This window comes from Microcebus murinus, chromosome 21, assembly GCF_040939455.1.
Source record: "Microcebus murinus isolate Inina chromosome 21, M.murinus_Inina_mat1.0, whole genome shotgun sequence".
Lineage (NCBI taxonomy): Eukaryota > Metazoa > Chordata > Mammalia > Primates > Cheirogaleidae > Microcebus > Microcebus murinus.
Genome location: NC_134124.1, coordinates 17,149,499 through 17,290,163, shown reverse-complemented (window position 1 = coordinate 17,290,163; position 140,665 = coordinate 17,149,499). Strand labels below are relative to the sequence as shown.

Below are 140,665 nucleotides of genomic sequence, written 5' to 3'. Positions count from 1 at the left end.
ACCAGCCTCTCTGTCTTTTTAAAAGGTCACCAACAGGCCAGGCAAGGTCACTCATGTCCGTTATCCTAGCACTCTGGGAGGCCGAAGCAGGAGGATCGCTTGAGGTCAGGAGTTCAAGACCAGCCTGAGCAAGAGCGAGACCCCCATCTCTACTAAAAAAAAAAAAAAATAGAAAAAATTAGCAGGGCATGGTGGCATACACGTGTAGTCCCAGCTACTCAGGAGGCTGAGGCAGGAGGATTATTTGAGCCTAGGAGTTTGAGGTTGCCATGAGCTAGGCTGATGCCACTATACTCTAGCCTGGGTAACAGAGCGAGACTTTGTCTCAAAAAAAAAAAAAAAAAAGTTAACAATATATTTTAATCACAGAATTTTTAACTGGTTGGGACCTTAGAGATATTCTGTTCCAAAAATGACAGTATTGTGGCAAAGGCCCTTTCCTGTGCCCATAGCAGACATTAATAACTGAATGTGTGAATTCTGCCCCCGCACTGAACTACACACAGCCCTAGAATTCTTTAGGTAGTCACTAACCATTGATTAGCGCTAACACTTGCATTGAAATGCACTTTTAACTGCTGGTGGGTGAACTTCACTGTCTCCTGCACTTTCCCTCCATGCCCGGTCTTGGCCTCAGAACCCTTTTCTACATAGAACTCCAAACAGCTGCCGTCGACTGACTGGAGCTGGTTACCAAGATTCACTGGCTGTTCCTACATCATATTTTCTCTGTATAGCCATAGAAGACAGAAATAAGAACAATAGGAACTTACAGGGAGATCACTTTGCCATCGGTATAAAATCTTAATCACAGCTAGGTTGCAACCGATGGAACAACCCCAAGAAGTGGTGGCTCCCTGGACTCAGCTGGGGAAGCTACAGAAGGACCCCTGCACCCAGAGAGAAGCTAGATGGGAAGATCTAGAACATGCTTGAGGACTGAACTCTAATTTTTTGCTAAAAACTCCTTCCTAAGGAGGCCAGCTGGGTTAGGCTGGCAAATGGTAAGGAGGCCAGCAGGGTTAGGCTGACAAACGGTAAATTCCCACAAAGCGGCTTTTGTTAACCAAACGAAGCAGTGGTTTACTTCCTGACCTGATTCTGGTATGGCATTAACATCACCTAAAAGATAAGAAGCCCCTGTCTTAACTCAAGCATCCTGGCAGATGCCTATCATAAATCTAAAATGTCTTAACTGAGCATCCTAGCAGGCGCCTATTCTTAAATTTAAAGCATCTTAAAACATCCTAGCAGGCGCCTATTGTAAATTTAAAATGTCCTCCTGTCTGGACCTCCCAGAGTGCCCACAACCTTATCTTAAAATAAGCATATCCTTTCTGGTCTTCTAGATAAAGTCTAACCCTCTCAGCCAATTGCCAGCCAAAGAATCTTTAAACCCACCTATAACCTGTAAGCCCCCGCTTTGAGATGTCCCACCTTTTTGGGCCAAACCAATGTATACCTCTCATGTATTGATTTGTGACCTTGCCTGTAACCTTTGTCTCTCTGAAAATGTATAAAACTGAACTGTAACCCAGCTACAGCGAGCCCACTTGCTCAAGGCTTCTTGAGAGTGGCTCCGGGTCATGGTCCTCAAATTTGGCTCAGAATAAACTTCTTTCAAATATTTCAGGGCTTGGATTTTTTCCGTCCACATGCTTCACACCCCCATGCTGTCATGATTCTCCTCCTGTTCCAGAGGTTGGAGCTGAACCGGGAGAAGTGGCCAGGACTTCAAGGTGGACAGTCCCAGTTGTTCCTGGCACATGCTGAGCACTCACCATTTAGTAGCTGTCTCTAGTAACAAATGAGTTATTCCTTAGACACGTGTTCATGCACCACCAAAGGTATCAAGGGAAAACTCTCGGGGAAGGCAGTAGGAAACGAGCTCGCAAGTATCTGATTCCTTGTGGGTGCTGTGGCAGGAAGCCACGTTTTTAGGATCCCTTTAAGCTCTGACGTTCTAGCATTCTATGAGTCTCAGCCTCCAGGCTCACTTTCCCTGGGGCTTTGTCTCTAAGAGACGAATGCTGGGCTCAGGCTGGATCCCCAGGCTGTCGGTTCGAGTCTTCCCCCTGCCCCAGATGTCAGGATATTGGCTGCCGACCAGGCACAGTGGCTCACACCTATAATCCTAGCACTCTGAGAGACCGAAGCGGGAGGATCGCTAGAGGCCAGGAGTTCGTGATGGGAGGATATTGGCTGCCTTCCTCCAAGCCCAGAAAGAAGGCAGAAGTCAACACACCCTGTACCTCGAGTGGACAAATTCAACTTGCTCCCTTGCTGGCCTCAGCTGCTGCTGACACACACCCATTGCCCTCACCCCCACTCTCGCAGCACCTGCCCAGCTCTCCTCTCCTGCCAAACCTGCTCCCACCTGCCCTCTGCCTAGAGCCAGAGGGCCTGGGTTGGAACACTAGTTCTGCCACTTACTAGCATTCTGCCCTTGAGGGAGTTACTTATCTCCTCTGAGCATCCATTTCCTTATCTTCAAAAGCCTGATAGCGCCTCCCTCTCACACGGGTCTCATTGGATGGGACCCGTAACTGCCCAGCACTTATCACAGTGCCTGAAATCCAAAAATTGCCTCCTACCTGACTTGTATCCCACCTGCTTCCTTAGTTAATACCCTCTCCTGGTTTCCCCAATACCCCAATAAAAATGGTTGAGCCAGTTATGCCCTGAGCAAGAACACCCAGCTAAGGGGGCCAGCAAGGGTCGGGATCCTGCCTGGATCCTCCCAGCAGGCTTAAGTCCCATGGGGCTGCATGGTCTAGAGGGGGCAGCACCTCCCTCACCCCTACTCCTACCCCCAGCCCAAGTGTGACATAGGAAAGGTGCTGAACTTAAGTCCACAGATGGTTCTAAGGCAGTAGCCACACCTACCACTTAGGGATTGCAAACTATGACTCTTTTTTTTTTTTTTTTTTTTTTGAGACAGAGTCTCACTCTGTTGCCTGGGCTAGCATGCTGTGGCGTCAGCCTCACTCACAGCAACCTCAAACTCCTGGGCTCAAGCTATCCTCCTGCCTCAGCCTCCCAAGGAACTGGGACTACAGGCATGCACCACCATGCCTGACTAATTTTTTCTATATATATTTTTAGTTGTCCAGCTAATTTCTTTCTATTTTTTTTTTTTTTTTTTTTTTTTAGTGCAGATGGGGTCTTGCTCTTGGTCAGGCTGGTCTGGAACTCCTGACCTTAGGCGATCCTCCCGCCTCAGCCTCCCAGAGTGCTAGGATTACAGGCATGAGCTACCATGTCTGGCTGATGACTCATTTCTGATTCTCAATCTACTGCCTTGGATGGCTCAGAAGAGCAAGCAGGGCTGGGTAATTCCAGGACTTCCTTGTGACTTCCATAGCACAGCCTAAATACACTCTTCTGTGTCATGGGACCTGGCGTAGGGATCTCCGGTTCTAGCCTTACGCTGGCACACAGCTGCTAGGGCCCTTAAGCAAGTCCCTTCCCCTCTCAGGGACTCTGTTTCTCCATCTCGACAATCAGGTACCTGCCTGTTATGACATCCTAAAAGTCAGTTTCTTGTAGTCTGGGAAAAAACACTTCTCCTTTGGTCCCTACATATGGCCACTCACACAAAGGCCCCAGATAAAGACTCACTGACAGCAAGAGACTTGCAGAGCAGCTGCTGATTAGACTGGGGAGGGGCACTTATATCTCTGACACAGGCCCCAGGCAGGGAGCATTGCAAGTGCGTGACTTTGGCAGGTGGAAGACCACATCATTGGGCCTGAAAGCCTGAAATAAGCATACACGCCAAACACAGGGACAATCCACAATACTTAAGGATAGGAAACCCAGGGTCTGCAGCTGGAACTTTTTTTTTTTTTTTTTGAGACAGAGTCTCGCTTTGTTGCCCAGGCTAGAGTGAGTGTCGTGGCGTCAGCCTAGCTCACAGCAACCTCAAACTCCTGGGCTCAAGCGATCCTCCTGCCTTCACCTCCCAAGTAGCTGGAACTACAGGCATGTGCCACCATGCCCGGCTAATTTTTTTCTATATATATTAGTTGGCCAATTAATTTCTTTCTATTTTGTATAGTAGAGACGGGGTATCGCTCTTGCTCAGGCTGATTTTGAACTCCTGACCTCGAGCAATCCACCTGCCTCAGCCTCCCAGAATGCTAGGATTATAGTCGTGAGCCACCACGCCCAGCCCGCAGGCTGGAACTTGAAGCAGGGCCGGGCAGGGGGACTTATAAACTACACCAGCTCCGGCACGTCAGAAGAAGGGAATTCCAGAACAGGCCCCCATCTCACCCATGGCTCGTGGAATCTGGGGCATCCAACCTGGGGTTAAAACCATCTAGGTCCCAGATGAGACTTCTGATTAAAGAAATTTCACTACAGCAAGGTCAGAGAAGAGAGGATCGGAGTTGCCTTCCGGCTCTATCGCTAACAGGCTGCCTGGCCTGGGCTGCCCCTCCCCTCTGTACTCAGTATAATGAGGGGTTGAAGCCCCACAGACCTCAAGAGCTCGCAGGCTCAAACAGTGCTTAGGTCTGGGCAGCTCTCATACGGGGATCTGCCAGGAAGGGGAACGTTCTGGAAATGAACCTGCAGTACCACTTCCCTTAACTCCCTTGCAAACACACCAAGCAGTAAGTCTAACTCCTGCCAGAAGGAACTCCGGAACAGGAACCTCAAGATAAACACACCAGCCCTGCCCTTGCTAACGACTAGCTACGGGACCTGGGCAAGTGGCTCCCATCCCTGAGCCTCGTACCCCTGTCGTCTTTCCTCCCTAGCAGGCGTCAGAGAGGCTTGCATCTAGTAGTTGATGTGCACGCAAACTGAAAGGAAAGAAGAGCTGGGCCAAAAATACGTAGGTAAGAGAAATGTGGGGGGAAGGGAAGGAGCCGAGGGAATCTGGGGCCAATTTTTACTAAGCAAAAGTGAGAGTAAAGACAAAAGAAGTAAATTAGGCCCAAATTCATGACAGGTATAAAATCCATCTTAACAGCTTCTGAAAGGTGTTACAGGAAACAGCCAGGAAAGCTAGGAAAGGCAGGCGAGGGCCGAAGAAGGAGCTCGGCAGCTTCTTGCCTCCAAGTCAGCTGCACAGACAGCCTCAGCGTTTTTGGAAATGCCACCAGCCGTTGTGTGGCAAAGGCAGGAGGTGGCAGGAGAGCGAGCAATGGCAGCAGGCCTACAGCCCAATGCAAGTGGTATTTTTGTGACCCTGGCAGAGTGACAGTCCAGTGTCCATACATAAGGAATGATTCTGTCCCTCTGCCGCCTGTTACTTGAGGAACAATAAAGAAAATGCAATGGGCCAGCCAGGAGAAGACTCTGGCGCAAGTGCAGGGGAGCCAAGAGCTGCTACGTAGCCAGGACTTGTGTCTGGGCCACAGGGGCTGCAGGGAAAGACGCATGCTAATTGCATCATTAACAAGACTGAACGTGCACTGTGCTTGTCCTGGGTGCCAGGCCCTGTGTAGGGAAATTTTTACATTATTTATTAACTCAGGTGTTGCTCAAGGGAAACCTATAAGGTAGGGGCTGTGATTAAGCTAGGTCTAAGGGTAGTTACAGGGCCACAGATTCCAAATCAGGAATCTTTCAAATAATTAAGACAAAACTACCAGAATAGATCTGGACCAGGAACAGACTGGAGGGCATGTTAGAACATCATATGAAGACGGCAATTTAAGCTAGAGAGTAAAGGACTACAATAAATGGTGGTGCAATGGATATACAGAAAACCTTTATTGTTCTCCTAAATCCACCCCCAAATTAGGCAATGGACAGAGATAAACTGGCTATTGCCAAAGTAAATACAAAAGGCAAATAAACTTATCAATTGTCATCTAAACTCACTAGGAATGGTATAAAAGGCTGGCAAAGATTTTTAGAAAATGCTCCGTATTAATAAATGTGGAAAAAGGCAAATCTGTTGTTGCTGGTTAGGGAATAAGTTGGTTCAAGCACTGGGAAGCACTTTGACAATGTGCATCAAAAGATCTAAAAAGTATGTATCTAGATAGTCAGAAAATTCTAAAAAGATGCATTATAAGAAAAATTTCTACAAAGATCTTTTTTTTTTTTTTTTTTGAGACAGAGTCTCACTCTGTTGCCTGGGCTAGAGTGCTGTGGCGTCAGCCTAGCTCACAGCAACCTCAAACTCCTGGGCTCAAGTGATCCTTCTGCCTCAGCCTCCCGAGTAGCTGGGACTACAGGCATGCACCACCATGACCAGCTAATTTTTTCTATAGATATTTTTAGTTGGCCAATTAATTTCTTTCTATTTTTAGTAGAGACGGGGTCTTGCTCTTGCTCAGGCTGGTTTCAAACTCCTGACCTCGAGCAATCCACCTGCCTCGGCCTCTCAGAGTACTAGGATTACTTACAGGGGTGAGCCACCGCGCCCGGCCTACAAAGATCTTTATAATAGTAAATAAATAAATAAAACCAAAAACTAACCTGGAAACAAACTAAATGTCCACCAATAGATTTTTTTATATAAATTATGAAAGATCCACAATAGAATATTTCTACTATTAAAAATGATTAGGTTAAAAAATGAGTGGGCAAGCCTACCTAATCATTGGAAAGAAGTATGAAACACATAATGTGATACAAAAAAAAAAAAAGCAAGTTTACTAGCACATATCATGTAATCCCATTCATTAGTATAAATGTGTATATATTCACAAATGTAAAAAGGAAAAACCTGACAGGATAAATAGCTCACAACGATTCTCTTGGGGAGTCAGATTATAGGAGGACATTCACAAGGAGCACTGCTTATTTTCATATATATCCATTAAAAGGAAACATATATGTTATGCACGTGATTGCATAGGGGAAAGTTGCAAAGTGTATCCTACAACATGTTAAAAGCCCACGTGACCTCGTAGCGCAATGGGTAGCGCGTCTGACTCCAAGATGTTAAAAGTCCTTATCTGTTATCACTAGGTGGTGAGATTTCAGGTGATTTCTTCTCTTTATTTTTTGACTTTATGCGACTGACCTTTTTGACCATCTGTGTTTTCTAAAGGGAGTACATGTTACTGGCTAATTGATGCCTATTTTATCATTAACAACAGCAGCAGCGACGAAATTAAAATGCCCAAGCAGAGCTGTCAGGCGATGGTGAGCGCTCAGCCATCGCTTCCAGACAAGGCTGGGGCACTTCTGTCAGTCGTCCCTGCCCTCACCAGGAAGCCGCTGGGGCTGACATCAGAGATTCCTTTCAATCCTAAGATTGTGACATTCCAGGAACCCAAGTAAGAGTCTGAATCTATGCATCCTGCGCTGCCCCCGCAACTCCAGGATCCCAGTTCCCCAAGCACTCGGCCCTCAGCATCCCGTCCCATTGCTCACTGGCAGCCCATGGCACCGCCCTCCCCTGCCAGACTCACCTTCAGAGGAGAACTGAGGGCGACACTGGTCTGGCCCTTGGCACTGATGGTCACGTTCCCAGGCACGACTATGGGGTCAGGCTCCAGAGTCAGGCTTTTGATCACCGCAGGGTCCTTCCCCTCGTCACAGTTATCCCAGGAGAAGCTGCCAAGCTGGGGTGGCCAGGCATAATCGGGCAGCAAGGAAAGAGGAGAAAAGACAGGTTGACGAAAGTGACCGTCACAGGTGAGCAGAGCCCACAGAACCAGGTGGTAGTGTGACCGTGGGCAAGGTCCCTGCCTCCCTGAGCCTCGTCTGTAAGTCCACACCTGTGAACCTGGCATGAACATCTAGGAACCTTGTCCCACCCATTTTGGAGGCAGGACTCAACTAAAAGACTCAAAAGATGCGATCTCCCAAAAGTGTGCTGTAAACTGTAAGGCACAAACTATCAGACCTGGAACTTCAAAACAGGAGACTGACTTTATCCACCTTGGGTGGAGACCTGCCCTGCCCTCCCACCTCCCTGCTGCCCACCCCTCTCCAGCCAGTCCTGGGATCCCTCTAGAGGCCAAGCTCCTGGAGGAGTCACCTCTGCAGCCCACGCCCAGGACCTTGTTCTTGTCACACCCCATGCCCAATCCATGGCCAGGAACAATGGGAAATGCCAAACACAGTGGGAAACAGAACAGCATCCAAAACCCCATCCCCAAGGCAGGCAACTAACCCATAATGGAATAGGGATACATGCAAACATCCCCAAGTGGGTCACTTGATGAATAATTCCAGTGCACAGACTTCCCCAGTCCTAACCAGTGCTGTCTTCTTCCCATCCCATTGCTCATGCATGTCCCCATCTGAGTCAACTCCACCCGCTGCTCAGCTACTTCTGCTCTTCCTCCGCATCCCCCAGGAGGTCTCCTGATTCCTCCATCATTTTGTTCAACGCCATGTGACCACCCACTCCCACTCCCACAGGGCCCTGTCTGCCTGCCTCATGACCCTGACACTGCGCAGGCTCTCTGCCCACCCATCACAGCTTTCCCAGCCCCCGGCAGGCCCACCATCCGCACCCCGTCTCAGAAAGAAAACCCACCAGTCCCACATGCCCGGGCTGACCCAATCTTTAACATGCCCAGTGACGATGGATCAAAAGGGACACCTAAGCCTGGCTAGGCTGACAGATTCTCTCTGCTGGATTCTGGAATTAAGGCACAAAAGGCTGAGAATGTGGGGCTTTGCACTGTCATTGGGTCATAAGTTTGAGGGCAGAGCACCTAGACCTGGGACCAAGGACCAAGCTGAAGTTGAGGAAGGGATAAAAACTAAGGGCTTGGTCGGGTGTGGTGGCTCACGCCTATAATCCTAGCACTCTGGAAGGCCAAGGTGAGAGGATCCTTTGAACTCAGGAGTTCGAGACCAGCCTGAGCAAGAATGAGACTCCCGTCTCTACTAAAAAAAAATAGAAAGAAATTAGTTGGACAACTAAAAAAAAAAAAATATATATATATATATATATATTAACCAGGCATGGTGGCACATGCCTGTAGTCCCAGCTACTCGGGAGGCTGAGGCAGAAGGATTGCTTGAGCCCAGGAGTTTGAGGTTGCTGTGAGCTAGGCTGATGCCACGGCACTCACTCTAGCCCGGGCAACAAAGTGAGACTCTGTCTCAAAAAACAAAATAATGAAAAAAAAAAAAAGAACTAAGAGCCTTATGGGACTAGAGAAAAGGGAACAGATGGAGTCACCCTACCCCATCTAAAAGAGCAGGATGGCGCAGCAGTGATGGCGTGGCTTTGGAGTAAGACACAGTCAAACAGACCTGGGCGGAAATCACAGCTCAGTCACATCTACCATGTGATTCTATAGGCCAGTTACCACTTTGGAGCCTCAGTTTCACATCTTTTAATTGGAGGCATTTCTACCTTCCTCTCGGGGCTGCTGCAAGGGTGAGAGCACGTAGGTAAAGCTTGTAACCCAATGCCAGGCACAGAGCATGAGTGGCTCCCTACAGGGGAGCCATCAGATGCCCCAGCCTCCGCTTCCTGCCATTAGCTCCATGAGATGCCTTGTTGATCTGTAATAAAGCTCCCTTCTTCTTGAGCTTCTTGGAATGGGTTTCTATTCCGTGATGAATGAAAGGTTGTGCCATGACTAAGAGAGGCAGGACAGGATGGGTGCCACTAAATGTTTCCTTCAACGTTCACGCCACAAATATTTATGGAGCAACCATTACAGGCCCAGGACTAAGTGCTGCGTCAATAGTGGTAAACAACTAGGCCCGGCTCCTGCCCTGCCGTGAGCAGCTTACAGTCCAGTGGAAATAAACGTCACCCTCCACGATGCGTGAGTGCCACAAACGGAATGAGCAGAAGGTGACATTGAGAGTAACAAAAGACAACTTAAAGTGGGCGGTGGGGAAGTGGTACTCAAGCTGGACTCTTGCAGGGTGGGGAGTCATCCATGTAAGCACAGAGACAAAGAATGTTCCAGGCAGGGGAACCAGGGCAAAGGCCCTGAGGCAGAAAGAAGCTTAGCTGTTCTAGGCAGGACGAGAAAGACAAGGGCTAGATGTAGCGGATGAGGGACCCAGAGGAGGCGGGAGGGGTGGCAGGGCCACTCAACGCAAGACTCCCCAGGCCATCAGTCAGGAGGCTGGCCTTGCCATCAGTTCATGCAGCCCTGCTGAAGGACAATGCCATGCTCTGGTGGATGTCTGTAAACACGCTGGAGAGGAACAAGACTGGAAGGGGAGAAACTGGTCAGGAGGCCACAGTCAAATGAAAGAATTCCTGGCGGCCGGGCGCGGTGGCTCACGTCTGTAATCCTAGCACTCTGGGAGGCCGAGGCGGGCGGATTGCTCAAGGTCAGGAGTTCGAAACCAGCCTGAGCGAGACCCCGTCTCTACCAAAAATAGAAATAAATTAATTGGCCAACTAAAAATATATATACAAAAAACTAGCCGGGCATGGTGGCACATGCCTGTAGTCCCAGCTACTCAGGAGGCTGAGGCAGTAGGATCGCTGAGCCCCGGAGTTTGAGGTTGATATGAGTTAGGCTGACGCCACAGCACTCACTCTAGCCTGGGCAACAAAGTGAGACTCTGTCTCAAAAAAAAAAAAAAAAAAAAAGAATTCCTGGAACCAAGAGTCAGGCTGGAGGGGTGGGTAGGACTGGCCCTTTTCTGGGGCTGCTTTCACAGATTCTGAGGCAGTGCTGTGGATTGATTCCAGGCTGCGGGAAGTATCCACAGTGTCCTCCAGGAGCTGAAGAACCCTCGCCCCTCTCCCCAGGTGATGGAGGCGACATGACAAGCTGGTTTCCTGAGGGCAGTGCCTGGGTGGCTGTCCCTGTGGCCATGAGTTCTGCCCGCTGAGTAGGGGGCTCATCAGGGAAAGAAGGGGAAAGGATGGCATTGCTAATAAACTATCCAACAGAGAAAAACAAACCAATACAAAAAGATAGAAAGATCACAGCTCACAACAGCCCTTTTGTTTGACTAACCACCTGTGGCTTAACTTGTGGTCTTTAAGGGTTTGTTTTTAGGCTGGGCATGGTGGCTCACACCTGTGATCCTAGCATGCTGGGAGGCCAAGGTGGGGGGATCACTCAAGGTCAGGAGTTCGAAACCAGCCTGAGCAAGAGCAAGACTGTCCCTACTAAAAAAGTAGAAAGAAATTAGCTGGACAACTAAGAAATATATATGTGTATATATATAGCCAGACATGGTGGCACATGCTTGTTATCCCAGCTATTCAGGAGGCTGAGGCAGGAGGATCACTTGAGCCTAGGAGTTTGAGGTTGCCGTGAGCTCGGCTTGACACCACGGCACTCTAGCCCGGGCAACAGAGTGAGACTCTGTCTCAAAAAAAAAAAAGAGTTTGTTTTTACAACACTTAAAAAGAACTGAGCAGGTAGAAAGAATATGACCTCCCCCAGTTCCCACCAGCCACATTCTGGAGAGAATGATAAGTCAGCCTCACAGAGAAAAGGAAACAAAAAGGAAAAACATTTGCAGCCACTGCACAGCTGCCTTCTGCTATCAACTTGCAGCAATAACTCTTCTTGGCTTTACCCCTAGGACAAACCCCAAACCCCTTACCTTTAGGGTGGTACTTCTCCTTCCTTTCCTTCATGCTGTGCCCTTCCCTCCCCTCGGAAGTAAAAATAAACTTCTTTCTTTAAAACTATTCTAATCTTTACGTTGAGAATTCGTTCTCAGCCCACACTGCAAGCCCTACCCTACGGGAAGGGGTGATGGCTTAGCAATGGCCACTGAGGGCCAGGCCAGCCACCAGGTACTCGCTGTCCCCAGCCTGGGCCAACACGTGGGAAGAGGCACCAAATGGAGGCAGCTCCAGAGGTAGAAATATGGGCACAAATTACAGCCATGAGCTGAAAGTACAGCTCAGCTCCTCTCACTAGCTGACACCATGGGTAAGTTAACCCCCGACAAAGGTTTAATTTCTTCATCTTCAAAAGGGCAAAACTATGTCTTCTCACAAAGCTCTTGTGAGGGTAAGAAGTTTATGTACAGAAAATACAGGGCACAACTCCTCAAGACTGCCAAGCTTATGAAAAAAAAGGAAAAACTGAGAAACTGTCACAGGCCAGAGGAGAGTGGGGGCAACAATGCAACCATCATGTGTTGCCATGACAACAACGGCAACATGGTAACCTGGATTGGATCCTGGCACAGAAAGAGGACCTTAATGAGAAACCTGGACAAAGCCTAGAGTTTAGTTAATAGCAATGTACCAATGTTGGTTTTTTTTAGTTTTGACAGATGATGTACCATGGAAATAGAACCTGCTAACAGGGGAAACTGGGTGAGAAGTATATGAGAACTCTGGGCTACCTCTGCAACTTTTCTGTAGATCTAAAATGATTTTGAAATGAAAAATTCATTAGGAAAAAAGCACATGCTGGCTCAAAGAGTAGCACCATTATACAGCATCATGGAGTTTCTCAGGCACCTGCTATATGCCCATCCTCCCTAGACACTCTCCCCGATATCTAACGCTCATCACAGCCGAGTCACAAGACCAGCTAATGCTAGAAGAGGAACTGAAATCCAAGTTTTCTGATGTTCTAACACTCATGGCCTCCATCTGGCCCGGGGTCTCAGGGTCAGACCTCTGAATCACATGAGCCCAGAGAAGATGTAGGTGCTGTGTGATTTGGGGTGACTTCAATGGCATCTCGAGCCCTCTAAGATCCTCTAGTCTGGGGTGACATCCACAGCAAAGGCATATAGGAGAATGGGGACATACGGCAGGCTAGTATCCGCTAGCCAGACTCCACCTTATAGTCGCCAGCCCTGGAGCCAAGAGAAACATTCTCAACCTACGCTCAGGGACAAGGTACAAACCCTCCCAGCAATTTAGGTCAAGAGGTCCTGGCTCCTTCATTCTACAGGCAAAACAGACTTCGTGCCTCTGAGACAGGGTGAGGCCAAGCCCACAGGTGTACATGGCTTTATTTGTTTGAGATTTTAGAGCTTCCCCCACCCCCACCCCATGACAGCATTTCCCTTCCCTAACAACTGTCCGAGATGCAGGTGCCATCACCACATCCTCTCCCAGACCATGAGACCAGGGAGTCCAGGGAATGCTCGGACTGGGACAGAGGACGGAAGCCAGGCCTCCCCGCTTTCAGTCCTAGCCACTTTCCCCTACACCGCACTGTCCCTTGCTCTCTGACAAGCATTTCCAAGGTGGTGGTGGGCGGGAGCGAGGAGACCTGGGTAGACCTACTTCTTTGCTGCCAGAGGTGCTGGATGTCTTGTCCACAGCTATGTAGCCAAGAGGCAACTGAGCTGGGCTTTTTTTTTAATTGACAAATCATAGTTGTATACATTTATGGGGCACAATGTGAAATTTATTCTTTTAGTTATCTTGGAATACAGATACTCCCTGGCTTAGGATGGTTCCACCTACGATTTTTTCAACTTTACAATAGAGCAGAAGTGAGACACACTCAGTAGAAACTGTAACTTTGAGTATCCGTACTCTGCTTTTCACTGAAGTATTCAATAAATGACATGAGACATCCAACACTTTATTAAGAAATAGGCTTTATGTTAGATGATTTTGCCCAACTGTAGGCTTATGTAAGTATTCTGAAAATGTTTAAGGTGGGATAGGCTAAACTATGATGTTTGGTAGGTTAGATATATTAAAATGCATTTTCGACTTGATGGTATTTTCAACTTACAATGGGATTATCACTATGTAACTCCATTGTAAGTCAAGAAACTTCTGTATATAATACATTTTTTTTTTTTGAGACAGAGTCTCGCTGTGTTGCCCAGGCTAGAGTGAGTGCTGTGGCGTCAGCCTAGCTCACAGCAACCTCAAACTCCTGGGCTCAAGCAATCCTGCTGCCTCAGCCTCCAGAGTAGTTGGGACTACAGGCATGCACCACCATGCCCAGCTAATTTTTTCTATATATATTAGTTGGCCAATTAATTTATTTCTATTTATGGTAGAGACAGGAGTCTCACTCTTGCTCAGGCTGGTTTCGAACTCCTGACCTCGAGCGATCCTCCGGCATCGGCCTCCCAGAGTGCTAGGATTATAGGAGTGAGCCACCGCGCCCGGCCTACAATACATTTTTATTGACTACAGATACCCTGGTGTACAATAAACTACAAAATCTATTCTGCCTGTCTATCTGAAACTTTGCATCCTTTGATCAGTAACTCCCCACTCCCTCCCTCCACACCCCCCTAGCCTCTAGTAACTACTCTTCTACTCTCTACTTCTGTAACTTCAATTTTGTCAGAGTCCACATATGAGTGAGATCATAAAAACAGAAATACCCCATGAACCAGTAACCCTGCTTCTGGGTGTATATCCCAAGGAACTGAAATCAGTGTTTTCAAGGGATATCGGCCCTCCCATATTCATCTCAGCATTACTCACAAAGGCCAAGATATGGAAACAACCTAAGTGGCCAACAACGGACACTTGATGGATAAAGAAATTATCATCAAATTGAATGGATAAAGAAAATGTGGTATATATACACACGATGGAATATTATTCAGCTTCTAAAAGAGGGGCAACTCCTATCATTTGCAACAGCGTGGATGAATCGGGAGGACACTATGCTGGCACTGGGCTTTTTCGGGTCTCGGAATGACAGAACTTCCCTTTCCCAGAGGCTAGAGCGTGCTGTGAATGAGAAGTGAGGGGGAAGCTTGGAGGCTGCGGGACCTGGTCTCTCAGTGGCTCACAGGGCTGGACATTTGTCTCCAGATGGGCGAGTCTGGACCTGCCTGTGGGGGCTCTCAAAGCCACCCGTCCCTCAGGAAGAGCTAGAGCATTAGAGCAGGGGAAGAGATAAGACACCAGGCCTCACCCCGGGACCTGGGCGTTGCAGGGAGGAGCAGGGTAACAGGACTGAATCTCGGCGCGGGAAAGTGACTTAGTTTTGCGGCTCTGCTCAGTTTCAGGCGCTTGGAGAGAGGGCAGGTCTGCAGACGTGAAAGAGATTAACGTCTCCAGAAACAGCCGGGGTGCAGAACAAGTCCTTAGAGCCCACTCTCCCGGTGCAGATCAGAGTCCCACAGTCAGTGACTTGGGGAGGCTGGCGGCCGAGAAGCAACTCTGGAGAACGCAGCGGCCACGCTTATATCCCGCCCTGACCCGCACACCCCCAGCTGGGCCAGGAGGCTGCAAGCAACCTCTTCTAAAGAAGGGGCACTCACCTGCTTCAGGTGGACGCTCGCAGGGGCCGCAGGGCCGGCGAGAAGCAAGCCTAGGGCCAGCAGCAGCGAAGGAGCCTGCAACAGGGGCTGCATCGCGAAGGACGGGTCTGAACCGAGTTAGCCTCAGGATCCCCGGTGGCGGCCGCGGGCCTTTAAATGCGTGCCGGCGGCGCTTATGCAAAGCTGGGCATTGCTATGCAAAGCCGAGCCCGGCCTCTGGCAGGCCCGCCCCGCCCCGCCCGGCCAGACGTTTCCGGGCCACGACTGTGACGGATCTCGCCCGGCCCCGCCCCCGGCTCTGGGCCGTGCAGGCGCTCGGCCTGGCTTGGGGGTGTCCAGGCCACTTTGCGGAGGGGCGGGGGCGGGGCCGGGGGTAAGGGGCGGGGCCGAGTGCGGGGGGCGGGGCTGTGGTTTCCGATCTCGTGCTGTGACCGTCACCCCCGGAAGGACCTTTAGGAACCCGCGGTTGCGGGGTTTCCACACCCAAGCCCTTCTTGGCAAAAACGTCACGCTCCCTGCCCGCGCTACGCTTCCCCGTATCCGCGTTGCGAATCACGGTGCCTTTTTAATAATTACTACAGTCCCTGTAACTCACATTTGGTAAGCGCTTGGAGGCAGGCCAAGGGCTTAGGAAGGAATCCATTTTTCCCCTGTTTTGGCACTGAGGCGAGGGACACACAGCGAGGCTAGCTCTGCTGGGGCGGCAAAGCCAGGAAGTGGCAAAGCAAGGATCCTGCCGAGAGACCACTCGGCCAAGGTTTTGCTAGGGTTCTGCACTAGTGGAGGTTTTTGTTCCAGCAGGTGTGAGCAGCTCTTGGCCAAAGAAAAACCCCAGCGGCACAAGGAGAGTCGGAGAGTCAGCTTTATTTCGCAGGCGGGCTCAGAGAGGCACATCTGCCACCAAACTCTGAGCGCCCCTTTTTCGTTTTCTTTTAGTTTTATACCTTTTTGGGGGGTTACAGTTAGCCAATGGCAAGTTTTCACAAAAGCCACCTCATTTACATAGTAGTCAGCCAATAGTCAGAAGTATGTCCCAGGCCGGGCAAGGTGGCTCACGGCTGTAATCCTAGCACTCTGGGAGGCTGAGGCCAGATTGCTCGAGGTCAGGAGTTCAAAACCAGCCTGAGTCTCGCTATAAATAGAAAGAAATTAATTGGCCAACTAATATATATAGAAAAACTTAGCCGGGCATGGTGGCGCATGCCTGTAGTCCCAGCTACTCGGGAGGCTGAGGCAGTAGGATCGCTTGAGCCCAGGAGTTTGAGGTTGCTGTGAGTTAGGCTGACGCCATGGCACTCACTCTAGCCTGGGCAACAAAGCGAGACTCTGTCTCAAGAAAAAAAAAAAAAGAAATATGTTTCAAAAGTTACTTCATTTACATGGTAGTCAACCAATCAGAAGTATGACCCAAAATCACCTCATCAGCTGTATTCGTAGCTGCTCAATTTAGGAGCGGGATAAGCAGAACGGGTGGAATGCCCTGACAGTTTGCTTTAAAAAAATAAAAAAGATCTAGACTTTACAACTACCTAAAATAAATAAATAAATAAATAAATAAATAAATAAATAAATAAAATAAAAAAGAATATTAATGCCACCAAATTACCACTAGATGTAAACTCCACAAGGCGAGGGATCATGACTTTAGTCACTAACGTATGCCCAGTGCCTGACACATGATAGACAATCAATCTTTGTTGAATAAATGAATACATGAGTCGAATTTAAAGCTCACCTAGTCATCTCTTTTTATACCAAGGTTTTATTTTGGTACTAATTTTAGGTTTACAGAAAAGTTGCAAAAATAGTACAAAACTCTATTCCAGTTTCCCCCATTGTTAACATTAAGATATCATGGTACTTTCATAAAAACTAAGAACATGACATTGTGGACTAAAGTAAAATTTTAAGGCTCACCCCACCACCACCGGCTGACTAAATGGACACCCTCGTGGCCAAAGGAATATCCTAAAACTAAATTGTCTGCCAGGAGGAGGGAAGTCAGGCATCCTTCATCATGACCCCCTCCCTTCTTGGGGACATCCTTTGTAACCCACTAACAGGCCTAAGGGTATGCAAGACAAACCTACAGGTCCTCAATTTAGGGCAACAAACCTATATCAGGTGGCTAATCTCTGATAACAGCTCCTATGTTAAAACATTCCAAGCCTTTAAACAAAGCTTCATGTCTTTAACCAATTACAAGTCAAAGAATCTTTAAACCCACCTATAATCTGTGAATCCCACCCCCTACTTCGAGATGGCCCACCTTTTGGGGCCAAGTCAATGTATGACTCCCATGTATTGATTTATGACTTTACCTGTTACCCCTGTCTCCCTGAAATGTATAAAACCAAACTGTAACCTAACCACATAGAGTCCACTTGCTCAAGGCCTCTTGGGTGTGGCTCCGGGTCATGGTCCTCAAATTTGGCTCAGAATAAATCTCTTTAAAATTATTTTACAGAGTTTGGCTTTTTCCATTGACAACATTGGTACATTACTATTAACCAAACTCTATACCAGGGGTCCTCAAACTTTTTAAACATGGGGCCAGTTCATTGTCCCTTAGACCATTGGAGGGCCGGACTATAGTTTTAAAAAAACTATGAACAAATTCCTATGCACACTGCACATGTCTTATTTTGAAGTAAAAAAACAAACAGGCAAAAACACCCGCATGTGGCCTGCGGGCGGTAGTTTGAGGACACCTGCTCTAGACTATACCAAACAATTCTCCCGTTCTGATAAACTCTTCCCTGTCTCACCCAACCTCTTCATTACCACAAGTGCAACTGGAGGTCTGGAGAAGAGGGCTTGCCTGATGTCACATTGCAGAAACAAAACCAGAACACATTTCTCCTGAGGTTGCTCCGTGGGTTGTATGAGAGGCGCCCATGAGGCTCCTCCTTGGTGGACTTGTGTATGTGGGGGTGGGGGGAACCCCGTGCCCAAACTGGTATGCCCTGGAGCCTCATTGGGAAATAGGAAGGGGGCTGCAGACCCTTCCAGCACCATTCCTTCTTCATCTTTATAGCAGCCAAGTCACCTCTACCCCATCACCCACTTCCTCCTGTCTCCTAATGTTAGAGGCAAGGACCCTCAAAGACCCTCAACTCCCCTATGACTCGTCCTACACACAGACTTCGCCCTGGAAAATTCCAGCTATAGCTCTGAGAAGAATGCAGTCCATGATGTGCTGACCACGGGATGCTCCAGGGAGTGCTGACTGCAATTGTTCCCGACCACCTGCCAGGTTAGAGATGAGTAAACAGTCACAAACAGGATACCGATAAGACGCTGATTGGGGCTGATTAACCCAGACCCAAGCCTCATCGTCAACACTCTATTTTTTTGCCTCTACTTCCTTGTTTCTGTATGCTTATAAAACCTACTAAGAATCTAAGTAAAGCAGACCTTGACAATCATTCGCTTGGTCTCGTTTCTTTCTCTCGCTCATCTCTTTCAGGCACGGTCCCCCTCGCCCCCGCGAGTAACAGAAGGTCCCGCGGGCCGGGACATCCTAAATACTCCATTCTCTCAGCCTCAGACTCACTCCATCAGCACACAAGGAGGTCAATGACCCTGGGCAGTAAAAGCTGAGCTTTCCCAGATGCCTTCGATGACCTCTCCATGGACTGGCATATTCCTTTCAGTCTGGAGTAGTTGGCATTTCCATATGAAGTGCTTTGGAGGAAATTCTTGAAAGCCACAGACATTGTAACTAGAAATCAAGGCCACCACGATGGAAGGAGGGAAGGAACAGTGGCTTGTTCAGAGTGCTTGCTCCAAGTCAGGTAGACCTGCTTGCACCCTGGCCCTGCCAGCTACTTACTGGGAGAGCCTGGGCAGGGGCCTTAACTTCTCTGGCCTCAGTTTCCTCATTGGCAAAACAAGGATTTAAAATAATAATAATGAAACTACCTCTCAGTGATAAGCTAGTCACCTATTCACTTATAAAGCCATCAAGTGAACAAGATAAAGGCCTGCCCCACCCCCACTGACACACTCCCAGCCCCACTAAGACTAGGGTCTTAGCAAAGAGCAATCAGCAAGATGACACCATCAAGTATTAATACCAGCAGACAGGAAATCAGGTTCAAGTAATACCAGGTAGGGGTGGGTTGCCACTTTCTGAGGAAGTGGACTTTGACCATCCTTGGGGAAAATGAGAAACATGTGGGGAAAGAGCCAATGTGAAGAGTAAACATGGTCAAGACCATCAGGCCATGGTTCCAGGGCTAGACACTACAGTCCTCTGGGAGCTTTTGAAAATCCCACCCACAGGCCACACTCTAGACAGTAAATCTCTGGAGATGGGACCTAACTATTGATACTTTTTTAAAAATCCCAGGTGATTCAAACATTCAGCCAAGGTTGACATACAATGACATAAAGCACTAGGCATTCATAAATATGTGTGCACATACGCAAAAGTGGCAATTACTGAAACAAGATCCCTGTCCTTAAAGAACTCAGGTTTTAGGAGTGATGGGTTAGAAAAACTGGAAGTTGTTACCACCTTACTATTAATGACAATGGGCTTCCTGGAGGGGTAGGGTCTGGGCCTTGGAATAAGATAGCCCAGGACAACCTACCAGCCATGCTTGTGTATGGTGTGGTGAGTGTAATTGAGGACCAGGCATGTATCCAAAGGTTGTGGGTGGGTGGGTATGTATGTGTGTATATGTGTGCCCTGCCTGTAGAGAGTACTTACCACCTCAAATATGTATGAAGCAGGCATGTGGGTCACATGTAGACATCACAGATAGGTGATGCAAGCCTCAAACATAATTTGTTTGTCTGAATGGTGTTTCTTAGAAAATTTTACTTAGTTGCTAAGGTATAATTTTAAAAGGTGATTTCTCATTAAATTACAGGTTTCCAGCTTATCCTGAAAAATCAGAGAATCTGGAAACACCTGCTTGCATTCTCACAGGGCAACGGGGTCCATTGAAGCTGAGCTTCATAGCCCACAGCCACTACAGTATACCCACCTCCCATTTTTTTATCACTTGGTCCCTGTGAGGTGTCAATCCCAAAATAAGTCAGGATATCTGCTTTTAAATTTTGTTATTAAAAGACAACTTTCAGAAAGGAGGTAAAATCATAACTTCCATAGAGATATAAAATGAACAGGTGTTAAAGATTTTATGTAACTCAGTGAGGGGACCTGTAAGATGTTACAACTAGTTCAAGTACAAATACATTTACAGATCAGGAACAATGGATAAATGTGCAAATCGAGGCAAAACTGGCCTCTTCCATAGGAGAAGGAAGTCACTTTAAATTTTTTTTTATATTTTATATTTTATTGTTTTATTTTTCTTCTTCTTTTTTTTTAACTTCAACAATTCCTTGCTCTACAAGGAAGTCACTTTAAAATCCAGGGGGGAAAAATTTACATTTCTGTAGGCAAAGATTATTTTTCATTGTTATAATTTATCTGTAACTTCAGGGACAATAAAAGGCACATAGCTCTCATAGAAACAGAAACAGATAATGTGGAAGAGTATGCTCTAGACAACAAATAGTTCACATTGGTAAAAAATTTTCTGTACATGGTGATGGTATTTCTGACTTCAGACAGCCTTTAACCTCATTGGGCCTCAGTTTCCCCCTTCATATGAAGGTAAGGTCAAACTGGATAATCTCCAAGGTCCCATTCAACTTTGAAAATCTGTGTGTATAAAACTTGAAGGCACACTAGACATTCTTTCAATGGGATAGCCTCTGACTCTTCCATTTTAGAGAGAAAGAAACTGAAGCTCAGAGAAGGACAGACATTGCTCTGCCCAAGGCCACCCAGCAAAGATAGGATAAGGGCCCAGGTTTCTGGTCTCCCAGCTCAGAGTCACAGCTCTGGGCAGGATTGTAGAGCTGGCAGGAGAACCACCCCCTTCTCACCTCACTAGTCTGAAATCCTAGAGCCTGATAATGAGCCTGATAATGCCCCAGGGAGCAGAGCTTGGACTGGTCGGGCAGGCCAGGCAAGGGTGGGGACGGTGTTGGTCTGAGGGTCTAAGGTGGGAGGCCTCTGTGCAATGGGGCACGGCTTTCATACGGCTTTCATTTCCAGTCTATACCCCAGGTCGGGACCCAGGTATCAGCCTTTTTAAAAGTCCCCCTGGGGATTCCAATGTGCAGCCAACATTAGAACCACTGTCTCAAAACAGAGCTTTCCTAACAGTAGCGTGCACGCAGAACACCTGGCATCTTGGTAAAATGCAGTCTATGATCCAGCAAGTCTGGGGTGGAGCCAGAGAGCTTGCATTTCTAACGAGCTGGCCAAGAGGCCAATGCTGCTGGTCTGAGTGCCACAGTTTGAGTAGCCAGGGTCCACACAAGACTGCCTTGATGCACTTTTGGGGGTAAGGGGGGCAGGGATGCAGATGGAATCACTATTTCCTCCCAAGGAAGCTGTCTGGGGACCTCTCCCCAGTCCCTCTGCTCACTGAAACTGGCCAGGAAGGACAAAGCCTCAGTGCTTTCCGGGTTCCCATCATGCCCTAGCACCCAACACTGCATGCTGACATGGGTGACTCCGGGCTGTCTGAGGACAGCCCACGTGCAGCACTCTTTTTAACTCAGTGAAGCGTTGGTCTTGGTGAGTCCTGTTGGAGACTAAGACCCTCCACATCCCAACGACTTGTCCTACGGAGGGGCCTCGCCCGGAAAATAGCCTAAGACGAAAATAGCACTCAACCCTCCAGCTATAGTACAGAGAAGAATGCATTCCATGACGTGCTTGCTCCAGGGCATGCTACCTGCAATTGTTCCCGACCCCCTGCCAGGTTGAGGTTGAGTGATCAATCACAAACAGCTTCCGATGCCAATAAGACGCTGATTGGGGCTGATTGGCCCACACCCAAGCCTCATCATCCCCCCCCACTCTATTTTCTGTTTCTACTTCCTTGTTTCTGTATATAAAACCTACTAAAAATCCAAGTAAAGTAGACCTTGACAACCATTTGCTTGGTCTCGTTCCTTTCTCTGGCCCATCTCTTTCAGGCACGGTCCCCCTCGCCCCCCGCGAGTAACAAAAGGTCCCGCGGGCCGGGACAGAGTCCCCCAAGAGGATCTGGGTGAACCCAAGTGGGCTGACCCTGTTCTCTGAACAGTTCTGCCCTACTCTTCCTCTCCTCCTTCCCCTCCCTTTCCTGCTTCTCTGCTGGCCACCAAAGTGGCTCTCAAGGATTGTTTGGGTTTAACAGCCTCTGGCCTTTCTGCTATTGATAGTCATATTCCAACCAAGGACAACCCCAGTGATGTCTTGGGAGGTCCAGGCAATGCTTAAAAATATCTTAATAGTCTGATGACTCCCCTCAGGGGCGGGATTGGGGATGAGGGCATGAGGGTCTTGTCCCTTCTTCAAGCGTGGGGCCTGGATTCCAGGACAGACACTGGCAGCGCTCCAGCGCCAAACCTCAGCCAAGCCGCACCATCCTCATAACCTCCTGCAGGGGCCTTGACGATTTCCAAAGCATTCCATTAGCTGTCTCGTTCACTCGTTCAACAAGCATTTGCCGGGCAAAGCGATGTCAGTGTCCCAGGCTCTCTGGGATGAAAAAAAAAAAAAAAAAAAAAATCTGCCTGCCTGCACTCAGTACTCCCCGCAATCACACCAGGCGGCTCACACGCTGGTGCACGGCAGGGCTGGGCGGAAACGCGAGAGCGCGCCGGCAGCCGCCGGTAGTGCATCCATTTCGCCAGCAGGTGGCGGCCGCCACCCAACTCGGGCTCACTGTGGCTGGACACACGCGGGCCAAGTGCGGCCAGATCCGATTTTGCAAAAGCAGCTGGAAATCCAGATTTTTAGGTGAACTCTCCAAATCTTTAGGAGTGGGCAGCGAACTCGGACATTTATAAAAGACCCTGCGTGGGTCTGCAGGACAGATGTACCCTAAGACCCTCCCCCACCCCAGTGGGGTTTGAAACTGGTGAAATCTGACCCCAGAGTGTGGGATCTTGGCTTCATTCAAAAATGCCAGAGCTTCACATCACTATTCTAACGCCCACGTGGGGAGAGTGAGGTGCAGAGGAAAGAGGGACTTGCCCAGGTCTGCCAGGGCAGAGCCGAGGGCAGGACCCACGCGCCCGGCCTTCCGGGCCGTCCTGACTTCTTGCGGGAGAGCTCGCGGGGGAGGCTCCGGCGGCGAGCGCGTCCCCCCCCCACCCCCCGCCCCGAGAGGCCGGTCCTGCCAAGGGGAGCCCCGGTGCGGCTGGGGAGGTCGCCAGAGCCCACGGGCAGGAGGGGGGGCGGAAGTTTATTTTTAGCTGCCCGGAGTGAGCCTGTACGCCTTATTTAGACATCAGGGGACAGGGCGAGCCGGAGGCAGCGGGGGCGGGGAGCAGACAGCCCCGCGCTCCTGGGCTCCGCTTACAACTGCTTGCCCTCTCCTGGCCGCCCCTCCGTCGTCCTTCCTGGGGGCTCTGGCGCTGCTCGAAATAGCAGCCCGTGCGGGCGTGGGCGCCGCCTGCTCGCGCCGACCTGCCTCCTCCTCCTCCTCCTCCTCCGCCCTTCGGGCCCCTCTGGCCGCGTCCTCGCGGTCCCGCAGAGAAGGGGAACCCGGGCGGGCAGTCGGACGCTCTCTCTTCGCCCTCCGTGGTCGCAGACCCCTCTGAGAAGCCGAAGTCGTTTATCGCGGTGGTTTGGAGCTCAGGTTGTAGAGTCTGGTAGGCCTGGGTTCAAATCCCCAGAGTGTGACCCCAAGCAAGTGGTTTGCCCTCCCCCAACCCGAGCTTCCCCTTTTTTAGCGCAGCGCAAACGGGAACCCGCCCCGTCTCCCTCACAGGTGCGGAAGACGAAATGTGTTCAGGCAGGTAAGGACCTTCGCACATCATGATAAATTCTCAGTAAGCGACGGTGATGGCAATGAAAGCTATAGACTTTCACCCTGAATGCAATGGACCCTCTCAGACATGCACAGTCGCGAATGCAATTTCAGGAGGTTCCTGGAACCTCGGACGCCAGCTTGTCTTAATCCAACTTTACGCCCAGTCCCACTACTTCATCTGTTTACTCATTTGTTCAACAAATCTTTGCTAGAGCTTGCTCCACCATGCCAGGCACTGGGCACAATGTAGGGTGGGGGATGTGAGGCCAGAGAAGTGAATGTGTGTGAGTTACCCAAGGTCACAATGCAAACAGATGGCAAACCAAGGATCGGAATGAAAGTCTCTCTCTCTCTCTCTCTCTCCCTACAGCTTTATTGAAGTATAATTGATATATTTTTTAAAAACTGCGCATAGTTAATGTAAACAATTTCATGGCTTTGGACATAGGCATACACCCATGAAACCATCACGACGATCAAGGTAATAGACATGTCCCTCACTACCAAAAGTTTTCTTGTGCCCCTTTGCTTTTTTGTTTGTTTCCATTTTGTTTTTTTATGGTAAGAACACTTAACATGAGAGATCTGCCTTGTTAACAATTTTTTAAGTGCACAATAAAGTACTATTAACCGTAGGCACTATGGTGTACAGCAGGCCTCTAGAACTTATTCATCTTGCATAACAGAAACTTCATATCCACTAAGCAACAACTCCCCAATTCCCTCTCCCCTCAGTCTCTGGCAACCACCATTCTACACTCTGCCTCTATGAGTCTGACCTTTTTAGACACCTCATGTAAGTGGAATCACGACTGACTTGTATCACCTAGCCTAATGTCCTCCAGGTTCACCCACATTGTCACAAATGGCAGGATTTTGATCTTATTCAAGGCTGAATAATATTCCATTGTATGTATGTACCATATTTTTTTATCCATTCATCTGTCGATGATCATTTGGGTAGTTTCCATATCTTAGCTATTGTGAATAATGCTACAATAAACACAGGAGAGCAGGTATCTTTTTGTGGGAGTGCTGGATCACATTGTGTTTCTATCTTTAATTTTTTGAAGAACCTGCATACTGTTTTCCATAGTAGCTGCACCATTTTACATTTACATTACATATCATTACAAGAATGAATGTCTCAAGTACATAAGAATGAAAGTCTCTTGAATTTAAATCTTAACTCCTTTAAAAAATAACTTTTTTAAAAAACACAGTCTTGCTCTGTTGCCTGGCTACAGTGCCATGGTGTCAGCCTGGCTCACAGCAACCTCAAACTCCTGGGCGCAAGGAATCCTCCCCCCTCAGCCTCCTGAGTAGCTGGGACTACAGGCATGCATCACTACACCCAGCTAATTTTTTCTATTTTTAGTTGCCCGGCTAATTTCTTTCTATTGTTAGTAGAGACGGGGCCTCACTCTTGCTGAGGCTGGTCTCGAACTCCTGACCTCAAGCAATCCTTCCACCTCAGAGTCTCAGAGTGCTAGGATTACAGGCATGAGCCACTATACCAGGACTAAAAAATAACTTTTGCCTCTGAAAAGGGACCATCACAAAGATCCCTTCCAGTCCCAATCAAAATAGACCTACATCCATTCCCTCAAGCTTCCTCTTCAATCAGACCCTCACATACTTTCTCCAGCGTACCTGACCAGTGTTAGCCTCTGCTTGCATACCTCCCGCAATGGGGCACTCACTCTCTGTCAAGCCAGGCGCCTGAATATTTAACCAGCTGAAAGATCTTCCTTCCTCCCAAAGAGCTGGACCCCACAACCCAGGGTGCCTCTACCCACTGCTCCTAGCTTTGTCTCTCTTTCTTTCTCTCTTTCCCTTTCTTTCTCTTTCTTTCTTTCTTTCTTTCTTTCTTTCTTTCTTTCTTTCTTTCTTTCTCTTTCTTTCTTTCTTTCTTTCTTTCTCTCTCTCAATCTCTTTCTCTCTCTCTTCCTTTCTTTCTCTTTCTTTCTTTCTTTCTTTCTTTCTCTTTCTTTCTTTCTTTCTCTCTCTCTCTCAATCTCTTTCTCTCTCTCTTCCTTTCTTTCTCTTTCTTTCTTTCTTTCTTTCTTTCTTTCTTTCTTTCTTTCTTTCTTTCTTTCTTTCTTTCTTTCTTTCGTAGATGAGTCAAATGCAGTAGTGAGAAGGGGGAAAAGAGTAAGACAAGGAGTTTGATCTGCAACTGTGAACGGTCAATTGACTTAACTCACCACCTTCAGACCAGTCTGCTCCTAGCTTTCTAAGGCAGCTTGGAAGACTGTTCATCTTCTTCAAGTGTTCCCGATGCCAGAGTGCCTTGAGGAAGGAGGAGAGGGGACGGGGTGAACTGGGGGCTGCTCTCCTTCCAGCCTTGCTCAGTGTCCAAGCCCTGCCTGAACGCAGGCTTCCCCAGACATCCAGGTTCCCAAGCCTCCCTGTCGCTGCCCGTGCTTCTTTAAGAAGTGTCATGGGGGCCGGTCCTTGCTACTGTCCTTGGATCCTGTCCAGGACTCTGATTTAAAAGGTATCGCAATGTTTTTTAAAAACAAACATGTGTTGTAAGCCACGGCCCTGGTAACCACAAGCACTGCCGGGCTGAGTAGAGGAAACTGCTCTCCGCCTACCCAAGGGCGCCCCACACTGCTGCTGCGCACCGCAGTTACCATATTATACCAGGCGGGGAGCCCCGCGAGGGCAGGGCCTGGGCTGGCCCTGGGCTGCCGTCCTGGAACGAAGAGCCCTCTGGATCCTCACCCGCTCTCCCGAGAACCTGTCCTGTAGATGCCTGACGGCTCTCGGCCAGCGCTTTCTGTCCGCCTGCCACGTGAGCCCCAGAGTGACCTCGGATAACACTGACTTGACCATGCCACGCCCATTGCTACAGGATAAAGTCAAAACGTCTTGGCCAGGCCTTCAAAGCCTCTCCCTGTCTCTCTGTACCTTCCTCCCTCCCCACGTTCACTCTTAACTCCAGCCACATGGAGCCACTCAGACCCCCTGAAAATGCTGCAGAGCATGAAATGCTCTTCCTACTTGGTTGATGAGAAGAACCGGGACTTCACACCTCTGGTGAAGGCTGCCCTGAGCTTCACTCTCTGGGATGGAATTAGCCTCTGCTTTTGCTTCCATGGAATTTTCCCATATCCCTTTTTATTTGTCTACCTGGACTTTTTTTTCATAGCTTTGTTGAGGTATAATTTATATACCAAAAAAAAAAAAAAAAAAAACTACACGTAGTTAAGCTCCTGCAAATATTGTGCTTAGCTTGCATGGTGATTTGTGTCTGTGTGTTTGAGAGACAGAGAGAGAGATTTTACATTTAAAAAAATATTGAGGGCCGGGTCTGGTGGCTCACGCCTGTAATCCTAGCACTCTGGGAGGCTGACGTGGGAGGATTGCTCCAGGTCAGGAGTTCAAAACCAGCCTGGGCAAGAGTGAGACCCTGTCTCTACTATACAAAATAGAAAGAAATTAATTGGCCAACTAATATATATAGAAAAAAATTAGCCGGGCATGGTGGTGCATGCCTGTAGTCCCAGCTACTCGGGAGGCTGAGGCAGGAGGATCGCTTGAGCCCAGGAGTTTGAGGTTGCTGTGAGCTAGGCTGATGCCACGGCACTCACTCTAGCCTGGGCAATAAATAAAGTGAGACTCTGTCTCAAAAAAATAAATAAATAAATAATATTGAGGCCAGATGCAGTGGCTTACACTTGTAATCCTAGCACTCTGGCCGAGGCAGGAAGATCACTTTAGGTCAGGAGTTTGAGATCAGCCTGAGCAAAAGTGAGACCCTGTCTCTACTAAAAATAGAAAAAATTAGCTGGACAACTAAAAATAGAAACATTTAGCCAGACGTGGTGGTGACCGCCTGTAGTCCCAGCTACTCAGGAGGCTGAGGCAGGAGGTCACTTGAGCCCAAGAGCTTGAAGTTGCTGTGAGCTACACGTGCCATGACACTCACTCTAGCCTGGGCAACAGAGCAAGACTCTGTCTCAAAAAAAAAAAAAATTGAACAAAGTGCAGTCGCACAAGCCTCCTGGAGACTTCGGAGGCTGAAGTGGGAGGATCGCTTGAACACAGGAGATTGAGGCTATGGTGAGCTGTGATCACAGCTGTGAATAGCCACTGCACTCCCACCTGGGTGACAATAGTGAGACCCTGTCTTTTAAAAAAGGAAAAAAAAATATGTCCAGTTTCTCTTTTAAAAAAAACTGGAATGTCAGGCCAGTTCCAGCCTTCATTCCCTGATAGCCACAATCCTCCATCAGCGGAGCCACCTGTGCTCCTTCCAGGGGGCTGTGTGACCCCCAGTGTTCCCCACCCCCTCTCATGCTGGCCCTCTGCTCATTTAGGTACCCGCCCAGCCCTGTAGACGTTAGGGTTTTAAGCTGCAGACCTAGATCATATCTGCCACGTGTTCTGGGCCACTCCCACTCACAAATGTTATTCTGCCACTTTGTCCCCACGCTGTAGATGTCCCAGAAATGCCAGTATTTTGGCAAAGAGTAATGCATGAGTAGAATCAGATCAATAAAAATATACACGAGTCACAACATTCCTCTGCTTGATCATGCGTTCCAATCCTTGATTTAGAAAACGCAGTCCCATCCTCCAACTCTCATTGCCATTGTTTTGTGTGGGTGAGCCTCCCACAGGAGTGGGGCAAGGAAGAAGAGGCATCAGGGCCGGAAACGCCAGGTTTTCCAGACGGGAGGGGTTATGGGGCAGTAGTCTTCTGGAAAGGGGTGGCTCAAATTGTGATGAGAGGTGACATAAATTGTGATAGCAGGTGACATAGGTTGAAAAATATTCATTTTTCAAATCAAAGAATGAGGTAGGCTTTGGGAAAGTAGGACTGCCAGTGTACAGGTATATACAGTTGGCCCTTGAACACACAGGTTTGAACTGCATGGGTCCACTTACCTGGATTTTTTTTTCAACTAAACGTGGATTGAAAATGCAGTATTCACGGGGTGGGAAACCCGTGTATACGGAGGGCCAACTTTTCCTGCATGCGGGTTCCGCAGGGCCGAGCGCAGGACTTGAGCATGCTCACATCTGTGCACACCGGGAGCCAACCCCCCACACGTACCGAGGGACAGCTGCACGGATAATGTGTTTGAAACTGGATAGAATGGAGAGCATGACAACGGAGGGAGCTCGGAGAAGGAGCAAACAGTTCTCCGACAAGATGTATTGTGGGCGAGGCAGCGCCAGCGAGGTAGGCAGGTTACGGACTGAGGAGCAGCCAGCCAAGTGAACATCCCGCTCTGCTCTGAGCCTGGAGAGGCGGCTAACGCTGGAGTCCTGCGCACTCAGTTGCACGTAAATGCACAAGCTGCTCCTCGGAAGACTGCACCCAGGAGGGAACTTCAGAATCTCTGAAGCAGGGAAGGACACTGTGATAGTCCCTGGATGTGGGATGGCTCAGGGCCTGGCTCCCAGCCCGTGGAACAGTCCCCTATGCTTCACACGGATGACGCAGGTAGGGGCAGCCCAGACACCAGACGCTCGGCCCAGCCACGAGTGTCTCAAACATAGAAAACAATGCTGACTCACAGACCAACTGAACCCCGGACTCTACTCCGTCCCACATCTCTGTGCTCATTTCTTTTTTTTAAAAGGCTATATCAGCCATGAGGAGGACGCAAAGGATTAAAGCCGTGGTTCTCAAACACACACGCGATTCAGAATTATGGGGAGAGAATTGTGTTAAAGCCCAGATTTCTGGGGCCCACACCCAGAGTGTCTGATGTAGCTGATTGCAGGTGGAGAGTGTGCCCAAGAATTCGCTTTTCTAACAATTTCCCAAGAGATGCTGATGCTGTTTGATATAGTTTGGATATTTGCCCCCTCCAAATCTCATGTTGAAGTTGGATCCTCAGTGTTGGAGGTGGGCCCTGGGGGGAGGTGTTTGGGCCACGGGGGCGGTGCCCTCCCCGCAGTAATGAGTGAGTTCTTGCTTTATTAGAGCAGGTTGCTTAAAAGAGCGTGGGCACCCCATCCTCGCTCTTCCTTCCCACTGTCACCACGCCACACACCTGCTCCCCCTTCGCCTTCTGCCTTGATTGGAAGCTCCCTGAAGCCCTCACCAGAAGCAGATGCTGGCCCCATGCTTCTTAGACAGCCTGCAGAACCGTGAGCCAAATAAATCTCTTTTCTTTATGAATTACCCGGCCTCAGGTATCTCCTTTACAGCAACACAATTGGACTAGGACACTCTTGATCCCTGGCCCACATTTTGAGAACCACTGATGTAAAGAAATGTCCATTCCTATTCATTCCCACTTGCCTCCAGAGCCCAGAGCTCACTCAAAGAGAGGATGTGCAATCTTCCCTAGAGAATACTCCTAGGTGCTGTTCTGTGCCCCTCCCACTCTGCATTAACACACAAGCTCCGCCCCTTGGAGACCTCCATCTGAACCCCACTGAACAGAGAAAGTGCTAACACAGGAGGGTTGACATGAATTGACTCTTGGTAAAGAACGTGATTAAGTGAATCTTGGCCCTTCTCCCAAGGCAGCCCCAAATCCCAGACCACACTTCTCCTGGGAAAATAGGCAGGGATGGCTTCTCTCTAATTAGCATTACTCAGACTCAATTCTGTCCAAGGTCTTATGTTTTAATTCAATTGAACACAGTCCAATACAATCAATGTAGCAGTTTGATTCCCTGGTGAGGTGACCCAAGCAACCTTTGGACCAGTAAGGCTCCAACTTTAGTCTGAAGATTCCTCTGACTCAGAGCTCCACGTCCCGATTGAGGAGATGGAGAAAAGAGAGAAGACCCCAGGGAAACTGTTTAACCAATTCCCAGATGCTTCTGGAGCCAATGAGCCCACCTATACCTTGAGAAATACTCCAGTAGAGCCCTATGGACTCTGATTTTAGATTTTCTCTCATTTTCTTCCTTTAAGCATTTTCCAGGAGGAAGCTGTCAAAACCAACCTTTCTATCGAGGGTCTAGAAAATCCAGGGAACCTGACTCGGCAGAGCCTCACTTCCTACTTCCAGAAGGGCAGCTGGGGCTTCACACAGTGTCCCTAAGAGTAAATTATTCTAATTAAGTTTAATATAACACATATAGAAGTAACATTTATCGGGTGTCAGGTGGGTGGGAGGGGGGAGGAAAGGATGGGTATATACAACCACAATGAGTAAGATGTGCAACGTTTGGGGGATGGACACGCTTGAAGCTCTTACTCGAGGGGGAGGGGGGCATGGGCAACATATGTAACCTTAACACTTGTACCCCCATAATACGCTAAAAATAAATAAATAAATTAATTAATTAAAAAAATAAATTCAATATAACAACCTTAATTAGTGACTTATGTATTGGTTAGCAATTGTATTTTGCTGCAAGTGACAAACTCTCAATGGCAGGGGCTTAAATTAAAACTTTTTTTACTGAGATGTAATAACTGTACATATTTTGGGGGTACCTGTGACATTTTGATACAGGTACACAATATATAATGATCAGATATGGGTAATTGGGATATCCCTCACCTCAAATATTTATCTTTACTTTGTGTTAGGAACAGTACAATTCTTTCCTTCTAGCTGTTTTGTAATATACAATAAATTATTGTGAACTATAATTTTCCCATTGGCTTAAACACATTTGTCATTTATTAATAAGTTTGGAAATAATTGATCAAGGCTGGTATGGAGGCTCCATAAGTTCATCAGAGATCAAGGCTCCCTCTGTCTTTTTGCTCCAGATGATAAGCTGGTTGCTGGGACGTAGCCATCCTGTGTGTCTTCCAGGCAGGAAAAGAGGGGGCAAGAAAGGGGGAACCCTGCTCCCAGCTGAGTCATCCCCCTTTTAAAAGCTTTTCTGGAAGCCTCCAGGAGTAATTTTCCCTTACATATCATTGGCCGCCCCAGGACGGACGCAAGGCAGCTGGTGAGTAGCCTGTTGGCCCCAGCACTTTGCTGTCCCAAAGAATGCCAGGATTCTGGAACTCAGGAACGGAGAAGAAGGGAAGTTGAGCAAGGCAGCTGGCAGCCTTTGCGACAGCCTACTAAGCGGGATGGGATGGGCGGGGAGGGAGGAGGCAGAGCTGGGCAACCCTTCATCCACTAGGGAAGACACACACAGCACACAAACAAGTTTTCCATAGGAAAACCGCCAAGTGTGCTAAGAGAGCTGTAGAACAAGTGCTGCCAGGCCTTTGAAAGGAGAGGGCATCTGAGCTGCTCCTCCATGTACAGGGAGAATTATGACCCACAGAGACGGATTGGGAAGAAAGTCACTCTGGGCAGAGGGCATAAGTTTGGGGGACAATTGGGCTCCATCAGAAGAACCTGCACACAAAAAGCTTTCAGGGTTAGAAAGACCTTTAATGATCACTGAGCTGACACGTTCTTAACCTGGGATCCACACGTAGACCCACTGTGTGGGCTGCAGGGGTCCAGGAACACCTGAAATCCATGTAAAACTCTTTATGTATGGGTATAATGTACCTTTCTCATGAGAGATGCTCATATTGTTCTCTCCAGTCTTTTCCCGAAGAGTCTACCCCGTCACCTTTAGTCCCTTTACATGCAACCTAGCTGCCTACACGCGTGAATCCCTCACTACCTTTGACTTGACTCATGTGTCCTTCCCTCTTGTAATCACTCCTCCCTGCTTCTCCTCTTTCCCCTAGATATGGAAAGGTAGGTAGTGATTTCCCCATCACTGGAGGTATTAAACATAGGCTGCATAATCACCTAGAAAGGAAATTATAACAAGCGATTTGTATTAGTCAGTGTTCTTAGAAGCCAAGCACCAGATTCCATCCCAGCCTGAGATTCTGGAATTCCTTTTGGCATGATGATCCTTTGACTTTAGTATTCCTCCAGGAAGTCCTTCTTGGCCATCCCCACCCACCTTGGTCTCTCATCTCCCTTTAATGCTAATACCTTCTGCATGAAACACACAATCTGGCATTAGCTTTATAAAACCTTTTCTGTGTTATCTCCCATGTTTTCTTATGTATAGGTTCTAATGTCAAAAAAACAGATCATGACTAATTCAAGAACAAGGGCTGAGTCTTCTTCCCTTGAACTTCCACTATGCTTTGCCCGTAGGGCGACCAACTATCTTGGTGTGTCTGGGACCGAGGAGTTTCCTGAGACTTGGGACTTTCAATGCTAAAAGTGGGAAAATCCTAGGCAAACCAGGATAAGTTGATCACCCTACTTGCCTAAGAAATGGTCACATAGTAGGACCTGCTTGTTGGCCTAACTGTGATAGGCATTACTTCCATTTACCATTTCTTTTTTTTTTTTTTTTTTTTGTCAAAAGGCTCCACAGTTGTATATTTACCATTTCTGATTCTCTTCTTCTTCTAGATACACATTGTGCTTCCCCATCCCTTTGAAGTTGGGCATCACTGTGCTTGGATATTAAGGTTGCGTTGGGGTTTTTGCTTGTTTCTTTGTTTAAAATCACAAACATTGTTTCAATAAACATTGTTAATCTAAGTAGACACTCTTTCCTCAGTACCTGTTGAGCACATCCCACATCAGGGGTTCCCAGGCTTTCCTCTGGGTCAGAAATGCCCGGAGTGCTTATGAAGCTATGGACTCCTGAACCTCATCCCAGAGTTTAGGATTTGTAGGTCTGGGGTTGGGCCTGAGAATTTGCATTTCTAACAAAGTTCCCTGGTGGTAACTGAAGCTGCTCATTTGGGAATCACACCTCAGTGAACCACTGTCCTATATTATTCTTGCTTTTAAGAACCTAACATCAACTGTTTCCTTAGTTTCCTTTCTTTTTTTTTTTTTTAGGGGGGGCCAAACCACGTGGCTTTATTATACACTCGTGGACGAGGTTCTGGGGCCCCAAGAGCAGGGGCCCCGGAAGTCGCCCCTTAGTTTCCTTTCTAAGTACTTTCTGCAGTTTGTTTTATATTCCATGGAGGGGGGATTTCTTTCACAGTCTTTCTCCATTCATGACTCTTAAGTCCTTTTCATCAACACACTTTTTAAGGAGTTTTGGGGCCTGGCTCTCATTTTCTAATATGCTATGCACACAGCTACACATGCACACTGATTTTCAAAATTAGGAATCTTTTTCCTGCCTTGCCACTCCCAGAAACCTCAGCTAATAACAAAGTGAGGATAAATAAAAGTTCCTTTTCCTAGACATTGACACTTTATGTCCCTTATTCCCACTGCATCTGGCCTGCCTCACAAGGTTGTGGTGATGGATGGCATCTATCCAAGATGGATAGAATCGAATATTACAGATGCTGGTGACCTAGAAAAAAGCTATCGACCCAGAAGTGGAGAGGCATTACAACTAAACTTAGTATTACTAGTTATTTGTAGGCAACTGGTTCCAAGCTCAGGTTCTGGAGCTAGAACTGGACTCTATCTGGGCTCCGATACTTACGAGCTATGTGACTTAAGGCAAATCACTTCGCATCTCTGAGCCTCACCAGTATAATGGAGGAAATATTACCTTGTTGCACGGATATGGCAAGAAACTGAAACAAAATATGTAAAAAAACAGCTGGAGCAGAAACAACCCTCAACAAATGGTAGCTGCTGTGTTGACCAAATAATCGTTTTAATCTTTTTTTTTTTTCCCCTCGCCTTTTCTCAGCTGAGGGCTCCGAAAAGCATCTGTTGCGTCTACAGGTTTTTCTGCCATGGCCTGAGGTTCCTATTATTTGGTCACCTGCCTCTGGCGGCGGCGCCGCGAACCCAGCGGGCTTCGCAGAGGCCCTGCTCTTCGGGTATTTACGGCGCCCGGCCGCCCCGGCTCAGGCTCGAGTCCGCGCTTCCAGGTTCAGTTTCAGGGTCTCGCCGGCAGCCCCGGCCGGCAGGCGCGGAGCGGGCAGCGCGGCCCGGACCGCGGCGTCCTCTGGGGGCCCCGGAGTTGGGAGGCGGCGTCCGGGAGCCCCGGGAGGAGGATGGGCTGCGGACGCAGCAGGCTGAGCTGCTGCAAACGCCCCAAAAAGGTAAAGGGCGCCGGCGGAGAAGTTTGCTCCCAGAGAGGGGAGGAGGGTGCGGAATCGCTCCGCCGCGGGGGACTCTCGGCGTCCCGAGCGCCCTCTGGTCGGCCCGGGGACCCAGCGGAGAACAGCCGAGGCCGGCGCGGAGACGGAGGAGGTTCTGCCGGGAGGCGCTCTACCCCGGCCCTGGCTGAGCCCTAGGCAGCCGAGTTTACAAACAGGGCCCCGGGCCAGGAAGGGCAGCTGATTCCCGCTGCCTGGGGTGGGGACCTGTCTCGCGTCTACGGCAGGTGCCCTCTGCCTTCAGTCTGGGGCGGCTCGCTGTGTGGTCGTGGACAAGTGACTTGACCTCTCTGGGCCTTCAGCTTTCCCACGGGTTCGGAAGCAGACCATCTCTAGGGCGACCACTCGCAGAGCGCTCCGCACGCTTGCAGCTTCGGCATCCCGGGAACCTGTTAGAAAGGCAGACTCTCAGGCGCTGCCTAGACCTGCTAGGACGTAAGCTGCCGGTTAACAGGATGCCCAGCTGATTGCTATACACTTTAAAGTTTGAGAGCGCGGTCTACGGCCTCTTCCAGGCCCGGAGCTGGTGTACGTGGGGTGGCTGGGAGGGGCCAGAGAGGGAGATCTACTGCCTTCTGCCCTTTCCTCCCTTCCTGTCCCTCCCCCAAGGGGCCCCGGAGCTGGGTTAGGGCCCAGGGGACTCTGCTCAGGTTTCTTGCAGTGGGACCGGCCACCCGTTGGGGTCTGACAAGCCCAGGTCAGACCTGGAGCCAGGACAGCCTCCTCGGAGACAGCGGCAGGCACAGACTGGGGGAGGCAGGGACCCCCAAGTTCTGGCCATTTTCCCCACTACCGCCTGCCCCAGGCTGGGTGGGACTAGATGGTCCTAGAAATTTTATGGTCCCACCTGAGACCCTGAGAGCCGCCACATTGTGACAATATTTAATAGTTTTGCAGTGAACTTTAGCCCTTTCTCTCTCCCTCTGCCTGCTCTGGCTTTGCTTGTGCCCTGAGTCTGAGTTTTTCTGTGTAGTGGGAGTCCAGCATGGTCCCCAACCTGGGTGATTCTAGTCCAGTCCCTGCTCTGCGTGAAGTGCAGAGGATGAACCTTGGCCTGAAGTGCAGACCTCCTTGCTTCTCCTCTATTCCCAGTTCAAAAAACTCACCAAGCTCTGACCTAGAAACCCTTCTGTGTGTCCTGGTCCCAGCAGGGAAACTGAGGCTTGACTCTGTCAGTGGAAGGCATGGGCTGCCTGGCAGGGATGGTGGGACAGAGAGACCTGGGCGTGGCTTGAGACTGGCAACTGAGCTGGTGGTAGGTGGACATCGGTCCTGCGTGTGAGTCCTGGCTGTGCCACCACCACGCTGCCTGACCCCAAGCAAGCCCTTGGGGTCTGCATCTCACTCAGTTCCCTCCCTATGTGGGGGTGGGGGTGAGCAGGATGATGTCTGAGGGTCTGAGAGTCTGTATTCTCTGCGCCTGTGTCACCCTTGCAGTCAGTCTGCAAAGCGGGCCATTTACCCAGAGGGGGAGGACACAGGGAGGAGCCTGCTCCAGGCCCGATCCTTCCACAGGGTGGAAGTGGCCGCAGTAGGCATGGCTTCCCTTGCCTCCTCTTGCTTCTGAGAGCCTCCCCAGCTGTCCCTGTCTGTCCCTGGCACAGCCTGAACCGGACCCCTCTGGCCCAAGCTGTGAAGGGCAAGTAAAGTTGGCACAGACTGAGTTGGAAAGGGCCTTGGGTACCACCTGGGCTGACCGCCCAATGCACAGATGGGAAGTTAAGGCCTAGAGGAGGGGAGGGGCTTGACTGCAGTCACAGAGCAATGCAGAGCAGAACCCAGGCGTCCAGCCCCCTAGCCCAGTGTCCCTTGTCTCCACCACTTCCCCTGTGCTTCCAGTGGCTTCTTTATTTTTTTTAACATGTATGTTAATTTTATTATTTTCCTTCTTTTTTTTTTTTCTAAGAGCCTCACTCTGTTGCCCAGGCTACAGTACCATGGCATCATCTTAGCTCACTGCAACCTCAAACTCCTGGGCTCAAACGATCCTCCTGCCTCGGCCTCCCAGAGTGCTAGGATTACAGGCGTGAGCCCAGCCCTCCAGTGGCTTCTTGATGACTGTAGACAAAGCCCTTTGGCATAAAAGCCTTCTACCCTTGTTGCCTAAGACAGCCTGGCTTGTGGTCTCTGCCCCAGCAATGCCAGGCCCTTGCCCCCATGCCATGCAGCAGGATTTATGGGCCGGTTTTATTTAAAGTTCATGCCTGTTCCCATCCTTCTAGGCTGTGCTCCTGGCCAGTTTCTCATTCAGGTGCCAAACCCTGGAAGGCCTGATCTCCCAAGTCCATCCTCAGCTGGCTGTCAGCCCCTTGGGGGAGGGGACGCTCCAAGGATGGGATGGACAAAAATGAGCTCAGACTACAGCAGGGTCAGGTCACTATGATAATGACTCACCCTGAGTTGCAGTTTGCGGAGCACTTTCAAATCCTGCCCATCCACACAAAAGCCCTGGAAAGTAGCCTGAGCTGTGGAATCTTCCCCACTTTACAGGTGAGGAAACTGACGCTCAGTGAGGAGCAATGTGTCCAAGGTCATATAGCCAGTTGGTGGCAAAGCTGTGCAATTGCACCGGCTTTCTGCACTGCCCATCTAGCGCTCATTGCCTTGCGCAGAGCACAGAGCAGGGGCTGAGCGAATATTTGAGTGAGTGAATGGGGGCCAAATAAGAACCATGCTAGGGGTTAGCCCGGGGTGCAGCAGGAGCATCTCGTCCCGCCTTGAGAGGTTCAGGAAAGGGTCTTGGATGGGGAGTGGTTTGGAAGGTTCCGTAGGAGTTACCCATTCAAGGCCGAGAGGATGGCCCGAGCAGAGGCTGGGCCATTGAAGGCACGGTGTGAAAGGGTTCTTTGTGGGGAGTGGCAGTGGCAGGCAGCAAGGATTGACGCTGGCACTTTTGACGAGGACTACCCTAGCGAGGGACAGGGGTTTGACCACAGGACTTCTCAAGGTCCCTCTAGATTCAAGGATCTGAGGGTTACTGAGTTCTGTGGCCTCGGAAGTGGCTTGGCTTCTCCATGCCTCAGTTTCCTCATCTATATTATAGGTGTGATGCTAGCTCCTGTGTCACAGGGCTGTTCTGGAGATTAGATGAAAGCGTGCATGTCATAGAGTCCCCGAAACCCTGACTGGCAGGTGGGTGCCATTGAAAGAGAGAATGAGGCGCAGACTTGAAGCTGTCCTTTAAGGACATCACGGCCTGCGTTGTACCCAAGGAAAGCACACAGGGATCTGGGAGGTGAAGGACACTGAAGTCCTTGGAAGAATGAGGTGGGCGGGGGCGGGGAGGGAATGTAGCCTAGTGTCTGGCCGCTGCCTTGGAACCTCTGAAGTGTTGTCAGCGGGCATGGGAAGCAGTTCTCTGTTGCTCCGGAAGGCAGAACTGTGACCAGTGGGGGAAGCTAAAGGGAGCCAGATTTCTATTCTTCATGAGGAAGAAGTGGCCAAAAAAGACCTTAGAGGGTAGTGAGTTCCCCATCAATGGAGGAGTTCAAGCAGAGGTCAGATGGCATTTCGGCAAGAATATAAGAGGGGATGCAAGCCTCGGACTAGCAAAATATTTAGGATTCCACTTAAGAAACCCAATTATTCTGATCATTGTGTTTTGAGGCAAAACTTCGAAATTTGGAAAAGTACAAAGAAATTTAAAAATCACCTTTAATCCCATTAACAGATAGCCACTGTGTAGATTCTTCCTATTATTTTTTCCTGCATATCTAATATACGTGAGTGTGACTGTTATATTTTATATGGCTATAGTCCAGTTACTTGATATTCTGGTGGGGGCATTTTCCCATGTTGAATAGTCCAAGGAAACACAGGTTTTAGGTGGCCACCCAACGTCCTGTAGTTCCTTTGACCCGTTTGGATGCGTGCGTGTTTGGCGGTCTGCACGCCTGCCCTTCCTAGTGATGCGCATCGTGGCTGGGTTTGAAGGTAGGTGGGGTTAGGCCGTTGTGGGGCAAGCGGGGAGAGCAGGAGGACGTGCTTGGCGTAGGGAATGGGGGAGCCTTGACCCCAGTCAGAGCTAGCGGTTTCTGCTGCACCCAGAAAATAACACCCCACGATCATGCCAGCGAAGGCCAGTGCAGGCTTCCGTGCGCGCCGCACTCGGGAAGGCTCGCGCGGTTGAGCACCAGGTTTCTGTGTTCTAAAGGGCTATCTGTACCTGGCGACCTAAAACCCATCGGAAAAATTCCTGACAATCTCTGCCCTGGTGCTACAGCCTTCGGTGACGTATTTTCTGCACACGTACATGTTTTTAGTTCTGTTCTTTTCCTTTGTAGATGAAGTCACAGGCAGCTAGTGGGGGTCCCCCGAGAACCTGACATACTCCCAGCCACCTCCCATTTCTGTCTCAATTCATTAAGCTTGGGGTCTTCGCTTGATGCCAGCACTCTTTTTTTTTTTCTTTTTCTTTTTCTTTTTCTTCATAAACAGAGCAGAAAAAAGCCCAAATTATTGGCCTGGAAGCAGCTGCCAAGTAAGTCCAAGGGGTGAAACTCTGGGCACAGGGGCTGCCCCTGATGTCTCAGGGTTCCTAGGTCAGCCAGCGACCAGGAGTCTGAAATCTGCCTGGAAAGGGTCTCAGTATGAAATTCAGGAATGTTCATGTTCAAAACAAAACTTAGGCCCCCCCCCCATGAAGAGAAGAGTTTGATAGTGACCTTAGTTCCGGCTCTGACACCTCAGGGTGTGCTTGGATTTCTGCCTGCACACTGTCCTCTGCGTGCCCCACCCTTACACTGTGAGCTGTCCCCACGACCCTGGCAGAGGGCCAGACAAGGGCCCCGCCAGCAGGACCGGCAGGCGTGGGGAGAGGGAGCTCCCACCTCCCCACCCTGGGCAGAGAGAAGGAGCAAGAGAAGATCTATCCGTCTTCCACACAGCTAAATCCACCCATTACCCAAAGACAAGCCATCCTACTTCTCTCGTCAAGTGAATTTTAACCCTAAAAATAGTTTATCTTGTGTCACTTTATTTTCAAACCTGAACCTTCCAGAACATCTAGGCCAAACATCTTACAATACATAAAGACATCCATTCCACGTCCACACTTCGCCCAGGCAGGCGATGTGCGATCTGACCTCCTTCCAGCTTTCCTTCTCCCCCACGGGCAGGGTTCTATTGCATTGAGCATACGACGAGCTCTGTGGCCCTCCTGGCCTTTTCCACTCTCGCACAGGACCCCGTCCTCTGCCTTGTGCTTAAGGGAATAGCCCGGACATCAGAAAAGTTGTTGTCTGTACTGGGTTCAGTAATGTCCCTCCAAAACTCATGTACACCCAGAATGTGTGGGTGTGACCTGATTTGACATAGGGTCTTTGCAGATGCAGGCAAGCTGTGATGAGGTCATTCTGGATGGCAGTGGGCTCTAATCCAGTGACCGGTGTCCTTGTAAGAAGAGGGAGATTTGGACGCAGACACACAGGGAGAATGGCACGTGACCACAGCAGCAGAGATTGGGTGATGTGTCTCCAAGCCAAGGAACACCAAGGATCGCTGGCAACACCAGGAGCTAGGAGAGGGGGGTGGAACAGGTTTTCCCTCATAGCCCCCAGGAGAACCAACCTGCCGGCACCTTGACCTTGGACTGCTAGCTTCCAGAACTGAGAGAGAAGAAATTTCTGATGTTTTCAGCCACCAAGATTGCAGAAATTTATTGCAGTAGCCTTTAGGAAACTTGCCTAACCAGAGGTCAATGGGCTTCCCCACTCCCACCGTCTCACCACCCATCCCCACCTTGACACCAGTCAGAAATGGCAGCAAGAACCCGACGCCTCCCCTTTGGGACCCCAGCTTGGCAGCAGAGTAGGAGCAGTGTGAACAAACAGGTGCTTGGACAGGCCCATGTATTTATTATTTTTTTCAGACAGTGTCTCACTCTGTCTCCCAGGCTAGAGTGCAGTGGCATGATCGTAGCTCACTGCAGTCTCCAACTTTTGGTCTCAAGTGATCCTCCCACCTCAGCCTCTGGAGTAGCTGGGACTACAGGCATGCACCACCATGCCTGGCTAATTTTTTCTATTTTTAGTAGAGATGGGGTCTTGCTCTTGGTCAGACTGGGCTCAAACCCCTGGCTTCAAGTGATCCTCCCATCTCAGCCTCCAAGAGTGCTAGGATTATAGGCATAAGCCACCACACCCAGCCAGGCCCATGTACTTTCAGATACCACCTGCAGCATCTGAGAAGGAATGAGCACTGGACTGGGAGTCCAGAGCAGTCCCAGTTTCCCTAAGTGTTCTCTTCCCAGACCTTGATTTCTCCATCGGTGCAATGACTGCCTTGGCAGTAGGTTCCAAGAGAGGTATTTTTTTCCTTGTTAATTTCTTTGTATACAAATAATACTTGAATAAAGTATTGCTTAAAAATGGTGAGACTTTAGGTAAAAGGAGTCCTCCCTCATTGACCACAGCAATTTTAGTCCACTCCTAGAGATGATAGCTTCCATCAGTTTGTGCTTTTCTATACTTTTTTTTTGTACCTGTACATTCTTGTACCAGTAGAAATCATTTATTTTGCATATTGGTATTCTATCAAATGCCTTTCCATCTTGTAAAGATCTGCTTCTTTCTTTTAAACATACGAATGGCGTGTAGTATGACGTCCGAGTGTGTGAAGCCAGTCTCCTGCTGGTGAACGTGAAGATAGTCACCTGCATTTCCCTATGGCAAGTGGTCCTGCCCCAAGCATCCTGCCGGTGCCGCCTTGTCCTCACTAATGGGGACTTCCCTCTGCTCGAAGTGCCACTGCAGGGTTGGGAGCATGCTGCATGTAATTTGGAAGGTGGCCGAGCTCTGTTATCCTCGCAATCCAGGCAACCCTGCTCTTCCTTTTACTATCACCCTCGCACGGGGCTGCTGAAGAACAGGGGGTGGTGTGAAGGGCTCCAGGCCCCCCACCCAGGCCTTCCTGAGTAAGGGCCCCTCCTTTCTGTCCTCCAGAAAAGCCCCCTCTTCATGAGAGCCTCTACCCTACCCAGAGCGGACCAGCACGGCAGGATGGGTAGAGGATGAGCCAGCAAGATGACCTCACTCTGCCCCCTCTGCCCCATCCATGGCATTCCAACAGCACACGGGCTCTTAAGCATCCCATTGCCCAACACCATGCCACGTAGAGGAGGAGACACAAACAGAAAGCCAGAGAGGGGAGGCTGCCCTCCCGAGGTCACACAGCAAGCAAGTGGCAAGCCTGGGCCCTGACTCTGGGCCCGCAGTTTGCCATTGGGCTGGGGAGACAGGCAGATCCCTGGCAGTGCGTGTGGGCCCTCAGCCTGCCTCTTCCCCCACCCCGCCCCAGCTCCGACACCATTTTCTGTCCAGCTCCTACGGAATCCTTCTGCACGCCGGGCTGACCCAAATGCTAGAAACGGTGCCTAGTGCTTCTGCCAGCTCCGGGCCCTCCGAGGCAACCAGAACTAGCAGACACCCCGGGAGGCTGACGAGGCGCAAGACAAGGGGAGCTCTGGGGAGGAAGAGAATAAATAAGGTGTATTGGAAAGGCTGTGAAGTGAGGCCCTGCACTGGCTCGAGGCCTTTCTGACTCTTGTCTGCTGCATCCTGGCAGGTGCAGGAGTGTCTGGGAGGAAGTGGCTCTTTCCTCCCCTGAGAGCTCCCCAGATAGGAGCAGTGGAGACCACATCCTGGGGGCATCGCTGGGGTTCAGAGTAGGCACAGCCCCCAGAGGGGCCGAGAGGTGCAGGCTGGCGCTCCGGGCTTTCGGTTGGTTGTACGGTCACACCGGACCGTCCCCCAGGTAGAGCGTGGGTGCTGTTGGCCACACAGTGTATGATATGAAGGGGTTGAAATAAGTCTGTAGTGTCTCTGGCGGTATGAAACTAAAATCAAATTCAAACATTACTTTGGCAAGTATTTCTGCCCATCCTAGAGATGGGGAGGCTGAGGCTTGTATTTATGATTGTCCATCTGAGCCTCTGTAATATGGGTGTGAACGCAGAAGTTTCTCAACAGCCCTGAACACTGGTGCCCCGCCCTTCCTCCCCCAGGGCCCTGGAGCCGCCCGTCCGGGCCTCCGCTCCCACCTCCTTCCTGCCTCTACCCTGGGCCAACGGGCTCTGCCTGCGCTGCTCAGATCCGAAACTGCTGGTGCTGGGGCCCCACGCAGCTGAGCCCAGACACCGGGAGGTGGCTGCTATGTGACCGGAGTGTGGCTGAGCCCCCTGAGACTCAGACTCACCCCTGCCCTAAAGGCTCAGCTGCATGGGAAAATCTGGCGTATGCACTGGGGGGAGGGGGGACTCCAGGCTCCCCGTGTCCTGTCGTGTCCTGGCCTCTGACAGGCTATCTGCCCATCTCACTCTGGGCCGCAGCCTTTCCATCCAGGAAAAGGAGGTGGGGATTAAAAGCAACTGTCTCCAGGGGCCTTCCGGCCCTGTCTTCTGGGTCCCAGTAAGCCCCTCTCAGCCAGGACAGGTGTGATAGAACCGTGGGCTCCAGGGAAGCCAGCGCTCGGGTTCGTGGGGTGACGCAGGAGCTGGGTGAACTCTTAAGGGCCTTTTGATTATGCAATTCTCTTACGTTAAACAGGAATAGTGAGGACACAAAGTGCTTAATCAGAAATACACCAAGCCTCGAAGGCCCACAAACAGGATGGAGTGATGGCTCCAAAAGAGGAGATAGGCTCAGCATCTGTGGAAAAAGGCTGAGCCTTCCTCGGGGCTACTCTTGATTTCCATCCTACTGGGATTCCCAAGGTAGGGAAGAGCTGGGCAGCTTCTGTCCAAGCGGTTTCTGCTAATTCACTCTTGCCTGGTGAGGCTGAGGGTTTGAGGGAACTTGAAGAGTCTACCCCAAAGGCTTGAGTATGTGACTGCAGTCACTTGCCCCAAAATACTGCAACCTCAGTAGTACCCAACAGAGCTCTCCGAGGCTGTGTTAATACTGGTGATGTTTACATGACCTACAGTAGCTAAACACTTTATGCTTACCAGAGGGCTTTATTTGCTGAACATCAAGGATACTTTATAGAATTATGGACTGTTAGAGTTCAGGGTCCTCAAAGATCCCTCAGTCCAGCCTGCAAAATGAAGTTTGCCTCTCCAACCTCTTTTTGCATACTGACAGTGATGGAGAGATCACTGCCACCACCACGCTTCACCCTCCAATAAAGTAGCCTGTTTGGAACAGTTCTGAAATTCTTCATACTGAACTGAAACTTCTTGATCCTTATAGTACTTGGCCACAGCCCTGCCCTCCCAGGCTAGAGATGACAAATCAGCAGCTTCTACCCGGGACAGTCCTGCCGAGATGTGAAGACGGTGGTCGGTGTTTTCTTGCCTGTTCTCGAGGTTAACCAGTCGTCCTGTTGACAGCCCCTCCTATAATTTGGTTTTGAGTCTCCTTGTACATCCTGTCAATTTCCCTCCAGTTTGTCAGTTTCCCCTCCGAAATGTGCGTGTACTTCAGAGCGTCTCGCCAGCCCCCATCTGAGCTTGCCTGGCTTCTCCACGGCTCGGGACAGTGTCTTCTCACTCTACCCTGATTCCGTGTCTGCTTTTGGCAGCTGTGTCCTGCTGTTATAGCAGGTGTGCTTCAGCTTGAACCTACAGCAGGGCTCTGGGCTGCTTGACTACAAGGAGCCGGGCCGCAGCGCTCTGCGGGTGTAGGTGCTCAGTTCCCAGCCTTCTTAGGAGCAGGGCTGCCCTGGAACTCGGAAGGACTGAGGAGAGCATCTGTCCCAACCCTGACCCCTCACAGATGGGGAAACTGAGATCTGGCGGAGGAAAGTGACTTACCTAAAGCCACACAGCAAAGCTGGAATCTGGGTCTCTTGGCTTCTGCCCCAGGCCTGGGTTCTCCCTGCAGCCCGTGCTGCTGGCTGCCTCTGCAGCTGTCTTGCACCCAAGTTTCCCTTGACTCAGGAAGCTGTCATCCCTCTTGCAAAGTGCGGTCCGGATGCCCCACCCCAGCCCTAGGCCCCCCTCCTGGCCCCCTCCTAGAAATTCTTGTGTCCTCCCTCCTAGCTCCTGTCCCACCCCCCACTGCAGGGTGTACTGTGTGCCCTGACCTCTGAATAGGAAGTGGCCAGGGCCCCAACCTGGGGATTTTCCATTCAGCAGTGGCTCTTTCAGTCCTGCCCAGCTCAGGGCCACGTGTCCTCAGGCTCTTGTGGGCACCAGGGTCACCTGGATAGACTGCTCACAATGGAGATTCCCGGCACACACATGCTCTCCCGCTTGGATCGTGTCCGTCTAGAATTGGGGCTGGGGATTTGTGCTCTGCAGGTTCTCCAGGTGGTTCTAACACAGGACATCCGGAGACCCATTCCTAAGAAATACTGCTCTGGGCGTCGTACCCTACTTGCAAATCCAATGTGGATTTCAAAATCCTCTCCTTGAGGAGCCCCTCGGGAGAGACAGACAGCTAAGCAGGCGTAGGTACCCTCCTGGGGACCTGGAGCATGGGGAAGACTCATAACTCAGCCCCAGAGAAGGCCAGGAGAGACGCAGAGAAATGGGGTGCTCTGGCCTGGAGGCCGGGGGAAGACTTGGCTGTGTGTCGTGGTGGGATGTCTTGAGCACACAAATGCCTGTGCTGGGGCCAGGAGCACAATCGGTAGCACTAGGTTGGTTTGGTTTGGTTTTGACTTAGCAAATTTGCCAACATTTTTTAAAAAGTGATAATATTCCATACTGGCACAGTTGTGATGAAACTGGCCTTCTTGTGTGCCTTTTGTGGGTGAGTAAATAGGGAGAAGCTTTCTGAAGGACAGAGCCAATGATGTTAGATGTATAAAAAATTTTATAAATTAGTATGTTCATTAAAGCATAATTTGCAAATTAATAATTAGAAATAATCTAAACACTCAACAGTAGATTGAATGACTAAATTCATCCATAGGGATGTTCAACTCATCATTAAAATTAGTAAATTTACAGAATAGTTAGTGCTGTGTATTAAATGCTAAGAATATATTTGAAAAAATAGGCCAGGCTTGGTGGCTCACACCTGTATCCTAGCACTGTGGGAGGCCAAGGCAATAGGATCACTTGAGGTCAGGAGTTCAAGACCAGCCTAAGCAAGAGTAAGACCCCACCTCTACCAAAAACTTAGCCAGCATGATGGCACGTGCCTGTAGTCCCAATTACTCGGGAGGCTGAGGCAGAAGGATCTCACTTCAGCCTAGAAGTTTGAGTCGCTGTGAGCTAGGCTGACGCTACTGCACTCTAACTGGGGCAACAGAGTGAGACTCTGTCTCAAAAAAAAAAAAAAAGAAAAGAAAAGAAAGAAAGAAAAAAGAAGGTATAAGGAAGTATATGTAATATTCCAATATTGAAAATGTATATGGGGCCGGGTGCAGTGGCTCACGCCTGTAATCCTAGCACTCTGGGAGGCCGAGGCAGGTGGATTGCTCAAGGTCAGGAGTTCAAAACCAGCCTGAGCAAGAGCGAGACTCCGTCTCTACCATAAATAGAAAGAAATTAATTGGCCAACTAATAATATATAGAAAAAGTAAGCCGGGCATGGTGGCGCATGTGTGTAGTTACAGCTACTCACGAGGCTGAGGCAGTAGGATTGCTTGAACCCAGGAGTTTGAGGTTGCTGTGACCTAGGCTGATGCCACAGCACTCTAGCCTGGGCAACAAAGTGAGACTCTGTCTCAGAAAAGAAAAGAAAGGAAAGAAAAGGAAAGGAAAGGAAAGGAAAGGAAAGGAAAGGAAAGGAAAGGAAAAGGAAAGAAAAGAAAAGAAAAGAAAAGAAAAGAAAAGAAAAGAAAAGAAAAGAAAAGAAAAGAAAAGAAAAGAAAAGAAAAGAAAAGGTATATGGGCCAGGCACAGTGGCTCACACCTGTAATCCTAGCACTCTGGGAGGCTAGGAGTTCGAAACCAGCCTGAGCAAGAGCAAGACCGTCTCTACTAAAAAAATAGAAACAAATTAATTGGCCAACTAAAATATATAGAAAAAATTAGCCAGGCATGGTAGCGCATGCCTGTAGTCCCAGCTACTCGGGAGGCTGAGGCAGAAGGATTGCTTGAGCCAGGAGTTTGAGGTTGCTGTGAGCTAGGCTGACGCCACGGCACTCTAGCCCAGGCAACAGTGTGAGACTCTGTCTCAAAAAAAAAAGAAAATATATATGTAGCTGAACAATCTATGCCATCATGTTCTGTAGTTATCTGGGTAGTGGGATTCTCTTTTTCTATTTTCCTACATTTTCCATACTTTCTACAATGAATGCTTACTGCCAATGTAACTGGAAAAAGATGTTTACAGATATTTAAATATTAAGAAAGTGGAGAGGGAGCAGTCTGGGGACACTGATGAGCTTTGACTGTCATTCTGAAGGAGTTAGCCCAGGGATGATTTTGGCAGGTGCCTCGTCCTGCCTGTGGTCTGCAAGCTGTTTGTGGAGAGGAGTTCTCCACCAGTCTGTGGTGGTGGTTATTTGCAAAAGGGCAGTGTTTCGTGAGCTTATACTCTTATTTCAGATTACAAAACCTGAGACCCATGGCAGCCTAAGAGATCTGCCAAAGCACTGTGGGGTCTTTGTTCTTGCCATGTTTCTCAAACATAAAGCAATAATCTCCTGCAGCATTCGAGCTTAGCCTGTGCGAGCCCTGCAGGTGCATTATTTCGTCTAATCCTGAAAAAACCTCATAAGGAAATCAAGGCCTGGAGAAGTCACACAGTCACAGTGTTGGATTTAGGATTTTGACCCAGATCTGTGTGATTCTAGAATTCCGGAGTTCTTAACCACTCTGCTCTGCAGTCTCTAATGAATTCTGACACCAGGTTCCAATGCTGACTTGAACACGAAGGCACAGTTTCAACCCCCTGCGCCTCAGTTTCCTCATCTGTAATAGTAACCTTTGCCTCCTGGTGCTGTCTCGAGGAGCCGAGCTTAGAAGCTCAGAGCTTAAACATCGTGGGATCATCAAGTTCACCTACAATACGGGACCCCCTCACCTCCACTTCCCAAAGGAGGAAGCAGAAACCCAGAGACGGGGGAAAGGACTTGGCCCAGCTGGTAGCAGAGCTGGGACTAGAATCCAGGCCCCCTCGCTCTCATAAAACATTGCCAGATTCAGCGCAACCTGTGGTGGCAACAGGAAAGAGACAACCATTTGCCTTCGTCTCCCTCCTTCCTCCAGCCCTGGGCGGGCGGGGAGGCTGGCTCCTGTCACTTCCGCAGATTCCTGTGTTGACGGCTTCTCTGGCTGGCTCCTGGACCAGGCTTCCTCCTCGCCCCTGGAAAGGGCGGGTGGGTCCTCACGAGGGTGGGTGGGCAGCTCAGTTGTCAGGCCCGAGCAGCCGGGAGCACATGCAGGCACAGGGCCTTGGGGAGGCACCGGGTACAGGGCCTGGGGGAGGCACCGTGCTCACTCGTGCCTCACCTGGTTTGCCAGGGGCTTGCACATGCCCGACCCTGTGGGGGAGGAGCAGACTGTTCCAGAAGCCTATCCTCGATCTGTCTTCCCTCGGCAGTCGCAGTTTGCTTGTTAGCGGTATTTCAGTAGTCCTTCAGTTCAGGAAACGTTTAATAATTTCTATTCTAATAACTGCCTTTAAAAATCTGTTACCATAGTAAAAAGTAAAGGTTTTCTTTTAGAGCGATAATTCACAACTGAACATTCTCGTAGCCTTCTCATTCTTGTAAAATTTATAAACATTTGAAAAAAAAGTATTTCTTAAAATGGGATCTAGAACATCTTCTTTTTCTTCCTTACTTCCCCCTCCCCTCTCTTTCCCCACTCCCCCTTCCTGCTTTCCTTCCAGCATCTCGAAGAAAAGTCTGTAAAAGGGCTTAAATGTTTTTTTCCACTCAAAATACTGGTCTGTTTCAATCAACTTTTCACCTCTCTGGGGTGAAACGAGAAAACTAAAGGTATGAGTGGGTGTGATGTCGAGTAAGCATGCCAGCTTCCTTTCCTGAAGACTGCTCTTTAGCCTTTTCTTACTATGTTCTATAAGGTTAAAATGTTCTTTATAAAATAAAAAATTTTATAAAAAGGGTAGTGATCTATAAATAATTTTTTAGCACCCTTCTCAGTCCATATCCACTTTCTCATTAAAAAATATTAGTCATTTATGAAATCTGGGAGCCACTGGCACTACCTGGCGATGTTGAAAGCCCTTTTGCATCATTTATTCCTTTGATCGGATTCAGCCAACACTGGCCATGATTGGTTCAAGCGTCCACTAGGTCTGGCTCAAATACTTGACTCAGCCAATTATCCCCTAAGCTACCTTGATTGAATCCTAATCTCGCTCAGCCTAGCCTCCTCATCTTTAAATTTGGGATATTCATATATCTTAAGGTGGTTCTGAAAATTAACTAAGATAGTGTAGGCAAGACAGCATAGCATCTGGTACCTCCTGAATGTCATACCTCACTCCCATCCGGCAAGACGAGTGCCACCGTCTCTATTTTACAGTTGCGGAGACAGCTCCTTTACCAGAGAACCAGTGTGGTAAAATCAGGGCTTGACGCTTCTGATGCTCTGGCCCTGATAGCACTTAACCTTGAGGCGAACTTGGCTGGAAGCTGGGGCAGCCGTAGACTCTGAAAGGAAAGGGGAACCATCTCTGAATTGGAAATTGGGAGGTTTTAGGGCACTTCAAGACCCTAGCTGGGTGAAGGTAATAGCGGAAGGTCTGGCCAAATCCTGAGAGAAGAAAGGGGGTAGGCAGGGAGGCCCCCCTAGGTGGCAGCTGGAGCCAGACCATGAGGATCTAGGGAAAGGTCAAGACGCATCAAACTCTCCACCGAGAGTGTCCCTGGCAAGGGTGAGAAATCCTGCTCTGGGAATGTCGCCAGGTAGAGGGGGTGATGCCTCGGGGGTGGGGGGACATGACGGAGATAGTCTAAATGGTCCAGGCATGAGGCAGCCTGGTGTCTGGAGTAACTAACAGTCCTGCTCTGCCTTTGGAAGAATCCCATCCTCACATTGACCTCCCACCCTCTCCCCTCACCTATTGTTGTCTCATTACTTACAGAGGCGCCAAGAACCAGATCAGCCACCCAGACCAGAGCCCCAGGAACTAGGTCCCCTCAATGGGGACACAGGTGAGTAGCCAGCTCCAGGTGTCCCCACTGACATCTACGTGGTTTCCTACCTTATAATCAACAAAGGCGGTATAGCTCCTTAAATAGCACGTGAGATCATAGATAGGTTACCTTAATAGGGGTATCATCTCTAAAATCAGGGAGTTGATAGTCCTGACCTGTGCTTTCCTGTTCTGGGCTGTTGACATCACTCCTAGAGTGCTGGATATAGTTCTGGAAAGTATATTTTCAGAAGGATCCAGAAAATTTTAAGGGAATACGCTGGAGGAAGATCAGGCTGGTGAAGAATCTAAAAAACATGTCCCCTAAGCAACAGTGGAAGAAATAGAGAATGTTCCATCTGGAAAGAAGATGTTGCCATGAAACAATAGTTCCCTCCAAGTGTCTGAAGTTCCCTAATGGAGAAGAAAAATGAGCCTCATTTAGTGCGACCCAGAGGTCAGTAGCAGGGCCTCAAGGTAGCAACAACATGCAGACAGAATCCAGCTCAATCTCAAAGAGTTTTTTGTGTGGTTGTTGGTGTAAAACCATCAGAGCTCCCTGGTAATAGAATGAGCTCCCTGTCTCCGAAGGTGTTCCATTACAGCCTCCAGGCTGTTAGGGATACTGTAGGTGAAGTGTAAGTACCAGGTAAGCAATCGGAGCAGATTCAGGGTCCTCCACTCTGTGTATAACAATTGCCTTGGGAACGTCAAAGATACAGATTCTGGGGACCTAGCACAGATCAACTAAATAAGAATCTCTGGGAGCCGGGCTGAAGCATCTGGACTTTTAGTAAGGATGTATCTTTTTAATAAGCTTCTCTCCGGCTGAGGCCAGTTGGGTACTGATCTCATGGACAACATTTGAGCCAAATGGTTTGTGAGAGTCCATGTCTCTCTAGTCCTGACCATTGCTACCACCTAACCTCTGTCTGCTCACGGCCTCTGGGAGCTCAGGACTCAAGGACACCACCTCAGTCCTCCTCCTGTCCTGACGGGACTGACCTCAGTGTTGGCTTCTCCCTCATCCTCACCTTTCTACCATACCCTCTGCCAGACCCTGCCAGGAAGTTCTCTGATCATAATGCTAACAGCACTTATATTAACCTCTAAGGCTTATCATGAGCACTGTTAAAAATTTAGAGGACATTTAGTGGGCAATAAAGAACATCTATTGGGCACCCCCAAAGTGCCCGGGACTACATGTCTTTTCATGCACGAGCAGGCAGGGTAGAGTGGTAGCTGGGAGTGTTTGCCATGGAATCAGACTGTATAGGTCGCCTCCCAGCTCCTCCAACTGTGCACTGGGTGATCTTGGGCAAGTTGTATAACCTCTCTGCGCCTCGGTTTCCTCATCTGTAAATGGGGATAATAACAGTACCCATGACACTGGGTTGCTGTGAGGATTAGGTGAGTAATCCCCATAAGGTACTTGGGGCAGCTCTGGGCATGCTGTAGGCACTGGGAGCTCTCAGTTCTGCTCACCTGCTTTGGTTATTTTTATTGCGGTTCTTCTCTGATTTAGTCATCTCAGTAGCCTCAGGATGTAGGTCCCATAATTATCCTGACCTCACTTATTGGGTAACTGAGGCACAGAGATGGATGGTCACTGCCCTAGGGCATTGGTGAGGCCTACGTTGGAGTTTCCCTAAGCCAGGGCGAGACTTCCTGTTTGTGTCTCCTTCCTGCAAATAAGCAGCCCCTCCGCCTCCAGCCGAGGAGATGCTAAAGGTGAGGGGCCACACACTCGGTGCTCACAGGCCCAGCAGGCAAAGCAAACGCCGCCGCGGTGGCCCGCTATACACAGGCTTGGCAGGGGGAGGCGAAGGCTGCGGCCAACCCCAGAGCCACGTCCCGGCCGAAGGAGGACGCAGCTGCTTCTGAGCCCCAGCCCCTGGTGGACGTGAAGGCCTGCACTACCAGTTCTTTGGATTCCTCCAGAAAAGTTGGAAATTTGTATTATTAAGCAAAAGCTTCCCAGCTGTTAAGTATCAGTCACTATTTTTTCCTTGAGTTTGAGTGGAGCAAGCAGAACACGTCTCTGGGCCGAATCTGTCCTGTGACTACTGGCCCAGCTGTGGATACTAGCGGGCGGAAGGAGACCTCCGGCTTCTGCCTGGAGGAAAGGTCTCCAAAGCCCGGGAGATTGGAGGGGCTGTCTCCGGAGATTGGTCCCCAACGGAAGCCATCTACCAGGGCTCCCATCGCTTAGCTCCAGCCTCCCACCCCCTCTCTGCCGGCCCTGACCCCACCTCCGCTCTGTGTGAATGTTTTGCTTTGTCACCTGTAGCCGTAACTGTCCAGCTCTGCGTGTCTGAGGACGCCGAGCAGCACCAGAAGAACATAGCCAGAATTCTCCAGCAACATGAAGAGGAGAAGAAGAAATGGGCACAGCAGGTAAGCCCAGGTAACCCCAACCCCTCCCGCTCAGCTAACCTTGGTATAGCCCAGAGTGAGGACCTGGTTTGGGCTTTTATTGTTGCTGTAACGGTCTTTTACTCCTTCTGCCAGGGAAGGAGACCCTCGAGGTCTTTCTGTCTAGCTAACTGACAGCGTTGTCCAGATGGGCACTCCATCAGCCTTTATCCCTGTATCCTGGGTAATCCCCGGGCACCCAAAATGGACATGTAGTGAGTGCAAAATAAGCCTTTTGTTTCAGCCCCCGAGACTTTATCGCTGTTTGTTATGGCAGCATAATTTAGCCTATCCTGACTGAGAACAGGAAGTCAGATGCTAAACACAATTCACACAATTATTTGTGACAATTATCAGCGCTATGAAAAGTTTAGATTGCTGTGAAAGGGCATCCTAGAAGCCCTTAGCCAAGTCTGTGGGATTGGACAAGGCCTCTTTGAGGAGGTAACACTGAGATTTTTTAAATTATTTGGAAGTCAAAACTGAGGGACCGGCCGGGCGCGGTGGCTCACGCTTGTAATCCTAGCACTCTGGGAGGCCGAGGCGGGCGGATTGCTCAAGGTCAGGAGTTCAAAACCAGCCTGAGCGAGACCCCGTCTCTACTATAAAAAAATAGAAAGAAACTAATTGGCCAACTAATATATATATATAAAAATTAGCCGGGCATGGTGGCTCGTGCCTGTAGTCCCAGCTACTCGGGAGGCTGAGACAGGAGGATCGGTTGAGCCCAGGAGTTTGAGGTTGCTGTGAGCTAGGCTGACGCCACGGCACTCACTCTAACCTAGGCAAGAAAGCGAGACTCTGTCTCAAAAAAAAAAAAACAAAAAACTGAGGGACCTTGTGCACAATTTCTAGCCTGTATCAGTCAAATGTCAAGGTCATGGTGCATGAGGAAAGACTGAGGAACAATTCCCGGCTAAAGGACACTGAAGAGCTGTCACAACTAAAGGCAGCTCACAGCCTGGGATTTCCTTGTCCCCATTCTAGCTTGGTCACTAACCCCTCCTCACGCTCCTCCCTTAGGAGAGGGAGATGGTAGAGCAGTAGGAATGATCTTAGGGTAGAGTACAAAGTTTCCTCCACATCATCTTAACTGGTTATTTTAAATTGTAAATATGAAACATGTTCAGTATAAATATTCAAAATTCAGAAGTTTAAAGTCTCTTTTAAAAATTGTCTCTAGTTATAAACTAATTGCTCTATTAAATTGTATGAGTCTCTTTTTGTTTTGTTTTGTTTTTGAGACAGAGTCTTTGCAAGCCCAGGCTAGAGTGCAGTGATGTCATCACAGCTCACAGCAACCTCAGACTCCTGGGCTTAAAGCAATCCTCCCATCGCAGCTTCCTAAGTTGCTGGGACTACAAACACATGCCTCCATGCCCAGTTAATTTTTATATTTTTTGTAGAGACAGGGTCTTGCTATGTTATCCAAGCTGGTCTTGAACTCCTGGCCTCAAGTGATCCTGTCCTCCCAAAGTGCTGGGATTATAGGCGTGAGCCACCCACCATGCCTGGCCTAAATTGTATGGTAACCTGTACTAAAGAGTCTCCTCTGGATTCCATTCACTCAGCACACTCACTGAGGACTTCCAGTGTGCAGGGAGGGGCTGCCTCGGGCACTAGAAGGGGTACAGGGAGGAATAGAGCCCAGACGCTGCCCCCAAGGTGGAAGGCTGCAGTGAGTACCCTAAATACATTAAAACATGCTTTGCCTAGATACATTTTTCAGGAACACCTTTTATGAAAGGTGGGTTAACTGTATGTGTCTGCAGGTCTTCTGCAGTTTGTTTTGGTAGAGTAGCCGTCCTGATGTCATTTGGCCTTGACCTTTACCCATGGAATCCTTAACCAGGAGACTGGAAAGGGTCCCTGGGGGCCATCAAGTTGAGTCCCTTCATTACACAGGAGAGGGAGCTGGTCCAGGACACATAGGAACTCAGTGGCGGGCTGAGGCTAGAGCTCTCTAAATTGTGCCTTGCCTCTGGGTGTGCCCACGGGCTGTACCCTTGTAGGTGGCGAAGGGCCTAGAAACCATCTCAGGTGCAGCACAGGGAGAATGGCTGGGAGCGTTCAGCCCCGAGAAGAGAAACACTGGCAATGCGGCTGCTGTTTCTCTGGTCCCTAAGGGGCTGCCTGGGCTGAGCGAGCAGCCTGGCTCTGTGTGACCCTAGAGAACAGATCTGGGACCTGGTGGTAGAAGCCAGAGGTCACTTGTAACAGTAAGCCCTAGGCATGGTCAGAATCCGAAGCCAGGAGGGGGAAGGAGCTGTCACTCGGTGTATGCAGGCAGAGGAAACGCCAGCCAAGGGCTTCCTGCCTTGGGTGAGCATCAGGATTAGAAGACTCCTAAGTCCCTTTCCACGTAGAGAATTCTCTGGGAAACCCCTAAGCGAGGCTAAGCCCTAAAGAGGACAAAGTCTGCCATGCCTGCTGTGTCTTGGAAGGCTCGTGCCCTCTCTGGGCGTGTCATGCCCATCCCTCAGAGGAGAGGGTGGGACTGTGGCCGCCAGGCTCCTGGTAGCCCCTGCATGCAGGGAGTGGATAAGAGAAGCTGTCTGAGCCTACTGCATCTCAACCCCGCTCGGGCCCCTTGCCCCCCAGGTGGAGAAGGAGAGGGGGCTAGAGCTTCAAGAGAGACTGGACGAGCAGCGAAGGGTTCTGGAAGGAAAACACGAGGAGGCCCTGCAAGGTAAGGATGGGGACGCTCCACTGGCGAGGGCGTGGGAGGTGCCTGCTTCTGGCCGCACCTGCTGAGTTCACTTGGGGACTCCTGCCCGCACCCCCTCCTGCCCGCACCCCCTCCTGCCCACACCCCCTCCTGCCCCTGGTCCATATGCAGTGTGTCTACAGGGTCCCTGGCCTTGGAGGGGTGATGAACTTTTCCTTTGGGCCATGGCTTTTAAAGTCTGGCACCATGGTTAGAGTTTCCTTATTTGAGAGGTCTTTTTTCTTTCCACTTTAAAAGCAATGCCTGTTCATGAAAGGACACTTGGAAAACCTGGTCAAATAGGACAATTAAAAAATATCCATATTCCATCCCCACAATGATGACAGCTCTTACGATTATTTTCAAAACAACTGATTGTTTTAAAAATAACTTTCTTTCCTCTTGTATCACCAAATGTGATCATCATAGAAAATCTGGAATCTGTAGATTAAACAAAAAGATCTTATATTAATTGCATAGTGGTTACAATCTCATTCTCCGGAGCCATGGTCCTTGGGTTTGAATCCCGGCTCACCACTTGCCAGCTGGGCGACCTTGAAGAAGTTACTTTACTGCCCAAAAAGGTTCTTTAGTAAGAATTAAACAATTTAATGACACACTTTAGAACAGTGAAAGATATTTGACAAATAATTATTAGCACTTTTTCTATTTTGGAGAAAACTAAAATCATAATTAATTCCATCCCATGCTAGCCTCTGTTAACCCCTTTGATATAGACACCTTTCATGTCTTGTTCTGTGTATGTACACAGAATATACTTCTATGTACACACGCTTTGGAAAGAGGAAGTAACTTGATTTTTTTCACTTTGAATTGCATCAGCATCCTGTCATTGAACTCTTCTATAACATGAGTTTTAGTAACTACATAGCATTCTCATGTGTAGCCGCATTCATTGAACTGAGTCCCTTTGGTTGGGCATTTAGGTAATTTCAAAATTTTTGCCATTGTTTATAACAGCAATGATACTTACACAGTGAATCCCATGTTGTAAAATCCTTGACACATTCGTGATTTTTTTTTAAGAAAAATATCCTGATAGAATTTTTTTTTTTTTTTTTTTTGAGACAGAGTCTCACTTTGTTGCCCAGGCTAGAGTGAGTGCCGTGCCATCAGCCTAGCTCACAGCAACCTCAATCTCCTGGGCTCAAGCGATCCTACTGCCTCAGCCTTCCGAGTAGCTGGGACTACAGGCATGTGCCACCAAACCCGGCTAATTTTTTCTATATATATCAGTTGGCCAATTAATTTATTTCTATTTATAGTAGAGATGGGGTCTCGCTCTTGCTCAGGCTGGTTTTGAACTCCTGACCTCAAGCTATCTGCCCACCTCGGCCTCCCAGATCCTGATAGAATTGGTGTGGCAGAATTTCTCTCTCTCTCTCTCTCTCTCTCTCCAGATATATATATATATATACATATACACACATACATGTATATATATATATATTTTTTTATTTTGGTAAAATAGGCCTAAGATTTACCATTAGTGATTTTAGTATATTCACAGTGCCATGCAACCATCACCACTATCTACTTCCAGAACACTCTCATCACATTAAAAGGAAACGCCACACCCACCACCTTATCCTCACCCCACCCCTGCCAGCTCCTGGCAACTATGAATCCACTATCTCTCTCCATGGCCTTGTCCATTCTGGACACTCATATAAATGGTATTGTACAACCTCAACCTGTTTCCCTCACCCAGCATAATGTTTCCACACTCATCCATGTTGCAGCTTGCATCTGCACTCTATTTCTTTTCATAGCTGAATAATATTCCATTACGCTTGATCCATTCATCAGTTGATGGATACTTGGGCTGCCTCCACCCTTTAGCCACTATAAATGGTGCCACTAGTACAAGCACCTGCTGGAGCGGCTGTTTTCAGTTTCCCTAGGTAGACACTCGGGAGTAGAATTGCTGTGTCATACGGTGATTCTGTGCTTAACTTTTGAGAAACTGCCAAACCGTTTTCCACAGTGGCTGTACCACTTTATGTTCCCACCAGCAATGCACAAGAGTTCCAACGGTGCCACATCCTTGTCAACACTTGTCATTTTCTGCTATTATTACTATTACTGCCATCCTAGTATGTGTCAAGTAGTATCTCATTGTGGTTGTGATTTGCATTTCCCTAATGACTAATTTTGTTGAACATCTTTTCATGTACTTCTTGGCCATTTGTATATCTTCTTTGGAGAAGGTTATGTATATTTTTGATGCTGTCGAAATTGAGCATGAAAATGCTTTACCAATTTTTTCCTTTCTTCATCTGTGTTTATATGACCTTTCTCCAGGGTTAGTTATCTTTTTAAAACATGCTTGTGATCATTTTATATGTAAAATTTTATAGCCTGTGCTTTTCCTTTAACATTGTATCAAACATGTTTCAAATTATGCTGCTACTAAAATGTTTATAAAGGCAAGACCATAACATACATGGTTTTCCTTATTCCTCGTGAGTCTAGACGTCTAGATTTTAGCTGTGGTAAATAACACTGTTCTAAATGTCTTTTGGGTAAAGATGTGCCCACATTTACATTATGTCCTTAGATTTTCCGAAGTGGAATAACTGGTACAGAGGTCTGAACAATTTTAAGAATCTTGAAACATATTGCAACATTAACACAAACCATTGTGAAACAGATTTAAAGCCCTTGCCTGGGCATTTGAAGCATTGTGTTTTAATACTCCACACTCCGTTAAATTAGGGCTGTCACTCAGCCTCCTTGAATCTCAATTCAGTTTCTCTGTCTCTAAAATATACCTTCCCCATCTCACAAGGTTTTATGGAAAAACAACTTTGTTCTCCAAGCATTGCTTTGATATTTTTTTTAGTGTTATAAATATATCGTTGAGATAAATTTCCTACTTAAAACACAGAAGGGAAAGGATTGCCTGTCTTGAGTTCTTCCCATCAGTCAGAATTATTTCATAGTTATTTTAAATTGTGTGGCACATATTAAGTGCTGCATAAGTCTGTATTTAATAAATAAATGAATAAAAGCAAAGCATGATGGAAAGAGAGATTTTTGTCTGGGGAAAGGTATACAGATAATCAGGACAGGCTAGTAGTGGTTTTCCACATTCAGTAACCCTTTGTTGTCTTTTATTTTGTGTTTCTATTTTTTAAGTTATCATATAGTTAAATTGATTCTTTTTTGTATACAGGTCCATACATTCTAACACATATATAGATTCTTGTAACCATCGCCACACTCAAGATACAAATCAGCTCTATCATGCCCCAAAACTCTGACTAGTATCTTCCTCCTCCCCAATCCCTGGAAACCACCAATCTGTTCCCCATCACTCTAGTTTTGTCTATTTGAGGCCATTCTGTAAATGAAGTAACACAATATGATCTTCTACATTGGCTTCTTTCATTCATCATGATGCCTTTGAGATTCATTGCAACTGTTTTATGTCCCAATAATCCATTCCTTTTCATCGCTGTGTTGTATCCCATTATTTTATTTTTTTCTTTAGACTGATAATGTGGTAGCTTACACTGATCTGAGTTTTCAAATACAGTCATCCCTCAGTATCCACAGGAGATTGGTTCTAGGAACCCCTGTGGATACCAAAATTCCCCAATGCTCAAGTCACTTATGTAAAATTACATAGTGTTTGCATATAACCTACGCACATCCTCCCTTGTACTTTAAATCATCTCTAGTGATTTATAATACCTAATACAATATAAATGCTATGTAAATAATATATTTTTATTTGCATTTTTCATTGCTGGTTTTTTATTTTATTTTTTCAAATATTTGCAATCCATGGTTGGTTGAATCCACAGATGCAGAACCTGCAGGTACAGAAGGCTAATTGCATTGAACTAGCCTTGCATTCCTGGCATAAGCTCCTCTTGGTTGTGGTATATTAGTCTTTTCATATTTTGCTGAATTTGATTTGCTGATATTTTACTGCAGATGTTTGTGTCTATCTTCCTGAGGGGTCTTGATCTGTAGTTTTCTTCTACCATCTGTCTGGTTTTAGTATAAGGGTAAAGCTTGCCTCATGGAATGAGTTGGGAAATATTCCTTCTTCTTCTATTTCTGGAAGAGATTATATAGAATTTTTAAATGTTTGGTAGAATTTGTCAGTGAATCATCTGTGCTTAGATATTTCTTTTTCAGAAAGTATTTACCTATAAATTTAACTTCTTTAATAGTTATAGGAATATCCAGGTTGTATAATTCACCTTGGGTGAGTTTTGGTAATCTACAATTTTTAAGGAATTGGTACATTTTATCTAAGTAGTCAAACTTATGTACATATAATTGTTCATAGTATTCGCTTTTTTTTTTTTTTTTTTTTTTTTGAGGCAGAGTCTCACTCTGTTGCCTGGGCTAGAGTGTCGTGGTATCAGCCTAGCTCACAGCAACCTCAAACTCCTGGGCTCAAGCAATTTTTCTGCCTCAGCCTCCCAAGTAGCTGGGACTACAGGCATGCACCACCATACCTGGCTAATTTTTTCTACATATTTTTTAGTTAGCCAATTCATTTCTTTCTATTTTTAGTAGAGACAGGTCTCGCTCTTGCTCAGGCTGGTTTTGAACTCATGACCTTGAGTGATCCACCCTCCTCGGCCTCCCAGAGTGCTAGGTGCAGGTGTGAACCACCACGCCTGGCCTGTTCATAGTATTCTCTTAATATCATTTTAAATGTCTGCTGCATCTATAGTGTTATCCCCTTTTGTTCCTGATGTTGATAATTTTTGTGTTCTGTTTTATTTGTTAGTCTTGCTTGAGATTATCAATGTTATTAATTCTAAGTACCAACTTTTGGTTTCATTGATTCCTCTCCCCATCTTCCCATTTCAATTTCATTGATTTCTATTATTTTTACTTCTGTCCTCCTGTTTACTTACTTTATATCTAGTTAGCTCTTATTTTTCTTATGTCTTAAGCTATAAGCTTAAATTGTTGATTTGAGACCATTCTTCTTTTCTAATGTAAGCATTTTAATCCAATAAATTTCCCTCTAAGCACTGCTTTATCTGCATCCCACAGATTATTTTGTATTTTAATTTTTGTCCAGTTTAAAATATTTTCTAATTTTCCTTGAGACTTTCTCTTTGGCATTGAATATTTAGAAGTTTATTTATAAGTGTTTGGAGATTTTCCAGTTATTTTTCTGTTATTTATGTCCAGTTTGATTCCATTACTATCAGAAAGAAATAGTTTGTATTTTGCTCCTTTTGTAAATTATTAAAGTTTGTTTTATGACTCAGAATATGTTCTATCTTGTGAATGTCTCAAGTGTACTTGACAAGAATGTGTATTCTGTTATTGTTAGGTTAAGTATTTTATAAATCAATTAGATAAAGTTTGGTTTTTGATTTTCTGTCTTTGTTTTCTATTGAATACTGAGGAGCATTGAAGTCTTCAACTATAATTGTATCTTAGTGTTTCTCATTTCAGTTCTTCATCTGGAATTAATGCAGCTACTACAGCTTTCTTTTAATTAGTGTATCTTTTTTCACCCCTTTACTTTTAACCTACCTATGGCATACATCAGTGGGTTTCTAGTAAATAGTGTACACAGTTAGGTTTTTTTGTTTTTTTTTTTTTTGTTTGTTTTTTTTTTGAGACAGAGTCTCACTCTGTTGCCTGGGCTAGAGTGCTGTGGCATCAGCCTAGCTCACAGCAACCTCAAACTCCTGGGCTCAAGCAATCCTCCCGCCTCAGCCTCCCGAGTAGCTGGAACTACAGGCATGCACCACCATGCCCAGCTAATTTTTTCTATATATTTTTAGTTGGTTAATTAATTTATTTCTATATTTAGTACAGACAGGGTCTCACTCTTACTCAGGCTGTTCTCAAACTCCTGACCTTGAGTGATCCGCCCACCTCGGCCTCCCAGAGTGCTAGGATTACAGGCGTGAGCCAACGCACCCGGCCTCTTAATTGGGGTTTTTAGAAAACCCATCCTGGGTTTTCTAAAAAGACTGCATTTATCTGGTGTGTTTAAATAATTTAATATTATTGATATGTTTGGATTTGGGTATTTTGGTATTTGTTTTCTGTTTGTTCACTGTTTTTTTAAATCTTCTATTTCCCCTTTCCTGTTTTCTTTTGGAGTATTTGAACATTTTTTAATATTCCATTTTACCTTGCCCAATCTGCCGCTACCATTTGCTTTTCAGTCCGGGTTTTATAGTTACATTCAATAGGACAGACCGGATGTAGTGTGTTTTCCCCATATTACCTTGAACCAGAACCTGTCTTGTAGGCAAATTAACAAATGAGGCCCATAATTTTAAAACATTATGGCTATAATTTTTATACAACTGGTCTTATCAATATCTGACTGCTCTATCACACTTACCCTCACCAAACATTCTCTGATTCATCACTGCCATGTACCTGGCCCTTTGGCTGTGTTAAACTTGACTTCCCTGTCTTTTCTATTCTGTTTCCCATCCTGGCCAGTGACTGGTCATTTCCCTGTTGTCTCCTTTCAGCTGAGACAAAGGTTGGAATTTTGCAAAAGGAACTCTGTGGAAAATGTGGGGTGATGCATACAACTGTACTGCCGTTGGGAATGGTAACAGTCCCAGCTCTGCACAGCACCGCCCTGCCTGGGAAGCCCTTGCACGTCCTCTTGTCATGTGATCCTTGAGTCAGAGACACCAGGCCAGGCTTATTGGCCTCCTGTCACAGTTGAGGCAGCAGGGCTGTTAGATGTTTGATGCGATCTTCTCAAGGTCGCTCCATGTTGCAGAGGCAGAGCCAGGACCCGGCGGATTTCCTGGCCACAAATCCAATGTACTTAGCACAGTTTTGTGATATGGTGAGACCACTAGTGATTAAGTGACTGTGTGATTGGGCTAACCCAGCTGACAGGGCATCGGCCCCATGCGTTTTCCAGGGCCTGCTGTAACCCAAGGTGAATACACTTGCCTTAGTGAGGCGTGGGCAGCACCCGAGCCTGGTAGAGTTCCTCCCAGGATATGACTGGTTTCCATTTCCATGAGCTTTTATTAAACACCTAGTGTATTTCTGGCACAGCCCCAAGCAAGCCTAGGAGACAGAAGGGTAAATAGAACCACTCCCAGCCTCCTGGCCCCTGTGGGTCCATGTGATCATCTAGACCTCTCTGGCCTTCAATCAAGGAGCCTTCCAGAAGGCTTTGGGGAGAAGTATCTGAGCTTATAGAGGTCTCCTTTCTCTACAGTCCTCCGGGCCTCATATGAACAGGAGAAAGAAGCCCTTACCCAGTCCTTCCAGGAGGCCAAAGCTGCCCTGCAGGTGAGAGGGGCTGGGCCCTGGCAGCCTCTGGGGAGGGTAGGGGGGGAGCAGCAGGAGAGCAGTGGGGAGCCCCAAAGCAGCCCAAACCGATGGCCTCTACTTAGGTATGAGGGACCGAGGTGACTGTTCTGGTGTATCCAGGTCCCTTGATGTGGTGACCAGGCTGTTAGCTGAGAAGGATGTGGTTGGTGATTAGGGCTGGCTTGTTTCTCCAAGAACTGTGGGGAGACCCTGGAGACAGCATGGGCCGGGTGCAGAGTGGTTAGACTGCTGGGCACGCACACAGGGCCCTGGGGAGGTATGCAAGGAGGTACCTAATTCAACTTGGCTGCTCAAGGAATATTTCCTAGAGGGAGTGAGAGCTAAGCTAGAAATGGAAAGATGAGTTAGAGTTCTTCAAGTGAAGAAGGGTAGGAAGGGTATCTTCCCTAGGCAGATAAAAAGCAATGTGTTCAAAGGCATGGAGGACAGGGGGAAAATGTGGAATAGCTGAGGAACTGAGAGAAGTCCAGGATGCCTGGGGTATACGAGTGGGGGAGAGGGCTGGGTTGGAGAGGTGGACAACAGGGCCAGAAGTGAGCCATATGAAGGGGTTGTACTCTATCCTAGAGGTAATGGACAAGGTTTAGGTGGAGTAAATTCTTGGCAGGGGAAAGGTTTAGAGAGAAGAGTGCACCATGCAGTTGAGGAGGTAACATGATATCTGGCTGCAGGAGAGGATGTATAGAGGGGGCAGTGAGAGGTGAGACTGCAAGAATTCATTGAGGCTGGTTTGGATGGGCTTTGAACACCAGGACATTGTTCCCAAGGGTATGGGGAGCCATTTACAGGCTTTCTAGCAAGAGGTGGGGCTGGTGTGTTTCAAGCAGTGGTTGAAGTAGATAAATCCTATGCTGTAATGTAGTGTAGACCAAGGACAGACTAAAGAACCTGAAATAGTCCCTCTCCGGCATAAGGTGAAGTCCACCTATAGCCCCTGTGAGCCAGGCTTTGATCAGCTCCTCCCTGCTTCTCCAGGAGACTATAACCAGACTGACCTCACAGCTGGAGACCTTCCAGGCCAAGATGAAGAGGGTGGAGGAGTCCATTCTGAGCCAAGACTACAAGAAGCACATCCAGGTAGGTGGCAGGACACCTGGGGCCTTTCCTGCTTGAATCTCAAGGGAGGCCAAGGTCAGGCAACAGGAAAGGCCAGCCCCTCTTCAAGGGCAAGGCTCAGACCTGACACTCTTACCTTCAAAGGGCCTGGAGGCAAGAAGATCCCCGTTTCACTGAGGGGGGAAGTAGGACTCAGAGAGAGCCACAGGGATAGTAAAATTCTCAGGCTCTGGATTCAGAGAAAACTCAGTGCAAATTGCAAACCTGCCAGTTAGTACAAGTGGCTTAGCCTATGTGACCCACAGCCACCTCCTCTGTGAAGCTCCTAGCACGTGCCTCATAGGGTGCTATTGGGATAAAATGAGGTGTAAAGCACATTAAATATTTACCATGGGGTTAGAGAGGAAGGTGACTTGTGAAAGCCCAACAGTGAGGTGGTGGCAGAATGGGGAAAAGGGAGGTAGCCTGTGCCATTCTCTATTTGCTGGTGTGATGACGTCACTCTGTCCCTGTCTGTCCCTGTCTAGGATTATGGGAGCCCCAGCCAGTTCTGGGAGCAGGAGCTGGAGAGCTTGCACTTTGTCATCGAGATGAAGAACGAGCGTCTTCATGAGCTGGACAAGCGGCTAATGCTCATGGAAACGGTGGTCCGTGGCTGGGAGTGGCTGGGGGATGTGGCCCCAGGCTCCTGCTTTCTGGGCATTTTCTCTGTAAACCACGCAGAGGGGCCGTGGCTGGAAGGGGCCCAGCCTGGTCCCTGCCAGTTTTCCCTGCCACCCATGCTGCCGGCTGAGGTTGCTCTGTGGCCAGTCTGGGGCGGGCGGTGGCTCCTTATCTTGTGGCTGCTGTGCTTCACACGGCTACTCGTGTTGCTGCCACTTGGGCGATGCTAGGGCAGGTCGCCTGGCCAACCAGGAAAGGCTGGCAGACGCCACATGTCAGGCAGGGACTGAGGAAGGGGGCAGGGCTGGAGGGAATAAGACCAGCGTCAGCAAGGACAGGGCCGGGAGCTATGGGCACCAGGGGCACAGGAGACCAGAGGCCCCAGAAACCTAGGGTTGACTCCACTCAAGACCGTTGCTCCGGGAGAGGTCTCCCTGGCCTCCTGCGTGCCACACACCCTGCATTTTAATCACACCATCTCAAACGTCCCCTATAAATTGAGTTCAACTGTTTTTGTAGAAATGCGTAAAAAACAAACTTTATATATATCATATCCTTCTGACTTTTGGAGAACAAAAGTTATCCTTTCTTCCATGAACTGATGGTGATAGGAAGTGGTAGTGACTGTATCTTTTTTTCTTAAAATCCTCTTGTGGCAAAATGAAAAGTCGTCAACCCTTTGTTGACTCCTTAGTTTTATTATTTTCGGTTATCTTACGGCTCCATGAAGTGTAACATCTAGCGTAGAATGAATCGGCGCTTTCAGGCACCACAGATAAGAGGGAGGTGACAGCACACCCTGTGCCATGCGCGTCTGGCAGCTTCCTGAGCTCCTTCTGATTCGTTACAGAAAGAAAAAAATCTGATGTTGGAGGAAAAAATCACAACCCTGCAGCAGGAGAATGAGGACCTCCATGTGCGAAGCCGGAACCAGGGCGTCCTGTCAAGGTAGCTGTCCTCCTGCCCCCTCTCCTCTCGTCCCCACCCTTGCTGCCACCATCCCAGGCTGGGAGAGTCTCCACGGAGCCTGGGGAATGGATTGGGAGGTCGGCCCAGCGCCTGTCCAGGGGACCTGGCTCCTCTCTTTTGGGGAGTCAGGAAACCCGAGGGGCCAGCTCTGCCCAGAAGCCAAAGCCCCAGAGCCCTAGTTAGTGGCAGTTTGTCTCTGCCCTGGCTGAGTGGGCTCTTCGGGCAAGGCCGACATGGGGAAAAGGAAACAGGAAGCATGCAGCTCACCAGGCCCCAGTGGAATGAATCAGTTCTTAGGGCTTAGTAAACGAGAGCTAGTCTCATGTGTCAGATGTGATTTATTGGATACTGCACATACTTCCTCATGTAATCCTCACAATGACTCTGAGAGTGTGGGCCTATTATGAATATTCCCATTTTACAAATGAGGAAACTGAAATTCAGGGAGGATGAATGGCTCGTCCAAGATTAAGTGGTGAAGCAGAGATGTGGAGCAGCCCAGAGCTGCCTGCCCACGAGGCCCGTGCTCCTCGGTCAACAGATGGAAGGATTGCCTCCTGTGTCCCTGGAGGGACGGGTGGGTCCTTTAGTAGCTGTTCCCAGTAGGCGACCCCGGGCCGTGTCTTTGTCCACAGACAGCTCTCGGAAGACCTGCTCCTCGCCCGCGAGGCCCTGGAGAAGGAGGCCCAGTTACGGCGACAGCTCCAGCAGGAGAAGGAGGAGCTGCTGTACCGAGTCCTGGGGGCCAACGCCTCGCCCGCCTTCCCCCTGGCCCCTGTCACTCCCACCGAGGTCTCCTTCCTCGCCACATAGGGGCAGGGCCTGGGCCTGCGGTGACGCCTGTGGTCACCATGGCCCCTCCAAGGACTTTCCAGAGAAGACAGCAGGAGCCTCTCAGTTCTTCTCGCAGGAAGGAGAGAGGGTGGGAGCGAGAAGGGGAGCCAGGGTGTGTGTGCCCCGGTGAGCCCTGGCGGGGTGGGTCACGTGGAGTCACCCAGGGCACTTTGGAGGCCGCGAGAAGCGTCTTCCCGTGAGTTGGCCGAGGGCGTTCGCAAGAGGAGTCCCTGCTCCCTGCCTTTTTCTGTCCAAATCCAGGAAGTGCCGAGGCTCTTCCCGGGCCAGCCCGTGGCCACCTTGGCTGTCGGACACAAAGGAGACCAGCCCTGGGCCCAGCTGGTCAGCTTTGCTGCAACTCACTGACTTGTCAACTAGCCCCAGGTGTTCCCACCTCTGCCCTGGCCTTCTCTCAGCCTCAGTTTACCCCTGCTATAAAATGGTTGGGGGACTGGTCAAATGCCTCGAGTCGCTGCAGTGTCCCCTCTAGGGTTGTCTGAAGGTCAGAGTTGGGGGAGGGAATAACCCTGTGAACAAGCTGGGGAAGGCGAGGGCTGGATGGCCCCGAAGGTGGGGGCTGGCGGGGCGCAGCCACTTCCGCCACGGAGACAGCACTTGTGGGCCCGAGTCCGGAGTCCGGTCAGCCCAGGGCCGAGAGCCAGAGCTCCCCTTCCCTGACCCGGCAAGGCTGGTCCCTTCAGCCCTCCTGGTCCTCCCATCTCAGTGCAGCCGGGGCACAGGGGCCACCCTGGTGGGTCTGAGAACACTCAGCAGTCGCAGCGGGAGCCTCTTCCCTGTGCACATGAGGAAAGCAAGGCCCAGCAGGGATCCCACGGAGTCGGGACCAGGACCTCACCTGGCAGCCGGGTCTCACCCTTTGCTCGTTTTCCTCCCCAGGCTCTGGGAAGATCAGATCAGTGACTTGGTCTTCCTCTTCCTTCCTCTCCCTGTCCCCATCCACTTTCAGTTTCTCTTTCACTCCTGTGGTCAACTCCTCCTCCTGCCACCCTGAGCCCAGGCCCAGGGCCCCCGTCAGTGAAGAGGGGTGGCCAGAGTAACTGACCTCCACGGGCTGTCCAGCCCTGGCCGTCTGTGGATCTCAGATCCTTCTCAGGAAGCTTCAGGTCAGCTGGAAACTGTAACAACCCCTCGCCCGCACAGAGCACCTCCATCGAAGTGCTTCACTCATCGCTCCCTCCCCTGGTCCTCATGAGATTCCTGAAGCAGCTTCCTACCCCTCATTAGTGACAAGGCAAACTGAGATCCCAGGCCCTGGGCCAGCGAAGCAACAGTCAATCAGCATTTTCCCCCAGTCCTTCTATGGTGACATCATCCCATTCCCCTGGATACGGTCTCCATCCGTTTCTAGTTCTACAAGTTCAGAGGGGACTGTCCATTTCCCCAGCTGGGCAGGGGAAGAGGTGGGGGAGCGGAGCGCTGAGCTGCTGCTCCAGCCGTGGTCAAACAGGCCACCGGGGGCCTTGAGCACACCTCTGGATGAAGCGCATGTGTACTTTTCCATGCAGCTTTTTCCAAAGTACATCTGGGTTACGCTAATTTATTGGACACTAATAGGCCTGACTGGTGGCCAACTATTTTGGGAAACTCTAGGTTCCATCAAGCTAAACAGATCTGTAACTTGTAGGACTCATCAGAATCTTAAATATGCTAGCTAATGTGCACTGCAAATTTCCAAGAAGGAGGTAAAGCATCCAGCATTTCCCAAACCTCTTGGAATAAACCTCTCCTCCTCACCCCTTCCACCCTCCAGCACTTCAAGCTGTAGAATGCACTAGAAAGCATGGTTTTCATTGAGACAGGTGGGGCTGGAGAAGGGGCAAGTTGTGGAGCCGGGTTTGCTCCCTGCAACGTGCAGTGGAGGTGAGAAGGAAATAAATGTTTCCTTTCTATGGGGCGGACAAGCTACGGAAACTAAAAAGAACAAGCACCATCTTATTCATTTAGCCTCTGTGTTCTGCTGGGAGAGGGCAGAGGTGGGTCTTCGCTGAGGACTCCTGCCAATGGCAGGGATCTTTGAAGAATAAATCCTGCAGTCTGGGTTGCCCACCAGCAGTCCTGGGCTCCCTCCTCAGGTACTGGAGCCCCACTGGCCCTGGCTTTGCCCCAGTCTTGGAGGTAGGGCCTGGAGTTAGGGTGAAGGCTGCACTGTGGATGACCTTCAAAGTAGGTCATGGCATGGAGTAAGGCTGAGGTTGAAGTGAGAGGTGAAACCAGTGACGGGTGGGAGAGTGCACAGGGGTGATGGGGTAGGAGGCTGCAGGGAGTGAATGAAAAGGTGCTTCCTGCTCTGGGTGGTGGGAGCTCCTTGGCATTAGAAACGCTGAGGTTCCCCTAGGTACCAACCCCTAATTCTGCTCTTTGCTCTATACCCAGATGCCTACAGCCAGGGAGGTAGCTAAGAAGGGGTAGGGGAGACACAAGGGCTTTGGGTCACGGGGACACGAGTGGAGATGACTCCCCGACCACTCATCTTAAGTAGACCCTGGCACGTTGCCCTGTTTTGTTCTCCGTGTAGCACTCTACCTTCTCTACATGGTCACATTCGTCCATTTCCCGATTCTCCCTCCCTGTTTAGACTATAAACTTGCAGAGAGCAGAAATCATTCCTCTTTTTGACTCTCTCAGCACCTAGCACAGTGTCTGGCATGTGGTGGGTGTTCAGTCATTATTGTTGGATCAGTTAACAGAGGAACAAAGTTTACATTCTTATGCGGTAACCTGAGAAATTGTTCTGTTTGACAAATGAGGAAACTGAGGCCCAGGAAAGGGAAGCGACTTGCCCCAGGTCCCTCAGAGGAGCCGTGTCAGAGTTGAGACGAGAATCCAGGGCCGTCAGATTTTCAGTCAAGCAGTGGTTCCATTCTGCCACGGTCGCTCTCGGCCCCGACCCTAATCCCTCACTCCCATCCCCCTGGCCCAACCCACCACAGACACATGTGCACGCAGCCCCCCTTACTCTCTGCCGACCGTCTGCCCTGGAGATTCCCAGCTGAAGTCCACAGCGATCCCTGGCTCACCCAGAACCGTACAGGTCCCACTGAAGCTCTTAAGTTGTACTGATGTTGCTGAAGCTTGGACAGTGCGTTCGGGGGAGGAAGGCAGGTCTGTCGTGGAGAGAGGGGAGAGAAAAGGAGACAAACATGCTGATTGATAGAGTTCATGGCAGGTGGACGGATGGAGAGATGGATGAAGAGGATGAACGGGTGGAATGGTTAAATTGATAGCGTATGAGTGATTGAGGTGGCTGACCTGTGAATGGATATAAAGAATCAATGCGGGGCCGGGTGAGGTGGCTCATGCCTGTAATCCTAGCACTCTGGGAGGCCGAGGCAGGCGGATTGCTCAAGGTCAGGAGTTTGAAACCAGCCTGAGCGAGACCCCGTCTCTACCAAAAATAGAAATAAATTAATTGACCAACTAAAAATATATATACAAAAAATTAGCCGGGCATGGTGGCGCATGCCTGTAGTCCCAGCTACTTGGGAGGCTGAGGCAGAAGGATCACTTGAGCCCAGGAGTTTGAGGTTGCTGTGAGCCAGGCTGACGCCACGGCACTCACTCTAGCCTGGGCAACAAAGTCAGACTCTGTCTCAAAAAAAAAAAAAAGAATCAGTGTGGGATGGGTGGATGATAGCATGGTGGAGCTGATGGACGGGATGGTTGAGTTGAAGGAGGATGGATGAACGGGGTAGTTTACCTTGCTTGAGGAGAGGGAGGTGGATGGAAAGCCTGGGCTGGTGCGGGCTGGCTGGAGAAAGTGGCTGACCTCATGGAGTGTTATTGAAAGCCGACGGGTTGTGTAGAGCTCCATAATGTAATCTACACATCCCAAACGTGAGGTTACCAAAGGAGGTATCTGTCCCATACCCTCCCCTTCCCTGCCCACCTGGAGCCCTAGACCCACACACAGTTGATGTTGACCAGCAGGTATGCTATAGATACTTGTTTCAAGCCACCGAGATGGCCAAGCAGAAGAGGGAGCCAGCCCAGGAAGCTCAGGGCCAGTGGATGGTGAAGCCCTTCTTCACGTCAAAGGAGACGTCCATCCCAGGGGGGACTCCCGGTGCAGTGTCACCTGGGCCAGGGATGGTCACCTGTCAGGGAAGCAGGGCTGGAAGATGGGTGCACAGCTGCACCACCTCGTAGTAGTCCTCCGTAGGGACAAAGAGCTCCTCCGGGTCTGGGAAGGAAGGAAAGAGAAAAACAAACTTGGGACAGGTTTGTTCCTTCCCAGTGCTCTACCCCACATAGGAGCACGAGGTCCTTCGTGGGGACTTTAAACCCCACTTTCCCTGCCCGTCCCCATTCTCCATGCCCCTTGCTTTGTCACAGGGAAGGGGCCCTGGACTGCAAGTGCTGAAGACAAGCCTACTCGTCCCGGCTCTGTCATTCGTCGTGCACAATAGTGGGAGGTTCAGCCCACTCAGTCTCTGAGGGCCCTTCTATGTGAGGAACACTACAGGAAATGCTGAAATTGAAGTCAGAGTTCCTGGTTTGATTCCCAGTCCTGCCACCCACTAGCTATGGGATGTTAAGCAACTCATTTTCCTCCTGTGAACCTTGGTTCTTCTCAAATGTCGGTTGGGAGCAATAATCGCATGCTGGCCTACTTGGCGGAACTGATAAGAAGCAAACGAGATACTGGATATGAGGCACCGGGCCTGTGGGAAGCAAACGTTCATCAAGCTCACTCAAGGTCCTTTTAACACAATCTCAAGGCAGGTTTGGGTGCACAATGATGCAATGAGCAGGAATTATTTGGGGACTAGCTTTCCAGAGCAGTGCCGTCCAACAGAACTTCCCTGATGATGGAAATGTTCTGTATCTGTGTTGCCCAGTAGCTAACCATTTGCATATGGGCACTGGAAATATAGCTAGTGCAACTGAGGAACTGAATTTTTTTAAATTTTGATTTGAATTAACTTTAAATAGCCACATCTGTTTAGTGACTTCTGTATTGGGTGAAGTGGCTCTAAAATGAGACAAATGCAATGGTTTTTAACTTTGGCTGCCCATTAGAATCACCTGAATGTTTTAAAAATGACAATTCCTGGGCACCACGCCCAGACCAAGTAAATCAGAACCTGCCTTGGCGTATATATGTGTGGGGGTGGGGTGGGGTTTGTATTGTCTTAAAGCTCTGCAAGCAACTCTAATGTGTGGCCAGGGTTGGGAAGCACCAGCTACTGGTTCCCAAATCTGCTGAAGATTGGAATCACCTGTAGCTGCAGTCCCCAACCCCCCTGGCCAAGGACTAGTACTGGTCCGTGGCCTGTTAGGAACAAGGCTACTGGCAGAAGGTGAGCAAGAGAAGCTTCATCTGTATTAACAGGCACTCCCCATCACCCGCAGCCTGCCTGAGCTCTGCCTCCTGTCAGCTCAGTGGAGGCTTTAGATTCTCATGGGAGCACCAGCCCTACTGTAAACTGCGCATGAGAAGGGTGTAAGTTGTGTGCTCCTTATGAGAACCTAATGCCTGATGATCCGAGGTGGAGATGAGGCAGTGTTCCATCCCCTCCCCACCCCATCCCACCCCCCGTGGAAAAACTGTATCCATGAAACAAGTTCCTGGTGCCAAAAAGGTTGGGGACCACTGACCTGTAGGATTTGTTGGCATTACAGGTTTGCAGACTCCACCCGGTCTTAATGGCAGTGGGGCCCAGGAATCTGTTTTCTAACAGGCTCCCAGGCGATGCTGGTCATCAGCCAGGGTCATGAACCTCTAGATGGGACACTTATTACTGGTCTGGTTGGATTTGAGTAAGAGACATTGCTGACTCTACGAGAGTCACGTATTTCCTCCATTGGACTCCGTGACTACTCAGTTCTCCATGGATCTAGCCACAGAATCTCATGGGGGTGGGGAACCTGTGGCCTTGGGGCCACCTGTGGCCTTCTGGATCCTTGAGTGCAGCCTTTTGACTGAATCCAACCATCAAACGGGACAAAGGTCCTGGGTCTAGACTGCAGGCTGTCACACGCTCTCAGAGTGTGCTGTTCCTCTCCATCCCACAGCACCTACTGCAGTTTGTAATTTGATGAGGATTGGTGTGATTATGTCATGAATGTCCGTCTCCAGCCTCCCAGGGTGTGAGCTCTCTGAGAGCTGGGACCAGGTCTGCTTTGCCCACCCTTTGTCTCCAGTGTCTTAGCGCAGTGCCTGGCACTTTGTGGGCACTAGAAAAATATTTGCTGTATGAATGAATAGGTGCTCTGGGCTGGTGGAATTCATTCATTTAGTTTTCATTAATCTAATATTTATTAAGTATCTTCCAAACAATGGAGACATGAAGAAGACAGGCATTAAACAAAAATATAATTATCAGGCCGGGTACAGTGGCTCACACCTGTAATCCTAGCACTCTGGGAGGCCAAGGTGGGCGGATTGCTCAAGGTCAGGAGTTCAAAACCAGCCTAAGCAAGAGCAAGACCCCATCTCTACTGTAAATAGAAAGAAATTAACTGGCCAACTAATGTATATAGAAAAAATTAGCCAGGCATGGTGGCACATGCCTGTAGTCCCAGCTACTCAGGAAGCTGAGGCAGCAAGATTGCTTGAGCCCAGGAGTTTGAGGTTGCTGTGAGCTAGACTGACGCCACAGCACTCACTCTAGCCTGGGCAACAAAGCGGGACTCCGTCTCAAAAAAAAAAAAAAAAAAAAAAAAAAATATATATATATATATAATTATCAATTGGGACCCATGTTATGATGGGAAGGAACAGGGGACCCATGTTATGATGGGAAGGAACAGGATTCTAGGAGAGACAATGGGAAGGGTTTTACAAAGTGCATTGGAAGATGGATCAGGAAGGAATTTCTGGCCGGGCGCGGTGGCTCACGCCTGTAATCCTAGCACTCTGGGAGGCCGAGGCGGGCGGATTGCTCAAGGTCAGGAGTTCAAAACCAGCCTGAGCGAGACCCCGTCTCTACCATAAAAATAGAAAGAAATTAATTGGCCAACTAATATATATAATATAAAAATCAGCCGGGCATAGTGGCTTGTGCCTGTAGTCCCAGCTACTCGGGAGGCTGAGGCAGGAGGATCACTTGAGCCCAGGAGTTTGAGGTTGCTGTGAGCTAGGCTGATGCCACAGCACTCACTCTAGCCTAGGCAAGAAAGCGAGACTCTGTCTCAAAAAAAAAAAAAAAAAAAAAAAGGAAGGAATTTCTGAGAAGTACGGCAATTTAAGATGAAACCTGCAGCAGGAGCTAGTGAGAGCTAGTCAGGCAATCTTCCAGGCTTGGAAGAACTTTCGCCCATGCAGAAGGAATTATTTGTGCAGATGGAATCTCTCATTGAATTTTGAGTGAGTCATGGAATCTTGGAATCCCAGAAAGAGGATCTTAAGAGTCACAGAATCTTAACCTCACAGAACCTTGAAACGAGGCAGAACTGAAACTTGCCAGCAGGTGGCAGTGTTTGAACATTTCCAGCTTCCCCAGCCGGTATGGGGGAGAACTTGAACTTTCTCCTATAATCACAGAAAATGCAGCCCAGAGCAGGGAGATAACAAAGTCTGGAATCTCAGTTCCTTGTTCTGGCCTAAATCACAGGATCACACCATCTCCCTTCCAGATACATTTGGATGGGCCACTCCATGGAGGTAGGGGCTTAAGACAGTGCCAAAAAGATGTCATTTTAACCTGTTTCCCACCCACATTTGCTTCCTTCTGGGGTTTGTTTCCACCTAGAAGCAAGGCTGGATCCACGGCTCCTGGATGTTTAGTTTGTTTCCTTTTTGCACTGTAGAAATATAGCATTGGGCCTAAAGCTTCTTATGTATTTCAAATTATTTTCTTAGGACTGATTCCCAGAACTTAGGTGATCAGGTCAAAGAGAATGAGCAGTAGATTAGCTTTTATGTCTGCCCGAGGCTGCGTCGCAGGAATTAAGGTTCTGGGCTCTGCAGTGAAGGGAACCTGCCTTTCAATCCTGCCTCTGTCACCTGGGCTGACCTTGAGCAAAGGCCATAATTTATCTGAATTTCACTCACTCTTACTGCAAATTAAGAACACTAATAGCCCCCACACTTGTATGCTAGATCCCACTCTCTCTCTAAATAACACTGAGAATTCTCCCCCTTTCTCTTCTCTATCAATTTTTCACCTTCTATCCGATTATTCCCATCAGCATACAGATGCGTTGTTATAGCTTCAATCTTAAAGAAACAAACAAACAAAAAAAAACCCAAAACCCTTCCTTTGACTCTGATTCCCCTGCCAGACACTGCCCGTTGCCTTGCTGGCCTAAGCAGCCACACTCCTGGAGCAAGAGTTCATGCCCTTCCTATCAGGCCTTCGCCCCAGCATCCCACCTGCTCTCCTCTGCACGGCGAGAGAAGTGTTGGCCTGCATGTTGCTGAATCCGGTGATGGATGCTTGGGCTTTGTCCTACCTAACCTAAAAGCAGCATTTGTCACAACTGATCACTCCCTCCTCCTTAAAGCACTTTTCTTCACTTGCCATCCAGGCTCTCCTGAGGTGGTTTCCTCCCGTCTCACTGCACCAGTGAGACCAGTTTCCTCCCAGTCACCTTTACTGGATCCTTCTCTTCTCCCCAGCTCTTAACTTAAGAATGTCTCAGACTCAGTCCTTGGTTCTTCTCTTCTTCCTTGAGGATCTCATCTCCTGAACTCCGGTCTTGTCTAACCAACTGCCTACTTGACATCACTTGGATGTCTAACAAAATCTTAAGCTGGTCAAAAGCTGAAATCTTGATCGTTTTCCCACTTTTACCCCCCCAAATTGCTTCCCCGCTGGCCTTGTTCATTTCAGTTGATGGTAACTCCATCCTTCCAGTGGCTCAGGCCAAGGTCCTTGAAGCCATTCTTGATTCTCTTTCTCATCTCACATCCCCTCCTTCAGGAAATTGTGTCTGGTCAACCTCCAAATATTTGCAGTCTCAAACCACTTCCTACCACCTCCATTTATACCAGTCTAGGGGAGGCACCATCACCTCTTGCCTGGATTACTGCAAAGCCTCCTACCAGAGCCCTTTCTTCTGCTCTGGCCTCCTCAGCAGTATTCAGTATTCTCAGCACAGGAGTCTTGAGTGACCCTTCAAAAAATATGTCATATCCAGACTATATATACAACTGTACAACTGAACAACAAACAAGACAAACAATTCAACTTAAAAATGAGCAAAGGAATTAACTAAACATGTCCCTAAAGAAGACGTATAAATTTTGTCCAAGAAGCACAGGAAAAGAGGCTCTACATCACTAGTCAGTAGGGAAATGCAACTCAAAACCACCATTAGGTAACATTTCATAAAGACTAGGACAAATATTTTTAAAAAATAAAATAAAATATGGCTGGGTGTGGTGCCGCACACCTGTAATCCCAGCACTTTGGGAAACTGAGGCAGGAGGATCACTTGAGGCCAGGAGTTTGAGATCAGCCTGGGCAACAGAGCCAGACCTCACCTCTACAATTTTTTTTTTAAATTAGCCAGGTGGCCGGGCGCTGTGGCTCATGCCTGTAATCCTAGCTCTTGGGAGGCCGAGGCGGGCGGATTGCTCAAGGTCAGGAGTTCAAAACCAGCCTGAGCAAGAGCGAGACCCCGTCTCTACTATAAATAGAAAGAAATTAATTGGCCAACTGATATATATATAAAAAAATTAGCCGGGCATGGTGGCGCATGCCTGTAGTCCCAGCTACTCGGGAGGCTGAGGCAGGAGGATCGCTTGAGCCCAGGAGTTTGAGGTTGCTGTGAGCTAGGCTGATGCCACGGCACTCACTCTAGCCTGGACAACAAAGTGAGACTCTGTCTAAAAAAAAATAAATAAATAAATAAAAAAAATAAATAAATTAGCCAGGTGTGGTAGTGCACATCTATAGTCCCAGCTACTTGAAAGGCTGAGACAAGAGGATTCCTTGAGCCCAGGAATCTGAGGCTACAGTGAGCTATGATCATAGCACTGTACTCCAGTCTGGGTAACAGAGCAAGACCCTGTCTCAAACAAAAAAAAATGTGTGTGTGTATATGTATATATAAATGAATGAGTGTTGTCAACGATCTGGAGAAGCTGAAAATCTCATAAGTTGCTGTTGGAAGTATAAAATGGTACAGCCACTGTGAGAAACAGCTTGGTGGTTCCTCAAAAAGTTAAAACTAGAATTACCATATGACCCAACTATTTCATTTCCAGGTAAAACCACAAGAGAACTAAAAGCAAGTATTCAAATAAGTATTTGCATACAAATGTTCATTAGTAGCACTATTCACAACATCTAAAAAATGGAAATAACCCAAATGTCCATCAACAGATAAATAGATAAGCAAACCATGGCATATTTATAAAAAAAGGAACATTATTCAGCCATAAAAAGGAATGAAGTACTGATACATGCTACAATGTAGAGGGGCTTCCAAAACATTATGCTAAATAAAAGCCAGATACAAAAGGCCACATATTATACGATTCCATTTAAATAAAACATTCAGAATAGGTAAATCCATGAAGGCAGAAAGCAAATTGGTGGTTGCCAGGGACTAGGGGAATTGGGAAGGGACTGCTCAAGGTGTATGGGGTCTACCTTTGCAATGTTTGACAAAGCACTGATGACACTGTTTTGGAGCTGGACAGAGGCAGTGGTTGTACATCATTGTGAACATACTAATTGCCACTCGGCTATTCATTTTAAAATGGTTAATTTTATGTTATATGGCTTTCACATCCCCCTCCCCAGAAAGATCATGTCCTTCCTTTGCTCAATGCCCTGCGATGACTCAGAGGAAAAGACAAAGTCCCTATGAGGGCCCCTGAGGCCCCACATGATTTGGTCCTTATCTCTCCTCTCCGGCTGCTCTCTCTCTCACTCCTTGCGCTCCAGGCACGCTGGCCCCCTTGCTGCTCCCTGGACATGCCAGGCCTGCTCCAGCATTTGCTCCAGCGCTTGGTTTCGTGTGCCTGGAACACTCTTTCAACAGATAGCTGTTCAGCTCTGCTGACTTCCTCGTCTCCTCCGCGTCTTTGCTCAAATATCACTCTCTCACTGAAGCCTCTGCCAAACACCCTACAAAATATAATACTGCAACTTTGCCTGCCACTCTGGGACTCCATCTACTTTTCCTTCTTTTTGACCACAGCACTTGCTTCCTACTAATATACTGTCCTATGGCCTTAGTGTGTGTCTATTTCCCCGCTGCTGGAACGCCGACTTCACCGGGGCGGGGGCGGAGGTCTTTGTTTCATTTGTTGATAAAGCTCTAAAGCTCCTAAAATAGTTCCTGGCACTTAGTAGGTGCTGGATAAATATTAGTTATTAATAGATGAATTGTGAGGATTAAATGTGACAATAGCAAGCAAAGTGCTCACAGTAGTGCGTGGCTCATAGAAAATGCTCACTAAATGGGGCTACTGCTATGATGCTTAACAAGACTCCACCTCCACCTTCACTGGATCCAGCCCCTTCCTAGTCTATCTCTGAAGCAGTTGCTTTGACTGACAGCAGATCTCATCTTATGATTATTTTAAGTTCTTAGTCTCCCACTGGAGTCCACTCATCTTTCTGGTTGCAATTTGACATGGCTCTCATTCAGAAGCCGAGGTTCGGCTGAGTCCATGTGTTCTGGGCCATCTCAGCCCTCTGTAGTTTCCATATTGCAACACTCTAGACTTCACTGTAACAATGTAACTACCTGTCTTCCCTGAAAGTAGCAGCTCCATGAAGGCAGACCAGGGAGCCACTCCCACTTGCTCACTCAGGTCTCCCAGCTCAGTGCCTGGCATGCAGCAGGTGCTCAGTATTTGTTAGGAAAATGAAAAAGTGGAAGAACATATTTTCCAAACAGATTTCCTTGTTAGAGGGTTAGAGGTCTCTGAACTAGAGACGGATTCTGAGGCCACCCTCTGAGGCTGCTTTGGTTATCCCCATCTGTCAGATGACCCAGCTGGAACTCAGAGCAGTTCCGAGCCTTGCCCCCAGAGACGCAGGGGCTGAGCTGGCAGGGAATGGAAGGAACTGACCTGTAGTACAGCCCACCTCCTCTGGGAAGTCTGTACACATCCCTCTCCTGGGGAAGGCCAAAACTCTGTTTCTCTGGCTTCCCAAAGAGTTTATCATTTTTCCATGTTCCAGCATTTGCCCCACAGCCCTGGGTTACAACTGCTGGTCTCCTTGTCTCCCTTCCCCCTGGAATATGCGCTCCCCAGAGCCAATGGGGTGCGGACCCTGCAGCCTTGGGCCGCACGTGGCCTTCTGGATCCTTGAGTGCGGCCTTTTGACTGAATCCAAATTTTACAGAACTGGCCCAAGGTCAAATCCAGGCTCCACAACCTAGTAGCCGTGTGGCCTTGGCAAGGAACTGGCATTCTCTGGGCTCTCCTTCTCAGGAAAGTGGATAAACGTCACAAAACCCGCAGGCGGTTGAGCCCTGGAATCCGATCAGGTAGATAAAAGTGCTCCGCCTCTAGCAAGCCTCAATTTTCTGTTTCGCTACAAAGCTTTTGGAGGAATGTGTCCAGTACTGGGAGTCAGGAGCCCTGACGTCTAGCTCAGAGTGGCCGAGTGACCTTGGCCAAATCCCCTTGCCCCTCTGGGTCTCAGGTCTGGAGTCTGAGGACTGACATGGTTCTCCTGGCCGGGCCACTCCGGCTGGTGACATTCTAAGATTCCAAGCGCAAAGAAACTTGCAGGGTGGGGGAGGAGGGGGTCGGAGGCTGGAGGGGGGAGGCGGGCGAGCCGGATTGGCCTCTGTGCGCCACGTGTCCGACCCCGAGCCGCCGGCAGTCCTGCGGCCCGCCCCTGCGCCGGCTGCCGCTGCGCTAACGGGCTCCGACCCAGCGAGCTCCGCGTCCGCCTGCGACTAGACGCTCCGCCGCGCGGTGAGTGGGTTGATCCCGGAGAGGGGAGTCACTCCAGGGGACCCCAGTCCTGGGGGCTGCAGGGACGAGGGGACGAGCGATAAACGCCCAGGCACGGGCTGGTCGATGCCCCCGGCCGCCAGCGGGAACCGGAGGGCGCGGTAACCCGAGAGCGTCGCGGCTGGGTGTGTCTGGGGGAGCGCAGAGGAGCAAGTCTAGGGCCCGGCCGAGGAGCGCAGGCGGAGGGCGCCCTGGGGGAGGGGAGCCCCGGCTCTGCAGAGGGTGTGGTCGAGGGCTGGGGGCGCCGGAGCTGGGGCGGGACCGGCTGCTGGTGCTGCCGCATTTAACTTAGGGGGTTGAAGAGACATCGAAGGCCACGGGTTGGGGGCGGCTGGACGCGGGACTAAGGACCCGCAGGGAAGGGTGTGGCCGAGGACAAAGACTGGAGAGTGGGCCCCTCCATTTGCATATGAAGTGGCTCCTGTGTGGTGCTGGGGGGAGGGCTCGCTGCGAGAGGGGGATGGAGGACCTGCTGTCCACACCTGCGGGCCCATAGACCCCCTTTCCTCTTCGGGCCAGTGCTCGTCCACTGCTTGCCGATGGAGGAGTCTCCCAGCTGGGCTCCCAGGGCTCTTTCTGCTTTCCCCAAGCACAGGCCTTCCCAAAGCCTGGGGGCTTCAGATGACTCCCACATGCTAGAAAGGCAGTGAAATACCCTGAATCCGCATCCCGACTCCTCCAACACTTTGCATTGTGACCTTGAGCCAGTGGCTTTCCCTCTCTGAGCCTGAATTTCCTTCTCCAAGGAAAGCTGATAAACTCAGCCAGTTTCAGAGGAAACGATGGCTGTGAAAATGGATTTATTTGTCAGCTGCAAGGAACCATTACAGGTTTGAGAATCCTGATCGTAGGTTTAGGAAGCCCAGCCCAACCCTTGTAGGGCCTAGAAGGGGAAGGAGGTCCTTTGGGAGGGCTACTGTGGCCACTGCTTCCTCCCTCCCCCTCCTTTTCTCTAAACTCTGGTGGGTCTTTCTGACAATTCCAAATTTGGACATATGGCTCCGGGTTTGTGAAAGGACTGGTTTCCCCCAAGAGTCTGCTCTTTTCCCCTGCTATTCCTTCCCGCCTTGCCCAAAACACACCTTCAATTGCTGGCCATGTGGATGCAGACAGGATATCCTGACCTGCTTAGCCCTTCGAGGAGGAGCGGTGAGTGACCGCCCCAGCTTCAGCCCCGTGGACCCTGACCTTCCAGCTGGCAGCCCCTGAGCCCTGCAGAGGGCACTGGCCTAGCGGCCAGCGGGAAGCCAGCGTCCAGTCCAGGTGCGCTGGGGGTTCTTGAGCAAGCCCTTTCCTCTCTGGGCCTTTGTTGCCCGCCTTTGGCAAAGTCGGCTAAACTGGCCGCCACTTAGCGGGTGTGCTAAGATTTAGGATTCTGGGAGTTGGGTGGGGCCGAGGAGGGCGGGAGGCAGAGGCTTTCGTCCCCCTCTGCAGCTGTGACAGTCACTCATCCGTCTCTCTTTGCCTTCTACCCTTTGTTCCCAAGGGTACCTCTGCTGGGATACAGAAAATATTTGCGGTTTCTAGGTAAGGGCCACAGCTGTTGCTGGGGCAGAATTGGATGTGAGTGTGCAGACGAGGGGGCTGCCAGGAGAGGCCTGGGCCTGGCCCTGTGGGGCTGATCTCCTGGGATGAGGTGGGGGAGACTGCAGTGCTGGGTCGCTGCCAACCTCTAGAACACATCTGCACTGCAGCACCCAGAGGGAGCCCTGGGCCACCAGGCTCTAGCCCCAGTCCCAGCCTCTGCTCTGCCCCTAACCAGCCAGGAGCCCGGGGCACACCTACTACCCGCCTGGGCCTCAGTTCCTTCCTCCCTAGAGAGAAAAGGCCTGTGCCCAGGGCACCCAGCTGGTAAGATAGGTTGGATCTGATGGCTCTTCTTGCTGTACCATTCTAGGACTTTCTGCAGAGGCTTAGTGGAGCCATTAGCCTCCCCTGACCCTGCCTCTCCAAGATGCTTCCTGGGAGGGGACAAAGCACAGGATGTGGTCTCTACTGTGATTCCTAAGCATGCTTGGCCCTCCAGTCACCCTGCCAACAGAGAGAGGACGCAGGGGGTAGTCTTTATCTTTATAAACTTTGCTTGGAATCCAGCCACATCCCTTTCTTGTTGGGGTTGAGAAGCCCCAGCAGAGACTGACTATGGAGAAATGACTGTCCATGGGATCCTTGAGCCTTAGATTCTCCCATCTGTATGGTGAGGATGAGGTCGATACCTTCAAGAGGTTATGAGATGGCAGATGTGAAAGTGTCCTGTAAACTGTAGAGTGCGGTAAACAGACAAGCAAGTGCTGCTGCTGTAATCTCAGAAGGGTGCGGTGCCTGGGAAGGCAGGCCACCTGAGCCTCAGGTTCCCCTAGTGTCAAACGAGTTATCTTGGTGCTCCTTAAACAATAACAATAAAACAGTAACCACTACTATTTATTGAGCCCTTGCAACTTACCGGGCCCTGGCTGAACGCTTGCTATGTTAGATGCTGTTATTATGCCCATTTTGCAGATGTGGAAACTTCAGCCCTCTAGAGTTTAAGGGAGAAATACTAATTATAAACACTTATACAGTATAGTGTTTCCCTTGGGCCAGGTCCTCTTCTAAGCACTAGACTTGTCTTAATTCTTTTCATCCTCACCATAACTCCTATGATGTAGGTACTCTTGTTATCCCCATTTTTCATATGAAATGGGCACAGAGAGGTTAAATCCTTGCCCAAGGCCACACAGCTACTAAATAGCAACCTCAGGCTTCAGTCTGAGGCCTCTCTGTACCGCCTCACAAAAGCGACAAGAACTGGGATTCAAACCCAGGCCAGACCAGTTCCTCTTCTGGGGCAGACAGATGATCTTCTTGGGGCCTCGTTCAGCCGAGGGTCAGTGGTTCTGGGTCAGGAGAGGGAAAGACACTGCTCTCTAAGAAACCCGAGTGCCAGGAGCAGGGGGGTGTGCCCAGGCACAGAGCCAGGGACAGCGTCGCCCTGGGTCATCAGAGCTCAACCTCCCGGAGGGCTACCGAGCTAGTCCTAGGCATCTACCTGCGGGCTGAGGGAGAGGCCATCAGGAAAGGGGAAAGAAGGAAGGACCTAGATTTTATAGGCCAGGGGCTTCCAAATGGCGTGGACACACCTTGCGAGGCACTGAAGATGATCTTTTGGGATATAGGAAGAGACTGTTAGACCTCTCTCTCTTTTTTTCTTTTAACCCGGCTTATTTTGGAATGTTAGACCTCTTACTAGTAGGTATACTTTTAATGTCATCTTTAAAAAGTGTATTTCTTCATACAGGATATGGCTGACAAAGAAAGTATAGTTCTGTTTATCATGATAAATGCTAAATGTTTTTCTTTTGTTACTGGTTGTATGTGGGATCAAAAAACATCTGCAGAGTGCTGCATGAGACCACTGCCAGCTGCATGGGGGCAGGAGCCCCTCTGTCTCACTTTCTCTTCTACCTCCAACTCCTACCAGTGGGCCTAGTTTGCAGAAGCTGCTCAGTAAATTTTTTTTTGAAGAATGAGTCCCTGCTTCATATCTGATTTTTTTTTTTATGACATTGAGCAAGGTACCTAACCTATTTCCTCTCCTAGCTGTAGAATGAGGAGGAAAGCACAGTTTGAAACCACGAGGCTAGATGGTTCCATTTGTTGTGTGATTTTTCAAGGAGGTCACTAAAGAAAACGTGAAAGCCACATGGTAGATTTACCCAGCAAGCCTAGGGAGCCACGCCCTGTGGTACGGGGTGCAGAAAGAGGCATATGCAGTCATTTTCATAAAAGGGTCAAATCATGGCTCACGCAGATATAAAATGAACATGTGCTAAAGATTTTATTTTACTCATTAATCAATGACCACAGCCGGCGGTTGTTGTAACCAGCTCAAAAGAAAATCTGTAGACACCTTTATTGAAAGTAATATGCAATTAGAGGCAAAACTGGTTTTTCCACCTGAGGGGCAGGAAGTCAATTGGACCTTTACCAGACTGGAGAGAATGAGAATGTATTAGAATTACTTTGTATTACTGTCAATTATCTGCAACTTATTGAGCTGTAAAATAGCTTGAAGATGAAAGGCTAGAGTCGGATCCCCGGATCCCCCCCCCCACTACAGGGCAGCCTCAAGGCCACCTGTGGCCCTCCAGATCCCCAAGTGTGGCCCCTCAACTGAATCCAAACTTCACAGAGAAAATCCTAGGGGTTCTGTCAAAAGGCCACACTCTAAGATCTGAGGCCCATGTATGGTCCCAAGGAAGGTTCCCCTCCCCCATAGGGTTTTCCTTTGAAGTAGATTTTTTTTTTTTTCTGCAGTACCTTGGGGCTGCATGTGGCTTTCTGGATCCTTGAGTGTGGCCTTTTGACCGGACGCAAATTTTGCAGAACAAATCCCTGTTTTAAATTTTTTTAAGGGGGGAACACCTACCGCCTGACCTCTTCCTCCAGAACAAATCCTTTTAATAAAGAGATTTGTTCTGTGAAGTTTAGATCATGGTCTAGGGGCCGCACATGGGGATCCATCCGGAGGGCCACATGTGGCCTTGGGGCTGTGGGTTCCCCACCCGGCCTTGCAGGCTAGCACTTCCATCTGATGGGGGAATGATAAACCTTCCATGGTGGACCCCAGCCAGCCTGATGAAGGTGGTTTCAGAGCACTGGGTGATTCAGAGCAAGAAGAAAGCCCTCCTTGATTCTTAGAAGAGGTGGCATTTGAATTCAGCAGAGAACAGTGGTTCTCAGCCTCTTTGGCTGTACATTAGAATCACCTAGGAAAGTTTTTAGAAATTACCAAAGCCCAGGACTCACCCCAGGACAGTTGAGTCAGAATCTCTAGGGGTTGACCTTATGCTTTGGTAATTTTGAAAAACTCCCAGGCTGTATTTATTAATGAAGCAGAATTGATAAGCACGGGTCTAGAAGGCTAGAAGGCTGGATGGAAAATGCTGGCGGGAGGCATTCTTGGTTTAGCAGGGGAGAGGGTGAAGAGGAGGGAGGTGAGAGCAGAGAAGTCAGGAAGGATAACTAAGGGCCTGAATGCTGAGCTTTCCGCATTGAAAGGCACCATTGGACGCTAGTGAGCAAAGAGGTGACATGGCTCAGTGCAGACCGCAGGCACTCCTCTGATTGTCATACCCAGTACCCATCTTTGGAGACCACTGCTCTAATGATGGTGATTGTGGTAACGGAAAGCACTGTTTATTTATTAAACATTTAATCTATACCTGACTATGCTAAGTATTTTACCTGCCTTACTTCTTTGAATTTTTTCCCAAAAACCTTACGACATTGTCATTTCAGAGATGAAGAAATTGATACTGAGAGAAATTACATAACTCACCCAGGGTCCTAAGTTAGGAATTTGCAGTGTCAGGATTTGAACTCCTGCCTCCATCTCAAAGCCTGGGTTTATCGCAATGCCACACTGCCTCCTTTGTAATGTTTGCGCTCATCGTAACGCAAGCTACCGTTTCCTGAGCCTTTACTGTGTGCCAGGCATTGTGCTAAGTGCTTTTCATCTGTTATTTCATTTATTTCTCAGTACCTGTAGGTGTCTCCACATGCATTTTGCAGGCATTGAAATTGAGATTCAGTTTAAGTAATTTGCCTAAATCACAAACGACTGGGGGACAGCTGTGCCTCAAAGCTAGCTCATGCCTTCACATGACTTGGACAAGACGCTGGCCCTATCCGGCCCTCCTGGTTGGGCAGGGGTGAGCTGCTGTCCCTCCTAGAGTCAGCCAAGAGCTCCCAAAGGGGAAGGAAGGAAATGTGCTTGATTACAGGGCAAAGCACTGGGGTAGGGGTGTGTGTGTGTGTGGGGGGGTGTCTACAGCACCACCGAGCCATCCAGGTGACTCTAGCCCTGCATGGGTTTCTGGAATGATCAGTTGTGATGAGCCCTCACGGAAGCTCAGCCAGGTCAGAAGAGATCCGCGGTTCCTGGGGGATGGAAGTTGCATATTGGTGTCCTGGGAGATAGCCCTCAAGGACTGATAGTCCACTGTGCAATCCCTGGCTGAAATCTATACAAAAGCCTCTCACGTCTGCTCTGGATCTTCCCAAAGAGGGAGTGATATATTGTCTCCCGTTTATAGATGAAGAAACTAAGGCTCAGGGAGGGAACCGGGCTTGTCTAAGGTTACAGAGGGGTAGACTGGGAACTAGAACCTGGGTCTTGTTCTTTGGTCTCTTCCTGATATCCCGATGCAGGCAGGGCCCACGGCTGGATGGGGGCTTCTTACGACTGGAGCCTATGACACAGAGATGTTGGCTGCTGCCTGGGCCCTGGCAAGTCGCTTTCTCCCCCTGAGATGCCTTTACCCCATCTAGAAAGTGCGAGGCTTGGAGTAGTGGGTTGCTAGGGGCCCTCCTGGGAGTCTGCAACATTGCGTATAAAGCATTCAGCCAGTTTGAGCCGTATGGTCTGGGAGGGACCAGCGGCCCTCTTTAAGACACGCCAGGGCACACGACACATCTATGATTAGCTCCAGAGCTTTCCTGAACCCTCAGAGGAGAGACTGTTGGAATCGGCAGGGAGAGTGGCCCTTTGGACTGTAATCTGAACATGGTGTTCTGGAAGGATCTTGCATTTTAGGTACACGTGAGATGTGTGCATGCGCATGAGGCATGCTGAATCTGCTCTCGGAGTGGAGAGTATTTTCCTGAAGTCTTAGAAGCCCCTCCTCTGAGCCATCTCTCCTCGGAAAGGGGCTCTTGTCCAGATGGGGCTGGGCTACAGCCAGCAGCTGAAGTTTCCACTAAAGAGGCCAAAAGAAAATGCCTTAGGCCTGGAGGTGCAGGTGACAGGCCTCAGGCCTCCCTCCCTGTGTCAGCTGACTTCCTGGGCCTCATTCAGTCCCTGTTTCTGCTTGGGTTCCCCTGTGCCCACCATCCCCCAGGCCTGGAGAAAGAAACCGAGAGCTGGCGTCCAGCCTGATCTTGGGTAGATGTGGGGTGCTCCCCACCCCCTGCCCACACACATGGGGGTGTGTGTGTGTGTGTGTGCGTGTGCAGTTCCCGTTTCCTGGTGAGAGCTGCACATTCGTACCAAGGGGCCCCTGGTTGCCAGGGAAACAGCAGGGTTTCCTCGAGCTGAGCTGAGCTGCTTTTGCAGGCAGATCTGTCCTCTGCCTTCACTCCCGGCCCCATCTCATGCCCGTTCTCTGCGGACTGCAGTTTGGGGGGCTTGTAATCAGGCAGTGGGGATACATGGGCAAACGCTACCAAGCCCCTGTCATCAATTTCCCACCAGTACAGCAAATGCCACCGTCTACTGAGAACATACCTTATGCCTGGCCCCTTATGCTCTTGATGTAACTTATGTCTCAACCCCCAACAACTCACCAGGCAGGAAAGGGAAAGGCCCGATTTTGTGCTCGAAATAACCTTGAACTCAGAAGTGAGCAATAAGTCCATGATCACATAGTTAATAAGCGATAAAAGAAGCATTTGAACCCAGGTCTGTGTCTGACTCCAAAACCTACGTCTCCCCACTGTGTCACGCTGACTCCAGTGTCCCCAAAGTGAGGGCAGATTATGGACTTAAGCCAAGGGCTGGTTACTCCAAGATTTCCTGTAAGTTTGAGGGGAGTGGGGACTATGTGGAGAATGGAAAGCATTGAGCTGGAATGTCCCCGTAGTTTCTACCCTCTCTTCTAGTTCTGTTCCCTGGATAGTCTTGCTGGGTAAGCCTGATTGGTTATTTTTCCTTTTTAAAAGCAATACAGTGCTCGCTTTGGCAGCATGTATACTAAAATTGGAACGATACAGAGATTAGCATGGCCCCTGCGCAAGGATGACATGCAAATTCGTGAATCATTCCACATTTTTGTAATTTTAAGACTGATTCTAACGTTATAATTTGCAGTTGAAATCCTGACCAAGATTTCAGAATCAAATTAATCATAGATATGACTAAAATGTTATAAATTAAAAGATTCAAATATAAGCCTCTACATGATATAAAGTTATGTTCTAAGTTCTATAAAAGGAGCAAAGATGTGCTATATACACTGATTATATAAGAGGCACTGGTGCACTGCCAAGTGTATTTGTAACATACAAAAGTGCAATCGTCTTAGCCAAAATCCATCTTATAAAAAGTAAATAAAAATATTATAAATTAAAAGATGCAATCATCTATCTATGTTTGCTATAATAAAAACCAAATGCTCAATTAATTTTTTGCAAAAAGCAATACATAAGTCAGGCATGATAGCTCACACCTGTAATTCTAGCACTCTAGGAGGCCAAGGTGGGAGGATCACTTGAGGTCAGTAGTCTCAGACCAGCCTGAGCACGAGCGACACCCCATCTCTACTAAAAATAGAAAAAGTTATCCAGGTGTGGTAGCAAACACCTGTAGTCCCAGGTACTCAGGAAGCTGACACAGGAGGATCGCTCGAGTCCAGGAGTTTGAGTTGTGGTGAGCTCTGATGATGCCACTACACTCTAGCCAGGACGACAGAATGAGATTCTGTCTAAAAAAAAAAAAGAAAGAAAAGCAGTACATAATCATAGTTAGGAGAGATTCAATTGTGCAGTCCTGCTTAAAATAGAAAGCAGTGGTCCTTAGTTTCTCCTCTCCTTGTCCTAAGGAGATTGTATAACTTTCCTCTTTGGCCTTCCTGCTGACAGTGCTCATGAACCCAGCTCCCACCCTCTTCTCTTCCCCTTTCCAAGTCAGTTACATCCCTTTTTTCCATTTATTTTTAGGTAACATACGCTGTTCCTTCACTGTCTCCTGACACCTCTGCCCCCTATGCCTCATCCATGTTCAGTGAGATCCTGTGCCCTGTGTGTTCAAATCCCCCCCAGTGATTTTCCCACCAGAGAGAAACCCAGTCTTTCCAGTGGCCTCAGGCACCGGCCCCGGCTCTATATCCTAGCAGCCCCTGCCCCCATTCTGTGTCACCGCATCAGCCACACTGAGCTCTGTGGTGGCTCCCCACTCACACCGCCCCCAGGTGCATTCCTGAGGCCCTCTGACCCCTCTACCTGGGACTGCGCCCCTTGTCACTCTCCTGACCAAGCTTCCTCTTTTCTCCTTCGTTCTTATCTCAGCCTGATGCGTGCATTTGTTATTCTACACTAGCAGAAGCTCCAGAAAAGCAGAGTTTTTAAAATCTCTTTCATACGTCCGTATCCCCAATTCCTAGAGCAGTGCCCAGCTCAGAATAGATGCAGGACAATTCATTACTGACTCGTGCAGGAATGATAACCCTTTGGATGGTGCAGCGGGTGGTGGGGAAGCCCTGAGTCCCAGCTGCAGACCTGCAGGCCCGGGGTTGTATGGACTCTGGAAACTGTTGGATTCAGTTCTGAGCTGTGTGGCCTTGGATCGTATATTGTGATGCCCCAGCCTCAGTTTCCTCCTCTATAAGAAAGGAGAATCTGATGCCTGGAAGGGTTGCTCTGAGGATTAAGTAAGACGCTGTCGGGAGAGGCGCGCGGCATAGCCTGGAGTCAAGCATTCGGTGGCAGGTTGGAGGTGTGTGAATGTCTGGGCATCATCTAATCTGTCCATTTTCCTGGGAAAAAATATGCCTGGCCCTGAGCCAGGTGGTTGGGTGTGATTTAACCCGAAGGGCTGGAGGCAGCTGGAGAGCAGCAGGGTGAGGAGATTTGGGGGGAAACAGAGAGGAGCAGAGTGTGGGGGATTCTCACGGATCTCTTTCTTCTCCACAGTGGATTCTGCTGCGGAACCCGAGACCATGGCCAAACCAGCGCAGGTAAGGGGCCTCTCCTTCCTGAAGCTTGTGCTCCGCCTCCCCTGGGCCTGGGACGCCCCGCTGCGGAGACCCGGCACCTCCAGCTTCCAGGGGCGGGAAAGGTTCTGGGGCTGTGCTTGCTCCCGTTACCAGGCATAGCTCTTCAGACGCAGGTCGCCAGTGACAACACGCAATATCAGGCAGAAAAGGACGCGTCTTGGCTCACGGAACTGAGAAGCCCAAGACTGCGGTCTTGCTGGATCCAGGGGTCCAAATGGTAGTGTCGGGATTCGCCTCTGTGAGCTGGGCTTGCGCAGGCGGCTTCATTCTTGGGTAGAATCTTCCTCGCCTCGGCACGGCAGCCACTGCTGCTCTGGGCTTCCATTCTGCTGTCCAGGCAGCCCAGGGGAAACAACGCAACTTATCCTTAGTGATTCCAGGGGACGTCCAGGTCTGGTCCTCATTGGCTGGGCAGCCAGCTCTCTCTTGGGCCCAGGAGGGGAGCGGGGCCCACCTGAACTGCATGGCCCAAGAGTGGTTCCCCAGGAAGGGAAGCGGATCCCGGACAGGCACGAAAGCAATAGAGGGCCCTCTCTGCTCTGGAGATGGAAATATTCCCTGTCACACGAATTTGGGATGAACTTCCCTGGCTTGGGAGACTGTAAGCCCCATTCTTCGTGCTGTCTGACCACCTCCTGGGGCGTGGAATTGGAGGCACATCGGAACGCTTACTCCTGCGTGGCTCAGACTGGGTCCTGTCCGTGGTCAGAGCTGGGAGTCACTCACTCTGTGTCACTCTGTGTCAGGGTGCGCCGCAGCGTGCTCCTGTTGGCTGGCCTTAGAGAAAGAGGCATGGTCAGTGCCATGGTGGGATGCAAAGGGAAGAATAAAACTCAGGGACGCCAGACTCGCCCCTTTTGTCCCTTAATCCAGTGAAGAACCATGAGCCACCAAATGTAAACACAGGATCTGTGAGTTCTTTTCTTTCTTTGGGCCTCATTTTCCCCTTACAGGGGGGTTGAGCTCAGTGACAACTAAACCTCATCCCCGACATCATGACTTGCCACCCAGGGAACCTGGGCCTGAAGGAGAGAGTTTTTGAGGAGCACAGTATATTGGAGGACGTAGGATCAGTACCCTCACAAAAGCCCTAGCCGTGGCCTGCGCATAGCCACTGAGGAGTGTGCCTTGCAAGTGGCCTCTCTGACCAGGAGGAGAGAGTGGTTGTGGTTATGGGCAAACATCCAAGGTGAAACTTTTGCTCTTCCCCATTTCCCATGTGTGGTCATCCTAGAGCCACTTCCCCAGGGGCATTTGCATTGCAGGAGTCTAGATGATCCAAGTGGACAGGTCAGGCCCTGGGAGATCAGAGAGGCTGGACATAGGCACAAATCTTTGGACTCCTGGTCCAGTGCTCTTGGGACGTGCCTGGCTGACCTGTGGTTTCCTGTTGCCATGGACTGGGGGCCAGTAGCCCTCCTGTAAGCAAGTCCCAGGAAGGCAGGGACGTCTCCTCCCATGGGGTGCATTGGAACCCCTGTGCACAGTGCTCTCATGGGGCCAGAGAAGGAGCTCTGTGGGATGCAGGAGGTGCCCCACCCAGGCTGAGGGAACAGAGAGCCGGTCAGGGCAAGGGCAAGGGGCCTGAGAACAGTCTAGTTAGGAACGGCTGGAGCAGAAGGCCAGAGGGGAGAAGGAGAACACAGGGCAGTGAAAGTACTTTGGTTTGCTTGGAGTGCACTGGTGTGGGGAGCAGAGGACGTTGCAGAAGACACTACTAGAGAAGCGTGGGAAAGGCCTCCCTTCCGTGGAGCTGAAGTCTGTATCTATTGCTTCTGGTTATTCGCTTGGCTTCTGGTGACCCCCTACACACAACACACATGCATATGTGCCCACACACGCACACACATGGCAGATGGCCTGCTCTTCTCTGGTCCGATGGCCCCCAGCTCCCTGCACTGTGATAAGTGTGCCATTCTCCTCATCTCTCCTTCCAGAAGAGGGCAACTTGAGGCCCAAAGACTTGAAGAAGTAGTGTGGTGTCATAGAGGGTCCAGGAGGCATGGCGCCGGGGCCTCAGTTCCACAGGGACATTCTGGGTTTGAATGCGGTGATGACTGTAAAGACACCGCTAGGACAGGGCAGGAGAGGCAGGTGCTTGCGCGCGCACGGGACTCCTGGGAGCTGTGGAGAGGAGGCCTGGGTCAGGTCTGGTCAAGGCAGCTCTCAGCTGGAATCCCAGCCAGGCAGCCATCTCTCTGCGGGTGGGATGAGTCCTGCTCCAGCAGCGGCCTGGGTGGGGCCCGGGTGGAAGAGCCCCAGGGCCTGCGCTGCTCACCAGCTGGCAGCGGGACCTGCTGAATATTTCAGGGTGGAAAGTCCCTTCTCTGCTCCCCCTGCTTCGATCTTGGGCACTGCGGCCAGGAGCCTGTCTGCTGGGGGGGGGGGGGGGACAGGCAGCGGGAGGTGGGCGGGGAGAAGCCAGTGCAGCACTCTCTGTCTCCAGATGGATGTGACCCGTGCTAACCCCTACCCCTGCTTCTAGTGGCTGTGGTCCTATGGGCTCCTGGGATAACCAATCGATTTTATTATCCTTGTGTAAAGAACTCCATAGGAGGCCAACCCTGCTGCTCATGGAGCTTGTCTCTGAGCATTTTGGCCGAGCGCCGTGTAGGTCGTTAGACACCTCCCCCGGCACAGCATCCCCTCACCTCCTGCCAACTTCCACCCCTTCCCAGACACTGCACGGGGCGGAGGAGGAGGGCGGGGCTGGAGGAGCAGCAGTAGGAAAGGGGCGGTCCACCTGCTGTCACGTCCTCTGCCCTTCATCCTGGGGACATGCTTCCATCTTCTCCCCATCCCCTCCTGGAAGCTTGCAATCCCGTGATCTTAGCGACTTTGGACATCTGACCTTGAGCTCTGAAGAGTCTGGACTTAGAATATATCTCGGTACTTGTCACCACCAGCCATTCCCGTCCCAGCAGACAAGTTAAAAAGTCTTCTAGGGCCCACATGTCAACCTGGGGACAGGTATTAGTTTGAGCCACATGAAGCCTACTGCTGTTTGATTGCTTTTAACCTACCTAAAAGGCAAGTTATATGGTTCAACCTAGTAAAAGGTGCCCAACACTGGGGACAGGGTTGTGAAGGGGCACCTCTGTTCAATGCTGGGTGCTGGAGCCTCGCCTTGCCCAAGTCCTGACTTGGGGGGTGAGCCCAGGACAGCCACTGGGGATAGAGCCACCCTCACCAGCATGGCAGGACCTGATGGCTTATTTAGTCCCTATCTGTCATGCTCCAGCCTCATCTCTCTGCCCTATTGGATGGTCTTGGGGACTCTGGGCATCCCACTGCAGACTCTGGCCTGCTTCCCTCCAGGCCTCTGCCTTGTGTTTCCTCTGTGTGATGCCTTCTTCCTCCTCACCTCTTTCCTCCTTCCTATACCCCTTGGGACCAGCCATGACTCGTCCTTTAGGACTTGCTTAGACTTCACCTCCAGGAAGCCTTCTCTGATCTGTTCGGAATATATTCAGAGTCATTCATCCATCCGTTTATGAAGCAAATGCTGAGTGAGTGCCTGGTTGCTCCAGGCCCTGTGCTAGATGTTGGAAACGCACCAGTGAGCAAGACAGCCACGACCCCTGCCCTTCCAGAGCTTTCTAGAGGAAGTATCTCTTTCTGGCTCCTGTGTTCTCCTTAGCAGAACACCCGCCACGCTATATTGTGGTTGAAATGTGTCTCCCCTGCCAGACTGAGTTCCTAGTGGTCCCTGGTCCTAGCACTTAGTAGACACTCAGTAAATGCTGCTTGCTTGGTTGATTGATTGAATGAATGAACAGGAGGGCGGCTGTAGCTGCCCTTGGAGCCTGAGTGCCTGAGTGTGAGAAGCACTTAGGATCCTGTGGTTTGGGCAGCACTGCTGCCTATTTATAGCTTGAAAACAGGGTCAGAATGGCACAGAGATGAAATGGGCCTACCTGTTTAATAAAAAGAGCCGGTTCCAACAGAGAAGACAAAGGGTACAGTGAAGTAACTGCAGTTCTTCAGTATTCAAGAAGAGGGGCCAGGTGGACATCACTGGCCACGGAAGAAGCCCTGGGCTGTGTGATCATCGTCCCTTCCCACCTCCAGTCCCACCTGCATGGGCTGTTAGAGCCTTGGATTCCCTTCCCAGCTGTGTGGGGGATTTTTTTGTTGTTAGGTTTTGTTTTGTTTTGTTTTGGTTTTCTTTGAGACAAGAGTCTCACTCTGTTGCCCAGGCTAGAATGCAATGGTATCATTATAGCTCACTACAGCCTCAAACTCCTGGGCTCAAAGGATCTTCCTGCCTCAGTCCCCCAAGTAACTGGAACTGTAGGTGCGCGCCACTGTGCCTGGCTAATTTTTCTATTTTAAGCAGAAATGGGGTCTCGCTCTTGCTCAGGGTAGTCTTGAACTCCTGACCTCAAGTGATCTTCCTGCCTCAGCCTCCCAGAGTGCTAGGATTATAGGTGTGAGCCACTGTACCCAGCCTGCTGTGTGGTCTTGGCATGTTACCTGCCCTCTCTGTTTTGGGTCTTCTAAGACACAGGTGATGATAGTAATACCAGCCTTCCTCATTTAGTTGTCAGCATGTGATTCTCAAGGTGCAGTCCGTCCCTTATACCACGTGAACCATGGGACGTCCTGCCACTGGAGGAGTGGTCTGGAGGCTAGTGCTGATTAGGACAGGTTGGCTCAGACAGGTGGAGAGAAAAGCAACCATGGATTATGGCAACAGGCTATCCTGCAAAGAGCCCAGACAGACCTGGAGGACCTGCCCCTAATGGCATATTTCAAAGCTCACTATTCCCACATCTGTTGCAGGAGGCCCGGCGTTGCTAGAAATCCAGGGCCAGGAAGGGCTTCCCTTCTCTGCCCTCTCCTTCAGCATCCTCCACCTTGGAGCCTGGGCCGTCACGGTGTCTTCGTTCATTCATTCAGCCCAGTCCTTTCCAGCCTCAGTGCCCAGCTTGGGTAGGGCTGGGGCTCCACAGTGCTTCTTAGGCTGAGTTGTTTGTCTCATTCATGGCACAGTCCCTGCCCTCCATGGGGTCAAGAACTGAAGGGTCTTTAAGGCCCCTCGCAAAGCAGTATTTCTGAGCCTCTTTGCCCTCTTGTTTTAGTTTCCATCCCTGAAGCTAGTATTTGGCTGCTCTAGTTTTTTGATGTTGCTGGGCAGAGTGTGTCTTTGGAAGTGAAATACCTGTAGGACACTAGTTGTTCTGTCTTGTTCATTTATTTATGTGACAGATACTTGAGTGCCTCCTTTGGTCAGTCTCTGTGCAGTGGACAGGATGGATGTGGCACCTGTCCCCAGGGCTCCCTGGGTCCCCTGCCTGCCCCTGGTGGAGTAGGCAGCAGGGGTTTCTCGGGCTCCAAGCCGTGAGGCTGAGGGAGCTCTGGCAGTCAAACCCCGAGCCTGCACTCGCTGAGCTCCTTGCAGGACACCCTGGTCTGGGTATTTGGCGTGTGTTATTCTTTCTTTCTCTGCCCAGAGATGTGATCGGGTTGCAGGGGACTCATCAGGTGGCGGGAAAAAGGCCGGATCCCTTTCTGGTCACCCGCCCTATCAGAACTTTAAATAGCAACCCTGCGCCCACGCATGCATACCGCGGAGGAGCCAGCCTGTGCAGACGGGAGCCTGCCTGGCCGAGGTCCCGCAGTGTGGGCACTGGGAGCACAGGGGACAGCAGGGGGCCCACTCTGCCTGTCCACTTCTCACTCTTTCAAGATACAGCCGATGTGAGCCACCCCCCAACTCCCTCTTCTATGGAGTCTCTTCTTGTTTCCCCTAGTAGGAATCAGCCTCTGCTGTTTTCCCCACATCACCTTGCTTCTGTCTTAGCGTGTCTATTATAAGCTGTATGGTATTTAGGGTGTTTATTACAAGCTTTATGGTAATGGGTGTACTCCTGTCTGTCTGCCCCTGGGCCAGGAGCTCATGAAAGAGATGAGGGGATCTGGTCTCCTTTCTCCCCAAGTCTTTACCCTTTAGCATCAGGCCCTGTACGGATTAAGTGCCTTGCCACTGTGCTGTGTGCTCAGTGACAGGCTCTGGCATCCTCAGCTCTGCCAGCTATCGGCTGCTGTCCCCAACCCCATACTTCTCAGTGCTGCATGGCTGACACACATCTGACTCCCCTGTGAACCAGTGCCATTGTGCATTCAGGCTCAGGTTCGATGTGTAAGATCCCCTGGCTCTCTGCCCCTCCCCTCCTGCCCCACAAGGATCGAGCCAGCTTGTCCTCAGATGCCAGTTCACAGCTCCGGGAGGAGCAGCACCTTATCTTGGCATTGACCGGAGGGTGGCTCTAGGAACCCCCAGCCCAAGACCCCACCCTCAGTAGCTGGCAGCTGCAGGGTTTCTGGAGCTGGAGGGCAGAGGGGAGCCAGTAAGAGATGTAGGTTCTCTGTGACCTCCTTCAGTGTCTCTCCTTTGGGCTTGACTGCTTTATGTCATGTTGGAGATAATCTTAAGTGCTTCTGCAAACTGCTAAATTCATCACATTCATGAAGGTGAGGGGGCTTTGTAAACTGTAAAGTGCCATAAAAATATGAGGGGCTCTTGTTACTTTTGCAAGGATCATTTCCATCCCCCCGCTCCCTACTCAGCCAGGCTTTTTACCCTCTCCTGGGTCCTGTGGAAGGTGGGGCAGGGCTGTGGGCCTTGGCCAAGCCACCTTCCCTTGGGGAAGTGGCACTGTCATTTGGGCAGGTTGCAGCAGGTGGTGTGCAGAATCATCCGTACCCTTCCCCAGGTTTTACATAGCCGGCACCCGATTGTGCAAGGAAAGGGAGCTCCACTTGGGCCAGAGGAGAGCCTGGCCTGAGGTTGGGGACAGGAGCTGGGACCAGGTCCAGGGTCAGCAGCTCACCCTCTGCTTTCCTCTCCACAGGGTGCCAAGTATCGGGGCTCCATTCATGACTTCCCAGACTTCGACCCCAGCCAGGACGCTGAGGCGCTGTACACCGCCATGAAGGGCTTCGGTGGGTTTGGGCCACCAAGAGAGGAGTCTGCAGGAAGCAGGCCTCGTGGGAGGTGGGGGGCATTCCCCAAGTGTGGGCAAAGCCCAGAGCCCTTCTGGTGGTGGGGGTGGGGTGAGATGATAAAATATACTCGTTCATTTTTTTATCTCCTCTTTTTATTATTTTTCATAATTTTATGATAAAATATTTCATACCAACTAAAAGGTATAAAGAATAATAGAAACTTCACCCACACACCTACCACCCAACTTAAGAAACAGTGCCTCATCAGAATATTTGAAGTTTCCCTGGTCAGTCTCCCTCCTGGCGACATCTCCCCCTACCTTCGCTCGGGTGACCACTGCCCTGAGTTCGGTGCTTATGTTCTCTCTTGTCCTGTGGCTGAAAGAGCCCTGTGCTGGGTGTTAGGAGACCTGGGTTTTCTAAGCCAGGCTCATTGTGAGACCCTGGGTGAGTCCTTGCCTTGCTCTGGGCCTCAGTTTCCTTATTTGTGCAGTGAGGAGCTGGATTGAGGGCCTTCTGAGCTCAGGTAGTGTGTGCTGTGACCCCCTCTTAGTGGCAACTTAGTATGTCCCCACACACCCTCCACCTTGACACCAGCACCTCGTGAGCAGAAGGCTCATTCCAAGGGCTGCAGGAGCTGCTAGGCGTGTGTCCAGGGAAGGAAGCAGCCCTGGTGGGCGTCCTGGAGGCAGGGTGGGTAGGGTGACGTGTTTCCTCCCCTCTGCCAGGCAGTGACAAGGAGGCCATACTGGAGCTGATCACCTCCCGAAGCAACAGGCAGAGGCAGGAGGTCTGCCAGAGCTACAAGTCCCTCTATGGCAAGGTAACCATGGCGACTGGAGGGCAGACAGGGTGGGGGTTGGGAACGATTTCACTCACCTGTGCATTCATTCGGGTTCCTGCCTGCAGAGGGCGCTCCAGGTCAGCCCCTGTGCTGACGCCGTGCCGTGCTCTTTTCCTTCTCAGTCCAACATCCTTCAGCCTCAGATACACCTGCTGCGTGCTGGGCTCCCGCTGGGTGTTAGGGCTGTGCTGGCGCATAAGACCCATGAGGTGTCAGCTCTGTGGGGTCCCAGAGAGTGGGGGGGATGCACAGTAAATAAAGGAGATGAGAGTGGTGGGAAAGGGGCCCGGTGCTGTAGGTTTGAACCTGCACGGCCATTTGCTAGCTGCGTGGTTTGGGCAAGTTACCTGATGTCTCTAAGCCTATTTCTTAGGGTTGGTGTAATAGTATGTGCCTCTGAGCACGGGGATTCCATGAGATTACTTAGCCCAGCGCCTGTGGAGTAAATGCTCATTAGATGTAATTCTTATCATTATGATACTCTTCCCCTTCCTCTTCTCTCTCCTCTTCCCCACCCCCAGGACCTCATTGCTGACTTGAAGTATGAGCTAACAGGGAAGTTTGAACGGCTGATCGTGGGCCTCATGCGGCCACTTGCCTATTGTGATGCCAAAGAGATCAAAGACGCCATCTCGGTAAGAAGCCAGGGTGTTTGTGTGTGAGTTGGGCTGGGGGCGTTGTTAAGGGGAAGATTCCGGGTTCTTCGGCAAGCATCCGGTGAGCCCTAGAACCCCCCAGCAGGTGTGTCCTGCTTCAAGAGGCAGCTGGCCTAAACCCTATTCCAGAGGGGCATTGCGGTCTGCCCCAGACAGGTGTGGACAGGTGTCAGTGTGGTGCAGGGCCCGTGAAAGGGGCCCTCTGCCCAGACCCCCACGCCAGGAGTTTATAGTCCCGAGGAAGCAGATCGTAGGGACATGGGGACAAATCGTGTCCAATGCACCAGAGGCCAAGGGCACACTAAGGTGGTCAGCATGGCCAGACCGTTGGCCCGGGGTGGCTTGAGAGGGCAGCTTAAAGGATAAGAGCATAGGCTGAGCCACCAAAATAGATGATTTGGTGGGGAGGAGTGTCAAGGTCATTACCGGCTGGGGAAAAAGGGTTAGAGAAGTTGTAGAGGTGTGTTCAGGGTATGTTCAGGGTAAAGTCTGGTTGAGGTAAAGAGTTGCCCTCCAGGAGGAAGGGAGAGATAAAAAGCCCTTAAGTTTGTCTGGCACTTTACAGTTTATAAAATACTACAATCTTTGCCTCTGATGAGCTATTAAGCTTGGATTTGTTTCATGAGCAGATACACTTAGCAATATGAGAGATTATTACCTTCTCAATCTCCCTGTGAGTTTGGTAGAGCAACCAATATCATCTCCATTTTATAGATGGGAAAACTGAGGCCCCACAAGGTAGAGTTTCATGATCAGAAGTCACAAAGCAAGCTGCTGGTAGAGGCAGGACTAAAACCTATGCCTATGAGTCTCAGGGCAGCAGCTCCTGATCGGTGCCTAAGAGCGGTGGTAGGAGTCCCCTGAGTGCTGGGGGTTTCATAGCTCTGGCCACTCCAGGATCCCGACCTGTGGCTAGTGGCCTCCCATCCCAGCCCTTGACTCACCGTGCTCCTTCTCTTCTCCCAGGGCATTGGCACCGATGAGAAGTGCCTCATTGAGATCTTGGCTTCCCGGACCAATGAGCAGATCCACCAGCTGGTGGCAGCATACAAAGACGGTGAGATGGGCAGGAGGGGCCATTCGGGATCTTCAGATACAAAGTGAAGATGACTGCAAGGGTGGGGACACCAAGATTCTACCTGTCCACCTTTCCTCCTTCCCTCTGATCCGTTCCTCCAACTATCCAATAAGTACCTGCTCTGTGCTGAATAGTATGCTAGGTTCTTAGGATAAGGCAGTGTTTCAAAACAAAGTAGGGCCTGCCTCCTAGAGCTTATGGGCCAATGAGGCAATGAGGGAGATAGACAGCAAACAGGCTTACATTGTAGCTAGTGTTATGCTGGAAACAAGGTAAGAATCAGCTGTTCACTAGGGAGGACCCACTGCATACTGTGGTCACAGGGAAAGCCTGTCTTAGGAGGAAACCAGGAGCCAACTGTATGAAGAGTGGAGAGAAGATCCTTCCAGCAAGGGGAATGGCAAGTCCAAAGGCCCAGAGCAAAAATGAGGCTGGCAGCCAGTCAGAGGTTAGACGGGTAGAGGCCAGGGCAGGATTGCACCGGGCCTTACGGGGCAAGAGAGAGATGGTGTTTTATTCTGAGTCCAGTGAGAAGTTGGTGAGTATAATGATCAAATACAGGCTGTAAGACAGCCACCCTTGTCACTGTGGATTGGAGAAGACGTGAGAGTAGAGGCAGAGGGAAGCATCAGAAAGCTGTAGCCACTGCTGTCCAGGTCAGAGACGGCGGTGGCCACGTTAGGATGGTAAAGGTGGGGGTAGAGAGAAGGGGACAGATTCCATTTTATCACATCACGGTCAGCACTGAGAACTGTGAGAATCCACCCTGGGTTTTCCCGTGGCACTCATATAGACTGGGTTTGGGGATTTAAGACAAAAATCTGATCATTTTAGGGGCAGCAGGGACCTTTATCCTGGACCCACGAGGTCTCTGGGGATGAGACTAGAGCTTGTCTTCTTTCCTGCAGCCTATGAGCGGGACCTGGAGGCTGACATCATCGGTGACACCTCCGGCCACTTCCAGAAGATGCTGGTGGTCCTGCTCCAGGTTGGTCCATTGCCTGCCTTGTCCTCTGGAGCTTGAGGTGGTGTCCACGTGGCTCACCTGGTGTAGAATCTGAGTGCCCAGGGTCCGCGTCATTTCTCCGGTCAGCACAGGCAGGTGTATTCAGGTGATCCGCATTGCCCTTTGGCACACACTTGGGCCCAGGAGTGTCCTCTCCCACGAGCTCCTTCCTGTCTCCACACTTGCCCCTCCCCCTCCTCTCTGGGCCCGGCCACCCCTGCCATCCGCCTACAGAGTCCATCAGGAAGACCCTGGAAAGAGGCTGCCACGTGGTGTCCATGGCTGAGTGCAATCTGCCTGCCTTGGATTTTTTTCCTTTGTTTTCCCATACCGTGTTTTTAACAAAACTAAGCAAAACAACTTTGAGTGAGTTGCTAACGTTTAAAAATAGTGAGATTTTGCTGAAAAACCAGATTTCTGAATTCTTTCGATGCAGTGACGGTTCTGGAGCAGCCGGCCGGCTTTCTGCGCGACTGTGGGGCTATAGCGCATGTCCCCGCCCGCTTCCCCACGGGCTTAGCTGCCAGCCCTGGGGGAAACCCGTGGCCACAGGCACCAAGGTGTCTCAAGCCCCTCCCCAGGAACCAAAACTTTATGAAACCTCCTATGTACATTAAGCTCCCACTTTGTTTCCTTTCCGTTTGTCTGTCCCTACCATGTCCCATTTTATAGCAATTCCTCCCAAGTCTCCTCGTTACCGTGACAACCCACACCCCAGATTAACCAGCTGGGGAATTATCAGGAGGAACATTGGGAGTGGGGAAAGTGTGACCTTGGCCGCATTTTCAAAGCTGCTGCTCTGGAGGGGAGAGTCCCACCCTGAGTCTTGGAGTCAGCGGTGTTGTCCCCCAGCGTCTGACAGTGAGTAGTGGCATGGCCCACACTGCCGGCGTGCCAGCTCGGCCTTGCACCCGGCCCCAGGGAGAACCCAAAGGGTCTGCAGCCCTGAAATGTGCGGTCCGGGGGGAAAGAGGGGTGGAGCACAGGCCGCGCCCGGCCCACCGCAGACCCCTGGCCGTGTAGGCGAGGAGCCCAGTGTGGCTTGCCTCCGGCCCCTCTGAGTATCTTCCTGTGGGGCACCAATAGAATTTGGTGCCCTTGCAGGTGTGAGCTCAGATCTAGGGGCCCAAGTCCCAAATCCTTTTTTTTTGAGACAGAGCCTCACTTTGTTGCCCAGGTCAGAGTGCTGTGGTGTCAGCCTAGCTCACAGCAACCTCAATCTCCTGGGCTCAAGCAATCCTACTGCCTCAGCCTCCCGAGTAGCTGGGACTACAGGCACGCGCCACCATGCCCTGCTAATTTTTTCTATATATATATATCTTTAGTTGTCCAGCTAGTTTCTTTCTATTTTCAGTAGAGACAGGGTCTCGCTCTTGCTCAGGCTAGTCTCGAACTCCTGAGCTCAAGCGATCCACCCGCCTCGGCCTCCCAAAGTGCTAGGATTACAGGCATGAGCCACTGTGCCTGGCCTCAAGTCCCAAATCCTTGTTGGTGAACTGTTTGGGCTAAACTATGGGAACTCCTAATGGAATGCAAACATGCAAACCCTTAATCCTGGTGCAATCATTTTGGGGGGCTGTCATGGGCAATGCCAGGACCTGTGGCAGGGGCCATCCAGATGTGGAGCCCTGACCCTGTTCTCAGAGGTGTCCTCAGTACAAGGATCTCACTTCCTCTGGAATGGGGACACCTAGAAGGACCCTGGTTATTCTTGGGACTCGCCTGTGTGGTCCCAGCTCCAAGGATAAAGGGACAGGCCGTCAGGAGGGACTCTCTGACCCTACAAAACAGGTGCTGCTGTCTTGATCCAGTGGCAGTCACTGCTCCTGGCGCCACCTCCGTCTTTTCAGCCTCCCCTGTCTCCACCCCTGGCATCCATGCCTTGCCCTGGCCCTGGGGGATTTGAAACACATACCCTTTGTCTCTCTGCCCAGGGAACCAGGGAGGAGGACGATGTAGTGAGCGAGGACCTGGTACAACAGGATGTCCAGGTAAATAAGCACTGATGGAAGTCCCTGAGGACAGCAGCAGAGGGGAGGGGAGAGGACCTGGGAAGGGCTGGCAGTGAACTCATTTGCATCAAATACCAGAAATAACCCAGTTGTAGCCATCATTTAGACAGTGCTTTGTTGAAGAAAAGATTTTAATTATCTTTCAAGGACTCATTATATGTGCAGTGTTGGTGAACTGTATTTTGGAGCTTTCATCATTTATTCATTCAGTTATTTCCTATTATTGAAGAGAAACACCTGCACTCTCCCAAGCGCTGGGGAATTACTGATGCACAGAGTCAGGCAGCCCCGGGAGAGCCGAGTTGATAGGAATCCCCCAAGCACCGTCTCTGTGGATGCGCCATGCAGTCCAGGTGTTTGAGCACCCACTGTGTACCAGTAACACCACAGGGGCAGATGCAGAGACCGCCGAGACATAGCTTCTGTCCTCGAGGAGCCCACGCAGTCGTGGGGAACAGACACGTGAAGAGAGCATTATGATACATAGTGGATCGAGGTTACAGAGAAGTGGAAAGCTATAGGAGCCTAGAAGAGGGAAGGAGGTGGGGAATTCTTCCTGGAGGCATCAGGAAGTGCTTTGAGAAACAACTGGACATTCTACCTGGGCCTTGAAACTTGGGTAGGAGTGTCTCCAGAAAGGAAGCAAGAAAGGCACGCAGGTACAGCCGTGCGCCACACGAATGTTCCAGTCGAAAACACACTGCACATGCGAAGTCACTCCCCAGTCCCGTAAGGTTACGGTACCATATTTTTGCTGTACCTTTTCCATGCTTCGATGTATTGGGATACACAAAAGCTTCCCACTATGTTACAGTCGCCTACAGTCCCGAGTACAGTAACGGGCTGCACAGGTGTGTGGCCTAGGAGCAGTGGGCCGCACCACACGGCCGGGCGTGTAGCGGACTGTGCCGTCTAGGTTTGTGTAAGTGCGCCCGGTGATGTCCGCACAGTGGTGAAACCGCCCAACGGTGCATTTCTCAGAGGGTCCCCGCCGTCAGGCAGCGCGTGACTGAATGTGCAGAGGTCCTGGGGCTACCGACTGCTGCTGTGTCCAGGGATCAGGCAGTACTTCTGGGTGGCTTGGTCAGCATGTCCCGTCTCCCGGGGTTTCCTCTTTCAGTGAAGTTCCGCCTCTTCCCCTTTAGGACCTGTACGAGGCAGGGGAACTGAAATGGGGAACCGACGAAGCCCAGTTCATTTACATCTTGGGAAATCGCAGCAAGCAGCATCTTCGGTTGGGTAAGCTCCAGAGAGGACCTAAGCTCCCCCTTAGTGTTGTGGCAAGAATCCCTTTCTTTCTTTCCTTTCCTTTCCTTTACTACCAATGGACCATGATAGCTACTTCTTCCCCAACCCAAAGACTAGTCCTGATGTTGTCAGACAGCGGTTTGTGTGGCCCCTCACCAAAGCCATCAGCAGGCTGCTCAGCCCTTCCGTATAAATGGCGGCCCTGTCTTCACGTTGGAGAGTGAGGTACAGTCCCTCACCGATTCGTGAAGCCGGTCTGCACGGTGCCTGGTAGGACACCTGCCCACCTGGCCGCCTCCGCCAAGGCACAGCCCCAGCTTCGTGTCGGACACTCGTGTCCTGGTCACCGCACCCTCTGCTTTTGAAGTGTCCGCTTCTTCTTAGTGTTACGGGGGCACTCTCGGACATCCCTGCCTCTCTGTCTCAGTGTTTGATGAGTATCTGAGGACCACGGGAAAGCCGATCGAAGCCAGCATCCGAGGGGAGCTGTCCGGGGACTTTGAGAAGCTCATGCTGGCTGTGGGTATGTCCTGACGTTGCGTTCCCAGGGGCACCGAGGGACACCGGTCCGGGGACGAGGGGCTGAGAATGGAAAAGGGGAATTTTTATGGTATGGAGTCGGGAAGGAGAAAACCAGATGGGCCATGACTTCTGAAGGTCTAGCCAGGGCAGCGTGGCCGAGGCCGGGCAAGGGGAGGGAGTCAGGTACGGGTTCCCTCCCACTCCGTTCTCCACTGTGGGAGGGGGAGGAAGAGCACGGACTTGGGGGCGGGAGCATCACGATCGTGGTAGTGGGCTTTTGTGGACCATCTGCCGTGCCAGGCACTGCGCTGAGTGTTTGGTCTTTAATAAAGACCCACGAGAGGCCACTGCCATTATCTCCATTTGACAGAGGAGGAAACTGAGTCTTGCTGAGGCTGATTGCCTGCCGAGGGGTAGTTTTGTGGTGTTTGTTGCTGTTAGAGACGGAGTCTCACTTTGTTGCCCAGGCCAGAATACAGCCGCATCATCATAGCTCACTGCAGCCTCAAACTCCTGGGTTCAAGCGATCCTCCTGCCTCAGCCTCCCAAGTAGCTGGGACTATAGACATATGCCATGATGCCTGGCTAATTGTTCTATTTTTAGTAGAGACGGGGTCTCGCTCTTGCTCAGGCTGGTCTCAAACTCCTGACCTTAAGCAATCCTCCCACCTCGGCCTCCCCAGTGTTAGGGTTACAGGCGGGAGCCACCGCACCCAGCCACAAGGGGTAGTTTTGTAACGAATTGGGGGTACTCCCAACATGAGGATGCCAGGAGCTGACTAGTCAATGGTGCAGCCAAGATTCAAACCCAGGGTTTCTCCCCGATTTGCTGTTGATTTGGAGCAAGTCACTATTCATACTGGGCTTTAGTTTCCTCATCCGTTTACTAGGGGTTGGGGGGTGGGCGGGAAGGATGGATGGCCTGACATGCCAAGAGTCAGTACGTGTGAGTCAGGGGTATGTTTCCTGTTTGTACTTCTTGGGGAAGACCTACAGCCCTTCATCTTCCTGCCCAGAGCCACCCCTGCCAGCCCTGTTTCAGAGGGATCTGACCTGTCTGGTGTAGCAGATCTAAAGAAACATCATTTCCACCTCCAGCCCAAACTCTACCCCCAACCTGGACTAGTTCCCTGCGAAACCTGAAAGGACTGGAAAGATAACAGTCTTTGAGATGGACTACTCAGATTTTAACAGGCCTTTTTTCTGATCTCTTTATCCCCTGGGGTTGGGTGAAAGTAGGAGTGTCTGGGGGGGCTGTGGGTTGTCAGGAGCCAGGGTTCTTCCTGCATTTGAGCAAGGTGGCCCCCCCAGGAATAGAAACAAGGGACCAAGCTATCTTTTTTTTTTTTTGAGACAGAGTCTCACTTTGGTGCCCAGGCTAGAGTGAGTGCCATGGTGTCAGCCTAGCTCACAGCAACCTCAAACTCCTGGGCTCAAGCGATCCTCCTGCCTCAGCCTCCCGAGTTGCTGGGACTACAGGCATGCACCACCATGCCTGGCTAATTTTTTCTATATATATTAGTTGGCCAATTAATTTCTTTCTATTTATAGTAGAGACGCGGTCTTGCTCTTGCTCAGGCTGGTTTCAAACTCTCGACCTTGAGCAATCCGCCCACCTCGGCCTCCCAGAATGCTAGAATTACAGGGGTGAGCCACCGCGCCCGGCCGGACCAAGCCATCTATCCCCCTTCTGAAGCAGCCGGACTAACTCTACCTCTTCCTCCCTCTTCACAGTGAAGTGTATCCGGAGCACCTCAGAGTATTTTGCCGAAAGGCTCTTCAAGGCCATGAAGGTGCGTGGCGGGGTCAACGTGAACGAGGTTGGGGGAGGGGTCTCTGCCTTCCCACACAGAACTATTGGGAATCTTTGGCAAGTCCTTGGGGGTCCACTGGCCAAACAGAGCCCTTCAGGGATGGGAATGGCCACCAGACTGACCCTGGGGATGGTGCCCTGTCCCAGGTGAGCTCCCGAGCCTGGGCTGCTGCCTGGTCACATGCCCTCTCCCCTGCATACCTGCCGTCACCTCCTGATCCATCCGAGGGTGCAGGGGCAGCCTGCACCCAATCTGGCAGCCAAATGGGATGGCAGCCCACAGATGTAAAAAATAGTAATTAACCAGCATGTTTATATACAGTGTACGTAGACAAGACCACCGTGGAGAACACATTGTCTGCCAAGACTCCCAGTGTTCATCTTATGACCCAACAGTTCCACTCTGTGTGTGTTCCTGAGGCCAGCGTCTCCCAGGTTTTCACACATGACACACAGAGAAGCTGATGACGGTCCATGGCACCCTGGAGTAAATGAATGCAGTCATTTGCAGCCAGAGAGGCCCAAGGCCCAAGAGATCGGTCCTTCCTGGCCCTCTGGCCAACCCCAAAAGGCAATGATGGCCATTCTCTGTCCACCAGTGTGCCATGGTGAGGTTGGGCAGCCCAGCCCTAGAGAGACGTTTGCCTGTATGCCCGCGTCTTAAGAATGCTCATGACGGGATTGCCCGTGTTAGGAAAATAGGAAAACAGCGCAATGGCCCATCAAGAGTGGAAAAATAAATGCACGGTGGTATATTTGCAAAGTTCCAAAATGATTTAGTTGCAAATCTAAATATATTGCTTAGAGTTACAAGGGTATGGATAAATTTTAAGGGAAACCAAGGGTGGAGGGGACAAGTAGCGGTTTACAAAAGCAAGAGGCACACACAGGGAGTGTCAAAGGGACTGGCAAGGTCTGCTTATTTTGTTCTTAATTTTAACTTTTTATTATGAAAATAGTGTTTCCAACTGAGCTGGGGGCTATTAGCACTCTGACTTCCTTTCAAGTCCCCGTTCCTCAAACCCGCTTGTCTTCCAGGGCCTGGGGACTCGGGACAACACGCTGATCCGCATCATGGTCACCCGTAGCGAGCTGGACATGCTTGACATCCGGGAGATCTTCCGGACCAAGTACGAGAAGTCCCTCTACAGCATGATCAAGGTCAGCAGAGCTCGTCAGGACAGAGAGCTTTCTACCAAGACTCAGGGCGGGGGACCACGCCCAGGAGGACGGGAACTGCCCTGGAAAGCTGGGAGTCTCTTGGAAATTCCAGGAGCCCCCGTCTTTCGCACACTCAAGGAATTAGAGGAAATTCAAAGAGGAAGGCAGGGGCTGGGTCCTGAAGGGCACACGAGCTGAACTAAGAATGGGGACTCCGTCCCAAGGGTGCTGAGAGTTCAGTGTCCTGGAAGAACACAAACGAGAGATTGTGCACAGCCCTGGGCCCGGTGACTGGTGATGGCTCCGTGGCCGTGAGGCTTTGTCAAGAGAACAGATGTAAAGTTGGGGTTTTCCTCTGTTTTTGAATGAGTGGAATAGAGCTATGTGGTGATAACAGGGTGATAACAGGGAAAGAGATCCAAGTGCGTTCCCCAAAGTATGTTTCCGAAGGGGAATATCTGTAGGCATCATGTGCAAAAATGTCCCACGGGAAAGTACGTTTGGAAAAAACTAGAATAAGCAAAACTAGTTTCTTTACTTCAGAACTCCTCAAAGCCTTTAATATTTCAAAGTCCTGTTATGAAACCCTAAGAGGGATACGGAATATGCCATTTGTATCAAAGTGTGCTTCTATCAAGCGTGTATTTGTTTGGGTTTGGGCGTTTCCCAGTGCATTTGTTCATGGAGCCAAGTTTTCGTGGAGTGTTTCACGTGGCAGGGCTGAGCTGGGGGCTTCTGAGACAGTGGTGTGCTGGGGCCGTCTTGCCCTGGCTCGGGAGAGCCGCGAGCATCTCCTCTCAGCTCCACGTTCAGTTCAGTGAAGCCCTGTTGGTAACTTGAAATTATCCGTCATTGGAAGTATTTACACCACGGAAATGGGCAAATGCTACAATTCAGGGCTGGCTGGCTTGCTTTCTTTCTTCTTTCTTTCTTTCTTTCTTTCTTTCTTTCTTTCTTTCTTTCTTTCTTTCTTTCTTCTTTCTTTTCTTTCTTTCTTTTGGCTGGCTTTCATTCTTTTCTTTCTTTCTTTCTTTCTTTCTTTCTTTCTTTCTTTCTTTCTTTCTTTCCTTTCTTTTCTTTCCTTTCTTCCCTTCCATTCTTTTTCTTTCCTTTTCTTCTCTTTTTTCTTTTCTTTCCCCTCCCTCCCTCCTTTCCTCTCTTTCTTCCTTCCTGCCCTCCCTTTTCCAGAGAGCCAGTTGTTGAGCGTCTACCAGCACACCACTATTTGGTGGGCTCAGCCACCTCCATGCAGGAGGAGGTTGGGGCTACTGTGGGCAAGTGCTGGTTCAGCCTGCCCCCGTTTTGGGTTACACAGGCCCTTCCCTCCTTGTCTGAGAGGAGCCGGGGCCAGGTAAGAGGTGACCTTCTTTCCTTTCACCCCAGCACGACACGTCTGGCGAGTACAAGAAGGCTCTGCTCAAGCTGTGTGGGGGCGATGATGAGTAAGTGGCTCCTTGGCCCCGGGCTGGAGGGCGGCAGGCCGGCCTCTCCTGGCTCTCATCCGATGGATGGGTGGGTTGGGTGGATTGGGTGAGCTGGGGGTACCTCTGAGCCAGGAGCACCACACAGGTGAAAGGTGGCCTTTGCCAGTGTCTGTTGTGCGTGTGTGTGTGTGTGTGTGAACGTGAGCGTGGTCTCCTGGCATGGAGATATCTGCCCTTGTGAACATGAAAGTCAGTCTGGGGTGGTGGATTCAGAATAGGAAGGTCCAGGCCCTGCTACTTCGTAGCCGTTTCTCAGTTTCACCATCTGTTAAATGGGAAGAGCACAAGTCCCTGCTGCCTACTCATCTGTGCAGTGCGTCTGTGTCACGTGCCTTCCTGTGCAGGCCCGTGGGAGGCCCCTGAAGGAGCCTTAGAAGTGCACACAGGCCAGTTTGCCGGGCAGGCCTGGGATGGGGCAGAAGTCTAGGGGCCATGTAATAAGTGTGTGTGAAAGCACATCTGGTTGCACCAGCTGAGACGGGGTGGGGGGGAGGGGTGCTTTGGAGATATGAGCCCTAGGCCCAAGGAGGAGGATTACGAGGCAGAGCCAGGTGAAGAGAGGGTCTGGGGGATAGTGTTTGGGGTAGAGGAAGTCACCTGTAGAAAGTCCTAGAGGTGAGAAGGAGCAGCCAGGCTCGGGTGCAAGACTGAGGTCACACCTCTGTGAAGTATTGGTGAGAGAAAAGAGGCAGAGAGCTGGGCAGGGCCTGGGGCCTCGTCCGGGAATGTTAAGTTGGGTGGTGACTTGACTAGATTTGTGTCCTAGAAAGGGAATCACAGGTGCTCCAATTTCCCTTCTCTGGGGCTTCTAAGGATCCAGCTAGGGAAGGGAGGTGAGACCCTCCTGCTAGCCTTCGCTGAGTGCCATGGGGCTGAGGCAGTTCCGCAGATGTTTCCTGAGCACCTGAACATCCGGGCCCTTCGCAGGAGGAGATGCAGGGCCGATGTGGCCATGGCTGGTTTACTGGCCTGCTTGACAGGGGAGACTGGGACAGAAGTCTCTCAAACTCTAAGGAAGAAAGGGGAGGTCGAGGGATTGGAGAAATCCTGTCCCACTTGGGCTCTGGGCCAGGAAGGCTGCTGGGAAGAGCCTGCGTGGCAGGGGCTCTCGGGAGGGGGAAAGTTCTCAGAAATGGAGGGAGGACTCTGGTGCATGGCTGAGGTATGGGCTAGAGAGAAAGAAACCTGTGTGTGTGTGTGTGTGTGTGTGTGTGTGTGTGTGTGTGTGTGTGTGTGTGTGTGTGGTGGGGGTGTGAATGTGTGTGTGTGGTGGGGTACTTGTGTGTGTTGGGGTGTGTTGCACATGTGGCATGTTGCCCCAGGTGACATTCCCTCCTGCCCTGTCCCCACCCCCTCCATTCCAGTGCTGCTGGCCAGTTCTTCCCGGAGGCAGCGCAGGTGGCCTATCAGATGTGGGAACTTAGTGCAGTGGCCCGCACAGAGGTCAGACCCTCCCCTCTGCTTGGCCTCTCCACCACAAGCTTGCACTCTTCTGCTCGCACCTTCCCGCTGCTCTGGTTGGCACCCAGCTGCCCCCTGGCGGCCAACCCGAGACACAGCTTCTCACATCTGAAGCTTCCTTTTCTCCCCTGGAGTGTAAACCCTGTGGGCGGGCGGCACTCTGGGGGCACCTGGACCCCGCGTTAACTGCTGGCACGCCGCCGGGGAGCGTTCTGTCCGCTGACTACTAACAGGGCCTGCAGAGATGGAGACCTGGCTGGTGTTGGGGAGGGGCCTGTCTCACACTGGGTCCAACAGTGGGGCTTCAGAGGCATGAAAGCTGAGAACAGATGGGCACCCCTGGGTGCCCTGGAGGATTCAAGGTTCTGAGCATCCTCAGAACCAGGGTCGAAGAGGACAGGATGAAAGGTTGCACAGAAGTACCTGGGGCAGAGCATTGCGATCTTGGATTCTCACTGTTACTTGCTGTGCTACCTCTGGCAGGCCCCCACCTCTCTCTGGGCCTCTGTGTCTACGCCTTTAGAATGAGGGGGCTAGGCGTGGCAATCTCTGGGACCTCTAAGAGCTCTTGAGCTCTGATGATCTAGGACAGCGTTTCCCAAATTCTAAGGCAAGAACTATCATTGCAGATGATCTTACGTGATCTGAGAAATGAACTTAGATTGGCAGGCGAGGGTGGGCTTCCCTGGCGGTAAATAACACTGAGCCCCCCATGGTGAACGGGGAGGCCCCTTCTCAATTCCATCAACCTTTCTGATCGCGTCAAAGAGAAAGTCCTGGTTTGGCGCCGCATCTCTGCAACACTCGCCGATTTTCCTTTTTCACAGAGAGAGCTAGCTTTCCGTTCAGAGCTTTTGGCAAGCAATGGCATCATGTACGATTTGATTATTTGTTTTGTTTTTATTACACTTGTTTTTGTGGTTTATTGCCTTTTTATGACACACGTGAGCCTGACTTCCTAATTTATGGTAGTAATATAAAATTATTTCCATTCATCAATTCACTGAACAAATATTTTCTGAGTGCCTATTTTGTGTGGGGCACTGTTACAGGCACTCGGAATATGTCACAGGGCAAAGCAGACAAGCTTCTGTGCCCTTTAGGAGTCTTTAAATGTACTTCAAAATGGATATATATATATAAGTACAGCAGAAAAGAAGTTAAATTGGGTAACCATATTAAGAGATAGCACAGGGCGTGTGTGGATTCGGAACACACTGTGAAAGTCACTGAGGAGTGACTGAAGTTTGGGAAACTCTGTTCTGGCGTCTCAGAGCACTTCTGCTGCCTTTTCAGGGGCGGTGGCTCTTTAAGAGGCAGAGGGGCCCTCGGGAACAGGTGGGGGTCTGAAAGGTGGGGAGGCTGATGGAATAGAAAGCCCCAGGGAGCTAAGACAGCCCAATCCCAGCAGGCAGGAGCCTGGCCACTCCCCCCCCCCCAGCACTTGCCCTGCTCCTGGGCCGGATCTCTCTCTCTCTCTCTCTCTCTCTCTCTCTCTCTCCCCTCCGCCCCCCATCTCTGGTGCAGGGTCTGTCTGCTGTGGCTTCACCTCCACCTTGTCCCCCTCAAGCTGCTTGGTTTGGGCTCGTGGAGAAAGCTTCCCACCCTGTGCATATTCTGTCTTGGCCTGGCCCCCGGGGGCCTTTGGGCACCTGCTGAGTTTCTTTCTGCTTCTTGCAGCTGAAGGGAACAGTGCGCCCAGCCAATGACTTCAACCCTGACGCAGATTCCAAAGCGCTGCGCAAAGCCATGAAGGGCATCGGTAAGGGGGACTGAAAGGGGCTGGGCTGCTCTCTGGCAGCGGGTGTGCTGTGTTTGGCAGGGGGCTGGGTGGTCAGAGGCCTCCAACTGGCGCCCGCAGGATGAAGAGGGCTCAATCCTGGATGGGATTCACTCTTCACCCTGCACCCTGCTGGGCCTGTGCTCAGAAAGTCCAGCTGGGACCAGGGTGTCCAGGGTGTGGCCTCCATTGCCTTTCTCCCCCCATCTGTCTGGCAGCCACTCCCAGGGGGCGGAAGGGCTGCCATCGGCTCCTGGGCTTCCGTCCCATTTGTCTCATAGGAATAATAACACGGACGGAGCCTACCTAGGACTGTAGGATGGTAGACGTAAAAAGGCCTTGAAAGATAGAGTCCCGTGCCAGATCTGAGGCTGGTGGCAGCAATCTGAGAGGCAATAAGTAGTATCTTAATGCCTTCCAGAGCCAGCCTGTTGTTGGAGGGACTTGTGGTCCAGCAAACAGGACTTAGATCATCAGGGTTGGAAGGATCTCTTAGTGATTACTGCAGCCTCTTCATGTCACAGATGTGGAAACTGAGTCCCAGGAAGGGAAAGGGACTTGCCCAAGGTGGACAGCCAGTACCAGAGCCAGGACTAGAACTCAGGGGTCCTGACTGCCAACCCAGTACTCTCCACCCACTGGGTGTCCTTTTTTCTTAACTAGTGGCATGACAGAAGGAAAGGCAGGGAGCAAGCCCAGGGAACTTAGTGGCTTGAGTCAGATGCGTGGTGCCTGCGGGGGCTTAGGAGCACATGGCTGCCTTGCCAGGCCCCTACCCTGACGACGGTTGATGGAGACCGTTGGGGGGGTAGTTGGGGAAGCTGAGCCAGGGGCCTTCTTCTGAGCATGTGGCTTTGGTGATTCAGGAACTGATGAGGACACCATCATTGATATCATCACACACCGCAGCAACGCCCAGCGGCAGCAGATCCGGCAGAACTTCAAGTCTCACTTTGGCCGGGTAAGGGCCTCCTCCTGGGCCCCAGGCCCCATGTCCACGCACCTCCCCTGATGGAGCTCAGCCAGGGCTCCCTGACACCCACGTGGTCATGTGATCTGAGTGTCTCCAGCATTGGGTTTGGGCAGACGTGTCTCTCCATTCCTCCAGTTCCTTGTGATGGGCAACACTTGTGTGCGATGGCTCGGTGGCCTCAGAGGCTCGCTGTGGGGCCAAAATCACGAGTTGTTTCCGTGCAGTGCTTCGTCATCTTGCAGTTCCTCTGCACAGAGAGCACTGGCTTCAAGGCCCGAGGCTGAGTGTTAGTGACTATTGCACCTTGGTGGCATCTGGCTTTGGCTGATAAGTTTCCCCCAGATGGAAACAGCATCCTCAATGTTGCCCCCTTCCCTTTCCTGCCTCCAAGGAGAGCAAGTCTTCCTCCTGGTGGGTTTTTCCCCACCCTCTTTGGCTTCGTGTAAATAATAAGCCCAACATCAGCAAAGACAGACACAGGCTTCCCTCATTGCCCCACGGGGCCCATATCCCCCTCCCATATGTCCTCCCTGGCCTGCGTCACGTGTGGGCAAGTGCTGATGTTGGCGTGACCTTGACTTTGCCCTTGGCAGGACTTAATGGCCGACCTGAAGTCTGAGCTTTCTGGAGACCTGGCGAGGCTGATTCTGGGGCTCATGATGCCACCGGCCCACTACGACGCCAAGCAGTTGAAGAAGGCCATGGAGGTATGGCGTGGCACCAGAGGGATGGGTCCAGTCTGTGCGGGTGCTGGTAGGGCCACAAGTGCCACTTGTAAGCCCAGGTGGTTGGCTGTAACTCCTTGGTGGAGTCCCTCCGGTCCCTACTTCCAGCTGGCAGAAACACGAAAGGGGAGAAGTACAGGACACGGCTGAATCCCGACACTCAAATGATGCTCCCTGGACTCTTGGCTCTGCTGTCCTCCATGGTGGCTTCACTCTCAGGCAGCCTTTCTCCCCATGGTGACAGGGTGGCTTGTGTACATCCTAACAGCTAGCAGCTCCAGCAGAAAGACAGTTGGTCCTTGCCAGGAGTTCCAGCAAGAGTCTTGGCATTTACCCTGCTCAATTCAATTTGAGTCACATACCCAGTAACCAGAGGGGGGGGGGGGCTCGCAGAGCAGCTGGAAGAAGCAGGGTAGATCTGGAAGGAACACGACAGCAGTCTGTGTTCCAGTCCAGCCCTGCCCTTTACTCACTTACCCTTCCTAAGCCTCTGTGCTTCATCTGTGGAATGGAAACAATCCCTGCCCTTCAAACCGGGACAGGTCAAACAGGTCTCAGGTAGGAAGGGCACTGTTAACTCTGAAGACCTGCCTCCATTTAGCCAGAAAGAGCAGTAACATCCGCAGATGTTGCTGGAGTAGCTTGCTCCCCAAGGTACCCATGGCACTATTGGCTGCTGTTTATGAAGAATGTATGGTACCAACCCTGGGCTGTGCACAGCAGCTCGATTAGTTGTCTCCTCAAGCCAAAAGGCAAGGCTCCTATTTTGTCCCCATTTTACAGAAGGGGAAACTGAGGCTAGGGGGTTAAGTTACTTGGTCTTGGTCTCAGCGCTATGAAGTAGCAAATCTGGGGTTCCAACCAAGTCTTTCTGACCCTAGAGCTTGTCTTGACCACCACAGGAAACCATTAGGGCTCTTAGCCCCTTGAAGATTAAGAGAACAGCAAAGGAGAACTAGAGGACTTTAAAAAAATGTTGCCTCAGCAAAGCAAATTGAGATTATTTTTTAAAAATTCTAAGTGAAAAAAAAATTCTAAGTGAAAAAGCAAATGATCTAAAGACACAGAGTAGGCCAGGTGTGGTGGCTCACGCCTGTAATCCTAGCACTCTGGGAGGCCGAGGCTGGTGGATTGCTCAAGGTCAGGAGTTTGAAACCAGCCTGAGCAAGAGCGAGACCCCGTCTCTACTATAAATAGAAAGAAATTAATTGGCCAACTAATATATATATATATAAAAATTAGCCGGGCATGGTGGCGCATGCCTGTAGTCCCAGCTACTCGGGAGGCTGAGGCAGGAGGATTGCTTGAGCCCAGGAGATTGAGGTTGCTGTGAGCTAGGCTGACGCCACGGCACTCACTCTAGCCTGGGCAACAAAGCGAGACTCTGTCTCAAAAAAATAAAAATAAAAGTAAAGACACAGAGTTCATGTCCCTTCTTTATGGTAATAGAAGGGACCAGTGAGCTAACCTGACCCAGCCCTTTCCATTCTTGCAGTTTACAAATGGGAAAGCAAGAGGCTCAGAGAGTAGTGAGCTGGAAGGAGGAGGGGGCTGGATCCTGGGTCTCAGGACCCTCCCGATTTCCTTACCACACACCTGCTTCTGAGACAGAGACCACTGAGGCTCTCCATCAGGATCGCCCTGGTCAGAGAATCCAGGGACCACTTGAGCCCTAGGCCGTAACCCCTGAGAGGACAGAGAACATGACTTGCCATTTCTTTGGTAGCCATAAGCCCGGGCACCTTGCACAGGGACCAGCACGTGACAGGCGTCTGACAGATGTTGGAACGAGTGAATCAGTCGTAGATTAGTCTTGTCTGTCTGCCACCCTCTTCCCTCTGTGTGGGGACCTTCGTGCAGCAGGATCCCCAGCCTGTCCCAGTCCAGGGCCCTAATGTCACAGTCACAGGTCACTCCTCAAATCCAAATATAAGCAAATGTGGGGTGTTTTTATCTTAAAGCACAAGATTGTTTTATCAGAAGATAAAACAGTACCGTGTTCTCTGTGAAAACTTGAGAAAATGTAGATAGAGCAGAAACAGAAGAAAACAGCACTCATCTGCAGTCCCTTACCCACCCGGGGACCACAACCACCCTTAACACCGTGATGCACATGCGTGTCTCTTGTTCTTTTTACATACTTACATGTAAATATTCATACTTACATAGGTATGTGCATGTGTTTTTAGACATACATACCCATATATCTTTTTTTTTTTTTTTTTTTTTGTCCAAAAGCAGTTCTCACGGGAGGTTCTGGAAATCTTGAGAGACCAGCATGGTCGGCCCTGATTGTGCCAAGGTCCCTGGTGTGGGGGCCATGTCTGGAGGCGAAGGGAAAGTCCAGGAAGGCTTGGCCTGGGGCTGCAGCCTCCTGGGTGGTTCCTTGGAGTAGGTGCCTCCTTGGCCTGGCCCGTGTGGGCCTCCGCACAGGGTCAGAACTGTGGCTGAGACGGTCTTTGTCTTCACATTCTAGGGAGCCGGCACGGATGAAAAGGCTCTCATCGAAATCCTGGCCACTCGGACCAATGCCGAAATCCGGGCCATCAACGAGGCCTACAAGGAGGGTGAGTGTGGGAGGCCCGGGCCCCGCAGCTCCCGCCCGCAGCCGCGGCTCTGGCCCGTCTCCTGTCTCTCAGCCACCAGGCTTTGCTAAGCCCCCTGAGTGTGCCCAGCTCTGTGTCTGGGGAGAGACAGGCGTCCCAAAAGGACAAAGGCCTGGAGGTAGACGAGAGCGTGGCTGGAAGCGGGAAGCGAGAACACCCCAGCCCGCTGGAAAGAGGGCGGGCGACTTTGGGGGGGTGTGGCCTGTGCAGTCGTACTGGGCCCCACACTTGGTTGAGTGCTACGCTATCCCGGTCTTGGAATTCTTAATTTTTAAACATGTGGATTCATATTTTCATTCTGAGGAAGCTTAAGTACCAGTCAAAAGTATTTCAGCTTTTTCTCTTAAAAGTAGCTTTAAACTGGTGGGATTTTTGAGCAGGGCACTGACCTGGTCAGAGGTGTGCTTTGGTCTAGCAACTGCCGTGCAGACGGAGGAAAGGTAGGAGAGAGAATGAAGACAGGAGGTGACTTAAGAGGCTGTTAGTGACAGCATCGTGATGCAGTGGGACCTCAACTGGAACAGAGCAGAGGGGAGGGACGGAGAGGAGGTGATGGGGTGATGGGAGTGCCAGTTGTCACAGTCAGCAGGATGGTGGCTGGATGTCCCCAAGAACCAACTACAAACTCCTTCTTCCCCACCTCCCCCTGCCAGCGGTGCCCTGCCTCTAATCTGGGCTTCTGGGAAGCCCCTTGCACCCCCCAAATCGCTCTTGGCTGGCAGCGGCCCACAGCCCCTCTCTCTGTCTCAGACTATCACAAGTCCCTGGAGGACGCTCTGAGCTCAGACACATCGGGCCACTTCAGGCGAATCCTCATTTCTCTGGCCACGGTGAGTGAATTCATGGGCCCCAGGCCGGCTTGCCCGGGTCAGGCGAGTTAGAAACCCCCTCCCACAGAAGAGGGTGTCTCCCCACCTGCCTCCTTCGAGTCCCATTGCCTGCCTGTGTTGTCCATTTGTCAAAGCTGGGTTGGTGCCACCTTCTCCAGGCAGCCCTGGCTTTTTGGGTCCCCAGCTCAGAGGACAAAGCCACATGGGTGACCCTCTAGTGGGAGCCCCCGCCGCCATCTCTCGAATTCCTATGACCCAAATGTCAGCCCCTGATTCACAGTTACTGAGAGTTCAGTGTGTGCCAGGCATTGGGCTAGGCGCCCTACAGAGGCTCTCATCTAATGACCACGACAGCCTGCCCTAATGAGACAGGATTATTGTCCCTGGGCCACAGATGAAGAAAGCATCCCAAAGGGTGAGGTGACTGAGCAGCATATGTATTAGCTAAGGGACAGAGGGGGTGGAGATTTGGGGACTGACCTTTCTCGCTGCTCCTGCTGTAGGGGAACCGTGAGGAGGGAGGAGAGGACCGGGACCGGGCCCGGGAAGATGCCCAGGTAAGACGCCCTCCCCCAGCCCACCCACTAGCCTCTGCTGGACTTCCCTGAGAAGTGGCTCCAGCTGACGTCTGTCCGCGCCAGGCCCTGGCTGTCTGGGAGTGGGAAGACTCCTGGCCGGGCATGGCTGGTTTGACTGGCTGACACTTGAGTGACCTTCACCCTCGGGAGTAAGACTTCGAGGGTTTCATAATGAGATTTGTGATGCTGGTCTTACTGGCATTTCCTCTGTGAATAGTAGGACCCTCAGAGTTGGAAGGGACTTACAGATTTCCCAGGTCAAATCCTTCATGTTACAGTGGGAAAATGGAGGCCCAGAGAGGGTGAATGACTTCTGAAAGTCACACAGCGACTCAGTGGCCCAGGTGTAATTGACCCAGAGGGAGCAGGTCTAGGAGCTTGCTGGGCAGGGGGCCTGAATGCTAAAGGTTTTAGTTTATTATCTGTAAAATGGGACCAGCGTCAAAGGGAGTGTCCTGGAAGAAGACTAGAAAGGAAGTTTCTTTCTTTCTTTCTTTCTTTCTTTCTTTTTTTTTTTTTTTTTTTTTGAGACAGAGTCTCACTTTGTTGCCCAGGCTAGAGTGAGTGCCGTGGCGTCAGCCTAGCTCACAGCAACCTCAAACTTCTGGGCTCAAGCAATCCTCCTGCCTCAGCCTCCCGAGTAGCTGGGACTACAGGCACGCGCCACCATGCCCGGCTAATTTTTTCTATGTATTTTAGTTGGCCAACTAATTTCTTTCTATTTTTAGTAGAGACGGGGTCTCGCTCTTGCTCAGGCTAGTTTTAAACTCCTGACCTTGAGCAATCCGCCCGCCTCGGCCTCCCAGAGTGCTAGGATTACAGGCGTGAGCCACCGCGCCAGGCCTAGAAAGGAAGTTTCTTGAGAGCTGGGATCTTGTTTTGTTCACTCGTGTATCCAGAGTGGCATATGATCAGAACTTAGTAAATATTTGTTGAATGGGGAAGGGGGTTCTCTAGGGTCTCTTGGCTGCTCTGCTTCTGCTCTGCTCCTAATGATCTGAGGTCTGGGCATGACTTCTCATGGAGGCTGGACAACCCCAAATTCATTTCCTCTGCGGGTTCCTGTGGCTAGGCGGTCCCTGCCGAGGCCATCTGCACTGTCCCTGCTGACCTATGGTTGACCCCAGTGCCCACTGGCCTGGCCCAGGTCTAGAGCTTCATCTCTTCTCCCCACCCAGTCCCCACCCCCACCAACGCTCTCTGTCCCAGGGCTAGGCGTAGACAGCACTGACGGGGAATCCAGCCCCCTTATTGTACAGCTGCAGGGTTGAGAAGAGCACGGATGGGTTGGCAGTCAGGGCACCAGCTCTTCTGTTCCCAGCTCCCACCAGCGGAGATGTGCTATGTTACAGCAGCAGCTGAGCTAGAGCAATCCTTACCCGTAACCTACAATTACAGAATCATAACTGTACTTATTAGAACGCATGCTACATACTGAGCATGACGCCAAGACTGTTCTGTGCTTTGTTGTGTTTCCTTCTTTACTGGAGGAAAATGAGGGTCCTAATTTATCCCAGGGCACAGTTTCCAGGTGGCAGTGGTTTGATCGGAACTCAGGCTTGCCTAACTCCAAGGTCTGTACTAAATACAGTGATAAATTCCAGGACCCAGGCCAGTTCAGTTCCCCTGCAGCTTCCAAATCAAGCAGCTGTTGTTGTCCAGTCGCCTGACCCTTGCTCAGAAGCTTCACGGTTAATCCAAATGCCTGGTATTGTACCAGCTACATCATGGGCTCGTTCCTGGGGGCCAGCCTGGGAACCCAGCCAGACAGTAGGGTGGCTTGCTGAGCCACATTTCATTTGCTCATTCAACACATGTTTTAATTAAGAATGACTCTAAGCAGCTTCATTATGCTGCTAAGGGTTTTTGATCTTAGATCTGACCCCAAATCCATCCTCTACTCCAAAATCCATTTTTCGGGAGCACTTCTGCCTGGTGCCTGGTCCACCTGTGGGGCTGCGCTTCTAGTTCCCACCGGCAGGGGGCAGTGGTGGCCCTCACAGGCAGCTGCTCTGCAGGAGAGAAGGGGAGAGAGAGAACCAGGACAGAGCCAACTAAGGGACCCTGGACCCAGAGCCCTGCCCAACTCGGCTGCTTCTCCAGATTTAGGACACTGGACCCTGATCTTAGTGTGGACTCATTTTCTCATAACTAGCAATATATTGTGTTATAGAAACTTTAGAAAATAGAGACAAAAAAAAAAAACCTAAACGAAACCAGAACCTAATAGTAATAGCCATTGTTAATATTTTGGCATATATTATTCTAGTTGTTTTTCTATGTATATATATTAATAGATTTCTGATTTGATAGCAGTTAAACATTAATATTCTGTGAATATTATTGCATATTTTTAAAAAAATCAACACCATCATTTAACTTTATTTAACCAGCCCTCTTCCTAGTAGCGTACTCTTTTATCACATTTGTGATTTTCTCCTTAGAATAGATTTCTAGGCCCGGATAATGCGCATGAGTGCTTGGCAGTTTCGTTTGCCTGTTTTACACCACCTCTCCCCCAGTCTCTCGCTCTGGATGCCTAAACACCCTCAAACTCTTAGAAGTCTGGGTCTGTCACTAACAGGCAAACACATGTCCACTTCCCACCTGTTCCCCCACAGTAATTGTTAATAGCTTCCCCTTTCACTCTCTGTGCTAACTAGAACGATAAATAATATAGATAACTAATTATTATAGACCCACAGTGAAATGAAGCATTGCCATTTTTTGATAATCAATCCTCAGGTTTTTGTTTTTTTTTAAATAACAGCTTTATTGAAATATAATTCATATTCCATACTATTGGTCTATTTAAAGTATAAAATTTGGTGGTTTTTGTTATCTTCACAGACTTGTGCAACCATCACCACAATCAATTTTAGAATATTTCATCACCCCAGAAAGAAACCCTGTGCACATTAGCAGTCACTCCTCATTTCCTCCCAACCTCCCAGCCCTAGGCAACCACTAGTGTGCTTTCTGTCTCTCTAGATTTGCCTAGTCCGGACATCCCATGTAAATGCAATCACAATATGTGGCCTTTGGGGACTGACTTCTCTCGTTTAGCGTGACTTTTTTTTGTTTTTTGAGGCAGAGTCTCACTCTGTTGCCCAGGTTAGAATGCTATGGCGTCAGCCTAGCTCACAGCAACCTCAAACTCCTGGGCTCAAGTGATCCTACTGCCTCAGCCTCCTGAGTAGCTGGGACTACAGGCATGTGCCACCAGGCCCGGCTAATTTTTTGTATATATTTTCAGTTGCCCGGCTAATTTCTTTCTATTTTCACTAGAGACGGGGGGTCTCACTCTTGCTCAGGCTGGCCTCGAACTCCTGAGCTCAAACGATCCACCCACCTTGGCCTCCCAGAGTGCTAGGATTACAGGCGTGAGCCCCTGCGCCCGGCCTAATATTAATCATTTTTAAGTGTACAGTTCAGTCACACCTTAAGTACATTCACGTCATTAGGCGACCATTACCACCATCCATTTCCAGAATTCATTGTCTTGCAAAACCAAAACTCTGGACCCATTAAACAGTCACTCCCATTTCCCTATCCACCCAGGCCCCAGCGACCACAGTTCTACTTTCTGTCTCTATGAAATCTGGTGACTGTCAGTACTTCGGTGCAAGTGGAATTGTATAGTGTTTGTTCTCTTGTGACTGGCTTATTTCGCTTAGTATAATGTCCTCAGGTTTCAACTACATTGTTTTCAATGCAGAAAAGTACTGGAAAAAAAAAAAATAGATGCAGCCCATAATCCTAGCAGCCCTGATAACTCCTATTTGATGTTTAAATTTAAAAAATGAAATAATATATTTGCATGTTTAGGAAACGTAAATGTAAAATTTCAGGAAGAATAAAAGAAAATGCAAACACTTTCCCCCAGTCTTTCTCCCCAGTGGCAACCATTGGTAACAGCATCTTAACAATTTTTTTATGTACTTCCCTGTAAGTACGAGACAGTGTTTATGGTTTCTTATCAAGATAAAAGAAACACTCTTATAGAATGTGCTATACTTTACTTTTTTACTTAATTTAAATGGAAACTCTCCCTATCAGCACGGTAGATAAATCTCATTCTTATTAAGAGCTCCGGGGATTGTTCCTATTGCTTGGATAAACCACAGCCTGTGTAACAAGTCATCTACTCACACTTCCAAGTTTTTCTCTATGACAAAGAATGACGCAGGAAACAGTCTTGCATTATGTCGTGGGAGACCTTTGCCAGTGTATATGTCAGGCAGATTCCTAGCAACATAATTGCTTGATCAAACAGGCATATGTATTTTAACTTTTGGTAGACGTTGCCAATGTATATTATACAATAAAAAGGAGGCAGAAGTGTCCAGAGTGTAAGCTACTGTGAAGCTTACAAAGAGAATAGTTTCAGTCTATCCAGTAGAACAAAGGGGTCAGCAGAGCTTCAGAGGAAAAGCAAAAGCAAAACTCAGTCTGGGTACACAAGGGCTGGCTGTATTTTGTTCCCAGGCATTCAGAGTCACAGCTATTTGCCTAACAAAATAAGTGTCCTAACCACAGAATTTTGTGCTCTGCATATTGCAACAATTAAAAGTAACCCTCGTAAAATGACTTTCCCACCTCCACGTCCACCTGGCTGTGTGTCCTCAGGCTGTCACCTCTCCTTGGGCCCCAGCTGGCCTGTTTTTCCCATCTGTAACATGAGGTGCTAGATTACCTGTCTCGCAACCCCTTCCAGAAAGGGTGCAGGGAACTTTGCAATCCTCACATTTAACTTCTCAGTGGCTCTGGGGAGAAGCGATGGGGATCTTTTCTCAGTTTTCAGACAAGGAAACTGAGGCTTGGAGTCTGCTCTAGGTTATGGGGTACATAGGGAAGAGTCCCCATTTCTCTCTTTCTCTTATCCCTCAGGTCATCATGTCTTTAGTTAACGCTAGGCCTAGCCCCGTTTTGAGCTCCAGCCCAAAAAGTCAGAGGAAGGAATTTTTCCCTCGTCCCTGTCCCCCATCATGTTCTGAGTTCCCTCGGGGTCTCCTGGGATCCCCACTGCTCCTAGCCAGGCCCCCGCACCCTGCACCCCAGGGCCCAATGCCACCCTCCCGGCCTCCTCTGACTCTTGCCTTCCCTCTCTCCCTCCTCTCTCTCCTCCCCGCTCTCAGGTGGCTGCTGAGATCTTGGTGAGTGTCCTGTTCTTTGTTTGGATTTTAGCTACCTGAGTAAAGTCTGGCTGGGACCCGGGGCTGGGCCAAGTGGGGTCGAATCGGGCTGTGATTTGGGGGTTTGCTCTGCAGCTTCTCTCTCTCCCCTTCCGGGCCCCTTAGGGACCCTGCCGGGCAAAAGATGGGCCAGGCAAGTGTTTCCCAAGCTTCAGCCATTCATCTCTGGCAGGATTTGTGCTACATAACCACTAGCTACTAATAGTTACCTTTACATCGACTTACTTTTAAACCTAAAATGAGTTATTTCAAAGGACATTTAGTATCAGTATAAATAGAACTGATAGCTGGCCAGAAGATAATTGTGGAAACATATACATGCAGCATGTTGACATATGTTTGCCTTTGACCTTGCTTGGGGAAACGCTGGCTAGGCCGTCTTTCCTGCACGTGTGCACACGCGTTCCCCAGGGGGGCTGTCAGAGAGGCTGAGGGATGGAAGGGGAATGTCAGGTCTCTTGCCCAGTGTCTCGGGAGCCCCTCCCAAGGGGCCCAGTCCCATGCCCCTGAGGCCAAGTCCCCACTGCTAAGCCCATCTGTGTCAGTCCATAGGGTCCCTGGGAACTTGAGAGGGGAGTGTGAGTTCATTGTGCTCGAGGGGGAGGGAGGAAGAGGGGGCCAAGCTCAGCTCCCTTGGATGGCTGGGTTAGCCCAGCGTGTAGCTGTCCTCAGCCCAGACAAAGATAGGCATGTGAATAATAACCTAGGCTTTTCTTTTGTCTCCCCTCCCAAATCCTTGCCCCGACTTGGGCCCTGCAGGAAGTAGCAGACACGCCTAGCGGAGACAAAACTTCCTTGGAGACGCGTTTCATGACGATCCTGTGCACCCGTAGCTATCCGCACCTCCGGAGAGGTGAGGCCTGACCTCCTCCCCTCCCAGTTCAGCAGGAATATCCCCGAATCTGATGAGAGGGGAGGAGCCAGTTGCCCACCTACCTCCTAGCCTCAGCAGTGGAGTGCCATGGCTGATGGAGACCCAGAGCCCTGGGTTCTAGTCCTGGCTCTGCTGCTGACCATGGCTCAGCCTTGGGCCAACTCCTCTCACCTCCTCAGGGATGCAGGTGGATGCCCAGGATTAGGGATAGCAAGTGAATTTCACCTTGAAGGCCAACTCTGATGGGTTGGGAGTAGCTGCCTAGACTACTGTGTTGAGAAGGATTCTGAGGTTCAGCATCATGATGCTGCCAGGACCAAGGCAGTGAGGAGTGGTTTGAACCACAGGCCACGACATGCACAGGGCACCCCAGTATGCAGTGGCCCTGCTGTTAGGTGATTGTGAAGTACCCTTTCCACTAAGACATTAGCATTTTAACATGCCTTTGTCTGGCACTTTTCCATACTTAAGGTGCTCTAGCACAGGGGCTAAAAGAATGCACCTGGGTAGCACAGGCGCTAAAAGAATGCACCTGGGTAGCACAGGGGCTAAAAGAATGCACCTGGGTGCGGGACAACCTTGATTTGAATCCCCCCTTTACCAGCTGTGTGACCTCAAGCCAGTTACTGAATCTCTGTGCCTGAGCTCCCTTATCTAGGAATGCAGGTTTTAGTTCTACCTTGCGTGATTGTCGGGAAGATGTGAAACGCACGACATGGGTAAAGCGCCTCGCACAAGGCCTGGCACGCAGCGAGTGCTTCCCGGGCCTTAGCATTTTGTCATTACTTACAACAGTCTCTGTCCCAACTTGACACAGGAGGAAGAAGGGGCCCAGAAAGGGGAAAGGGTCACTCGAGGTCACTCAGTGAGCTAGAAGCAGAGCCATGACCAGGACCCCTGGCCTTTTTACTACTCCAGCCGAGGTTCCCAGAACTTGTCCAAGGCTCTGGGGTTGTTGGCCGGGCCTGCAGGCTCTGACTTGGCACTGAAAGCCCAAGCAGCCTTGATGTCGTGACTTCCCTCTCGCGGTGATCCTGCCTGGTGCATTCCCGCCTGGCTGTGGCCATGCCTGCCGCCCTTTCCGCTCTGCTGGGCGCGGCCCCTGTGCAGACCAGGCGGGGCAGGGGAGGGCGAGCGCCTCCAACCCCCCAGACTGGCGCTCACCCCCCTCCTCCGGGGCTTCTCTTGGGGCCAGTCTTCCAGGAGTTCATCAAGATGACCAACTATGACGTGGAGCACACCATCAAGAAGGAGATGTCTGGGGACGTCAGGGATGCCTTTGTGGCCATTGGTAACTGGCGGGGACCCAGGGAAGGGGCTGGGGCACTAGGAACTTGGCCAGATTTTCTGGAAGAGTGTCACTTTGGCAGCCCCCTCAGCTGCTGGTATTGGAAAGCAAATGCTACCACAGGCGGCCGCCAGGGTCCTGCCCGACGTGTGATTGTTGGGGAATATGAGGACTGTTCCAGGCTGCAGCACGGGGTGAGGAAACGATTCTCCCGAGGAAGGGCCAGGAGGCTAGTGCAGGGCAGGGGGAGGCGCAGTGTCCTGCAGGACTAGAGTATATGCACGCACACACATGCTCAACACATGCACAAAGCACTTGCACATGCACACGCCACACACATAGCCTGCACACACAACACATCTACACATACACACTAGTCACACATGACACGTGCACACCACTTAATGCACACACAACACATCCACACATACATGACACACACTGTACATATACACAGCACACACACTCTTTCCTCCCAGCACTCTCTTTGATTACTCTTTTCTTACATAATTTGAGTTCTTGACTTTGGAAAAGTCTTGCCCTTTGGGATCTCAATCTCTGCGTGTCTAAGCATGGATGAGTGGGCATGAGCAAGGGCTGTTGTTTTCATTAGCATTGACTATTATTAGTATCTTAATTCATTTACGATAAAATGCATTGCATGGATGAACAAAGGAATTTCCACTATAATCAGAGAATATGGGAGCGAGGCTGGTAAGGTAGTGAAGGAGGGCAGGTGCTTTGAACTCCAGGCCAAGGAGCTTGGGGTTGGTTTGGAAGGAATGAGGGAGATGTGTGATGTGATCTTTCCCGTGGGGCTCCTGAGCCTGCTGCAGGGGAGTCCCTTGCACGACTGTGCCCTTGGGGTGAGCAACTGGGCCTTTGGCCTCTGGCCCCTTGTCTTAAAGACACTTTTATATCCAGCATCATTCCAACTCTGGAGCTGGTATCTGGTTCTTCCTCCTTAAGCTATCTGAGTCACCCCATGTAGGCTCTGGAACCTTGAAATGAAGCTAAGGCCTTGAGAAAGGGCTGGGTTGGCCTAAGCAGGCAGGCATTATCTGGGGTGGGGGTGGGGAGCGTGGGCTGCCAGTGTGGCCAGAGTGTGCAGGCCCTGGGCGGGACTCACCCCCAGGGATTAGCATGGTGCCTCAAATTATGCCAATGAGCAACCATTCTTTGGGATGGTATTTCTGTAATTCAGTAGCTCTCAAACATTAGGCTGCACTAGAGTGGGGCGATCAACTGTCTTGATTTGGGCAGGGTTTCAGGCGCTAAAACCAGGACCATCCCAGGCAAAATGGGACGAGTTGGTCACCCACCTCCAGTTGCAGTTTCAGGGCATCTGGGCTGGGGCCTGAGAATTTGCATTTCTTCCAAATTCCCAAATGGTGCTGATATTGTTGGTCCAGAAAACACACTTTGAGAACCAGTGCTCGAAATGTTTCCAGAATCTGAGTCTGTAGGATGCAGCCTAAAACCTGAGTTTTAAACAAGCTTCTCAGGTGATTCTGATGCACTTAAAAATGTGAGGCCCAGTGCCTTGGGTTCGTGATGAGTTAATTCTCTTTGAATCCTATACTTTGAATCCTATACTAACCTTGGTTAGCTATAAGCACCTTAGAAGGAAATGAGTTGCAACCAAGTGAGAGCCAGGCCTAGGAAGGAGCCAGACAAGGAAGCCCTTGGGGGTGAAGGGGACACCCCCAAGCATGACCCTGGAGTTGGCAATGATCTGCAGACCCAGGTTGTGGGAGAGGAATGGGGCACGGGGGGGGTGGGGAGCCCAGTCCACAGGTTGGGTGTACATCCCCTGACCAAACTCCCTGCATCTTTCTCCTCTCCCCACCAGTTCAAAGTGTCAAGAACAAGCCTCTCTTCTTTGCCGACAAACTTTATAAATCCATGAAGGTAAGGAAACTTGCTCATTCGCTCCTTTCCCTTCAGGCACTGACTTCCAGGCACACACGAAGACAGGTGTATGCCATTCCCCGATCAGGACATCTGGCAGCTGTTTCCTCCCATGTGATACTTATCAGCATCTACCCTTGTCTGGCTCTAGGATGGTAGTTCCCAATTGGGGGTGATTTGCTCTCCAGGGGACATTCGGCAATGTCCAGACACTTCTTTGCTTGTCACAACTTGGAGTATATTGCTACTGGCATCTAGTGGGAAGAAAGCAGGGAAGCAGTTGAAGATCCTACGATGCCCAGGACAGCTCTCTGCAGCAAAGAATTGCCTGAGCTGAACTGTCAAGGTTGAGAAACCTGTTCTAGGAACACAGGGCTGAGCGAGACACAGTCTCTGTCCCCTGAGAGCTCACATTCTAGCAAGTGACTCAGGGCCTCCTATGACAAATGAGTGTCCAAGGTCACAAGTGCTCAGTTCTGGGACTATAGCTCTGCCCTTCTTGAAGAGCCCAGGCCACACTGGCCATCCTCTTAGCCCAGCCATTGGGGTCTCACCTGCTGGCAGAGCCTGGCCAGGGAAGAAGCCTGAGACCCTCTGAGCCTGCAGTCCCAAACCCGACAGCCATTTCTTGAGCACTTAGCCTGTGCTCATGAGCACCGAGCCCTGTGCCAAGCTCTGACCATAGTTGACCCTCGTGGCAATCTTGTGAGGTCAGTATCCTCATTTCACAGAGGAGGAAACTGAGGCCTAGGGAGCTTGAAACTATGCTCAAGTTTATATGGCTCCTAGGTGGCAGGGCTGGGACTCGAACCTCACCTCGCTCTGACTCCTGAGCTGTCATTCCTCGCTCCCCGGGGGCAGAGGCGGGCCCTGGCGGCCCACGCATTCCGGTCCCCATGCCCTCCTCTCCTTCAGCCCTGTATTAGTTTCCCAGGGCTGCTGCAACAAATCATCACCAATTGGGTGATGACAGAAATGTATTCTATCACTGTTCTGGAGGCCAGAAGTTCAAAATCAAGATGTTAGCAGGGCTAGTTCCTTCGGGAGGCCTTGAGGGAGAACCATCCCATGCCGCTCTCCTAGCTTCTGCTGGTTGCCAGAGGCCCTTGTATTTCTTGGCTTGTGGACACAACACTCCAATCTCTGCCTGTGTCTTCACGTGGCCTTCTCTCCGTATGGTAGTGTCCCTTCTCTTCTTGTAAAGCTACTAATGATTGGTTTGGGGCCCACCCTAATCCGTTATGATGTCATCTTAATTAATTACATGTGCAAAGACCCTATTTCCAAATTAGGCCACCTTCTGAGTTTCCCGTTGGACATGAATTTTGGAGGGGACACTGCTCAACCCATACAGGCCTTTTTTGCCTCTCAGTCTGGCCAGTCCTGGGCATAGGAGAGTTTGGGTCAGGACTATTTGTGGAAGACACAGGCAGAATAGCCCACCCTGGTCTTAGAAGGTAAAAGGGATGGACACCCACTATGTCTTGCCTGACCCAGCTCTGCCTCTCCTCCTGCCCATTCCCCTCTTGCCTGGCTCCACCAGGGCGCTGGCACGGACGAGAAGACCCTCACCAGAATCATGGTCTCCCGGAGTGAGATCGACCTGCTCAACATCCGGCGGGAATTCGTTGAGAAATACGACATGTCTCTCCACCAAGCCATTGAGGTAAGGGAGGAGTTAGAGGTCAGTGGGAAGGGAGCGAGTGTCAGATCCCTAATATAAGATTATTTTTATTTCCATTGTCTTTTTCCCACTGGATTATCTCTTAGAACAGCCAGGATATTGCTAAATGAAAGGAGACCTGCCTCATTGTTTATACCAAAATAAATTCCAGAAGAATCAAAAGTATATAATTAAAGATTTCCAAATAAAACAAGAGCCCATTTTTTGCTTTTTAAAAACAACTTTAGGCCGGGCAAGGTGGCTTATGCCTGTATTCCTAGCACTCTGGGAGGCCAAGGCGGGCAGATCGCTCAAGGTCAGGGGTTTGAAACCAGCCTGAGCAAGAACGAGACCCCCGTCTCTAAATAGAAAGAAATTAATTGGCCAACTAAAAATATATATATAGAAAAAATTAGGCCGGGCGCTGTGGCTCACGCCTGTAATCCTAGCTCTTGGGAGGCCGAGGCGGGCGGATTGCTCAAGGTCAGGAGTTCGAAACCAGCCTGAGCAAGAGCGAGACCCCGTCTCTACTATAAATAGAAAGAAATTAATTGGCCAACTGATATATATATAAAAAATTAGCCGGGCATGGTGGCACATGCCTGTAGTCCCAGCTACCCGGGAGGCTGAGGCAGAAGGATCACTCGAGCCCAGGAGTTTGAGGTTGCTGTGAGCTAGGCTGACGCCACGGCACTCACTCTAGCCTGGGCAACAAAGCGAGACTCTGTCTCAAAAAAAAAAAAAAAAAAGAAAAAAGAAAAAATTAGCCGGGCATGTGGCACATGCCTATAGTCCCAACTACTCGGGAGGCTGAGGTAGGAGGATTGCTTGAGTCCAGGAGTTTGAGGTTGCTATGAGCTAGGCTGAGGCCATGGCAATCTAGCCGGGCAACAGAGTGAGACTCTGTCTCAAAAAAAAAAGCCCAGAAAACAAATAAAAACGACTTTAGGCCGGGCGATGTGGCTCACACCTGTAATCCTAGCACTTTGGGAGGCCCAAGCCAGAATGCTTGAGGCCAGGAGTTCGAGACCAGTGTGAGCACAAGTGAAAACCCAGCTCTACAAAAAATAGAAAAATCAGCCAGACACAGTGGCAAACACCTGTAGTCCCAGCTACTTGGAAGTCTGAGAATTACCTGAGCTGAGCCCAGGAGTTTCAGGTTGCTGTGAGCTATGATCATGCCACTGCACTCTAGCCTGGGTGACAGAGTGAGACCCTGTTTCAAGAAAAAGGAAAAAAAAAACCCACTTTATTGAAGTATAATTTACACATCATAAAATTCACCTGTTTTAAAGGTGCAAATCAATAATTTTTAGTAAATTCACTGAGTTGTGCAACCATCACCACCATCCAGTTTCCAAACATTTCCATCATCCCGCTAAGCTCTCTTATGCCTCTCACCTATTTCCACCCCAACCACGGGCAGCCACCAAGCTTCCTTCTGTCTCTGTTGATTTGCCTTTTCTTAGATAGTTTATATAAATGGAACCATGTAATGTGTGACCTTTTATGTCTGACTTCTTTGACATATGGAGCCCATTTCTTTTTTTTTTTTTTTTGTCTTTGATATTGGCCAAGATCTTATGGTTTGATGCTATCTATACTCGGCTGACAAGACTGGGCCTCTCACAGGCATTCTCGTGTAGACTTGGTGGGAACGTAAATCATCAGCACATTTTATAGGGTAATTTGGCAGTTTCCAAATGTAAAATACGTATATTTTTAACTTGGTAATTGTAGGAATTTATCCTACAGACATAGCGACACATGTTCTCAAAGATGTGTAAGAGGATATTTATGCCGGCATTGTTGATAGTAGCAAAAGATTGGAAGCCTTCCCTACAGAACCAGTTAAATAAATTAAGCCCCATCCATATGCTAGTATACATACAGCTGTAAGAAACCACGAGAAATCTCTATGTACTGATTTGGAAATCAGTGCATAGAATCTTGTCGAAGTCCAGCCCAGAACAGGATACGTGTCCATTTGTGTATAAAAGGGTTGTTATACAAATACACATATTGGCATGTGCATAGACAATGGCTGCAAAATTGTACAAGAAAGTAGTTAACAGGCTGGTCCAAAGGTAGCGAGTTATCACGCTTGACTGTTCGTAGTCACAGGTCAAACGCCTTGTTCTCCTATCTTGCCCCCTTCTCACTACTGCAGTTGACTAGTCTTTAAGAAAAAAAAAAAGATAGAATTAACAGTGGCCTCCTCTTGATTATGGGGACCTAAGGCGTCAAGGATGGCAGGAACACTTTTATCGCATAATCTTTTCTTGGATTTTAATTGTTTATGATGATAGATAATACATTGTTTTTCAAAAATCATATCAAAAAATATAACCAAAAAAACTCAAGAAATCCATATCTCCTAGAAACGATAGGCGCCCCTCTAAGAGGAGAGCCGTGCCCCAGCCCGACCGTGCGCCAGTACCTCGTGATGTGTCGTGCACGTGGTGACATTCACACACATTCCCAGGAATGGCCTGGCAGCCAGTGCATGACAGTGTTTGTTCAAACAAGGAATCACGTGACACTGTGTGCTAAGGGCCATGAGGGGACAGTATTAGCAGAGTGGAAGGGGACCAGGGGAGGCTGGAGTTGACCCTGCCTCCTAAGGCACGATGGCGGGCCTGGCGCTTCTCAGAGCAGAGCACTGCTGCGGACAGGATTTGGGGCATGCTGGACGGGAGGGGCGGGAGGTGGGAAGAGGACTGGGATGCTCCCAGCAGGCAGGCAGCAGGTGAAGCTGCAGAGCTCTGCAGGTGACAGACCACCACGGGCGGGGAAGCCAGTCCGGGAGCTTGCACATCTTCCTGAGGGTAACGGAACGTGGTCACGCGTATGTGTCAGGGAGACCCCTCTGGTCTTGGTGCAGCAGCTGCACTGCCAGGGGAGATGTCCAGGCTGAAGGGCAACAGTGGGAGGGGCATTGAGGCCAGAAGGACTGTTGTCACTCACTCTGCTCTCCCTCTGCCCCTGCCAGGGCGACACCTCCGGAGACTTCCTGAAGGCCCTGCTGGCTGTCTGTGGCGGCGAGGACTAGGGCCACCAGCTTGGGCGGGCACCTCTACCGAGAAACAGTCAGCAGCTCCAGCTGCCATGGCCAAGCGCGATCGTTCCAGCTCCAGAGACTGAGGAAGGGGCGGGGTGGGGGGAGGGTTGGGGTTGGGCTCTTGTCTTCAACTGGGGCTTTGGAAAGGCTCCCACCCCCACGGGCCAGGGAGGGCCCAGCACGGTCACTCCTGCTCACGGCCGAGCGGCTGAAGAACCATAGCCATAGATGCCGTCCACCTTCACTCCCCTCTGACACCTCAGCCTTTCCCAGCTGCCTTCCCTTGCCGCAGCCTGTGCCCTGGTCTGGGCTTTGTCAAATCCTAAAACATACCGAGCCTCCGTCTGTAATGAGTGGTGTGTGTGCTTGGAATGGTGGGTCGGTGGCAAGTGCCGGTCGAGTGTGCTGGGGTAGCGGGAGGAGTTGGTAATATGTGTTGGGGCGAATCGGCACCCATCTCCACCCAGGCTGTGCTGGAGTCCTGGCCTGGGAGCAGGAAGCCTGGCTTCAAATTTGCACCTGCCGGCCGGGCGCGGTGGCTCACGCCTGTAATCCTAGCTCTCTGGGAGGCCGAGGCGGGCGGATTGCTCAAGGTCAGGAGTTCGAAACCAGCCTGAGCAAGAGCGAGACCCCGTCTCTACTATAAACAGAAAGAAATTAATTGGCCAACTAATATATATAGAAAAAATTAGCCGGGCATGGTGGTGCATGCCTGTAGTCCCAGCTACTCGGGAGGCTGAGGCAGCAGAATCGCTTGAGCCCAGGAGTTTGAGGTTGCTGTGAGCTAGGCTGACGCCACGGCACTCACTCTAGGTAACAAAGTGAGACTCTGTCTCAAAAAAAAAAAAAAAAATTTGCACCTGCCATGCACTTGCTCTGTGACCTCTAACCCTAACCCTTCCCTCCCCGAGTCTCTATTTTCTTGTCTACAAAATGAGGGAGTTGGATAAAAACATCTTGGCTTCCCTTCTAACATAGACATCCTAAAGTGTGTCTCCAGTTCGTTCCCTTGACATTTCTCTCTTTAAAAAAGAAATGAGGCGGCCGGGCGCTGTGGCTCACGCCTGTAATCCTAGCTCTTGGGAGGCCGAGGCGGGCGGATTGCTCAAGGTCAGGAGTTCAAAACCAGCCTGAGCAAGAGTGAGACCCCGTCTCTACTATAAATACAAAGAAATTAATTGGCCAACTGATATATATATAAAAAATTAGCCGGGCATGGTGGCGCATGCCTGTAGTCCCAGCTACCCGGGAGGCTGAGGCAGAAGGATCGCTCGAGCCCAGGAGTTTGAGGTTGCTGTGAGCTAGGCTGACGCCACGGCACTCACTCTAGCCTGGGCAACAAAGTGAGACTCTGTCTCAAAAAAAAAAATAAAAAAAATAAAAAAAATAAAAAATAAAAAAGAAATGAGGCCGGGCGAGGTGGCTCACGCCTGTAATCCTAACACTCTGGGAGGCCGATGCGGGCGAATTGCTCGAGGTTGGGAGTTCGAAACCATCCTGAGCGAGACCCCGTCTCTACTAAAAATAGAAAGAAATTAATTGACCAACTAAAAATATATATATATATATACAAAAAATTAGCCGGGCATGGTGGCGCATGCTTGTAGTCCCAGCTACTTGGGAGGTTGAGGCAGGAGGATCGCTTGAGCCCAGGAGTTTGAGGTTGCTGCGAGCTAGGCTGACGCCACGGCACTCACTCTAGCCAGGGCAACAAAAGTGAGACTCTGTCTCAAAAAAAAAAAAAAAAGAAATGAAATGAAAAGAGACGCACAAACAGGTAAACACATTTCCGATGAGGGCCTCTGTCTTTGGTCTAGAACCTGCAGCTCGGATCTTCCTTCTTAGAGACTGGGATTGTGAAATCTGCCGAGTAAGTTAAACTCTCCCGAGGTGTTTCCTGGGAAGCCCACGGGGGAATCTGAGCTCAGGTGCCCTCTCCTCCCCTCTCGCTGCCTGGCCGATTCTCTGTGTGTTCTCCATCCATTACAACCAAACCCAAACTTCCTCTTTTGAGCTCTTCGGGGGCACCAGATGTGATTGCGATCTGGGGAGGCCTGTGGAAAGTTTCCACTTCATGAAGGACACTGATAAGCAAGTAGGCTCAACTGCAATTTCCCCGCCTTCCCCTCCCCCAGCCCACTCTGGCCCGTGACTTGGGTCTAAGATTGCCCAGTGACCATGGCGTGAGGCCGCTGGCTGGCTCGAGGGCTCTGCCCCCTACCCTGGCTGACCAGAGCAGTTTACCGCAGTTCAGTGCATGTTTATGGGAGTAGCTGTGCAGATAGCACAGGCCGTTGAGAGACTCGCTGAGTCTGGTCTTGTCCCTCCCTTGCAGTGTGATCTTGGACCAGCCCTTGCCCTCACTGGGGCTGTTTCTCCATTTGTATGATGAGGGGTTGGACCCAACAATTTGGAAGAGCCGTCTCTTCATCTCTGCCGTATGAGTCTGCAACTAAGGAAATGTACCTTGTTGTGTCTTCTCCACTTCCTTTTTTGCTCTAGCAGGCTGTGAGCCCACAAGCCTTGAGGATCAGCTGAGAGCTTTTGTGGGTATTTGCTAAACTTAAACTGTTACTGAAAGATAAATTGATGAAATGGTTAAGAGCTTTGGAGTAAGACCTTTGTAACTATGAGCACATGAACCTCAGTTTTCTTATCTGTAAAATGGGGCTAATTCTACCTGTCCCATAGCATATGGGAATAAAATGAGCTCATATGTGGAAGTGCTTAGCATGGTGCCTGCCTAGCTTGGGGTCAGCTGACATGGGGGGGGGCACACAGAAGAGGGGGCCCAGAAACCAGGAATGAGAATAGCTAAAGCCAGGCACAGTGGCTCATGCCTGTAATCCTAGCACTCTGGGAGGTCAAGGCAGGAGGATTGCTTGAGCTCAGAAGTTCAAGATTAGCCTCTGCAAAAGTGAGACCCCATCTCTACTAAAAATAGGAAAAAATACCTGGGCGTGGTGGTATGCGCCTGTAGTCTCAGCTACTCAGGAGGCTGAGGCAGGAGGATCGCTTGAGCCCAGGAGTTTGAGGTTGCTGTGAGCTAGGCTGACACCACAGCACTCTAGCTAAAATTGAGCACTTACCATGTATGCCTCAACATGCATTTTTCACTAAATCTTCAATTAAGGTGGTTGCCTTCTGGGATGGGTCGGCAGCAGGAGGGAGACCCTATGGTGTTAGGTGAGGTGGATGAAATTAGATGTGGGAGTTTGCATCCTATTACGAAGGACCTTGAATGTCAGGATTTTCTCTTATAACCTGGGGGGGGGGAGCCTTTGGAGGTTCTCAGGTGGGGAGGTTGCATCTAGCTACGCACCTAAGAAAAACCTATGAAGGAAAGGTGGCCAGTTGGGAGGCTGTTGCAACAATCCTAAGACCCAGGTGCCTGTAGGACAAACAAAATTTTTCCTTGGAGTTGTAGCAAGGGAAGGAGTAGCCACTATTCTGAATCGAAGCACTCCATTCATTCACTGCTTTACTCATTCATGCAGCTTGTACTTAATGAATGGCTCCTACCGTGTCTCCCCGAAAATAAGTCCTAGTGATAGGCGTGGCTACGCAGCGTGTCTGCACAACCCATGCATTTCGTCAGGAGGATGAGCAGCCCCTCTCATCTTCCCTATCCCAGAGGTGACCGGAAAGGTGCGTGCGGGCAGCCCCACCAACAAGGTCCGCTCCCCCTGTTGGGTCCCGGCCATCCTGTGCGTGCTGCAAGCTGAGGCTTGGAGGGGAAAATAACACATCCCCTGAAAATAAGCCGTAGGGTGTCTTCTTGAGGAAAAATAAATATAAGACCCTGTCTTATTTTCGGGGAAACGCGGTACATGCCATGTCATGTGCTAGGCGCTAAAGATACGAAGCCTTGTGGTTCTGGTCTTTTAAGGAGCTTCCACTGAGCGTCCCTCCCTCTCAGCTCTGTCTGCAGTGACGCTGGAGATGAGCAAAGGTCAAGAGGAGAAGCGGTGGGGGCTAAATTAAAACAAAAAGGAAAGAGAAAGCAGAAGCCCAAACCACAGCAGTCTCCACGTGGGAGAGAGGGAGGATTGCTGTGATGCTCTAGGTGTGGAAGGGCCCTCAGAAATTCCCGCCTCCCTCTCTCAGCTGCAGATGACACCACTGTCACTTCCACAGAGAGGAAGCGCCGGCCCAGGGCCACCTAGCGCGTTAGGGGCAGACAGAACTGGAACTGCAGCGCTGGCCCAGGTGGGGTGGTGCTTTTATAAGCACCTGTGTTTTCTCCTACCTTGGCTGTCACCCACCGAGCCGCCTCGCTGCTGCTCGCTGCTCCCGCTCCCGCCTGGAGCCATGCATTTCCCCTCCAGGGCAGACCCCTTCCAGAAGCTCTGGACTGGGATGAGCTGACCTCGGTCTAGGTTGGGAGGGGGTTGCCTTTTTAACCCGAGCAGGGAGCAGCTACTGGGAACTGCCGTGTGGAGAGCCCCGTGGGAGCCGTGGGCTATTTGAAACCCCCTGGTATTTGCTGTGTCCCGGCGCGGCTGAGAGCGACGAGGCACCGCCAGAGTAATCCCACTTGGGAAACTTCGCGCCCATAGCCATTACTTCCTTTGCAGCAATACTGGGGTGCTCACCCTCATTTAGTGATGAGGAAACTGAGGCTCCAAGTGGTGGCACAAATGTCTGAAGGTACAGGCAGCACGTCGTGGGTTGACTGAGCTGGAAATGGTCTTGGAGCTGATCCCACCCAGCCCTCCCGTTACACGCGTGTGGTAACTGAGGCCCAGGGAAGGGCACTGTGACCGTGGTGTTAGTAAGGGCTAGAATCCAGGTCTCCTGATTCCAGGCCCCGCGCTGTCTCGGCCAACACTTCCTCCTCTACCTCTTGCTGGCGGCAAACAGCCTGAGCTGAGAACGGGAGGGAGAAGTGTCAAGTTGCCCAACCCGAGTTTCAGAACCCAGAAGCGGTAAATGAGCGCTCTGACACGCTTCTCCATTCCCCACCAGACCTCGGGTTTCCTAAAGGAGATTTCCCCACGTTACGGCCACCGTGAGGCGAGCGGGAAATTCTAGTTACATGACTGTGCCCTCCACGCGGGCCTTAGATCTGTGGGGGCAGGCAGGCCTGGGTTCACATCCCGGCCGGCTACTACTGGCTGTATTAATAGATAAGCCACTCGACTTGTCTGTGCCTTCATTTCCTCATCCATAAAATGGGAATGACAAAGGTTTCTATCCCACAGGGTTGTGAAAATTAAATCAGGCTGTGTACGGATATCTCTGAGCGCGCTGTCCAGATCGTAGGAAGGATGCAATAATTTCATCAGCTCTTTATTAATAATAATAGGCAGGATTCCATTGTATAGAAGAGTAAACAGGCTCAGAGAGGGGGAGCCTCTTTCAACTGGCTTTGCAGGCTGCTGGCTCCCTGCACTATGCCCCTCGGCCTCAGGGAGCTGCTGGGGAAAGATTGTCAGAAGAAACTCAGCCAAGCACACAAAAGCAAGGGACACTGAGTGCAAAGCCCCCAGGCTCCCCACAGCAAGGACTGACAGAGGCTCCTTGAAGACATGGGCATTGGAGAGGCACCTCTCCAATGAAAGATTAATGAGAAGCTCTCACCTGTAAAAATACTGAAGGAGGGAGTGATTTCCAAGCAGAGGCAATGCCTGAAGCAAGGCACAGAGTTGGGCATATTCCTGGGGTGGCCTTGGGCATATCAACTGATTTGTGAGGACACCATCTGGGAAGGCCACCAAGAGTCCAGGGTAAAAACTGAGTCCAGGGTTGGGCACATGCGGTAGCTCTTGCCTGTAATCTCAGCACTTTGGGAGGCCAAGGCAGGAGGATTGCCTGATCTCAGGAGTTTGAGGCCAGCCTGGGCAACATAGTGAGACTCCGTCTCTAGGAAAAAAATAAAAGAAATTAGCCAGACATGGTTGTGTGTGCCTGTCGTTGCAGCTACTTAGGAGGCTGAGGCAGGAGGATTATGTGAGCCTAGGAGTTCGAGGCTGCAGTGAACTGTGATGACACCTCTGCACTCCAGCCTGGGCTAGCCCCTGAATGTGCTAGGGTTGGGGAGTAGTATGATTAGAGATGTCCTTTAGAAAAGATATCCCTGGGGGCCAGTGTGGAGGAGACACGGATCCCCTGTCTCCATGGGGGCTAGTGAGGGGGGACAGGGCCAGCAGCTGGGGTCCCTGAATGTGCAGGGGTGAGGACATAAGCCAGCACAGAGGAAGCAGAGATGGAGAAGAAAGACATTGGGGAGCAAGAAAACAAGGGAAGGGCCTCAATCTGCTTGGGGAGTGAGGGGGAGGAGGCAGATGCGAAGCCAGGTATTACCTGGGAACCCAGAGGTGGGACAGTAGACCAAAGACCCCCGGTGGTGGCCATCCCCCTGGCCTCCTCTCAGCTAGGTAGGGACTGCCAAAGCCCTAAACCAGAGCCATCTGGAAACAGGCCCTTCCCCCAGGCCCAGCTGTTCTAGGATGTTTCCAGAACATGCATTTCCTTCTGTGGGATGGGCCCTCCCTTTCCTCTCCATTACCACCATTTGCCTACTGTGGCCCCAGCTGCTGTCGGCCCCTTCCCCTGGCTTCCCCATCTTGAAGGCGGTGGACCTTGACCTGGGAGGGCAGGATGGGACGTTTCCATTCCCCAGTTTCCCTTACACCTGGCATCCACTCAAAGCCCGTAAATACTGCTTGTCACACACAGAGTTCCAAATCATTGCCAGCCATGCCCACAGGGCACGCGCTAGAATCAGAAACACACTGCCCTGCCAGAAACGTGCACACAGAAACGCACAGTGTTGGCCACACAGAGAAAAAGAAGATGATTAGGCGCACAAATGCACTGCTGGTAACCAGAAATAGATGCTGTTGTCTATATATGCATACTGCACATGCACACGGGAAACACCTCACGCAAGTACTCTAACTTGCTCTTCATGCACACTCGCTGGGGCATAGACACGCTCACACTTTTCTTGGCACTCAGCGTTAGTTGTGCCGCACACAACTACAGAAATCAGGGACCTGCCTGTTCTTTGGGAAGCTCTTTGATAGGAGGAGAAACAACCAGGCCCTGTGGAGCTCTGGTCCTACTGGGCATCCGGCGCTGGGAGACAGCCCAGCCCCCTGTAGAGCCAGACAGCAAATGGGAGGAAGCCTGGGGATGGGCGTCCCCAGGGAAGGCTTCCGGGAGATGGCAAGGATCTGGGTGAGTGAAATTTAAAGGAAGGAGAAATAGATTCCACTTCAAAAGCAGGGATCCCATTCCAGTCCCTTTCCCAGGAGCGTTCTAGAAGCTGGCAGTGAAGGGTTAATAGTGCCAGCAACCACATCCCCTGCCTCCATGGGGCCTTGAAAAACCACAGCGCTGGGATTTGCCCAAGGTGAGTCAGGGTCACCACCTTCCCGATGCCTTGATGCCTTTGGCTGTTCCCAGGATAAAACTCCCCTGGTGAGTGAGATGGAAACTTAAAATGAAACTTCGCTAGACTTCTTGGGGCCCAAGCCTCATTACTGTCACCTGCGTCAGCAGCCCCAGCAGCACCGAATCCATTGTCACCATCACCGCCTCTCCCTGAGGCCAGGTCTCCCTTGGGGTTTGAATGTCCTGCTTTCTCTCAGGCAACGGGCCAACACACCTTCTCACTGGGCCTCATGCTCCCAATTTTCCTACCTCGGAGGATGTTTTAGGGGCGACATGAGATTAAGCATGCGTCGAGTTTAGGACAGTGCCGGGAACCCTGGAGATGTTCAGGCCCTGCCCACTGTCTTTCCCAGCGTCCTCTTTCCTCTTCTTCCTCTCCCTTCCTGGGGTCCAGGTTAATTGATGGGGATAATTTGCATAGACATGAGCCCTCACCCCGGGGAAATTCCCCCTGGTGACCAGGCTTCCTTTCTGAGGTCAGGCCACATCAGCAGATGCTGCTTCTTCCTCTCTGGCTTGCCGCTGCCACCCGCCGACTGCAGCCCCTTCGTCTGGCAGGTGTAGCTCCAGGCACACAGAGTCAGTCTCATCCTTTGACCTTGGACCCTGTCCAGAAGGGACCTGGCGAAAACCAGTGAGGGCATACACACTTGAGGAGGAGGGGAAAGGGTGGCAGGCAGGAGGGTGTCAGCAAGCCTGGACGGTAAAGCTGGCTCATTAGCAGCCCCTGCCCAGCCCTGGGCCCCTGCCTTCCCCTCTCAGGCCTTAGTTTCCCCTCTGTCCAGCTAGAAGATTGGTCAAGATCATCTCTAAAGCTTTGTCCCAGATCTGATAGACTAAGAAGCCACTTCCTTTGACAGCACAGTCTTGCGACATTTGTGCTTGGATCCTCTGCCTTTGACAGGAATCTTGCAACATACTGGCTCATATCTGTTTCCTTGGAAAGCACAATGTTGCAAATGCATCCCTGAATCCCATCTTTCAGATGCTGACGGAATGACATATACCTCCTCTCCACTTTGTGACCTAGTTTGGGTTTTTGTTTTTCCTTTCCCATCTACCATGTGTAATGTTCTCTGACCCACGAAAAGAAGGATAGAGCCCTCTCCTCTCCTCACGTTTGTTGTCCTCACAGTCTCTGATGCTGGTACCTAGAAGTCACTTTCCTGATACAAAAAGGGAGAACAAGTTCAAGTTGGGAGACCACAGCGATCCAAGGATAGCGAGGTCCTGGGACCACCTGCGTCAGAACCAACTGTGAAGAGGGCAGCGTCTAGGGCAGTGGCTACAACCTGGCTTCTCGAAATCACCTGGGGGACTTCATAAATACCTGTGCCCAGGTCACAGCCCTGGAGATTCTGATTTGATTGGCCTGGGGTGGGGCCTGGGCTTCCGTATTTTCGCAGAGCTCCCCAGGTGATTTGATGTGCAGCCAGGATTGTGAATCGCTGACCTAAGGCCCCACCAAAGACCAAATGGGGGTCAGATAGTCTGATGCACACTAAGGTTGACAACCTCCTGGCCTATAATATTCTTTATGAAATCATCCTAATGGGTGCCCCTTTTGTGCACACAGCTCTTCCTAGTGTCATAAACAGGCAAAGAGAATTGCCCCCCTTTCATAGATGAGGAGGGTGAGGGAAAGAGGGAGGAAGTTACTGCTGTGGTCACATGGTGGGTCAGTAACAGCAGTGGGCCTGGCACCTAGCAGATGCATATAGACTCCGAACGTTTTTGAAGATCTGTCCAGTTGCTTCCAGCTCTTCAGACAAATGGTTTGCAACCAGGGTCGCCGAATGTGTATCAATAAAATAAAGAGGGATAGTTTAGGGATTCAAGACCTGCCTCATGCAACCTAATGGTGCAATAGTAGCGCATCTGACTTCAAGACCTACCTCTGCCACTAACAAGTCAAATCTCCTTCCTCATACTTCTCACTGTCCCCAGATCTCTTCCTTAAGTGTCAGTTCCATCAGATCACTTCTAGCCTCAAAAACCTTTCATTGGTGGAAAGAAAGTCTTCCCTGGCTCCCTATTGCTTATAGAACAAAAGCAAACTTCTTTTTTTTTTTTTTTTTTTTTTTTTTTTTTTTTTTGAGACAGAGTCTCACTTTGTTGTCCAGGCTAGAGTGAGTGCCGTGGCGTCAGCCTAGCTCACAGCAACCTCAAACTCCTGGGCTTGAGTGATCCTTCTGCCTCAGCCTCCCGAGTAGCTGGGACTACAGGCATGTGCCACCATGCCCGGCTAATTTTTTATATATATATCAGTTGGCCAATTAATTTCTTTGTATTTATAGTAGAGACGGGGTCTCGCTCTTGCTCAGGCTGGTTTTGAACTCCTGACCTTGAGCAATCCGCCCGCCTCGGCCTCCCAAGAGCTAGGATTACAGGCGTGAGCCACAGCGCCCGGCAAAAGCAAACTTCTTTATCCCAGTGTTCAAGGCTCCTGAGGTCTGTCTCCAATCTCTCTCCCCTGTCTGCCAGTCTTCCCGACCTCAGGGACATGGTATAGGTCAGCCACACTCGATGTGGTCTAGCACTTCATTCCATAATCCATTTCCTCCTTCCCTCCTTCCAAGCCCCCCTTCCTTCCATAAGCATTTGTTGATTGCCTGCTGTGTGCTAGGTACTGGGGAAACTGAAAATCAAAGAAGAAATTTTTCGTGGCTGCATGGGGCTTATACTCCAGCACAAGCTTCCCTATTGACACACTGACAACACTATTGACGCGCTGGTCAGATAATTCTTTGTTGTGGGGATCTGTCCTGTGTATTGTAGGCTATTTAGTGGCATTCCTGGCTTTTGCCCACTAAATGTCAGTAGTACACCTCCTCTCCAGTTGTGACAACGAAAGATGTCTCCAGATACTGCCAGATGTCCTGTGGGGGCCCAAATTGCCCGTGGCTAAAAACCATTGCTCTAGTCAGACACTAACCACACCAATAATCATTTTATTGCCGATGCAGGGGAGAGGAAGGGAGGGCTTGGAAGTGCAGAACACGGGGCCTGTC

The 140,665-nt window shown here is 50.3% G+C and overlaps 3 protein-coding genes, 1 long non-coding RNA gene and 1 other non-coding gene across 10 annotated transcripts in view; 3 read left to right on the top strand and 2 right to left on the bottom strand.

Annotated features, from left to right (window-relative positions):
- GM2A (ganglioside GM2 activator) overlaps window positions 1-15,326 on the bottom strand; it is a 17,590-nt gene extending 2,264 nt beyond the window's left edge. Inside the window, exons 1-2 of the mRNA XM_012740859.3 lie at window positions 15,079-15,326; window positions 7,383-7,535 (exon numbers count right to left, since the gene is read on the bottom strand). Of these exons, the coding sequence (XP_012596313.3) occupies window positions 7,383-7,535; window positions 15,079-15,171 (246 nt within the window). The 5' untranslated portion in view covers window positions 15,172-15,326. The remainder of the gene's footprint in view (window positions 1-7,382; window positions 7,536-15,078) is intronic.
- A 19,327-nt stretch (window positions 15,327-34,653) lies between these two features.
- On the top strand, window positions 34,654-66,006 carry CCDC69 (coiled-coil domain containing 69). The gene is made up of 9 exons (XM_012740877.3): window positions 34,654-34,851; window positions 49,860-49,929; window positions 52,201-52,307; window positions 54,927-55,014; window positions 62,249-62,322; window positions 63,340-63,441; window positions 63,948-64,067; window positions 64,934-65,031; window positions 65,688-66,006. The coding sequence occupies exons 1-9, from the start codon at window positions 34,804-34,806 to the stop codon at window positions 65,863-65,865; spliced, it is 885 nt and encodes a 294-aa protein (XP_012596331.2). The 5' UTR covers window positions 34,654-34,803; the 3' UTR covers window positions 65,866-66,006.
- Window positions 66,007-68,598: 2,592 nt separating this feature from the next.
- Window positions 68,599-79,936, bottom strand: LOC105858036 (uncharacterized). The gene is made up of 4 exons (XR_001147941.3): window positions 79,864-79,936; window positions 70,002-70,087; window positions 69,605-69,726; window positions 68,599-69,011 (listed from the first exon to the last, which is right to left on the bottom strand). It is a non-coding gene; the product is annotated as an uncharacterized LOC105858036 (long non-coding RNA).
- Window positions 78,637-130,603, top strand: ANXA6 (annexin A6). Of its 6 annotated transcripts, none has more exons than XM_012740874.2 (27): window positions 78,654-78,742; window positions 80,268-80,308; window positions 88,451-88,494; window positions 95,391-95,481; window positions 96,213-96,307; window positions 96,850-96,963; window positions 97,951-98,041; window positions 98,971-99,050; window positions 101,003-101,059; window positions 102,226-102,319; window positions 102,756-102,851; window positions 104,585-104,643; window positions 105,702-105,824; window positions 107,208-107,266; window positions 108,673-108,751; window positions 110,450-110,531; window positions 111,416-111,510; window positions 112,116-112,229; window positions 114,724-114,814; window positions 115,604-115,683; window positions 116,187-116,240; window positions 121,400-121,417; window positions 122,216-122,309; window positions 123,526-123,621; window positions 125,471-125,529; window positions 127,073-127,195; window positions 130,185-130,603. In XM_012740874.2, the coding sequence occupies exons 3-27, from the start codon at window positions 88,477-88,479 to the stop codon at window positions 130,242-130,244; spliced, it is 2,022 nt and encodes a 673-aa protein (XP_012596328.1). In that variant the 5' UTR covers window positions 78,654-78,742; window positions 80,268-80,308; window positions 88,451-88,476; the 3' UTR covers window positions 130,245-130,603. The 6 variants fall into 6 exon arrangements, with proteins under 6 accessions (XP_012596327.1, XP_012596328.1, XP_012596329.1 ...); XM_075996232.1 differs by lacking the exon at window positions 78,654-78,742 and adding an exon at window positions 79,916-79,930; XM_075996231.1 differs by lacking the exon at window positions 78,654-78,742 and adding an exon at window positions 80,030-80,044.
- Window positions 86,490-86,593, top strand: LOC142863408 (U6 spliceosomal RNA). The gene has a single exon (XR_012914176.1). It is a non-coding gene; the product is annotated as a U6 spliceosomal RNA (small nuclear RNA).
- Window positions 130,604-140,665: the final 10,062 nt, after the last annotated feature.

Bases quoted from the DNA above. Each gene is read 5' to 3' on its own strand.
- CCDC69 (XM_012740877.3), top strand. From the start codon at position 34,804: ATGGGCTGCGGACGCAGCAGGCTGAGCTGCTGCAAACGCCCCAAAAAG. The intron at 34,852-49,859 runs GTAAAGGGCGCC...CATTACTTACAG, and splicing joins GCTGCAAACGCCCCAAAAAG to AGGCGCCAAGAACCAGATCA. The intron at 62,323-63,339 runs GTGAGAGGGGCT...CTGCTTCTCCAG, and splicing joins AGGCCAAAGCTGCCCTGCAG to GAGACTATAACCAGACTGAC.
- ANXA6 (XM_012740873.3), top strand. The intron at 105,825-107,207 runs GTCAGCAGAGCT...CTTTCACCCCAG, and splicing joins CCCTCTACAGCATGATCAAG to CACGACACGTCTGGCGAGTA. The intron at 112,230-114,723 runs GTATGGCGTGGC...TTCACATTCTAG, and splicing joins AGTTGAAGAAGGCCATGGAG to GGAGCCGGCACGGATGAAAA.